General features: G+C 42.4%; 1 protein-coding gene and 1 pseudogene across 1 annotated transcript; both read left to right on the top strand.

Annotated features, from left to right (window-relative positions):
• The first annotated feature begins 36,093 nt into the window (after window positions 1–36,093).
• On the top strand, window positions 36,094–39,858 carry LOC118629294 (spermatogenesis-associated protein 31D1-like). Its single transcript, XM_036260350.1, is given in 8 exon segments — window positions 36,094–36,129; window positions 36,673–36,743; window positions 36,994–37,661; window positions 37,664–38,048; window positions 38,050–38,825; window positions 38,828–39,295; window positions 39,298–39,523; window positions 39,525–39,858. Coding segments are annotated over 6 exon segments (2,742 nt in total). The 5' UTR covers window positions 36,094–36,129; window positions 36,673–36,743; window positions 36,994–37,108.
• Window positions 39,859–61,985: 22,127 nt separating this feature from the next.
• On the top strand, window positions 61,986–117,054 carry LOC118629295 (annotated as a pseudogene).
• The last annotated feature ends 27,125 nt before the right edge of the window (window positions 117,055–144,179 follow it).

Consider the following 144,179-nt stretch of genomic DNA (forward strand, 5'->3'; position numbering starts at 1 on the left):
CCCCTCTCCAGCTTCCCAAGAATAATAAAGGCGAGAAAAAAGCAGCCTCCCCCAGAACATTCATTGTATAACAATCTGAAGAAGGGAGAGGGAAAAGAAATGTCCTCCGTGACCATGAAACTGACAAGCCTCCCAAAAATGGCCTCGGCTTTCGGGTTGTCCTGCAGAGCTGTCTTTGCCCAGCCTCCCCAGCCCGCTCCCCCATTTATAATCATTGTTCAAAGCGGTGAAAGGCCTAATTGCCCCGAGCAGTGTGGTCAATCTTCCTGGAGATTTAGCTGCCTGCTTTCATCTGGCAGTTTGGGAGGGAACTCAGCATTTCCCTCCAGGCAATCTATACGGTCTAGCAGTTCACTGCAGAAAGTGGGGCCTTATCGATTTCTGCCATAGCTTCCATGGCTGGCTCAAGGATCAGAGCCTCTGACAATGACTAACAAGTTTAAACCATTAGTCCCATTTGTAACTACTCAGCAAAAGGCTTGTCAGTCACAGCGTACCATATACCACAGCTTTTAGCAGATTTCTAATCCCATTCATTTTGCCCACAATGACCCCTGTAGTTAATGGGGGTTATCGGAAAACTATTTTTTCCCTTCAAAAGCGGTGCCTTTTTCTTCTTCTTCTTTTAGGAACATAAAAGCCATTTCGGCTGTGATGTTTCAAAACAGTGACGCAGGCGATGATCTGTACCCTCCCAGGAGAAAACCTGTATCCTGGTGCGCGGTACATTCTGTCTGATCCTGCAAATGCGCACCGAGAGCCAGGTGACAGCTAACAGTCCATCATAAATAGACCCTGTCCCCCTCTTAGGGAGGCTTGTCATAACACCTCTTTTTCTCCTCCCTCTGATATAGAAGAAAGAGGCTCTCTTTCTGGGTATCCTAGTCACCCCACAGTAAGTCCAGCTAAAGCTTTGTTATTCAGAATGTGGTCCTGAGACCAGCAGCATCACCCAAGAGTTTATTAGAAACGCATGGGTTCAAGTGTCATACTGGACCTACTACTGAATCCGAATCCACATTGGAACAAAATTCGCAGGGGACCTCTGTGCATGTGAATGCCTGAGAACCTTATTGGTCTACAGAAGCTTTTTTTTTTTTTTTTTTCCGCTGTAATGTTTTCATAACAAATAAAGTTATATACCAAATAAAGCCAAATTTAGCATATCCACTGTAAGGGTTAGGATATTAAGGAAGAAAAAATGAATTTTTCTACTTAATGGTTTCAGTGATTTTCTCTTTGTAGGTCCAACAACGGAAAGTTTTTTTCCTGCAGATCTGCAGTCTATAACCCAGTACCTGGCACATGGTAAGTACAAAGTGAACAACTGTTGAATGGATGATTTATAAGAAGAAACAAATGAATGAGAATGAAAAGAGGAACGTAATGTGTCAGTGATATAAGGAGCCTGATACATATCTTAATATAAAACGATATAAATGGAAAAGCTGGCTCACAGGACTCAGCAGAGAATAAGCCTCTCCATTCACTTTTTATTGCCTTAACTAGATGCTCTCACCACCAGGCTGACCCCGTACTAAGGATGGATCTCGGGAAAATCAATGCAGCAAGGGGCCCTTCTGCTGGAGCATTCTCTAATTCCAATTCTAGGCCCTTCTCCCCCGCTTCTGCTGCGTATTCTCTCCTCTCCCCCTCCATCCAGGATTTTATCTATTTGTTTTTCCTGATCACCAGTCTCCACAACCTAAACCCCTGTGCTCAGCCAACTGAGCCCAAAGTATGGGAAAACCAACTCGTACCAAAATAAAAGTGACTGTCAAGGACTTGGGGGGGGGGGGAAGGTTTACAGTTGTGAGTGTGCAAAATAGAGTTTATTCTTGTATTATTATTAATTATTGTATTATTTTCCACACAGACAACTGTAAACCTACTTTTCCCCCACCCTGTATGTTGAGGGCTATTTCCTTGACGTCACCAAAATCATACCACCGAAGCAGACTAGTTTATCCAGGGGCCAGACTGGCTCTGTCACTGCCACACGGCAAAGTGGCCTTCCTGCAAGACATTCGTGGAGATTTCCTTACATAGCTGCTGTTTCTCTAAGTCGGACCCCTCTACTTCCCAGAGAATGTTTTTTTGATCATGTGACCACCCTTGTCTTATATTTATTTAAACACTGATCATACAAATAATAAAAAATTGTGGAGAAACTTTGCTTTCATCTTATCTCAAAAAATAAAAAGAATAAGTTTAAATCTAGGGCAAATTTGATGTAAAAATTAAAGAGCACAACCATCTCTATCAAAGAGAAACTTTGCACGATGATTTTGTTTTCCAGCTTAAACAAGAGAACGGGGGGGAGGGGGGGGGCCTATCTTCTTCCCGTGACTGTCTCTGCAAATGGAGCTTTCATCCGTGGACTGCCACAATGTGACTACTTAATTGCTGCCTGAAACACAGAAAACTGATTTTGTGTTTTCACTTGAAGGTAATCCTTTGACATTTTGAATAGTTACATAAATAGGTTGTTTTGTGCACTGCTGGCAGAGGCCACCTGGAAATTCTTTTATTTGGGGGCAGATGGTGCTGGTGACTAAACAGAAAAGGTTGGCTGGGTAGCAGGGTGGGTGTAGACATGTACACACATAAGCACAGAAGCAGGATGCAACAATTCTATGGTATCTGAATTCCCAGCCTGAATTTGTATATCTCAAAGAAATTATTCATCCATTGCCCACACACAAATTAAAAAGTGCCTTCAGGGTGGGGGTACCCTTCTTTCCCAACCCACCCACTATGAGTTTTAATATGTAATTGGAGAGCATGTAAAATAAATGGAAATGTCATTTGGCTTGTAACAAAAGACCTAAATCATAATGGATTATTGAGCGGCATCTTGTGGCCAAAGGTGAGCATGACACTTGTAAGAAAGTCGGCTTGCTAGCACACCACACCAAAAAGAACTACACCACTTCATATGTGGCTTTTGATGTCGTTAATGAGGGGCTGTGCAGGGTTATCAATGCAGCCTTATCATCATGCCCCCTTAAAATATTTTTCTGAATGAGCGCATTAACAATTAATCGTCACGCATTAATGTCTCCGTGTAGGCAAATGTAATCAGTGCCCTCTCTTTCATAATATTTTAGTAACAGTATACTAAAAGAGACCTACAAGACAAAGTTACATAAGCAGTGTTTATCATCTAAGTCAATTCAGCAGAATTTTAAAATTAGTGCTTCCTTATGAGATAAAATATGAAACCATTCAGTCATTCCCTAAATAAAATCCGTTTTCTCTTTTATTATTTAAATCCATAAGGAATAGAAGAAACTGTTCTTCCCTGGCATCTGCCTCCTTCTGTGTCCCATAGAACTGTGTGGACTTGGTCAATGTATAAAATGACAAATTAATAGACCTTCATAAATAGAGAGAGAACCCAGACACAGAAGCTATATAGCCAACAAGCTATTTCTGTAAGATAGCAAATCAGCTGGCTGAATGTCAATACAACTTTCAAAAGTCAATTCAATATTTTAAAATCATGTAGATGTGACCAAATTTCCCATACTGGGCATCATTTAGCCACCATGGCACCATAAGCAAACAAATAAAACTAAATAAAGGTATCTTGTGAGTTTGTTTAGTCAAAAATTGATATTGGCTTATTTGTATTTATGTTAGAGCAGGATGGAATCAGGTCTCAGAGAGGTATTGGACAAATTCAGCAATTTTAACAGATTTTAGATCAGGACTAGTTCAAAATACTAATGTGTGGCTCGCAGATCTCAGCATATGCTGGGGAAGCATGTGTTGCCCATCATCAACTACATGGGTCCTTGGACGAATTACACAGTCTTTCTGGGTCTTTACATCTTCGCCTGAATAAAGAGAGAGGGCCTCTCACATCAAATGCTGCATATTGTTTACATTATGTAACCTCTAACATAAAAATGCTACTGGAAACACAAGACACCTATATAAATAAATTTGTTGTGTGTATCAAACAAGGTCTGATCAGGAAAAAGAAAATCATTAAAGTGTTTTAAGCAGAAGAAATTTAATTCAGGGGATTGTTTACAGGGGTGGGAGAAGAGCTGAGAAACTCAATGGTAAATGTCAGACACTGAAGCAACCCAGAGCTGAGCAAAAGCACAATGCCAGGGGTACCAGTGGAGGAGACAAAGGAGGAGATGCCCCCAGGCCACAGAGGAGAGCCGAAAACCCTGACTTTTTCCTTTCCCCCAACTTCCAAACTCCCCTGGTAGTGCCTCGCATTAGCCAAATGCAACTGGAAAATAACAAGTTAACCACTAACTCTCCCAAAATAAAAGCCCTGATTTGTGGCATTTGCCCATTTCTACAGTGGAAATACTCTCACCTGGACAATTTTAAGTGACTTATGCAGTCACCGAATTTGAAATTGGAAAGAGAAGTACAATCACACACCATTATAGTGTTTCCCCCAATAGATAAAACACCAAAAATAACCCCACGAGCAGAGACAGTCCAAAAAAAATACATAGTAAAATAATTAGGAAATGATGGTTGGGGAATATATATTACCTTTCCTTTTAAGTATAATTTAACTGTACGACTTGATAATTTAATGTTTAATGATGGTGTGAACTGGTGTTAACAACCAGTTCACAGGATTATGGATGTTTAAAAATCAGCTCTCAACGCTGATGAGTCAGGTCCAGGAAATCCTGTCCAGCAAACAAGGGAGCCTCCGAGAAGCTGCCTAAAAGTGTCCATGGGCTATGATACAGAACAGAGCAGAAGAGTAAGGAATGAAGCTCAGGACAAACAGATCCAGAAATAGTACCTTATAAATCAATGCAAGGCAAACAGACTAAGGATTACTTAGGTCTCTCCAACAAGAAGGAATTTAGCATCTCTATAACTGACTCCTTGCTAAACCCTGGTTAGATGAATCATGATTAAAATCACAGAATACTTTCCAGGAGAAAATGGATATTGGCTTATTCCCATGATGTCATTTCCAATATTTTGTCTTCTTTTTCTTTATTTATTGTTGTCTTTTGAAGATGACAATCTCCAGAGCATCCCCAATCAAGAAGTACAAAGTGTACCAATGATTTTTGCACTATTGAAACTTATTGCTTTCATTCACTACCACATTTTTTTTGTTTTGTTTTGTTTTTTGGTGTGTTTTTTTCTTTTCTTTTTTTGCAACTGGATTAATCCAGATGAATCTATGGTGGGAAGCCCAGTAATAGAAAGGATTCATAAATGGGAGGCGAACTCTATTTGCACACTATGTTTTCTGTTTTACAGACCTTAAGAAAGTCACTTAGCCTCCCTAGGTCTCAGTATCCTTGTTTATTAAAATGAGGGAGTTTGATTACATAATCTCCAAGGTAATTTCTGGCAGTTAAGTTCCATGATTTTATTATGTTGGATGTGAATTCAGTTTGAATACTTCATTCTATTTCTCCTTTTTTTTTAACTCCTCCTATTAACTATCTATGGTAACTGACAGAGATCTCTCCTCCTTCGGCCAAAAACATAAGCCAAGAAGATGTAAAAATAGAAGAAGCAATGAAATATGAGTGAGAGGTTCCAGTGATGGTCAGGAATCTTTTCTTAATGGCCACATCTTGGGAAAGCCTGAACCAGCTTATTTTCTTGGAACTAGTGATCAGCTAAGATGCACTGCTGATAGGCCACAGAGGCAAGGACCATTAACACTTGATTGTCACTAATTCTGAGTCAATGTCCCATTTCAAAGTCATTAGTGGTATTAAAAACTGAGGTAGCACATACACACAAAGGAAAAAAAAAAGCAAGCACTAGAATATGCTTAAGATTAACACACTACCATTGGAATACAAAAGAAATGTCCATGAAAAGCCTTAATTTAATAAATGCCTTTTCAGAAAATTCTTTGTGTAAATTCTATACTAAGTATTATATGAGATAGAGAAACATTAAAATTAAAATTGTTTCTGCCATCCTCAAAAAGTTTTAGATTCTATACATTATGTTCAAGTGCGGATCTGTATTTCCTTGACAAGGATGATCTTTCAAAAACTTCTGATTTTATTTTTTTTAATTATGTAACATCAACCAGCCACAAAAGCCAAGCCAGGGCATGTTTCATGCATCTGCTTAAATCTATTTATTCTTTCTACCCTATATTAAATGAATGCTTACAGATTATCTGTTAGGTGCCAGTCACTGTGTTAATAAAACTAACCATCTAGTTGGGGGGAAGGAACAAACAAGTAAGAAGCCCAGTAAGCACTATGAAGAGGAAAAAAAAAACAGTTGACAATTCTGGCAGTGCGTGGAAGGGCCACCAAATTCAAATTCGAGGGGTCAGGAGTAGCTGCTAGAGTGGTCATCTTCTGGTTTTGCCTGCTCAGTATCCTTTTCCCTCATTTTGAGCACTAGACCCTGATTTCCTACTTCCCTTCAGTTTGGGCAGTCTCCCGTTAATCACCAAGGGCAGCCCTCTGTGTGTGTTATGGGTCTGTGACTCAAGGTAGACCAACCGTTAGATGTTTTCTCCCAGAAAGACTAATCCTGAGATACTGATCAACAATGGTTGGAGGTTTTCCAATGACAGAACTTAAAGAGACAATACACTGATTCCTACAACTTAGATTTCAGAGCTATCTTCATTCCTGTCTCTCCCAAGTCCTGAGTGTTTAGCCTTCCATTTGTTTCTTTGCACTACCCTGTGCCCTTCAGGACAATTCCTTCTAAGCCAGAACCTGTTTTTCTTGCTTGAAACCTGAATACTCCAATAGATACTTCCCAGTAGAAGCACTCAGAAACTGGACGGCAGTAGGTTGGGAAGTAAGCAGATAAAGCAGAGACAGAAGTGTAGACAATGCTTCCAAAAACTGTGATGACAAATAGATGTAAAAAAAAGTAGAGAGAGAGAGCTGTCTAGAATGGGGGAAGGGAACATGGTATTTAAAAGAATGTGTTTTAAAAATGAATGTGACAGACATTGGAGTAAAAATGGCAGCGGAATGAATGGAAGCTACACAGACCATCTCCCTGGACCAAACTAGAATTAAAGCTAAAATAAAGAGAAATCATCAGGAAAAAAACAACGGAAAAGGAGCTGAAGAGAACCTGTAACCAGTGACAGAAAGAAGACACCAAATGGAGCCTAGTAGGAACTACAGAGGCACAAGAGAGGGTGGGCTGGGAGACCACGGACAACAGTTAAGGGCTGTTTATGTGGGGAGCAGTTCCCTCGGGGTGAAAATGCCAAGCTGGCTCCACAGCACAGAGTGCCAGGACAGAGCACTAAATTACCTACAGCCACTCAACTTGGGCTCTGGCAGAGGGAGGGCAGACTGGACTGGAACACTGTGGAGGAACTCAGAAGTTTGGAGAGCTGGGATGGCATCAGGATTTTTGTACAGAATCTCTCCCTCATAGGACAGGAGTCATCTTACTCAAAGAACCCCTTCCCAGTGCCCCGAAGAAGAGCAACAACCCCTCTCTCAGGAACTTACCACCACCTGGCCAGGCCAAAGAAATGCAAATTGAGGCTCATTAACAGCCAGCAAGCATCTACCTCATCCACTGAAAATTCTCTGAGCCTGAATATCTGAGAGATTTTTTTCACTCAGCTGAGGACTACAATGCAAGGTTCATCAAGTAATTGAGACTAATAGCTAGCAGGCAAAGCTAGAGGAAAACTGAACCTTTAATTGGCCTGCAAATCTACCCAGGAAAGTGACACTTGACAGTGGTGCTTAAAGTGAGTCCTCCTACACTCATCATAACCCAGTAGAGGGAGGCACAATCAGTGGAACACCAACACCCACAGGGAAAATTTGGCAGGCTCCAAAGCCTACTGAGACAGCCAAAATGATAAAACAAAGAAACAAATACCAAATGAAAGAACAAGATAATTCTACAGAAGAAGAGATAAATGAAATGCAATTAAGCAAGTTATCAGAGGTAGAGTTCAGAGTAATGACAATGAGGAAGCTCAACAGCATGAGTAAAGATATAGAAAAAACCAATTGGAAAGTAAAAACCACCAAGAATAAATGAAGAATTACATAGCAAAAATAAAGAAAATGTTGGAAGAAATAACCAGCAGAATAGAAGAAGCCGAAGATTAGATCAGTGAATTAGAAGACAGGGTAGAAAAAAATCAACCAATCAGAAAACCAAAAGAAAAAAACAATTAAAAACAGGAAGACAGAATAAGAGAACTGTGGACAACTGAAAATGTATTAATATTCACATCATAGGAGTCCCAAAAAAGAAAATAAGCAAGGGTTAGAGAATATATTTGAAGAAATAGTAACAGAAAACTTCTCTAATTTGATGAAGGAAGAAACCATTTGAGTTCAAGAAGCACAAAGAGCCCCAAGTAAAAAGAACCCAAACAGTCCCACACCAAGACTCATAGTAATTAAAATGCCAAAAATTAAAGACAGAAAGAAAATCTTAAAGCCAGCAAGAGACAAGCATCAGGTTACCTAGAAAGGAACCTCCATAAGGCTCTCAGCTGACTTCTCAACAGAAACACTATAGGCCAGAGGGAATCAAGGTAATGAAAAACAATGATCTGAATCCAAGAGTACTCTATCTAGCAAGGCTATCATTCAAAATAGAAGGTGAAATAAAGAACTTCCCAGACAAAATAAGGCTAAGGGAATATATTAGCACCAAACCAGCACTGCAAGAAATATTAAAAAGACTGCTGTACTTAGCAGAAGAAATAGGAAGAAAAATATAACTACAAAACAAAAATAGCAATAAATAAGTACATATCAATAATAACCTTAAATGTAAATAAATTAGATGCTCCAATCAAAAGACACAGAGCAGCTGAATGGATAAGAAAGCATGACTCATATATGTGTTTTTACAAGAGACCCACCTCAAACAAAAGACTCACATAGGTTGAAAGTGTGAAAGGATGGGGAAAATTTTTCAAGCAAACAGAAAGGAAAAGCACCTGGGGTAGCAATAGTCGTATCTGATAAACTAGACTTAAAAATGAAGGCCATGACTAGAGACAAAGAAGGCCACTGCATAATATTGAAAAAAATCTATCGAACAGGAGGATATAATCTTGGTAAACATATATGCACCCAATACAGGAGCACCAAAATACATTTTAAAACTTCTGGAGTTCAAATGAGAAATCAATAGCAGTACAATCATAGCAGGGAACTTCAACACCCCATTGACATCATTGGATAGATGCTCTGAACAAAAAATTAACAAGGAAACAGAGATTCTAAATGATGCACTAGATCAAATGGATTTAATAGATATCTACAGAGAATTACACCCCAAAACTTCAAAATTCACATTCTTCTCAAGTACACACGGGACATTCTCAAAGATAGACCACATGTTAGGACACAAACTAAGTCTCTACAAGTTCAAAAAGATTAAAATAATATCAAGCATCTTGTCAGATCACAATGGCATGAAACTAGAAATCAATCAAAGCAAAAACATTCAAACACAGGGAAACTAAATAACATAGTATTATTAAACAACAAATTGATTATCAAGGAGATCAAGGAAGAAATTAAAAACTTCCTGGAAACCAATGAAAATGAACACACAACAACACAAAATCCATGGGATGCAGCGAAACCAGTTCTGTGAGGGAAGTTCATAGCACTACAGGCCTACCTCAAGAAACAAGAAAAATTTCTAATTGACTATCTAACCTCACAACTTAAAGAATTAGAAAGCAAATGAAAAGAAAACCCCAGAGCAAAAAGAAAGAAAGAAGTAGTAAAGATCAGAGAAATAATAAATGACAAACAAACTAAAAAAACAATTCAAAAGATCAATGAAGCAAAAAGCTGGTTCTGCCCTGGCCAGTTTGGCTCAGCAGTTAGAGCGTAGGCCTGCAGTCCGGAGAGACCCGGGTTCGGTTCCCGCTAAGGGCACGTACCTCGGTTGCAGTTTGTCCCTGGCCCTGGTTGGTCGTGCGGGTGGCAGCCACTCGATGTGTCCCTTCACGTCGATGTTTCTCTCTCTCTCTCCCTTCCTCTCTCTCCCTCCCGCTCTATCTGTACAAAAAATGGAAAAATATCCTCGGGTGAAAAAAAAAAAAAAAAAAAAAGCTGGTTCTTTGAAAATATAAACAAGATTGATGAACCCTGAGCCAGACTCACAAAGAAACAGGGAAAGGACCCAAATAAACAAAATCAGAAATGAAAGAGAAGTAACAACTGACACCACAGAAGTACAAAGGATCATTAAAAAATACTATGAACAAATTATACACCAAAAAATTGGACAATCTAGGTGAAATGGACAAACTTGTAGAATCACACAGTCTCCCAAAATTGAACCAGGAAGAGATAGAAAACTTGAACAGACCAATAACAACTAAGGAAATTGAACATGTAATCAAGAAACTTCCAGCAAACAAAAGCCCGGGACTGGATGGCTTTACGGGGGCGTTTTATTGAACATTCAAAGAAGAACTAACACCCATTCCCCTCAAACTTTTCCCAAAAATCCAAGAAGAAGAAAGACTTCCAAATTCAATTTATGAGGCCAGCATAATTCTAACTTCAAAACCAGATAAAAACACTAAAAAGAAAGAAAACTACAGGCCAACATTCCTGATAAACATAGATACCAAAATCCTTAACAAAATATTAGCAAATCAAATCCAGCAATACATTAAAAAAATTATTCACCATGACCAAGTGGGATTCATCCCAGGGATACAAGGATGGTACAATATTCACAAATCAATAAATGTGATACACCACATAAATAAAATGAAAAATAAAAACCATATGATCATATCGCTAGGTGCTGAAAAAGCATTTGACAAAATCCAGCACCCATTTCTGATAAAAATGCTCAGCAGTGTGGGAATAGAGGGATCATATCTTGACATAATAAAGGCCATATATGAAAAACCTACAGCCAACATGTTCAATGGGCAAAAACTAAAAGCATTTCCCTTAAGAAAAGGAACAAGACAGGGATGCCCACTTTCATCACTCTTATTTAACATAGTACTGGAAGTCTTAGCCACAGCAACTACACAAGAGGGAAAAATAAAAGGATCCAAATTGGAAAGGAGAAAGTGAAACTGTCATTATTCCCAGAAGATATGTTATTATACATAAAAAAAAAAACCTAAAGACTCTATCAAAAATCTATTAGAGCTAAAAAATGAATTTGGCAAAGTAGCAGGATACAAAATTAATGTCAAGAAATCAATGGCATTCTTATATACCAATAATGAACTCACAGAAAGAGAAACTAACCAAACAATCCCGTTGACCACTGCAGCACAAATACTAAGATACCTAGGAATAAACTTAACCAAAGAAGTAAACGACCTGTTCACAGAAAACTACAGGTCATTTAAAAAAGAAACAGAGGAAGATATAAAAAAGTGGAAGCATATACCTTGTTCCTGGATTGGAAGAATTATCATTAAGATGTCCATACTACCCAAAGCAATTTATAGATTCAATGCAATTCCCATTAAAATAGCAACATATTTTATGGAACCAGATCAAATATTCCAAAAATTTAGGTGGAACCAAAATAACCCCAAATAGCCACAGTAATCTTGAAAATGAAGAACAAAGTAGAAGGGATCACAATACCAGATATCAGGTTATACTACAAAGCCACAGTAATCAAAACAGCCTGGTACTGGCACAAGAACAGGCATATAGATCAATGAAACAGAACAGAGACCCCAGAAATTGACCCAAGACATTAAGCTCAATTAATATTTGACAAAGGTGGCAAGAGCATACAATGGAGTAAAGACAGCCTCTTCAATAAATGGTGTTGAGAAAATTGAACAGCTACATGCAGAAAAATGAAGCTAAACCACCAACTTACACCATACACAAGAATAAATTCGAAATGGATAAAACACTTAAATGTGACTCGTGAATCCATAAAAATTCTAGAAGAAAATGTAGGCAACAAAATTTCAGACATCACGCACATCAGATTTTTCACTGATACAATGTCTAATGCAAGAGAAACAAAGAAAATGATTAATACATGGGACTACATCAAGCTAAAAAGCTTCTGCACAGCAAAAGAAACAAGCATCAAAATGAAAAGGGAACCCACTATATGGAAGAACATAATTGCCAACAATACATTAGATAAGGGGTTAATATAAAAAATATATAGAGTACTCATACAACTCAACAAAAGGAAGACAAAGAACCCAATTAAAAATGGGCAGAGGACCTAAATAGACACCTCTCTAAATATAACATACAAATGGTCAAGAGACATATAACAACTGCTCAACATTACTAATCATCAGAGAGATTCAAATTAAAATGACTATGAGGTATCATCTCACCCCTGCCAGAATGGCTGCCATTAACAAATCATCAAACAACAAGTGCAGGCGAGGGTGTGGAGAAAAAGGAACTCTAATACACTGCTGGTGGGAATGCAGACTGGTGCAGCCACTATGGAAAACACTATGGTGTTTGCTCAAAAAATTAAAAATTGAACTGTCATTTAACCCAGTGATCCCACTTCTAGGAATATATCCTAAGACACCTGAATCACCAATAAAAAAAAAATATGTGTACCCCTATGTTCATAGCAGCACTATTTACAATTCCGAAGATCCGGAAAGAGCCCAAGTGTCCATCAGTAGATGAGTGGATAAAAAAGCTGTGGTACATATACACAATGGAATACTATGCTGCTGTAAGAAAGAAAGATCTCTTATCCTTTGAGACAACATGGAGGGACCTGGAGAGTATTATGCTAAGCGAAATAAGCCAATCAGAGAAAGACAAATACCACATGATCTCACTTATTTGTGGAATATAATGAACAAAATAAGTTGATGAACAAAATAGACCCAGAGACATAGAAAGGAGTATGGTTCAGACTGACAAACCTCAAAGGAGGGGGGGGGGGGGAGTGATGAGATAAACCAAAGAACTTATATGCATGTATGCATAACCAATGGACATAGACAATAATCTTGGCGGGGGGTGGGGGGAGGCAGAATCAGAAGGAGAAATATCTGTAACCAAAATAATTTAATTAATTTTAAAAATATATGTGTCTTGAGCAGTATGATGAAATGTTGGTGGAAAAAACAAACGGAAGGGAAGTGATTGCAGATGTAGGAGAGAGGAGGGATAATCAATGGACCAAGATCCCAGAAAAAGTTGCATAGGATGGAATCCAGAACTCAGACGCAAGTATTACTCTCAAACAGAAGTAGCAGACTTTTTTCAGCAGGAAAGAAGTAAGAAAGAAAGTTGTGGGGGTTGATTTGGAAGCGTATAGTTAGAATATTGAGGAGGAAATTCCTGTCTAATAACTTCTAGTTGCTCTTAAATTGCAGGAGGTGATCTTTTGAGAGTCAGGATTTGTTCCTGTAAACTTACTAATTATGTCTACATTTGTATTATTTCTGACTTTTCTCCTACTTATTGTTGCCCTATGTAGGATTCTGATTAATTAATAATTAATTAATTTAACAAAGATTTGTTGTGTGCCTACTATGTGTCAGACACTGCTCTCGTGGAATTTATAATTTATAGTTAGCAGACAAAGCAAGATGGTTTCCCGTACTGATGAAAGACATGGAGAAAATAATGAGTAGCATGATAAAGATCAAATGAGGAGAAAAGAAGAGTTATTTTGATGGAGTGCTCAGAGAAGGTGGCTTTTGAGCTGATACCTGAACTGTGAGAAGAAAAGAGGCACTCAAAATTCCAGACTCCGTAGCCTACAGGGAGATCTTGGCTGGTAGCTAGTACAAAGTCCTTCACAAAATGAACTCTTCTTGCTGGAGGAACAGGAAAAAAAAAAATGGTGTAGTTGAAGTAGAGGGGAGAAAATGAAGCTAGAGAGGAAAGACCCTAGGATAGGCAGATCCTATCAGCTGTTGAAAGTCAAAATAAGGTGTTTACATTTCTTGCTTATGAAAATGAGCAATCACTGAAGGATTTAAGTAAAAAAACAGTATGATCTGATTCACTTATTACTGGTATACAATAAACTTGACCTACATCCTGAAACTTGGCCAGATACATGTTTTTAAAGGGTGAGCTAAAGTACATTAAAGAGTTTACTCTCAGTTAATCTGCTTCTATGCCTCATATGCTAAACACTTTCATTCTATTTTGAAGAAAATAAACATAAAAACTATGAACAATAGCATACTCTATTTCTTTCCATCCATTTGATCCAAACTAGAAAACATAATTGTCAGTTGGTCTTTCATCAAGCCCTCTTCATCTAAATTATTTCATAAATGCAAGAAATTATTAATGGAAAACTTATCATGAGGGCCATCAAGATGGTTTTTCACATTCAAATTTTACCAAGAAAATATCAACGGCCTGGTAAGAACACTATAAATTTTATTCAGTATTCTTTATCTTAAAAATTTGGATTCTAAACCATTATTACACTGCTTGAAATACTTGTTAATAAATATTAAACTTACTCATTTTCATTTAGTTTTTAGAAGTTCAATATTTAAATTCTAAAAACCTAATTGTTTAGAATAGCATTTTGAGGCCTTACACTGAATAGTCATTAAGAGTCCAAAATACATAAGCCATTAAAATTATTAACACAATTCTATATAATCTCATAAAATAAAATAGAAATCATTGGTTGCAAAAGATCTATGTGACCATATTGTTATACTTGAAATTAATTTAAAAGGAGGAAGAAAAAGAATATTATTACAGTTTTTCAGGTTTAGTGATTTTATTAATCACTAAACAAAGACATTGATGCCAAACTGGTCTAATTTACAGATGAAACAAAACTGAAAAAACAAATACTAAGTTGTATGGAAGAAGTAAATTCTCAAATCAAAGCAATGGACAGGAATGATGGGCCAAGTCTTATCACATGAAAATAAACAAGACCACACAAGGATAGGATGGGGAAGATGTGTTTCAATTAGCAGCCATTATAAAAGTTAGATACTAGAGATCTTAGCTGTAAGCCCAGTAGTTAATAAAACCTTACATAGTTAGAAGAATTTTAGTGTCGCACATATAGAAGAATACACTGGCTGGATCTTCCCTGGAGTATTTAATTTTGTCTTAAGGGCCCAATCAAGAGTGATGATTGCAAACTGGAATGCATGCAGACAAGATTTCTAGTTTGGCAAGAAGTCATATCAGGAAATACAAAAGGCATTTATTTGAGGTCACCAGGCTAGAAAAGAGAAGAAACTAAGAAGAATTGGATGGTGGCCTTTGCAAAGACTACAGAACTCCGAGTTTGAAGAGGGATAAAATGTTTTTTATGCAGCCCCAGATGGCAGCCTTAGAATCAATAGGTGGAAGTTATAAGGTGAATTCTGAATCAGTATAAACAAAAGCATTCTAACAATCAGATATGTTATTAAATAGACTGGCTTCCTCAGTCTACAGATAGTTCTCAGTCGCATGAACTTTCAAGCTGAGATCAGGCACCCACCCACAGTTGAGAATATAGTCTGGGTTAGGACTGGATCAGTTGTGTTGATCCTTTCTCACCTTGAGTTCTTATATATACTATTACTGCTTTGTTGTTAACATGGTAGTGATATGCATTAAGAAAAAGACCCTCAAGGTACTATGCTATTGCTTTGGCTGGGTAGCTCAGTTGGTTAGAGTGTCTTCCTGATATACCAAGCTTGTAGGTTCAATGTCCGGTCAGGACACATACAAGAAGTAACCAATGAATGAATGCATAAATAAGCAAAACAATAAACCTCTCTCTCTCTCTCTCTCTCTCTCTCTCTCTCTCTCTCTCTCTCTCTTCCTCCCTCCCTTTCTTCTTCTTCTTCTTCTTCTTCTTCTTCCTCCTCCTCTTCCTCCTCCTCCTCCTCCTCCTCCTCCTCCTCCTCGTCTTCTTCTTCCTCGTGTTCTTCTTCTTCTTCTTCTTCTTCTTCTTCTTCTTCTTCTTCTTCTTCTTCTTTCTTCTGTCTAAAATCAATTTTTAAAAAGAGATACTACAGTATTTGTTAACAATTTATAGCAGAAGGTAGAGATTAAAAGACAATTCCAGTTACATTGTAAAAATAATCGGTGGACATGCCTTCCAACTATTTCCGCACATGTCATTTGAGAAATTATTTAAATGTCTCCACAATGATGAAAGTCACATGGGTAACGTTCCTGTAAACCAAACAATGAGTGTGAGTATTGCTTCTTCATAGAGATGTGGCACTTTCACCACAAGCCTAAAGCCTCCTGAAAGGAACTGGTTTCCATCAAGAAGATTCAGGGTCCAAAGCATTAGCACCACTAGAATAAACCACCTATAGGATATTGGCAACAGGATTTCCAAGGAGAGTCTAAGCCATTCCAATGAATCTAATCATTGCACTGATTTTCTTGTAATCCATAAAAGTATATTTGCTTCTGGGTGAGAAAATAGTAGTGTGAGCACTTACTCATAAAGATGCCTTTTAAACATTGATCACGAGATCAAGGTGAATAGTGGACTGTATTTGAAGCTATGAGACCTGGTCATAAAAGACCCAATGTCCAAATGAGTCTTGTTGATCAATCTCTAAAATAGCATTTTCTAAACTGTGAAATCAATATTTACAGAGAGAGAGAGAAAAGAGTTAGTGATCAAAAGTTTTAGAAACACTGTGCTAATATAAAGCAAAACTGGCTTCCTTACTGAAGGACTTCTCAGAGCTTTTAAGGTTTCCTGTGAATCTCCAAGAGGGTCTATGCTATGCAGTAAATATATCCTTTGTTTACAACAAGAAACCTCAAGACACTTCAGTACTTACTTGTAGGAAACAAACTAAGAAAGTAGAAAATGGAATACAATTCAATTATGATGTGAAAATTATCAGAAATCATGTATAATAATTGATATGCAGGTAAACTTTTTAACAACCAGCTCTCAGAGGGGAAAAAATACATGCAAGTATGTACAAACATAAGTTTATCATAAATACCCTTATAAATAACAAATAAAATAATAATAAACTATACAACACTCTTTGTTATAAATGTAATATGGCCAATTAATTCTCACAGAACTCTTAAATCTATAACCAATTAATGGGTGCAAATAATGCACAAGCATAGCTCCAAAATGAATGTTGGTTGATTTTTTTTTTTAATCAAGGAAGATGAAAGAGGAACAACAAAGAGGTGTGTCAGAACATTTTGAGCAAATTTGTGCTGAATGAGATAACAGTTTTGAATACTGGATGACTATTTCTTCAACTTTCCATGCTTTTCACAATGTAATAGTTACCTACATGTCATATTTTTTAAAGTTAAAATTAACATTTTCTCCATCATGTTTTTAAGTCTAGACAATGAGCAAAAGAGTAAGTCCAAGCCCTGATGTATAGTGTCTTCTGGTTTCCACGGTGTAAGTATTCTCACCTGCTCAGTTTCAGGCTGTGAACACAAGGGCACCGCATGCTTGCAGAGTGGGAGGGGAGACACAGAAGCCTGCCACCGTGGAGTACTTTCACCACTGTAATAAAACAGGAGGAAATTGTTTTGAAAATGTATTACCTTTTAAAAATATAATTCATTTAATTGTGTTGATATAATTTAATGCTCAATAACAACTATATTAAACAACCAGCTTAATAAACTCCTGAATATTGGAGTGATTTCATCCAGATGGCAACACAGGCCATTCACATGGACAAGGCCCCCCTGGGTCTATGGTTTCTCCAGTGGGAAACCCATGGTGGACATCCAGTTTCCTCAGCATTCCAGAACCCTTCCTGAAGAGTCCTACTCAGGTCTCGCCTCATGGTGATTACTGGGCGAATCTTTGGGGCATAACCACTGAACGTCAAGTAGAGGTTGAGAAGGGAGTCAGGGCTTATGATTATTAATGCTCAGATCTTGGCAGGTTACATTCCTGCTTACAGCAGCCCTCAAGCAGAGCTCCCAGCCAGCAGCTCTGCCAATCTGCAGTGCCAAGCCAGTGGCCCCATCTGGCCAGGGAGCTCGATTGGCAGTTCTGCCTAATTTTGATCCCCAGCTAACAGACCATACCATCTGTCAAGGCCATTCTCTAGCTCTGCCTGGTCAGGGGAGCAAATTTTCAGTCCCACTCAACTACTGACAATATCTTCTGGTCCCAAATAAACAGGGAGCTTGAGCAGTGATGCTGGGCAGCCCAAAGCCCAATCTATGGTACTGCCCAGCCACTGAACCAAGCCTACAACCCCAACCACCAGTGGAGCCTAGCATATGGCCCTACCAAGTTTCTGAACATAGCCTGTGGCCACTCCCAGGCAGAAAGCCCAGCCAAGACCCTACTCAATCACAGAGAATAGCCTGATGCTCCACCTGGCCAGGAAGTACCATCATCAGCTGCACCCAACTGGGGTACAGCTGGAGGCCCCACCCAACCAGAGACCATCCACCAACCTCTCCCCAACAGCAGAGCACAGCCAATGCCCTACCTAATCTTGAAGCTAGCCTGAAGCCCTGCCCAACTTTGGGTCACAGACTGTGACCCTGTATGATTCCAGAGCACAGCCTGAGGCCATGGTCAATCATGAAACCCAAGTCCAGCCAGTGTCACCAGCTAATCAGGGAGGACAACCTGAAGCCCCACCCAATCAAGAGCTATTACAGAGCATAGCCTGCATGCAGCTCTGCCCTTTCAAGGAGTCCGAGCACTGGCACCACTGTGCCAAAGAACACAACAAGCAGCTCTGCCCAACCAGGGAGCCCGCCCATCCACCCTGCTCGAATGTGGATCCAGTTAACAGAAGGAAGAAAATAATAAAGATTAGAATATAAATAAATAAAATTGAGAATAGAAAAAAAATAGAAAACATTAACAAAACTAAGAGTTGCTTTTTACCAAAGATAAACAAAGTTGACAAAATTTCAGCTAGACTAACCAAGAAAAAGAGAGCACTCAAATAAATCCAAAATAAAAGAGGAGACATTACAACAGATACCACAGAAATACAAAGGATCATAAGAGAATATTATGAACAACTGTACACCAAAAGAAAGGACAATCTAGAAAAAAATTTAAAAATTCCTTCAAACATACAACTGACCAAAACTGAATCATGAAGAAATAGAAAATATGAACAGACCAATAACAAGTAAAGAGTTTGAATCAATAATCAAAAACCTCTCAAGGAAACCAGAACCACATGCTTCACTGATGAGCTCTACCAAACATTTCAAGAATTATTAATGTCAATTCCTCTCAAACTTTTCCAAAAAATTAAAGAGGGGAAATATTTCCAAACTCATTTTATAAGACCACATTACCCTGGGAACAAATCCAGATAAGGACACTATAAGGAAGGAGAACTACAATATCCCTGATAAATATAAATGCAAAAATTCTCAACAAAATATAAGCCAACCAAATTCAACAGCACATGAAAAGGAACATACATTATAAGCAAGTGGGATTCATTCCTGGGATGCAAGGATGATTCAATATGGAAATCAATAAATGTGATACACCACATTAATAGAAAAAGATTTTAAAAATCATATGAACATCTCAATAGATGCATAAAAAGCAGTTGACAAAATTCAACATCTTTCATATAAAAACTCTCAAGAAATTGGGTATGAAAGTAATGTATCTCAACATAATAAAGGCCATAGATGACAAACCCACAGCCAGCATCATACTCAACAGTGAAGGTTGACAAGAAATAAAACAAGAGTGCCCCCTCTCACCAACCCCCTATTTAACAGAGTACTTAAAGTCCCCACCAGGGCAATTGGTCAAGAAAAAGAAGCAAAATGTATCCAAATTGAAACAGAGAAAGGAAAAATTTCTGTGTTGCAGATATGATGTTATTTATAGAAAATCCTAAAGACTCCATCAAAAACCTGTTAATGACTCACAGACAAATTCAGTGAAGTTTCAGGATACAAAATCAACATGCAAAAATCAATACTGTTTTGCATGCCTGAAAGTTTCTGAGAGTAGATCTTAAAAGCTTCTATAACATAAACAAAAAAATAGTTAACTATGCGAGGTGATGAACATTTTAACTAACCTTATTGTGGTGATCATTTTACAATAGTCTATACAAATGTCAAATTATCATGTTGGCCCTGGCCAGTTTGGCTCAGCGGTTAGAGCGTCGGCCTGCGGTACAGAGAGACCCGGGTTCGGTTCCCGCTAAGGGCACGGTACCTCGGTTGCAGTTTGTCCCCGGCCCTGGTTGGTCGTGCGGGTGGCAACCACTCAATGTGTCCCTTCACATCGATGTTTCTCTCTCTCTCTCTTCCTCTCTCTCCCTCCCGCTCTGTCTGAACAAAAAATGCAAAAATGTCCTCGGGTGAGGATAAAAAAATTATCATGTTGTACACCTTAAACTTATACTATGTTATGTATATAAAGTGATAAAAAATTAAATAAAATTTGCACAATAAAAAATAATAAAAATAAACATGTGAACATTTAACAACCAACTTGTCGTCTAGTGTGAGCCGGCTCTGGTACTCCACTTATATGACCAGGGAACCCTTTTTACCTCGGAACGTCTTTTGGATCTAGTGTTCTCTGAGACTCACTTTAGGAAATATTGCTCTAAGGGAGGCCTCACAAGGTGCATAGATTATGTTCTCTAAACCACTTTACTTTCGCACCTAACATTAAAAACAAAAATAGCATGTAGTTCCAATTTATATACATATATAAAATTTTTTTAATAATTTCCTTTTATATTCATATTAGAACTCTTAAACAGAGCTCTTGAAATGCAAAAGTAGCCTTTAGAGTTTAAAATATCTATTGAATTGCTTGTGTTATGCTCAATTAATGTTTATGTTATAATGAACTGGTTAAGTTCAAATGAAATATTTATATGATATAGAACACACAAAAACATACTCATCAGATTCTTACAAAAAATATATTTATGAAATATATCTACATTGACCATTATAATTCTAGGGGTTTCGATTTAGACAAAAGTAAATGTCACGTAAGTAACCGCAGTTGCTTAAACCAATAATGAAAGGGAGACATCCAAAATCCCCTTTGAAACAAGGCAAAAAATACAGTCTCAAGTTTCTTGCTGGGGTTCTGGTTTTCAATAATTGGTTCATCTGAATGTTGGGTCAACCCCGCTGGTCATTCATTTCTAAATTTAGATTGTAGTGGTTCCGAGAAATCTCCGCCTGTAAGGGAGGATCATGAGGGGAACTTCTTGCTGGATAGTTATCTCTATGGCCCAATGAGGTGTTCCAGGAACGCTGCTGGTGGAAAGTAAACTGACACAGTGGGAAATGCAGGGTCCATATATATTCCTGGATGAAGGGATTCAAAACCAAGTGCCCTCTCCATGAACAGTTTCCCTGGATACACTGGCACCACTGGAGCTCATACTGGAGTGGGCGGCAGGTGAACATATCCTGAGAAGAATGCTGAGAGCCTAAAAGAAGAGGGAGAAGCCCTCCTTTCAGAAGATCAAGTCATTCATCCACTGGGGAGGGACCTCAGGCAAAACGCTTGCTCCCAAATGCTCTGTTTGGAAAGCCATTCACGGGACAGTGGCTTCTATGTCCTCTACGTGTTTATAGAGACATCCATCAGCTCATCATTTTTCTGAGAATTTGGATTTCTCTTTTTCAACTCTTTGTCAAGGAAGCATATTTCATGCTCAAGTACAAAGTTGATTGTACCCAGCTTTTCATGAGTTTCTTCCACTCTTCGAGATTTGATGATACTCTCTTAAGGCTGGCATCTTTTAAAAATGATTCTAACCCTGGCCGGTTTGGCTCACAGGAGTGGGGAACCTTTTTTATGCTGAGGGCCATTTGGATGTTTATAATATCATTAGAGAGCCATGCAAAACTATCAACTTAAAAATTAGCCTGCTACATTTGGTCAGGTTAATTTGGTGAGGCGTGGGATGTTAACTGGTATTGATTTTGCAGGCCTTATATGGCCCGCAGGCCAGACATTCCCTACCCCTGACAGATCATTGGCCCGAGGACTGAAGGGCCACAGGTTCGATTCCCATTCAAGGGTACATACCTGGGTTGCAGGTTCAATCCCCAGCCTGGGTGAGAGGCAACAAATCAATGTCTCTCACAATGATGTTTCTTTCTCTCTTTCTCTCCCTCTCCCTTTCCCTCTTCCTCTCCCTCTCCCTCTCTCTCTCCCTCTTTTCATACCTTTTTTTAATAAGGCTAGTCTTGTCAAGAATTTTATATCTTTCTTCAATTTGTTCGGTAAGTTTTATGGCAAGCTGTTTTCTTCTTCTTACATAACGCCCTACATTTAACTGATCAAAAACTTCTGAACAAGAAGATAACTAGAAAAGAGGCAACAATTGCTGCACTGACCACAACCACCCAGGACCCAGTGTCATGTCTTTAGGCAACTCTAGCAAAACCCAATGCAGCTTCTCAAAGACCAGCCCCAAGTAAAGTTTCACTCCCTTCTGCAGATACTTCTGGTATCTCCCAGCAGATCTCCCAGGGCAACCCTTAGCAGATCTCCCTACAAGTGCCATGGCTCCATCGGGCCTCAGAAGACAACCCTGCCCCACCCCACCCCACCCCACCCCCAACAACAACAACACATAGCACTTTTCTGAGAACCCAAATCCACACTGGACAACCAGAACAAACTGAGTGAGGATTGCTTAGACAAAAGGACAAGAATGAAAAAAACTTTCATTTGCCCACTGTAATGCCTAATGCTCCATCTTTCTCTTTTTGTAATCAACATTCTAAAGAATAACATACATAGAGAAGAATGCCAAAATCGTCAGTCTATAGTTTAATTTTCATAAATTGGATAAATTTATATAACTACTGCCCCAGTCAAGAAATAGAATAATACCTGCTCCCCCACAGAAGCTCTACTCTGTGCTTTTCCGTTTTGTTTTGTTTCATAAATTTTTTTTTTCTTTACTGATTTTTAGAGAGAACGGAAGGGAGAGGGAGAAAGAGATAGAAACATCAATGAGAGAGAACATCGATTGGCCGCCTCCTCAATGCCCCCCACTGGGATCGGGCCCACAACCTGGGCATGTGCCCTGACCAGGATTCAAATCAGCGACCTCTTGGTGCACGGGTCCACGCTCAACCATTGAGCCACACTGGCCAGGCTCTATTCTGTCCTTCTGAAAGCTTTATATCTTTTCTCTTTTTTGAAGGTAATAAATATTCTCATATCTAAAGGCGTGGATTTGTTTTAGTTGCCTTTAAACATATAATACATACTCTTTGAATAGAGTTCCTTTTACCACACCTTAAATCTGTGTGATTGATCTGTTTAATGTAGCAATACTTCAGCCATTCTCATTACTGTGTAGAATTCCATTAAATAAATATTTCACAATGTATTTATTTATTCTACTATTGATGAACATTTGACTCCTCGGTTCCTACTGTTTAAAAAAATGTATAATGCTATGAAGATGCATTTTATGTATCTCCTTAGGAATATATGAATGCAATTTTGCTGGATATATTCTAGAAGGAAAACTGCTTAATTGGTGGGTTGGTATAATCAGGTAGATGCTGCCAAATGGTTTCCAGAATGGTGGACTCATTTCTTCTTCTACTGATACCTATGTTCTAGCTGCTTTACGTCCACTCCAACTCTTATTAATGTTTGTTTCTAATTTTGCCTTTCTTGTAAATTGTGATTTCAAAAAATACACAATACTTTAAATACTGTGATTTTAAATTATATTTTCCTAGTTACTAATGAGATTTAATGCCTTTTAATTTTGTTTTTTTTTTATATCCTCACCCAAGGACATTTTTGCATTTATCTTCAAATAGAGCAGGAGGGAAAGAGGAAGGAAGAGAGAGAGAGAAACATTGATGTGAGAGAGACACATCGACTGGTCGCCACTCACATGACCCCAGCCAGGGCCAGGGACAAACTGCAACTGAGGTAGGCACCCTTAGTGGGAACCGAACTCAGAACTCTCCAGTCAGCGGGCCGATGCTCTAAGTGCTGAACCAAACCTGCCAGGGTGCCTTTTCATATCTTTATTTCTCATTTGAAAGTCATCTTTTATGAAGGGCTGCTATAGGTTCCTACCATTTTTCCAAAGGACTGTCTTTTTCTTATCAATTTGTAAGAATTTATTATACAAACCCTTTTTTTTTGTTGTTTTGCTTATTTGTGTTCTAAATATGTTCTCCCAAATTGTGGATTGTGTTTTCAGTTTCTACACAGGGACTTTTTATTCACAAAAATTATTAATATTGATATGGACAAATTAAGCAATCATTTTCTTTATAGTCAGTGCTTTTGGTGTCCTGGGTAAGTCTTTGTCTGCTCCCAGGTCATGAAGTTATCTCCTAAGAGACCTTCTATCATTTACCATTTGTGCCTACTACTTGCTGGATTGAGTTTTGTACTGATATGAGGTAGAAGTTAGGTTTTCTATTTTTCATATGAATATACAATTGACACAGCATCACTTACTGAAACAAAATAGTAATTTTCCCACAGACTTAAAGTACAAAGTCTATAATAAATTGAGTCCACAATGTTACATGGGTCTAATTCTAGACTCTCTTCTAATCTACTAGTATATTTATATATTTATGTGCCACTACCACGCTGTCTTCAGTACTGTACATTTATAATAAGTCTTCATATGAAACAAAATCATCCCAATCTACTCAAGACTGTCCCTGCTGTTCTTGGTCCTTTGCAAGTTCATACAAATTTTAGAACCTGGTTCCTCATTTCTACACAAGCAGAGAGAGAAAACAGTCTAGGTTTTGACAAATATAATAGTCTTGAATCTATAAATCAACTTGGGAGATTGACATCTTTGTAATAATGAGTCTTCCAATCCAATGCATTCCTTCATTTATGTAAGTCTTCTACATCTTTTTAATATTTTATAAATAAATAAAGGATGGTGCAGAAGTTTCTGTTTCCTCTAATGTCAGTTTTGGTAGATTATATTTTTTTATATATAAATTTGTCTATTATATCACAATTTTCTAATTCACTACATTAAGTCATATAGTGATGCCCCATTTTTCATTCCTGCTTTTGTCCTTCTGTCTTTTGAAAGTTGGACAGATTGTTGGGGATTTATGAATTTTGTTAGTCTCTTTAAAATATTTTTGACTTTGTGATTCTTCTTTACTGTATATTACTTTTATATTTCACTCATTTCTGAGTTTATTTTTATTATTTTCTTCACTTAGTAACTTTTAGTTTAATTTGCTATTCTTTTGCTGACTTCTTGAAAAAATACTATTAATTCATCTTTAGCCATTATTCTTTTCTAAATAGGCATTTAAGAGTTCATTTTTTACACATGATTATAGATATATTCCACAAGTTCTAATGTGTCATTTTCATTATCTTTCAATTTAAAATATTTTCTAGCTTACACTGTGACTTTGCTTTGATCCACAGACAATTAAATGTATTTAACATGGAGATTTGTGTAAGTATATTTTTATTATTTGTTTCTACTTCAATTTTACTGTGGGATTTAAATGTTTTAAACCCTTCAAAATGTGTTAAGACTTACTTTAGAGCCCTGTAATATCCATGTGCAGTTGAATAAAATGTATATCCTGTCATTTGCAGGTGTAGGATTCCGTTTATTTATTTATTTATTTATTTTTTATTTATTTTTTTTATTCTTACCTGAGGACATTTTTTTCCATTTTTTTTTGTTCAGATAGAGTGGGAGGGAGAGAGAGAGAGAGAAACATTGATGTGAAAGGGACACATCGAGTGGTTGCCACCCACCCGCACAACCCCAACCAAGGCCCGGGACAAACTGCAACCCAGGTACATGCCCTTAGCGGGAACCAAACCCGGGTCTCTCTGGACCGCAGGCCGACGCTCTAAATGCTAAGCCAAACTGGTCAGGTGGATTCTGTATATTTATATTAGGTCATATTTGTTACACATGTTGTTCAAATTTTCTATCTCCTTATTGATTTTTGGCTTTTTGCTCTTTCAGTTACTGAGAGAGGTGTATTGAAATCTTCTATATTTGAGGATTTGTCTTCGGCAGAGAGATAAGTAAGTAGATAGATAGATAGATAGATAGATAGATAGATAGATAGATAGATAGATTAGATAGACAGATGATATCATGGCATAGAGAAAATAGAGGCCAAAGACAGGTGCTACTTTGCATACAAAATTTTCATACCAATTTAGAATTGTCCCATTTTTGTGTCGTTCTTTCTGTCTCCTTATATTTTATATCTAACTATTATAAAGTAACATATTTTAAATGTGCTTTCTATTCAACCAGTCAACATGGGAGTATTTCACATTTACCATTGTGAATCTGTTTACATCTAATAAAATCATTGACATATTTGGGTTTAATTCTACCATCTTCCTATTTGCTTTCTATTTGTTCCTGTAAATAATCCTTCTTCCCTACTTCTTGCCTTATTTCAAGTTGATTATATAGTTTACATTATTCTATATTTTCTCCTCAATTAACTTGTTAATTATATATTCTCAGGGTTCCCCTAGATTTACATCTTATATCTTCAATTATTAAGGTCTAATACAAATTAGTGCTTTAATATTTTATTTGTAATAATACAAACTACATTTAATTATACTAAAATATAATATAAACAATATTTTTAGAGAGAGATATGTGCTTAAAATGCTTCATTATCTATAAAAAATTCAAGTTTAACACTTTGAGATATAACAATTAGAATATCTGACTTTAAGCTCAAGTTTATTCCAACATTTGGCTATTTTACTTAAAAAACATCCCTGTAGATCCAAATGGAAAAGCTCCTCACACTTGCTAAATTCTGACATGGTTTTCAATCTCATCCTCCAGTTAGGCAAAGATTTGTATGAACGTTTAGCTAGTAAATTTTTATTTTCCCTGAATTTAATCATTTGTTTCTATACACTAATTGGAAAGTGTTGCATTCTTATTTTTAAAAAATTGATTTGAACATGTGTAATATTATTCAACAAGTCAGAAAAATTATTTCCAATTAGATCGTTTAGACCATTTTCAGCAACAAAATGACATAACAATTATAACCTTTCCAAATGCCATTTTTCAAAGAGCTCTTCCATAACACTAGTATCTTTTGAAAAGCATTTACTTTCTCATTCACTATCAAAATATCACCTTTCTTTTAAAGGGACCGATTAAGAGTGTATACTTTTAAAATATCTTTTAAGTAACATAGTGGAGAGTGCTACTTATTATCATAAGAAAGGTCAGCAAATTTGGAGCATTTGTGTGTTTGTAAAAGAACAAAGTATAACTCATCTTTTAGCTTTTCATCTCTTTTAGGTAATTTGCCACAGGATCAAGAATGAGCTTCCATGTGGTTAAAATTCTTTTCATGGTCATTCTCTATCTCATTATAAACAGCATGAAGACGCAATATTTAAAGGTCTCACTTCAAAAAATATGAAAAAAAAATTAGTCAATTGATGATATTGTGTAGCACTTTGGTCAAATCTAACTTCAGCACCTTTGCTATTGTCACCTGAGTGGGTTTGTCCCACACTCCCAAACCAGCTCACTGTGCCTCTCAGGTGCAGCAGCTCAAGCTGGGCAGCACCTCCCTGTCAGACTCAAATTCCTACCCCCTGGGCTTTTCGACATCACTGTCTTTTCCTCTAAAAGGCCAAATAGCAAAGAGTTTAGCCTTTGTGGGACGTATGGTCCCCGTTGAAAGAACAGTGGTCTCTCTGCGGTAATATTTTTACACCACTGTCCATTTTGTGAGGGACGGTTTATTTAAAATTAGGTAATATAACTCATAAAAATCACAGAACTAGACATGTAGACTGCATTATGTCACAATGTATTCGAAGAAGAAAAATGCCTGTGAGCATTACAGTGTCCAATCCTGTGTATAAAACGTCCACCTAATAAACATGACTTGTTACCATCTAACAAACAGACCAAAAATGAAAGAGCCAATGTCAACCTGGATAATGGGTATAAGTAAAGACTAATGGATTTAATTTTTAATGTAAATATTAACTGACATACTAATTTTTATTAACCACACTCACTGGATGGTCATGTAACCATGGCTGCCTCTCCCTTTGATACCATTAGTCTAGGCCAGGGGTTGGAAAACAAGTGACCCATGAACCAAATCCTGACAACGGTCTATTTTTCAAATAAAGTTTTATTAGAATGCAACTGTGCCTGTCTACTTTCATATTGCCTATGGCTGCTTTCAAACTACTACAGTGAAGTTGAATATTCACAACAAGCACCATACATCCTGCAAAGCCTACACTATTTGCCATTTGGCCTTTTAGAGGAAAAGACAGCGGCATCGAACAGCATATTCTGCAATGATGGGAATATTCTGTGTCTACGCTTTCAGTTATGGGAACCACTAGCCACATATGGCTACTGAGGACTTGAAATGTTGCTAGTACAACTGAGAAACCAAATATTTGATTTAATTATTTTAACAGCCAGTGTGGCCAGTGGCTACTGCACTAGAGAGTACAAACAACAAATAGAAATTGAAAAAGTGACTGCTCCGGAGCCATCTAGAATGGAGTTTTTATTTTACTGAGTCTTGGAGGAGGTGGGCAGGAGTGTGTTGGCGTTGCTACATCCCTGGGGGAGACATTACTCATACACTCCCATATCTAGGTCTCTTAACTGTCCCAGGACTTGGAGGATTATGATCCCTCACTCCTTGGGAGTTAAGTGTGGCCATCTGAGTGGTCCTGGACAGCAAAACATGAGCAGAAAGAATGTGTATCCAGGCCCAAGCACACGCACACCACGCTCAGCTCTCCAGCGCACTTTCCCAGCTGAGGCAAATCCCAACACGCTGTGCTGAGGTCCATGTCAGAGGTGACGGGGCACCTCTCTCCACCTGAGCCACTGACTGATGACAGCATTGAAAAAGGCACTCCTCCAGAACACTGGATCTGTGGCATGAATGATTAGTGAATATTTTTGTCTTAAAGAACTAATGTTTGGAGGTTATCACCCTGGCATAATTTAGCGCTGTCATAATCCCCTAGTAATTGGATTCCAGTGGCCTCGGAAAACCCTCTTTGCCTAGAATCTACAAATAAAATTAAAGATATGTTACACAAGCCAGGTAGACAAGGCTGCAAAGGGGATATTCCATTAGGTCTGAGTTTCTTAGAAACAGTGACCTCTTGGAGCTTCGTGCCACTATGATTTGGAGTAGGCCTGTCACCTGATGCAATCAATGGCTTTTAAAGGCCTATCCTTCCTCATCCAGGTCCCTGCTTCCATTGTACAGATGTAGGAAGGGAGGATTATCTTTGGAGTCAGACGGGTCCAAATTTGAGTCCTGACTTTGCCATTTAGCAGCTACAGGGCTATGGGTGAATCACTGTGTTTCTTTAAGTCTCAACTACCTCTTGTTTGAAATGTGTATAATTATAACATTTCCTGATTGTCACAGCACTAGCAATGATCTATAATGATTATTAATGTCCCCCTCATGACTGCAAACATTCCATGTGCTCTCAAAGCACCAAAGTTCTGCCCCAGCTCCTCCCTGCACTGGAGAGGCCCTCAGCATTCCATTCTGCCTCTTCTTAAAGGTAGGTCCTTCTTACTCAGCAAGACTTTCTTTTGCAAATCAGTTGACTACGAGGTCTCCCTCTTCTGAGCTCTCAACACTTGGTAGCTCCTACTCGTTATCAAAATCCAGCCTCCAATCAAATGCCACCTTCTCAATGAAAACTTCCCCCATCCACAGCAAAGTCCACTCTCTTCTTCCCACCCCATTCCTGCTCTGAGCTCCCATGGTACCACACATGACTTCTGTCATCACATCTGCCACATCTCTGTTGTTGTTCTTCATCCATCCTCTTGCCAGCTCATTAATGGCAAGGCTGTGGCTCTCCTATCCTCCGCTCCACACCCCTGATCCCCAGTCTGCTCTACACTTAGTAGAATTCCTGACATATAACTCGCCATCAGTAATCATAAGAAGCAAGGAGGGAAACGAGAAGGAAGAAGAAGAAAAAAAAACAGAGAAAGGAAAGAAAGAAGGAAAGAAGGGAAGGAGGAAAAAGAAAAAGAAAACATGAAGCAGCCCTGACTTTATCAAGTAAAAAAATACCTGGAAGTATAATTTCCTCTTCCAAGAAAGCCTAGCTTCCTTTTAAAGAATTAGTTCAAAATCTTTCCGAGTCATGCAGAATTTTTAAAGACTTTTTTGAGTTAACAGATAATCTATAAAAGGAAAGAGTTCATTGCAAGTTGATGAAATGGAGGCAGATTCTTTTCTTCCTCTCAGCTTTCATGCCCACATTTTCATAATTATTTATATGGCATTAATCAGTTAACTATAAAAGGCAGGTCAAGAGGTGAGAGGGAATACATTTGGTTACCATATCACTAATGCCGCAGAAGAAGGAACCAGCCAGGGTCTAATAGCTGGGGCCCAGCCCTTGCAGAGAGGAGCATAAAAAGCATGTCAGACCTTCTTTATTGCAACTGTGCTTTCTCTTTGGTGGGAAAAATGGCCCCACCAACACACTAAAATAGAACATTAAAATTTTTAAAAAGTAGAAAAAAATCAAACCCTATGTATGACACATAGCTTAAAAATGGAAGGAGAAATCTTCCAAGCATTGTAAAGGTTGTAGCCAGTGAAATTATCAATTTCTCCTTGCTGCTGGCCCAAATATGCTATTGGACCAAGTCCATGGCAGCTTCATATAAGAAGGTTTTTCCTCCCAGTAAAGGGCATGGGAGTAATAATGAGAAAGAGAAAGAAATTAGTATTGGTTGTAACACTCAAGGAAAATCAGTGCTGAATTGTTTATACTTAAGTTGGAGTGTTCCCTTGCTGTTTTTATCTGTCAGGAAGTCTAAAAAGAAAATCATAGAATTTCCTTGCCCCCAGTCAAGAGGACAGCTTCCCTGGAAGGAAGGAAGGAAGGAAGGAAGGAAGGAAGGAAGGAAGGAAGGAAGGAAGGAAGGAAGGAAAAGAAAAAAAGGAAGGAAGGAAGGAAGGAAGGAAGGAAGGAAGGAAGGAAGGAAGGAAGGAAGGAAGGAAGGAAGGGAAAGAAAGAAAGAAAGAAAGAAAGAAAGAAAGAAAGAAAGAAAGAAAGAAAGAAAGAAAGAAAGAAAGAAAGAAAGAAAGAAAGAAAGAAAGAAGAAAGAGGCCCTTGGAGATAAAGCCCCAGAAATCTCCGAGGTATGTATAGCACATAGATGAGGGTTAGTTGGGATAAAAGTTTAAATGAGAAGTCTTCCCAGGTGCGCAAAAAAGTCAGCACTATCAAATTGCTTTGGGACATGAGTAGGCAACAGAAAATTATCTGTCATCCTGAGCAGCCCTTTCATGATTTTGCAGGGGCCAGATGCCTCTCAATTTGTAAGATGGTCAGTCAGCCATTGTGTGCAGTCAACCACACTCTCTCCCTTCAAAATAATAAGAGAAACCAAAGTTCAAGATAGAGAGGTCAAACTCAACCCATTCAATATCCATGAAAGGTTTCTACTTTTTCATTAAGGAAATTGCATAGATTGGGTCTCAGCCTAACCAAGTGAAGTTTTCCTGAACTGTGGAAGGTCATCATGTTCTGATGGTTTAGATTCAGCATTCACAATGAGATAAAAGAGAAGCCATATCCTTGTGACCACAATGCATTGTTCTTGTGACCCCATTTATCAGTGAACAACTAGATGGCTGATCGAACAAAACAGAGCACTGTAGGTTTTCACCTCCACAGAAATCGACTGCTATAATTCTCAGAAAACTAAAATATTATTCTAGAGAAGTTCTAAGTGCAAGCCCTGTGCTGACTACAGTGAGACCTTCAGATGCTATCAGATATACTAGAGAACAGTGGAGAAAATTACTCTAATATTTCAGTACCCTCCATTAGAAGGGCAAATTGTTGAATTAAAGTAAAATCAAAGTAACTAAGTATAAAAAATATAAAGCAAAATTGGCTCTAATATAAACCACCTCATACTTCCCAAAATACAATAAGATGTGAAGTAGAAACCTGATAATGTTTTAGTTATCTTTCTAAGACTGATACAAATCTAGCCTCTGAGCTCTGGCCTTATACTTGGAATAATCACATATCCTGATTTGCCTGGGACAGTTTTGATTTCTGCCTATTGGCCCAGCATTGTTATTAATTGTATCATATTTCAATTTGAAAGAGATACAAATAAATGGAAGCATATACCATCCTCATGGATAGAAAGAATCAACATCATTAAAATGTCCACATTACACAAAGCAATCTATAGATTCAATGCAATTCCTATCAAAATACAATGGCATATTTCACAGACCTAGAACAAATAATCCAAAAATTTATATGAAATCACAAAAGACCCCAAATAGCAACAGGAATCTTGATAAAGGAAAACGTTGGAGGTATCACACAACCTGATATCAAACTATACTACAAGACCACAGTAGTCGAAACAACATGGTACTGGCATAAATCAGACATACAGACCAATGGAACAAAATAGAGAGCTCAGAAATAAACCAACGCCTATATGGTCAAGTAATATTAGACAAGGAGGCAAGAACATACAATGGGGTAAAGATAGTCTATTCAATAAATAGTGTTGGGACAGATATGTGCAAAAAATGAAACTAGGCCACCTTCTTACACCATACACAACAATAAGCTCAAAATGAATTAGAGACTTAAAGGTTAGACTTGAAACCATGAACACCCTAGAAGAAAACATAGGCAGTAAAATCTCAGACATTACTCTTAGACATTTTTTTCTGATATATCTCCTCAGGCAAGGTAAACAAAAAAAATATATAAGCAAATAAAACTACATTGAACTAAAAAAGTTTTTGCACAGCAAAGAAAACCATCGATAAAACAAAAAGACTAACTACTAAATGAGAGCAGATATTCACCAGTAATACATCATGTAAGGGGTTAATGTCTAAAATTTATAAAGATCTCATGCAACTCAACACCAAAAGAACAAATAATTCAATTATCTGGTGGCCTCCAAGACATGTGAAAGGATGCTCAATGTGATTAATCATCAGAAAAATGCAACTTCAAAACACAATGAGATATCACCTAGCACTTGTCAGAATGGCTATCATCAGTAAATCAACAAACAACAAGTGTTGGTAAGAATATGGAAAAAAGGGAATCCTTGTGCACTGCTGGTGGGAATGCAAATTGATGCAGCCACTGTGGGAAATAATATCGAGGGTCCTCAAAATATTAAGAATGAAATTACCTTATGACCCAGCAATTCCACTTCTGGGTATTAATCTGAAGAAAACTAAAACACTAATTGAAAAGAATTTGTGCCCCTCGGTGTTCATTGAAGCATTATTTACAATAGCCAAGATATGGAAAAAAACAAAGTGCCCATCAATAGACAAGTCAAAAAAAAAAAGTGGTGGTATACACACACACACACACACACACACACACACACACAAAAATACAGCGGAATATTACTCAACCATTAAAAAGAATGAAATCTTACCATTTGTAACAGCTTGAATAGACCTAGAGGGTATCATGCCAAATGAAATAAGTCAGTCAGAGAAAGACACATGCCATGTAATTTCACTTACATGTCAAATCTAAAGAACAAAATAAATGAATAGGCAGAACAGAAACAGAATCTAGACACAGAGAACATTTTGACATTTGCCAGATCAGAGCGGGGCTGGGGGGATGGGTTAAACAGGTAAAGGGATTAAGAAGTGCAAACTGGTAGTTACAAAGTAGTCACAGGGATGTAAAGTGCAGCATAGGGAATACAGTCAATAACATTGTATGGTGCCAGTGTATAGTGTATAGTGATAACTATGTATGGTGCCAGGTGGGTACCGGAAATATCAGGGGGAGCACTTGGTAAAGTATTTGATCGTCTAAACATTATGTTGTACACCTTAAACTAATACAAAATAACATTGAGTGTAAGCTGCAACTGAAAAAAAATTTGTTTTATAAAGAGACTCCTGAAAGCTCCGTCACCATCCTTTTTCACCAGGAGAGGTGGTAGGGAGAAGATAGCTCTCTAGGAACCAGAAAGCAGGTCTCACTGGACACTGAGTCTGCTGGTGCCTTGACCTTGGACTTCCCAGCCTCGATAGTTGTGTGAAATAAACGTTGGTTGTTTAAGTCCTCAGTCTATGGTATTTTTATTATAGCAGCCCAAACTGACTAAGGCAGTGGTTCTCAACCTTCCCAATGTTGCAACCCTTTAATACAGTTCCTCATGTTGTGGTGACCCCCAACCATAAAATATTTTTGTTGCTACTTCATAACTGTAATTTTGCTAGTTATGAATCACCATCAGAAATATGTGTTTTCCGATGGTCTTAGGCGACCCCTGTAAAAGGGTTGTTCGACCCCCAAAGGGGTCACAACCCACAGGTTGAGAACCGCTAGAGTAAGGGATTGTACAGCTGCTCAAACATTGATGTAGACGACAGAGGCTCTCTGTATTTTAGGAGTAAGAATAAGTAGGGTCAAAATAACAAATGAAAGATTGAAATAAAAGAGAAAATACTTTATTTTGAAAATACTACGTTGTATTGTAAAAAGATTGTGTGTGTGTCTGTGTGTATAGCACATCCAGAAAGTCTTTATGTACTTTTAGCTTTGCTAACTTCAGAGAAATAAGTGTCACAGATTTGCCCCAAGATCACTTAAAATTGTCATTATTTACATTTGTTTTATACTCATTTTAGTTTTGCGAATGTTGAATAATAAATTATTTTAATTAGCCCCTCTGATTAAAGGCAGTAAAGGCTAACTGAAACAAAATCAAAAATTTGCTATTAAATATTCAGAAAACTGAGTATAAAAGAATGTTAGTTTCTAGACCTGGGTGCATGTAAGGCAAAACATTCTATAGAAAAGACAGATTTGAGGACAGATATAATCCTGAGTGTAAATGTCTGGGTACAAGCAAAAATTCCAGGCTCTATTTCAGAGTTTCAAAGTAGTGAACCTGGTGAGTCCCAAGTCAAGGTCTCCAAAGATAAAGGGGACCCAGATAATAATCTGAGTCAGAGATGGAACAAGCAAAACATTCATTAAGGTAAGTATACAATATATTAAAAGGCAGATTGGAAAACAGAATAGCAGAGCAGGATAGAGGGACCTGGAGAGAAAAGATGGGTGGAGGGCATCAGCTGGGCTGGTGGGGGGAGGGGCTGTGACACACCCTCCCCCGCCCTCAGAAACCCTTTGTGACGCCTCAGTGCTCCGTGATGAGCACCTGGCCATAAAGTCAGCTGCCTGCTGTCTCAGAGCTCAGTTGCCTCAGGCAGCGTTGCTACTCGGAAAATGACTTTCAGTCTGTTTCTGAAGTGCGTCCCAGAGCCTTATCAGAGCGTCCCAGAGCCTTATCAGAGCTTCTGCTCACAATCCTTAGATTGTCGCCGCACCCTAATTTATGTCTGTGTGCTGTGGTTGCTCTTCCTCATCTTCTGTTTCCAGGTGGGGTGTTGGTCAACTCGAATCTTCGGGGAAAATAAACATGCACAAACGGTAAGGAACCCTGCACGAGCCCAGCAGAGATTCTTTGGTTTCCATTTCTAGTTTAGTTGGGTCAGAGAGACAGCGAAGATGGGATGTCCGAGAGAATACAGACATCACTCTTCTAGAAGACACCAGGCAGGGCGAGGGGTCAGGGAGGACTCAGGTTAGCATCTGAACTCGCAGACCATCTGGGTGTGGGGGAGCGTTGCTGAATAGCCCCAAACTGATTTCATGGCCCTGGATTGGGTTATTTTGAGAGTTTGGGATCTCTGCAGAAGAACTGAATTGCCAAGCACTTCACTATGAGTCGTATTCCCATCAGGCCTCACCTGAGCAGCCTCCCCTTGTGTTGGGTTGAGCAGGAGAGCAGTGCTGAGCCTCTGAGAGCCTCTGTGCAGAGGCAGGACCCTGAGCTCTGTCCCAGGTACAGGGTTCCTTCTCTCTGAGGGGACAGAGAGGTGACTGTTGGCCTCAGATCCCATGTCTTCCTTGAGCAGAGGGCCTCACAGAGACAATACTACTTTGAGTTTTTCAAAGAAAAAGAAAAATTGAAAATATTTTAGAGCTATAAAAATTGATGAAAGGAAGGAACACAAAGTTCTAGTAATTAAAATTGAGTCCTGTTATTCCTGGATTATTTCTGTTGGTGTTTCCTTAGGAGAGAAGTGAGAGAAATGTTCTGCTTTTTTTCAGAGTCAGGGCCAAGCCAAGAGGAGGAGGAGAGGTGAGAAACCGAAAGGTAAGGTTCTGCCTATTTCACCTGAGCTCCCCAAGGGTGACCCTTCTTCTTTCCATGATAGCCCAGGTCATGATCTCTGAGGTTGTCAGTTGCAAGATATAATCCCACTCAGGAAACAGAGCCCTCAGAGGAGAGGCTCATGGGAAGACAGTCGGAAGCTGAGACAAGTCTCAGAACCCTCCCCTGCTGTCCCTGGGTAAGAAGAAGTGAGGGACGTGGGCAGTGGGTGCTGCCCAGATGTCGAGAGTCAGAATGTCTGGCTCCTGACTTTGTGAAGGAACTTTGACTTCAGGATGATCAAATAGATTCCTCTTTGTTGTAACCACTGACCTCTCTGCTTCATAGAGTGGTTTTGAGATTCAAATGAGATAATGTATGTGAATGAAGCAGCACACGCAGGAACCTTGTTAATATTATCATTGACCATTTGACGTCATCTACTGATTCTTGGGGCTTCAGAGTATATATCCCAATGGTCTCCCATAAAGGGATCCTCTGTATCACCTGTGATTCTACGATGACCACTTGTAACCCACTGTCCTGGTTTCCCAGGTTGCAGATACCACCAGAGGGAAGAGGAAGAGAAAAAGATACTGATTTCTATACTTAAAAGGTGACTATTCTTTCTCTTTCTCTCCTGATCCCTCTCTAGCATGTTCTATGTGTTTCCAGGGGTTCAGTGCAGCCTTCCATAGCCATGGGAGGGGGTTACCATAGGAACTGGGATGTGAGTGAAGGCCTTGGGGTGAGTGCTGTTGAGTGCATTGTGTAGTCATGGATGTGGGGCCATGTGAAGGGCTAGCAGGGGCCCCACCCCACCAGGTCAGTGGGTCCTCCTTTCCTTGTTCTGGTCCTGGCTGCAGCTTTGTCCCTCCTGTCTCCTGCAGCCCCCTGGGCCAGCGTCATGATTCCGTCCACTTTCGTCAACTGTTATGTCCAGACCCCTCCTGCAAAGTGTGTAATAACGCAACCTTTGAGATGGATCAGCTGCTGTCCTCCTTGTCCCTGGAAGACACTGCTCCCTCTGTGTCCCCTTTGGCTTCGACAGCCCCTATGACTGAGCCATCGTTCACTTCATCCCCTCCCTTCTCAGCAGTCCCTGCGGGAGACCTCACACCACCTCCTCTGCTCAAGACTTTACTAGCACCTCACTCTGTTCTCTCCCCTAACCCAGTGACACCTTTAGGTGCTTTTCCAACACTGTCACCACCAGTTCACTCTCTGCCACCAGCACCTTTTCCTTCTTTGGAAACTGAATTCCCAGTGGACCATTTTCCACCCCAACCCCTCACCTTTCCCTCTTTCCCACCACACAACACTCAGAATGAGCAAACAACTCTGACCCTGAATACCATCTTTCTTGAGTCCTCCATTATCTAAGATCTCAACTACTCCCCAGATTTGGCCCAGACTTTGAGTCCCGCAGCCTCAGTGACTTATCCCGTACCACAAACCTTGTCTGTTTCACCACCACCAAAACCCAGTTTAGCTGCTCCTCAACCTAAATCTATGTCCATCTCATCAAAACCTCTTCTGAGGAGTCATCTCCGGACAGCACTGGTGCACTGTCCACTTCTGTCCCGCACGGCACTGACCACCCAAGCCTGTCAGTTCCAGACTGTTCCTGGAAGGATGCTCGTGTCAGAGTCTCACTGCCTTCCACCTCGACACGACGTGACCCCAGTCAAGATAAGGAGGTGGGGTATGAGTCTGAGAAGGACCTAGACAGTTACAGGATGGGTCTGTCGGGTGAAAATTCAGTGGTGTCGGGGCAGAGTGTAAGACAGACACAACTGGAAAATGCCCTGACAGTACATTTGAGCAAGAAGCTTGAGGAAATCAATGTGGTTCAGCTCCCAGGGACTGTGCACAGTTCATGGCATATTATCCAGCAGACACTCTGTGCAATCCCACACTCCAGTGAAACGGAGAAGTCTGTCACCATCAGAGGGTGGGGACTCCTGCCTGAGCACGTCCCAGGAGCTTTCCTCCCTGGAGTCCCGTGCACAGCAGATGCTGGAAGCCCACATTACCACGTTTACTCCGAGGGCGATGTGGACTCTCCCAGCCAAAGTTCTTGAATCCATAGAGACCTTCAGAGATACTTCCTCCCACTCCCTGTATAATTCTAAATCATCCTCAAATAACCTGACTGCTGAGGTGGACCCCACATCAGGGAGCTTCACGCCCCAGAGAGGAAGCTCTAAAACCCTGACTCCTCCTCCCCCTGCCACCTCACTTGTGGGCAAGGAAGGTCAGGGGCCCCTGAGACCGTCACCCTCCGACATCCCCCATGGGCTGGCAGAGGAGGGTCAGAGAACTGGAGGTGCCAGACACACTCTTCTGCCTGTCACAAACAGCATCATTGGCAAAGCGAGTCACAGACGTCCTCCAAGAGCCAACATCTGCCCCCGAAAGCCGCCCACGCAGCAAGCCGGGGCGGCACACGAGCCAGTGGATCAGAGCGTGAATTCCGGTCAGGGCCAAAAGGTGAAGAAATCAGAGCCTGTTCCCATGCCCAGCGTGTCCAGGGCTGAGGAGCTCGATGCTCTTCAACCCAAAACGAGTGATGTCTTGACAGCCAGCAAGCCGGGAATCTCCCAAAGGATAAACGTGAATGAGAGTCAAGGAACAACGACTGTGACCACTGAAAGCCTCCCAGCCAAAATATCAGCTCTCCCAGATCCTAAAGAAGCGACTCATTGCTGAGTCAAAGGCTACATTGGAGAAAAAGGATGAATAGCCAGGCCTGAGGCCAACCCACGGACTTGTCCCATGACTCAGACATCTTGACTTACAAAGCCCCCCTGAGCCATGCTCAGGGTGTCTCCAGGGTGCACAGAGCAGCTCCCCAGGAGCCACATGTCCATTGGGAGGACCGAGGACTCAGTGTGGAGAAGCAGCAGGAGCCTTGGGTCCCTAAGCATGTCTCAAGGTTGTGCCAAGAGAAGAATTTCCCACCAGCCACAAAGAGAGTGAGCCCCACAGGCTCCAAATCAGAAGAGCTTGGCGGAGGGGATGCAGGGTTGGGAACATCCCAAGCAGGAAGGACGAGATTGCATGCTCAGGACCTGGCATTAAAGGAGAGGCTTGGGAGCAAGTCTCCCCAGGCCCTATCACAGAAGGGACAGTCACCTTCTGAAAGCTTTTTCAGAAATAAAATAAACCACTCTTTTCCCATAAAGATGCTGGGATTAAATGCAAACAGCAAGAAAATCCAGGAAAAGGCAGCCCCATATTGTCTGCACAGAGCAGAGGCCCAGTTATAAGTAGAGCAGACATTGGGAAGTTCCTGGAGGAGAAACTGGGGCGTCAGCAAGCAATAGGTGGCGCCTGCCCTCAAGAGCCCCTTCCCTCTACAGTGAAGTTTGGGGAAGCTCAGCAGAGCCTGACCAGGGGCCGAGCCTGTCCAGTGGCATCCCCTCAACTCCAGGGCTCCCTCCTGTAAAGTGAAAAATGCCAAGTCCTGTCGCCCTGAGGAAAGACACCCTCAGAAAGCTGTGGTATTAAAGGACCAGCTATTGTCAGAAGCACCCCCAATCAGTGCCCCTCGGGACTGTGCCCCGTCCAAGCTCCCCTGCAGCCTCCAGCTGCCCCGGCCTCCTGCTGCGCTCACCTCTGCTGAAGGCCCTGTTCAGAGACTCCCCTCTGGTGTGCAGGAGAAACTGCTTCTGCAGGATTTGCAGAGGAAAGAATTTCCCTCCCCAAAATACTTCCTCCCTTGTTGAGAATATTGATTTGTTCCCAATAAATGTTTCACTTAACAATAATGATGTCTTTGTATTTCCAGTTGGGGGCATGGGTTTGGGGTGTCTCAGGGCTTGTGCTTAAGGAATGAAAGAAGTTAGTTCAGTTGCTACTGATTGCTTCCTTTGGCTTCTCAAATGACCAGTCCCCTGGAGCTCTTGTTGAAAAAGAGGTATCATGTTGCCCCCGAAAGCCCACTTCCTCCCTGATGAGGCTGAGGCGCTGGGCTCTGTCTTCTACCTCTTAGCTTGGCCATCATGAACAGGGAGCCACCCACACCACCCCTCAGGGAATGCTCAACATCCATTCCAACAGCAGAGAAGATGGGCCTTCTGTATCTGAAGAAGGTCAAGGACAGGCATATTTTTCAGAAAATATCAGTGAATAGACAGTGGCTTAATCGTTACTTAGAAGGCAGGGAGCAGAGGCTCCCACAGGTGGGTGAACCCTGATGGGGTGTTTGGGGGGATATGGCTGCAGTGGATCCTGGGCTGGTTGGGGAAGGGTCTAGAAACAGCACAGATCTGCTTAACGATCTGTGTCAGGGGCCATGTTAATGTGATGGAGAACACACTTTAATCTTGTCACTGATGTATCCCTACTGCAGGGTCACCATGGGGAAGTGGTTCCTGCCCCTTCTGTCTTTTGGATTGATGGCTTGTTTTTTTCTGAGCAAAAACATGACTCAACTATCAGTGGGAGGAATGTTAACCAGGCAGCCACCTACCTCTCAGGATAAAACAAAGCTGAAAGGAAAAGATACCTTAGACTAAGATAAAAAGAACAAATGAAGAGAGGATAGAGTGACCTTGCTGGTGGAACCCAGGTTATGCCCCGTCATCCCCACACTGTGGCCTGTCTGGCTCCCAGCTTCCCCAAATTGATCTGAGCTCCACCTGCCCTGGCCGAACAGAGCACCTCACAGCACACTGATGCCTCACACCGAACACGCAGGGCTGCACCTCGGGCACAGAGATGACATTTGCAGGGATGTCCTCAGGCACGGCCTCCCTGTCTCGGTGCCTGCCTGCCATCCTGCTCGCTGGACAGATGCAAGATCTTGCCCTTAGTGTGGACATTTCACCTCTCAGGATGGAGGTGTCACCTTTGATATTCATGGCTTTGGGGCAGCTATAATGTCCCCCAGAACACCTGCAGCTCATGAGCCAGAGGTGAGTTCTAGACTGTGCACCAGGGTTACAGGTATTTGGAGGCTCACCATGGACCTCCATGAAATGCTCTCCTTGGCCAACCCTGCACACATACCCACCCTTGATATAGGCATCTGGAGGCAAGTCAACCCCGCTGATACAGACTGAAACTCAGCAATGGAATGACTGTCCTAGAGAGCACTTGAGGTAGTTTATCCAGTAAGCCTTGTGAATCCTGAGGGTCAAGGAAAAACAGCAACAAAACAACAACAACAACAAAAAAAAAAAACAGATGTCCACCAGAAACCTCTGTCACTACGACACTTGTATCTTTTGTCCAAAGTTATGCCATTACCCTACAATGTCTGAAGTTTGGGGTAACAAAACAGAAAAAGGCAGATTTTGTGTAAGTCCTGGGAGGAACAAAAAGGTGGAATGGAGCCCAAGGCAGGGAACTGGAAGGGATGAGCAGGCATTGGGGGCTCTAATATCCACGTGGATCCAGCAGCCAGTACCCCAGCCCCCCTTCCCTCCATCATCTCGTGTCAGTGTCTTTACTCCCACTCCGGTGCACTTACTGCCACACTGGGTGTAGAGCTTACTGCCAGGAACACCTCTGCCGTCTGAAATAATCCAGTCTGACCTTCCACCCTGGACCTGAAACCCCTGTCCTTCCAGCTGATGTGCCCCTTCTTAACTTTCCAACCCCAGGTCACTCATTTTCCCACTCTCTCCCTGTCAGTTCACGAATCTCCTGTTTCCCTCCCTTACGAAGATAGACTTGAGGGTCCATCTGGTAACCAAATTTTAAACAGCTCCACGACAAATGGGCCCCTTCCAGTCCCCTTTAATCCTTCTTGTCTGGCAACATTTCTACTCTGTGTTTTTCCAGAAATGTCTTATATATGTAACTGATCAACATTGGATTAAATCTCACAATCTATTCTACTGGTATCCAAGACCTGCCTGGAAATCATTAACTCATTCCACAAAGAATCATCCCTTGTTTACTAACATGTGAACAAAACAAATGAAGCTTAGGTCCCTGTTTCCTTAGTTTGTTCTCTCTCCAAAGACCCTCAAATCGATTTCAAATCTGTCACTTCACAGGCTGAGTCCCTCTCCACTGGCTCAGCTGATGCACTGGACCCCTGTCCTCAGAGGAGCTAGAAGCCATGGGATGGGGGCTTCTCTACAAACACTTTCACTTCCTTCCTTTTCCCTTCCTGTTACATGGAAAGAGGTTTCCTTCCCAGCCCAAAGGCATGACATTTCCAGAATCACCTTATTGAGAGAGAGCTAAATTCCCATCTAGATGGACAGATGCACCCTTGCCAGGTATCCTTTGGTCCCTCCCTCTCCTTATGAGGCACCTAACATCTTTTGTTTTTCTATAACTTGTTATTATGGAAATACATAAACATGTACAGAAGCAGATACGACGATATATCTTCCCATGTGCCCTCACCCAACTTTCACAATTAACCATTTGGCATATGTAATCAAATGCATTATGATTAAAGTGCAAAAAGCCCATTGAAACATCTTGCCATCCATCTCTCAGACTAACGCTATGTGTCCATGTCAGAGTTCTCACATTTCTTTGATATTTATCACGTGTGGAACACACTTCTGCACCACAGATGCAAACGGCACTGAAAAAGCATCAAGTTTTAAAGGGTTTGGCAATCAGGTCTGCTCTGCCTTTTTGTCAGCCCTGAGGAGTCACTTGAGTGAGTTCTCTCATCTCCATGCAAGAAGCAATCCTACAGAGCAAATCCCATGCACAGAATTGCTGTTCCTAATCACACAGTAACTATAGTAACATGCCAACTGTAGAGAGGTAGAAAACTACGGAATTAGCATGACTATATTTGTTTTCAAATATTTAGAAGAAAAGTTTTTCCTGTCATACATGAAAATGAGTCAAAAATAGTAGATCAGCCCTGGCTGGTTTGGCTCAGCTGTTAGAGCATTGGCCCATGGATGGAAGGGTCTCAGGCTAGATTCTCAATTAGGGGCACGCACCTCGGTTGCAGGTTTGACCCCCCCAGCCCCAGTCAGGGGCAGGAGGTAATTAATCGGTGTGTCTCTCACATCGATATATCTCTCTCTCTCTCCCTCTCGCTCCACCCCCTCCTTCTTTCCTCCCACTCTGTCTAAAAATCAACGAAAAAAATATCCTCGGGTGAGGATTAAAAAAAAAAAGTAGATCAGATATACTTGTCTACGTCTTTTTCCCAGAATGATTTTATAAGTAAAAGATTTGATGACAAGATGTTCAACGTCATTAGCCATCAGGGAAATGCAAATCAAAACCACTATGGAATAGCACTTACACATACACAAAAATGTCTAGATTCAAAAACTCAGATAATAAGTGTCACTGAGAACATGAGCACGTGGAACCCTCATGTATCACTGGTGAGAATGAACAATGGTGCCCATGCCTCTTTGGAAAATAGCACTTCCTCAAAATGTTAACCATAGAGTTACCCTATAATCCAGCCATCCCATTTCTAAATATATATTCAAGAGAAATGAAAACGTATGTCCACACAAGAACAATATTCATAGCAGCAGTATTCGTAACAGTCAAAAGGTGGAAACAACCCACATGCCCATCAACTGATGAATGGATAAATAAAACATGGTATCGCAATACAATAATTTTTGGCAATAAAAAATACTGGTCCATGCTATAGCATAGGTGAACCTTGAAAACATTATGCTAAGCAAATGAAGCCAATCACAAATGATTACAGCATGATCCCATTCATACGAAATGTCCAAAACAGAGAGAACTATGGAAACAGACTCATAGACACAGAGAAAAGACTGGCGGCTGCCAGAGGGGAAGGGGAACTGGGTGGAAAAGATGAAGGTTAAGAAGTGCAGATTGGTGGTTACGAAACAGTCATGCAAAGTACAGCACGGAATAGAGTCAATAATATTGTAAGAACTGGGTATGATGCCAGGTGGGTACTGGCAATATTGAGGGGAACACTTTGTAAAGTATATAATTAACTAACCACTATACTGTGTACCTGACACTAACACAAAATAATATTAAATGTAAACTGTATATTACAAAACAATTTTTTCATAGTATGCTCTTTTATTCACCAAAATGACCCAGTTAGGACAATTATATGGTCATATTACTTATCTAGGGTTTCCACTGAATTACAGATTTGAAAGGCAAAGGGAGTTACTCTGCAAATAAGAAAAGTGTCAGTAGTGACACCGAGAAATAAATAGGTTTAGCCTCACAACTGGACAGTAGAACAATGCATCACATGACACTGAGGTTAAGCTGATCAAGTTCTCCCCTGTGCCTTCAACAGTGGCTCCCCCTAGCTTTCTTGGGTCACGTGGCATTTTTTAATTTGACATAATCGATGTGATCGGTAACACCAATCTCAGATTTACAGTAAGAAGGGAGAAAGCTGCTCACGAAGCCCACATCTGCGGTGTACATGTTAATGGCCTGTGTTGTTTTCTTCCTCCACTTACGTTCCCTTTGAACATCTTCCATATTCCCAGTTCAGCCCTCAAAATTGCTGAAGACAGCTGGACCTGTTGCCTGTTTCTTGTTAGTTAATTCTCATATTTAGGCCTAGGCTGTTATCATCACTGGTTCATGGGCTGCTGTCATTGTCATAATATTTGTTTCTCTCTCTAACTAAGCTAAATACAAAAGTTTGAAGGTGGATGCAGCACAAGAAAATAAAGCTGCTGAAGAAAATGAGAAGAGAATATGGGAAAAGCATCATAGGGGATTTTGTTCCTAATAAACTACTTACAGGAACAGATTCTCTTGATGGCAGTGAAGGAAAATTGGGAATATTCAAATATCGCACCTCCTTGCCCTGAAACGGGCAGGTCAGTGTCAGGAGGACACTGAGGTAGAGCGCGAGGTTGCAGAGCATGGGTCCCTTCCTGCGAACGTTCAGTAGGCTGTCTAGATGAAGTCTGAGCGGGAACCCTGCCTGGAGCTGGCATGAGAAAGGAGTAAGCAGGATGCCATGGCTTCTCTTTCAACAGTCCAGGGCTCAGGACCAGTGAGGTCCCACAGTGCCTCTCTTGGGGGACAGGACCGTACCAGGAAGAGAGCACAACCCACAGCAAAGCTTCAGCCCTAAAAATCTGGAGAGAGACGCATGCTAGAACCAGTCACCAGTGACCACTTCTACCGAACGACCATCCCAGAATCTTGTTCAACCTTATACACACGGTCCTCTTCCAAAGGATTTGTTGTTCAAATTCCCATTGATAGACAGGGAGCAGTGACAGACCTCAACAATTAGCCACTCAATAAAAATGAAACACAATAGCAATGGAAAAGTATTGTTTTTCACGCTTCGGATGCCAAAGAAGTGCCATCCTGATTCAAGGTCTGATCTTTCTCTTGGGTGAGATGCTCTTTCACTAGGAAAATAGAAAAATAAAGGAATCCAACCCAGAAATCAACCCATGAATCAGATAAAAATGAAATGTCAGTGTGGGCCCTAAAAAGGAACTGGTCATGAAAACCTCATGATTTATCATTGTTCCCATTCATTTACAAGCAGAGGGTCACCTTCTTTCTACGTGTCTTGCTGGGGGAGCAGTCATGATGCACGGGCCATGTGTTAGACCCTTCAGAACTCCTTTTCGGACATAATCTTTGACTATTAAATACTAATTTGTTTTTAGGACGGTTTTAGATTTTCCGAGATTGATTTTATTTTAGAAAAGAGGACATGAACGATAGGGAAGAGGTTTGTCACCTATGCCAGATCCTTCATTTTTCTCATTTCTATAGACACTTGTAATTTGTACCTTTTAAGGAATTTACAGATTTTGATTCTTTTACAGTACCAAAAAGCTTCATCCACACATGCCAATTCTCCCAGCATAATCATTGTTCCTCTTTCTAAGCACTTGTATAAATAGGAATTCAATCTTCAAAATAATCCACTTCATGAAAGGAGAAAATGGAGCAGAGAGGGATAAGTTACTTCCCCAAGATCACTGTGACTGTGATTCTAGATCTGAACTCTGAACCCCTATGCCATGCTTTGTAGCCCAGAAAGGGCTATGTCCATCAGAGGAAGGTTTCACCAACGTGCAGTATACCAGAGGCAACCAAGGAGAACATCTCCGAATCCAATCTGAGTCCCTGACACAAACATTTATTGAGCACCTGCTACATGCCAGACACCGTGCTCTGTGTCAGGCTAGGCAAGGGGCCCTTTGGACAGGAGAGACTACACACATTTGAGAAAGGGAGACCCATCAAGCGTGGCGGTCAGAAAGGAAGCGGTGCAAATGTGAAGTAGGGGACGGGCAAACCAATGCTGAAGACACCTCACTATTTTCTTAAACCCTACTTTCTCCATGACTAATCTCTTTGCTTTGAGCTGCAATACACTTACCACCACAAATTTGCCAGCATTGATATATATAGGAGCGACACAGTTTAGAACTTCCCTCTGACTCACAATTAATTAAACACGCTGTTAAAATAAAGCATGCTGTTTGTCCTGAATTAATTCACCCTGCCTTCCAGACTACCCCCCCCCCACAAACACCCCTTTGTTTTCAGTGGCTCCGAAGAGAGAGATTTTTTCCTCTCTACCTTTTCAGTCAAGTTCTGTAGACATTTATCAACTCTGGAGTTTCCAAGTCGGGATGTCTGTCATTTAACCTTCATCCTCCTTGAATTTTCATCCTGATAGGTTTGGATTAAACCACAGACTGATAAATGAACACTGCTTTGGTGACACAAAAGAGCAGTCATTAAGGAAACCTCTCTGAAGGTATGAATCAAAGCCAGGGAGCGTAGGGTTTTCTCTCCTCCGGTTCATGGATCACCTGCAGTAATAAGTTTTTATTATTTTTGTTTATTTCTGTTTCTTCCAAAATAAAAGTTTGTTCTGACGACAGACAGTTCTGTGTTTATTGTACTAAGGTGGCTAATAAAAGCATTTTATCAATTAGAATTTAATCCAGGACCAGGAAATGGGGGGAGGGAGGGATAGGGAGTGGGGGACTTAGGGGAGGAATAAAGGTTATGTAACAGGCCCCCTGATGTGAAGAGTATGTTTTACTCACAAAGATTTAGGATTATTAAGGGAGTGATTTTTCTTGCCCTAAGGCAACTGTTTTGCTAACTGGAACTTACAAGAAGAAGCACTCCTTCTGTTTCTTCAACTTCTGGTTTTCTAATTCTTTCAGCCACCATTTAGTTACATGCTGTGTTTGGTTTCTTCTTTGCTGAGAGTTACACAGCATCTTATCCCTTCTCTGAAATTTTTCCTCTTCACCAAACCAAAAAATACACAAACCTAGGGCTTGCCGGAGATAACAGTTGTATCGGATGTGACCAGCTGCGAGGGCATCCGCAAAGATTTTCATGGGCCAGTTAAGGCCATCTGCAGCAGGGGTGCCCGTCACACCTGGCTGCCAAGTTTCTCTGTCCGTGCGTGGCCGAAAGAAAATGCCTTGGACTCAAAGCAATGCTTTATTCCCTGAATGATACTAGTTGTAACCCAACTATCAGCTGCCAAAATTTGCGTGAGCTTTCAGGAGTTACCTTATTAAGATTTTAAGAAGTCTGGCTTCAGTCTCCCTTTTAGATAATTTGGGAGATCTACTGTGTCCTGGAAGCCTCTGGTAGCTCTGGGTGGAGGTGAGGGAGAGCTGGCCTTCCCCCTACGCAGCTCCAGGACCCCGCTTCCACTTAATCCCCAGGCCTCTTCCACTATTCCTGCGAGGTCGTATGGCCCAGCGAGCATATGTCCCCAAAATCTCTCTAATGCACGACTGTGTACTGCAAACCTTTTCCCAGTTTGGGGGAGCGACAGAAGAGATCATAAAACCGACCTCGTGGGACTGCAGACAGGATTAAATGCTGTAACTGGAAAACCACCTACAAGAGGGCTGGAAACAGTAATCAGCGGTGGTGTGTACGCACATGTGTCTCCTACATGCTTCATGCCTAAACTGGTGCGGTGATGAATGACAGACACACGGGTCCCCTTCACCACACTTAAGGAAGCAAAGGAAGGAAAGGAGAATGACTTGTCCAGAGGCCCTTTATTCTGCAAACATGTTTCTAACTCTTGCCACCTTCTAGCTCTCACCACACTGGACCCAGGGTCTTACACAAGTAATATGAAAGTAAGAACACAAGCCCCAAAACCAGAAAGTGCACCAAGTGCTAAGGAATGAACCACTTCATGAAATCAATACTGCAGACTTCCCCCAGCCTCAGAAGACACTCTCCTAGCCTCAGGTTTAGAATTCCTGAAAACCTGGATTCCTCCCCAGAGCTCAGATGTCAGGTTGAGGATGACAGCAAAGATCTTGAGGACAGAGAGCCAGTTCCAAAGGATAGGCAAAGGGGCTTGGTATGTAAGACACTGCCCCCACCAGTAGACAGGAAACTGTCCCCCACCACAGCACAGGAAGAAAGAGTTTTCATTTTGTTTTTAATCCTCACCTGGAGAATATGTTATTCTATTGATTCCAGAGAGAGAAGAAGTTGGATGGGGGGGGGGGAGGAGGAAGAGAGAGAGAAATAGTGATGTGAGAGAAACATCAATCAGTTACCTTCCATTGCACCCCCAACCAGGGATCAAACCTGCAAGCTGGGTATGTGGCCCGACTGGGAATCCAACCAGTGACCTTTTAGTGCACAAGACAACACTCTAACCACTGAACCACACCAGCCAAGGTGGGAGAAAGAGTTTTCAAAGTAAACAGAGACATCATCACTTCCCTGTGGCTGGAGGTTCCCATTCTCCCAGGGAGTGTTTGGTCACTGCGGGCCATGGAGGGCTGGTTCTCTGAGAGGGTGCACTCCAGGTTGTTTAACATCAGCGAGAAACCCCACACTTCAGCGCCCAAAAGAAAGAAACTCGTATCTGATTACTGATGAGCACACCGACACTTCTCCAGGCTCCGAGTTCACGCCTGATAAACAGCAAAGAGCAGATGTTCTTACCACGACCTGGTGGGGTTTGTGCTTATCTTCTGAGCCCGACACATCTGAGATGCATCCGTCACCTGCTTTCTTGGAGAGCAATGAGAGGTGGATGAGAGCACAGGCGCAGTAATGAGGGTCACTCACTATCTCTGAAACAAATACTTCCTAGGACAAATGCACAGTAAATCATCTAAACTGTACAAAAAGCCTGAGGGAAAGAAAAGCCATGTGTTATTCCAAAGACTAACTCGAGAGCCCTAATGATCTCAATTTTCCTTCTGCAAGGAACAATTAAGACCTCAGATACAATATCACAACTGAAACTCTCCGGGAGAGTGAGCATTAACCTCACAGAATCAAATATCTGGAATGATACTGAATAACAGAATACGAGTAAGTGGGGAAAATACAGAAAAAACTGATACAAATGTCACAAGAGTAGCATGTTGGGCAAAGCTCACAGTCAATGAAATCAGACAGGAACTGGGTGTAAATCCCAGAACTTGGGCAGGTGACTTAAGCATCAAAGCTTCAGTTTCCTCATCAGTAAGATAAATATAACAATATCTACTTCATTTTGTAGGATTTAAATGAGATGATGTGGCTTAGAATAGGTTCTCAGAACTACTGAAAGACTTTCTTTTGCAGTCTTAAGACCCTGTCCCAGCCAACACAACTTACAGCCATTAAAAACATTTTTTTATATTCTCAAGTTAATCAAGTTCTCATTTGAGATTTCTGACCTGTGACTGCATTTTTCAAAATTCCCAAAAGCTATTTTCGAGTCACTCTCCAAAATTTATTATTTTACTTCCTCCCACTACGCAGTCTTTCCGAGGGATGCAGTTGATCAGATTTTGTTTTTCAACATCATTAAGGTAATGAGTTAGAGGGGGCCTTTCATCCCCTGTCAGATCACTGAAAGGAAGCAACTCTTCCAAACGACTTCTGGGCATGGCTCGGGATGGGGTCAGCTTTGTTCCTTTCCTGGGTTTCAGAACAGACTTCTGGGCAGCAATTCCTAGCCAGGCAGGAATAACTTTGTCTGTGTGCAAACAATTAAAGTAAGCACTGTTGTCACGTAGTCTATTTCTCCCCCTCCATGTCGCTGAACAAAGCAGCATGTGGCTTCTATTTTTTGGTTCAGGACTTTTTTGGTGTCATAAAGGACTACACGGCGGCTGGTTTAGCTCCTCATCACTGCCCCTCTCACTCTTTCACATAATCCAGAAAACCAAGTGTACCCATTCTTCCTTCCTTCCTTCCTTCCTTCCTTCCTTCCTTCCTTCCTTCCTTCCTTCCTTCCCAGCTCTCTTCTTCCATCCTTCCTCCCTTCTCTTCCTCCTTTCTTCCCTCCTTCCTTTCGATCAGAAAGAGAAAAGCTATGGAATGTGAGAATCCAGCTATACTATAGTCATCACAGCTAACCACTTTGCCGCTAAGGCAGGTCTGTTCCAGTAGATGACAATCCCAATTCCTACATTCAGATCAACAAACAATGATTGAATGCCAGGCTCTATGTTTTGTGCTGGGAATACAAAGACAATCTCAGACATTGTCGCTTTCCCCATGGAGTTTTACAGATAGGTGGGAAAGTCAATAATGTAGTGAACTATAGTACTCATATCATAACAATATAATATTATTATAATACTCCGTGATGCCGGATATACTAGGGCTAGGGAGTAACTGCTTTGGAGGGAGAGGGTTTAATTTTTTTTGGGGGGGGGGAGTTGTCAGGGAAAGCTGTCCTTTGTCCAGGACTTTATTATCTCATGGAGAAAAATTGCAGCAACTTCCTAAAGCCTCTCCCGGATGTTTTGCTCAACCCACTCTAATAATCCTCCATGGTGCCACCAGAATCATCTTTGTAACACACAATTCAAGCCATGGTCTTCTTAGAGTCATTGAAGGGCACCCCATCTCCCCCAGGAGAAAACCCCAGACTCCTTGGCCAGCTGGTTTTCAGGATGCTGAGCCTCCATCCCACACTGTATGGACCTCACATCTCCATAGCTTTGCACATGTTAATTCCTCTTGCTAGAAAGTTCTACATCCCAGCCCTGGCAAAATCCTACTTATTCTTTGAGATTTTCCTCAAACATCAGCTCCTCTGTGAACCGCCCCTGACACACCAACCACCACCCACCTCCTCCACTGCCCCCAGGGAATCAATACCTCTGGCAGACAATGCTGGTTAGCTAAAGAAACACCTGTTCTCAACCCTGCTATCATACCCATCAGGGCGCACACATGGAGTAACTGGAGAGGAGCTTCATAAAGGGGTTATTTACAAAGGAGTGGCAACAGAGAACTCCTAATGGATATTGCAGTACATCTGGGGGACAGGGAGGTGGGGAAGTGGGGGTGAGGTTGGGGGGTACTATCAATAGTAGGGCGCCTCTAGCCCTGGAAGGATAAGGAGAGAGCTGTTCTCCAACCAAGAAGGGGAGGACCACCTGACAGGCTTCGAAACGCAGCCTGACTGCTGCAGCCACAGGTGGGAGCCAAGGTAACAGCCACCACACCCCTGCCCTGCTCTTTCCCTCCATCTGCCCAGCGCAGCCCACTGACCCAACCCAAGATCAACGGAGTGTGTTGTGTTCTGGTGTAGAGAGCAAGGCTTAGCAGAAAGATCTAGAAAAGCCAAGGCCCCATTTTCTTTGCTCCCCTTGCAGCTGGGGGGAGGAAGAGCGTGGTAGATGCCACAGTGCGGGCTTGTGAGACGTCAGTGGAAGTCTGCTTTGGACCTCACAGAAAGGGTTTCAGGTCCGTGATGAACCATCTAGTGGTCACTGGCATCTCCTGCCCTCCACTCGGAACGTGGGCTGTGGCTGCCATCTGGAAACACTGAGGGGAGGCCCAAGAAAGCCCAAGTGGCACTAGCCCTGTGTCGCTGAGGTGTTCAGCTCACACCACAGCTGCCTACGTCAGACTTCTTCTTAGGTGAGCGGGAGAGGACTCTAAGCCGCTGTGAGCAGTGCTTTCTATGACTTGTAAAGAAAAGCATTCCTACCCGACAGGACGTCCTGTAGCTGCTTCGCTTACAGCAAGTCCTGCTGGGACTCTCTGAGAAGGACCTGCCTTCTCCCCTAATGTGAGTTCCATGAGCTCAGAGCTGACACCTAACTGCTGCTTATTAAAGAATCAATGCGCCAAGCACTGTGGGAATGGAAGTCAGACCAGATGCCATCTTGGTGCTTCTGTTTCTTTCCTTGTCTTGTTTTACCCTGAGGAACTCCCTCTTAAAGGCCCTGCTCCGTGTTTTCTCTTCCCTTTGCCCTCGTCTGTCCATTGTAAATCAAGGAGACTTGAATTGCACAAATTGTTTGCTTTCTGTTTAATACCCATTTTTAAAAAAGGATTCCCACTCTAAAAGAGATGGGCTGATTAATGTACTCAAAATATCTTGCACTACACAGCCAATTCCTTTCTCCTTGTTCTATTCATAATGTATAACCCTTCCCTCTTTGAATGCACATAAAAGGCTCCGTTCCCCACCAGCATTATTTGTAACTGCGGAGCTTGAGGTGGTACTAGATGTCAAAAATGAAAAATTGCTAAATTCAAAATTGCTTCTCCCTTTGTTTTAAAGGTGACCCGCAGGTAGTTTTTATTTTTTTTAATGAACTAATTGTAGGATTATGTGCTGAATGCCCCAAATGCAGCGAGTGAGAGAACACTCAGCACATACCTGCTACAAAATACCCGGTATTGTTTCAGAGCCTCCACACGCCCAGACTGCTGACACCCACATTCTGCACAGCCCTACCAAGGAGACCGGCTCTGACGCAGCTCAGCATTCGAACTGGGATAATGGGGTGCACAGGACAATGGTGAGCTGGGCTAGGAGCTGAGAGGCAGTTTGGCTACTTGCAGAATGACCTTGGCCAAGTTCTCTTCTCAGCCAGCAGCTCAGTTCCACCTCCACCTGAAGGGAACCAGCCTCTTTATTCCCTCCCCCTGAAGAAGAACCAACGTTGATGGCTTTGTGTTCAGCACATGCCTTCCATATAAAGAGGTTGTCAGCCCTGGCCAGTTTGGCTCTGTGGTTAGAGCATCGGCTTGTGGTCCAGAGAGACCCAGGTTCCATTCCCGCTAAGGGCACGTACCTCGGTTGCAGTTTGTCCTCGGCCCTGGTTGGGTCGTGCGGGAGGCAGCCACTCGATGTGTCCCTTTCACGTCGATGTTTCTCTCTCTCTCTCTCCCTCCCTCCCTCCTGCTCTATCTGAACAAAAAATGGAAAAATGTCTTCGGGTGAGGATTAAAAAAAAAAAAAAGAGGATGTCAGAGCTGCAGATTATTTTCTGGACTCGTTAGGCCCACACACGTACTGTTTGGGAACATCTGAGAAGTATGCAGTGAGCCTGTCCACATACCCCAGTGCCGTGCCCTGCTCCCTCGGGCGCCCGACACAGCCAGGACCCGGCTGGAATTTCAAAGGTCTTGATTCCTGTGTTGCACTGAGATGGAGCAACATCCCCTTAGAGGGACTGGGGCACTTCAGGGTTCAGTGGCCTTGGTCAGATCATCTGTGATTCTATCCAGGAGCAAAGTTATGCTCGGGAAGGAATGAGAGTCCAGTGCATAGCGGTGTGAGGGAGCTCGCAGCAATGCTCCTCCTGACCGAAGGCGGTGCCTCAGCCAACCCGAAATCCCACTTTTCGTGGGAATTAATTCTTATTTACTCTGCCTCCAGTGGCCTGGCACCTGCTGGAACGTGCAGAGCCCTTCGAGAGTAGCACAGCAATGATTCATCATCCACTCTTCTGCCTCAGAGGGAACGAGTCGTTCAGACTACATTCCAGTGAGGGGCTACTTCAGCACTGGAGCGACAGCAACAGGAAATTTTTGCCACGAGGGCAAAAGAAGCCACAAAGCCAGGGTCAGTTGCACTGCAAAAGATGCACCAAAGTGACGGATTCCCGGCCCTCATCATTTATCCATTGGTCCATTCAGATACTTATTAGGTGCCCACTGTGTTGAGGGCTGTGCGAAGAGTGGGTAATGCACTATGAAGAGAGTTTCTGACCACAGAGGCTAACGACACTGAAGACCAACGTGGCCCACTGCACGGGATCCCCCTCAAGCCAGCACCCTTTAATCCTGGGAGGAGGAAAACCCTGACACCCGTGTCTAGGTTTTGCAAGATGCCCAAGCTGGCCTCCTAGGAAGCGGGCACCTGAACGCAGCTCCCCCTTTCCTAGCTCCCAATCAGTTGTTTCCATGAGACTGGGAAGGGCTCTGAGCTTCGCTGTCACTAAGCAGCATCTGCCAGCTGATGTGGGCCTGGTCAGAACAGTGAAGAGGGGACACTTCTAATCAGAGGACTATGAGGGCTAAGTTAGTCAGCCCTCCCCATACACAAACACATACGCCATCAGGAGGTCCAGGCTGAATGGTCCCGTCTCGTCCTCTGAATTCTCTGTGAGCATCTGAGGCTTGAAACAGGGCACGGGGGACTAAATTCCATCCTCTGCCCTCTTCAGTCTCTCCCCTGTGGACTGCTAGACCCGGGGCTCTTTCAGACTCTGTTCGTTCAAGTGTTAAATCTCCCAGCAGGAAAGGTTGGTGGTTGGGGAGATTTTGTTTTTCTATATAGTAACAGAAATAAAAGCCCAGGTTTGGCCCCGTAGAGAAACGATTTGGGTCTTGTCATGTGCACAGAGGGAAACCAGCCACTTCAAGAGGTGAATGCATCAGCAAGTTGTGCCTCTGGCTTTGAAAATGCCAAGCTGGCACCTTCATGTCTAATAGAAATGCCATCCTGAACTCAACGCCTTGTGGGCTTAAGACAGATTAAGTTACTGCTGAAGTCTTACCTGGTCAGAATCCACCTGACAATGAACTACAAGCCCAAGCCATCCACAGTCAGGTAATTCCCATCCTAAACCTAGTGAGGAAATAACTCGAAGGCCACCGATGGCTTTTGCCCAAAGAGATGAATAATGCGGAGAATCCTTGGCTGCAAGAAGAACAGAAGAAATTAATTGCTGAAGCCTTCACAGCATGATGAAAGCCAAGAATTATCCCCAGGATCCACACGTGTAATTTACGACAGCTGCCTCCTTCAGACAGGCTGAAGTGACTCTCAGCAGAACACAGAGCGCAGCTGATGGCAGCGATGAATCTGGAGCTGGGTCAACACTCCGCTCCGGCTCGGGGGATGCTCATCCTTGGGCAATCTGTAGCACCCAGCCTGCAGCCTGGGCGGAGCCCTCACTCTCCGTGGCTGGCACTTACCTTGCAATGATATAGTGCCCTGTTCCCCGTACTACTGTCATAACTCTTTTGAATTTCTACCGGGAGATGGCTAAACCATGGTCTGTTTATTGATATTTTCCAGCTACTGGAAACTGGGATTGTCACCAATGCATCATAGAAAGAGTATTTTATGCCCTTTTATAAACCTCTAGCTAGGTGGCAACAGGAGGGACAGAGAAAAACATAGGGGAGATTCTCTTCAGGTCAGTGCCTACAAGTGAAGGCATTTTAAAAAGAATTCAAGCAAACAAACCAACATCAAAAATTAGGTTAGAGGTGATCAGGAGAAAGTAAAATCAGAGAAGACTGAGAACTGACATGTAAAAGTTACATTAAAAATAAATAACTGTTTTAAGTGGGGAACACTTACATAGGCAGAGACTTTGAAAAGCATGATTTCTCCTAAAAATAGGTATAGGTTTCATGTAAAGGAGATTACACATTTGTGACACACATCTGAGAAGATACTTGCTGTTCATTCCTGAAACTATTGTTTCTATCTGAAGATCAGAGTTTAAAGATTACACACAGGGCCCTGCCTGGTTTGGCCCTGCAGTTAGAGCGTCAGCCCGCGGACCAGAGTCTCGGGTCTGGTTCCCGCTAAGGTCACGTACCTGGGTTGCAGATTGTCCCCGGTCCTGGTTGGGGTCGTGTGGGTGGCGGCCAGTCGATATGTCTCTCTCTCTCTTCCTCCCTCCCTCCCTCAGCTCTACCTGAAGATAAATGTCCTCAGGTGAGGATAAAAATTTTTAAAAAGATTACACACAGAGTGGACCTGCCCACCAAACCATTCCTACTACCCTGATTTATAATCTCAAAAGCTGCGAATCGTACTTGGGAAAGAACAGAAATTCAGTAAGAGCAAAGTTTAAACAATATGGGCATGAATGCTGAATGCCAGATTTTCAAATTTGTTTGAAGACTTGCTGCCAGTCTTCACAAGAACAGTTCTGGAGAAGCGGGCTGCAGGTTTGGTTGTGGGATCCCAGCAAAGAGAAACCGGAGGACTCTGTTACTGAAAGGCCCAGTTCTTAGTCAAGCTGCTTTGAGGAGGTTAGCACACCTTGTTGGCTTCATGTCCACCTGAAATTCCAAAATTAATCAGACTACTTATTTTGCATAAAGGGCCAGTCACTTTTAAAGCTGATGCCCCTAAAATAGGTAAGATACTAAGTTTTATCATTTACACCTTTCTATGAATCTGTTTATTGGGTCCTTTTCCAGGGACATACACTGGTAGGAAGAAGAGTATGTGTGCTCGGTGGGTTCCTGGGGATGAGGACGAGGAGGCGACAGAGTGAGACAGCCTGCCCCTCCCAGGGCACCGTGCCTTCCTCAGGTTACTATACCAACAGAGAGAGAGAGATTTTAGAAGGATGAAGGTCACATTTTAGTGGACATTTCGAGCATCAAAACCAAGAGAAATAGGATATTATACAATATGACCAACTTTCCTGACTCTGTTGACCTTACATTCCAGATCATCTCCCTCTTTACTCCTGTATTGACCACATCTTAACCCCACAGTAGGAAAAGAATTCTAATTGCACAGGACAACAGAGTCTTGGAAATTAAAAATGATATATATAGAGAGAGATAGAGATAGAAAGAGAGAGAGAGAGAGAGAGAGAGAGAGAGAGAGAGGGAGAGAGATGGACATAGACAGACATAGGCATAGACATAGATAGATAGATAGATAGATAGATAGATAGATAGATAGATAGATAGATAGACTGCTGATGTGATCCTGGTGAATAATTCAAAGACGCACCCAATCTGACCCCTGGATAATTTACAGGTAATTTCTTCTGTTCATATTTATTCCTTTTACAGCCTTCTCCTTATCAAATGTACTAGTGAAGAAACCGCACATTCTTGCCGGAGCTGCTCAGCTCCACCTTTTATCCAATAAAAAGTGCAACCCTATAACCCATAAGCCGACACCCCCTGCACACTAGTTGTTAGACATAGGAGTGAGAAATCACCTTGCAGATCATCTCTAGGACAGGATGGACTAGCAAACCACTGGGAAGTGTGCAGGACTCAACCCCAACAGTGACACCATGTGGCAGCAAGAAACAGTGGCAATAGTAGCCTGGTCAGGCAAACTCCAGTCCCTGCACATGGGGAGGGGAGGGTACCTCACGTGAGGACTGACACCACATCCCCAACTCCCACTCCTCAACCTGAGCCCGCCCCTGTGGCCCTCGTACAAATTCACAAGACGGGAGATGCTGAACTTCCTGTCGTTGATAAAACTGGCAGCGGCTCCAGCATTAATTGGGAAGGTTATTATCACCCTCGAATTTATAGAAAAATTCTTCTCTTTTCTTTTTTTTCTTTTTTAATGATTTTTTTAGAGAGAGAAAGGGCGAGAGAGAGAGAAACGTCAATGTGAGAGAGAAACATGGATCGGCTGCCTCCTGCACGCCCCCTACTGGGGATTGAGCCCAAAACCAGGTCATGTGACCTGACCGGGAATGGAACCGAGACCTCTCAGTCCATGGGACACCGTCCAATCCACTGAGCCACACCAGCTGGGCGAAAAAGGCTTCTTTTCTATTTCCTGAAAGAGACCTAAGATCAATTTAGCAACCCAGTACATGACAAAAATTTTTAGTAGCAAACCCCACCCCAAAAAAACCTACAACAAAAAGCAGTACCTCCCATGTCCTCTGTGAAGCCTCCCCCAGCCTACATCTCCTGCCCGTGAAGACACCTTCCCCAGTACCACCGCCACCCTCACTACCCACCTGGTTCCTCGCTCTGCTCTCACACGTTCTAAGTTACTCCTTTGAAAATATTAGTTGTTAATTAAGGTATCAACCGACAGGAAAGCCTTCATAGGAACACACCTGGCAACACTAGCATTTTTAAAATGACTTAAAACAGAGAACTGCCTCCCTCCCGTTGACACCACCTCTCAGGGGCTCTCCTGTGAGCAGTCAGCACCCCTTCTTCTGTTCGCCCCTCACAAGGGGTGGGGTGTACAGGCTTGGCACCCTCGCTCTGAACAATGCCATCCTTCACACTAAATGAGTCTGGCCTCGTGATGCGTCATGACGCACTGTGCCTAGGTCTGTTAAATGTGAATTGTTTAGAAGCATAATTTTTCACTTAACTGTTTTGGTGTATTTTATATGGGAATTTTACAGGTGCATAAAACCAGGGTCCCCAAGCAAGGGTTCAGAATTGCCCAGGGGAGCTCAGACTTACACGAGAGCTGCACGTCGGTGTCCAGGACGAAGCTCTTGTCCTCACTCAGTGGTGAGGAGACTAGCTAGCAGCAGAACCTCGCCCTCCTACGAAAGCCGAGTCCCCCACTCGGGATAGCTGGACATGTCAGAGCAATTAAGAAGCCCTTTCTCCTGACAGCTGCCCAGATTCTTCCTTTAACATCAGCACGTCACAGCAGTGTTTGCAGGTGTTCTCCCTCCACACCCGATGCCGCAGGAAGGGCAGTCTGACTTGTCTTTCCTTGACAGTAGGGACTCATTAAGTGTTTGTTGAATCAGTATATAAATGACAAATTAATGGGAAAAAAAAAAAAAACAATGAATAACTTGCTGCTGATGTCAGTAGGGAAAAAAACAGGTATTCACCAATGTAAAGTTTATTTTCAAAATATACCAATTACAGTCCAGCCGGTGTTGCTCAGTGACTGAGCACTGACCCATGCACCAAGAGGTTGCCGATTTTTTTTTTTTTAATCCTCACCTGAGGACATTTTTCCATTTTTTGTTCAGGTAGAGTGGGAGGGGGAGAGAGAGAGAGAGAGAGAGAAACATCGACATGAAAGGGACACATCGAGTGGCTGCCATCCTCACGACCAACCAGGGCCGGGGACAAACCGCAACCGAGGTACATGCCCTTAGCGGGAACTGAACCCAGGTCTCTCAGGACCGCAGGCCGATGCTCCAACCGCTGAGCCAAACTGGCCAGGACGAAGTCGCCGATTTTATTCCCGGTCAGGGCACATGCCCAGGTTCTGGGTCCAATCCCCAGTGGGGGCATGCAGGAGGCGGCCAATTAATGTTCTCTCTCATCAATGTTTCTATCTCTCTCTCCCTCTCATTTCCTCTCTAAAATCAATATAGAAAAAAACATTTTTTTAAGAAAAAAACATACCAATTACAATCTAGAAAGTTTGCAGGATTCTCTGTAATAAGGACATGTAACTTTGGACACAAGGTTTTAGCCATGAAACACTGTGATAAGAAAGATAATTGCATAATTTGAAAATGAATTATTATGCAAATGTTTATCGAGGCATAAATAATACATTTTTTACATTGTATTTTAGGTTGTTGTAGACTACATAACTCAGTATTGCACAAATCAGTGTACTGCGGGTGCTTTGCCCAAGAGCTAACAGTGAACTGAGAATCCTTTCACCCACCTATAAAGTACTCACAATGTGTTTGTGCCTGAATTGTGTGTAATGGTTTAAAGTGTGTCCCCCAAAATGTATATATTGAAGTCCTAACCCAGCATCTTAGAATGTGACTTTACTTGGCAATAGGGTCATTGCAGATGCGATTAATTAAGTGTTCTTACTGGTATAGGGTGAGCTCCTAATCTAATATGTCCTTAAAAAAGGGGAAATTTGCCCAGCCGGTGTCGCTCAGTGGATTGAGTGTTGTCCCATGAACTGAGAGGTCCTGGTTCGATTCCCAGTCAGGGCACATGCTCAGGTTGCAGGCTCAATCCCTGGTACGGGGCATGCAAGAGGCAGCTGATTGGTGTTTCTCACATGGATGTTTCTATCTCTCTCTCTAAAAAAAAAAAAATCAATAAAAACATATTTAAAAAAAAAAACACACTTTTAATAAAAGGGGAAATTTGGACACAGGCACACACACAGTGAGAACACCCAGCGAAGATAAAGCAGAGACTGGTATGACGTAGCAGGAGCCAAAGAACACTGAAGGTTCCAGCAACCCCCAGAAGCTGGATGAGAGACCTGGAACATTCTCCCTCAAAGCCCTAGACAGGAACCAGCCCAGCTGACACCTTGAGCTCAGACGTCTAGCCTCCAGAATCGAGACAATGCGCGTCTGTCGTATGATAGTGATGTGTTCTGGAAGCTCCGGGAGACTAACACTCCATGATAACTCTTGCCCTTGGCCTAACTCTCCTCTCATCTCCCCATTACTCAGTTAAAAGGCCTCAGTAACACAAGAGAAGTTCCTCAGAGGGCCAGCCTGAATATCTTAGTCAGCAATGGCCGTCCCCAAGTCCATGTCCATTCTTCTCAGTGGGGCACAGTGACCACCAATACACCAATTGGTGTACTGGAAACACACCAATACACGCTGAATTTCCCATGGGCTCCTTCGAGGATGCCTTAATGCTGGGTGGGAGAAAAGTAGGCTTATGGTTGTTTGTATGGAAAGTAATACAACAATTAATAAATAATAGTACAAGAATGAAGTCTCCATTTTGATTACTCACAGCCGTAAAGCTACTTTTGCCCCATGCTGTGTCCACCATGATCGGTCCTGCTTCGAGCTTACCCGGCGTGAGCCAAGTTTAATCAGCTTGGCACCCTTGACGCAAGCACCAGCGCCTCCCTATCTGTGGAGGCTACAGTATCATTTTACTGTTTTCCAACTTGGATAACCAAGAATTGTTCTGGAAAGCGTAATTTATAAAGCACCCAACCTGGACACTTCCTGAAGAATAGGAGGAGAAGAGGCAAGCGTCCCTGTAGCAAGAAGAGTGGCAGATGGGGACACTGCAGAGTGAAGACATGAGAGACTGAGCAGCTGGGTGGACCAATGCCCATCTGTGAGGCCACCTCAGTATTCCAGCCACAGGCTACACAGATGACCTGTCTTCTTACCCAGCACCAAACATCCCAGTGAAATCAGCCCAGCCCTCTATCAGCCCCAATAAGCAAAACCCATCAGAAAACAGCCTGTTTGGCCTTTGTCACTTCCTTGACCACAAGAGTATCAGTCACAAAAATTCATTCGACATTTTGGAGGACTTACATGTGCCAGGCATGGTTCTCGGGACTTGCACTGAAGAGGAAACAAAAACCTGCTCCTTCCTCATAGAAGCTATGGTTTACAAACAATAAGGAAGGCACAGAAACAGAAACACAGAGTATGTTAGTGGTCGGTGTTCAAAGCGAGGGAGAGAAATGGAGATGTGGAGCAGAAGTTACTCTGAAGAGCTCTGTTTGTCTTGCAGTTTTAGATCTAGTGCTGGAGGGAGACCTTGCTGGGAAAGCGAAGTTCCAGTAAGAAACGAAACCATGAGGGAGGGAGCCACAAAGGTAGACAAAGGGGAAGCACCTCTCAGGCAGGGGGACGGCACATTTGAAAGCGCTGGTGGCTGTGAAAAGTGTAATACTCTATGCAAATGTAAGCTAAGTGTTATTAGAGTGAGTTAAAAATCTATATTCAGTAACATCTTTCAATTCAAACAAAATAGTCTAACATCGACTGAGCACACGACATCGTCTGTTGCTCACTCTGCCCACTTAGCTTAGCCCTCAGAAATGCAACACAAGCATCCAAGTTACATAAAGGCAACAAAATTTCTGACTGATACTCCAAGTGGGATTGTTTGTTACCACGGCCAAGCCCTGCCTGATGGACACTGATATGAGGGTGCGAAGTGACAAGAATTGTGCATGGTATAGTAGAAAGAGTTGAAGAAACCAGGATTTATTTTCCAAGTCAAAAAATAAATCAAGTTACCTTCGAGTATGTCTAACACCATGAAGAAGACCTGTTCTGGAATGTTCTTGAATATAGATATAGAGCTGAAAGGTGGGTTTCAAGCCAGTGGGGGACATTGGTACCCGTCAGACCAGCCCCAAACCCCTTGAGGAAATAGACGTCCTCCCACGATGCTGCAGAAGGGACACCAGCACTGAGTGGGGCTACCCTAAATGATTGGGAGGAAACGCGTTCATACTGTACGATCCAGGATTCCTGAATTTGCCCGTCTTCCTTGGCTATTCCTCATCCTCTGTGTCCTGGCTCTGAGAGTGGGGTGCTAAAAGCCCACGGTGCCAGGATGGCTGGGTCTGCTTTCATCCTGATAACATGCTTAGGTCATGGCTGCCATCAAGGGCCAGCGGATTCTGAACAGAAGTACTTGGGTTGCCTGCTCAGTTATCCGCGCCTAGCCTTGACAGTAGCCATCAGGCTGAAGAGTAACGAAGTTCAGATGGCGGCAGAGGATCACCAAATACATTCACTTTTAACAAGGACACTTATAACTTCAGTGGGACTCTTCTTGACACGTTTCTGATAAGCAGGCGATGTGGATGTCTTCCGTGTATGTTAATGCTGCAAATTGGTGTTTTCTTCTGTCCGGAAAACTGCAAATCCCCTTTGGGAAGACTCTGCCCTCCTGTCTGCGTTAGGTGAGGGCGGTGTGCTGGTGTACACAGCAGACTTTGCTAGTTGCTTCAGCTCCTTGACAAATGATTTTTATTAAGAACTTACAAATCAAATAAGCTTTACTCATTTCCCGGACAAGTCAGAGCAAACTTCGCCTTTCTCCACAATGGGTTAGGTTTCTTCTTTTTTTCCCTCAATCACATTTTCATACATTAGGTTTTCAAGAAGATACCAGCCCCTGTACAGGGTGGGCCCTCAATCAACGCAAAACAACAATATCGGCACGCCTCTCAGGGAGCGCCACGATATTAAAAGTTTTTCATTACTTTTCTCTCATTCTCTCTTCCATTCAGCAAAGCCCACCCTAGGGGTGTATTTTCCCCTCAGAACGTCTTTATGCCATATCCTTCTATTCTCCCACTGAAATTCATCTGTGTTTATTCCTCAAGCTCTTGCACTTATATATTTTATTACAACTTCTTCATACCCTTTCCCATTCCCAAACCTAATCCTTTTCTTCTGTACCCTCAGGGCCCCTGCCAATATAACTTCAGGTGAAGCAAATGAAAATACTAGCTTTTGCCCCGGGCTCAGGCTTCCTCCACTAAAATTAAAACATAAAAACATTACATAGATATTAATATTATATTCCCTGCCCCGCAAACCTTCTATAACATTCCATGGTCTGTCAGTCAACAATATCTAGAGAGTGTCCACTCTGAAAAGTAAGTTGATGCCCTTCAGAGAAGAGACAAAGGGAGAAAAGGGCCTGTCTTCTTTCCTTTACTGTTACTGAAAGTTCTGTCTTGTTCTCTGTTCCCTGCTAATTGCAATTCCTGCACCCCGGTGCCTGCCTCCAACTTCTGGAGCAACTTTCTGTATTTGTCACTCTCAGCCCCCCATTCTCTTGGTTTCCCAGAGAGCCCGCCACAGTCCTTATAAGCTGCCACACCCATAATCAGCTACACCCTGTAGCTCCCCAAAAAATGTCAAAAAAGAGGCAGTACACTAAAATCTGTGACCCCGTTGATATGGTAGGAAGCGTGGCAGACACTTCAGCTGCTTATATCACCTGTTCCTCAGAGCTGTTCTGCAAGACAGCAATTGTTTCCATCTTACAGGTCCTGTAAGTCAGGGTCAGGAAGGTTGAGTAACTTGCCTGAGGGTTCTAGAAGTGGCCAAGTGGAGAGCAAACTCAAATCTGGCTGATCCTGAAAACAATTTTGCAGTTTGCGATTGGATCAAAGAAAACTGCACATCCCTTTCTGAAAATTCTGAGTGGGGATCAAGAAATTCCAATTCTGCTATGGACCAGTGCATCAACAGCACCCGTGCTGACTGACACCACTCCAAGCGGTGCTAACAAAGACCATCAGGGTACAAAGGAAAGGGTCTGGGTTCATAAATCAGGGAGAGCATGGCAAAGTCAAAATGGAGTTTGCAAGCGCTTGAGGAATAATGGCAGATGGGCTTCAGCGAGAGAATCAAAGGATTTCCTGGTAATTGTCTGGTAAGGTTCCAGCTTATTATCAAGGCTGCAGGTCCTTGGGGAGGGCAGTAGGAGCAGTGACAGTAGCTATGGCAACATCATTCTCAAGGGCAGGTTCTGTCTTTCAATCCAGTTTACTTGCCCATGGAGGGGGTATTGTTGTACTGTGATTACCAGCATGTTATCTAGGTCAGACTGTCTGGGTCTGAATCCCAGTTCCTCCACTCACTAGCTGTGTGACTTTGCACAAGTCACTCAACCCCTCTGTGTCTCAGTGACCTCAGTTGTAAAATGGTGATTATAACCATGCCTACATCAAGGGTGGGCTGTACGAATTGAATGAATTATCATACACTATCATACACAGACCCTTCAAAGTGGTGCCTGCCACGTAACATGGGTCATATGGGTTTGCTGAGCAGCATGATTGGTGTAGGCATTGCAAAAACGGGATGCTGATGAACAGAGGTTTGAAGACGCCACCAAATCTCCCGGCTGCCCCCCTCCAAGCCTCCCTACCACTCTCCCTCACCAGCCCCCTCCCCACAAGGTCACACAGAGGAGAAAATGCACAAAGGACAAAACAAGTTCGCGTTTTTCCTCGCAGTCCTACAGTCAGCAGGAGGCGAAGGCTGAGGTGGGCCTGGCCTGGAGCTGGGGCTCCGGCAGGGGTTCCAGACCCCAATGTGGAACTCTGCAGAACTAGATTGGACTAGACAGAGGCCACTGTGGTCCAGTCTCTATGGTTCTAGATGTTCTAGAACCAAACTACATCAAAGGCCTGCTAAGCCACCTTTTTCCCAAAACCAAAACTTAAACTTCAGATGTAGCCCTGACTGGGGAGAGGTGGGCTTTCCCTACACACACACACACACACACACACACTTCACACATCACCCTTCTACAAACAAGAGCTCTCTGGTTTCCACTGTGCACAAGAAAATTGGTATAATCAACTACGTTTGGTCTCTTCTGACCAGCGATCTCTGGAAGGCTTTGGGAGGAGAAGGCAGAGGACCGATGTCAGATGCTCTCCTTTCCCCAGGCTTCTCGACTGAAGAGAACGATTTCTAAGAGAGGGAATGCCAAATCAGTCCCTCCCCTGCAGCTGTGGACATTTCAAGGCCTGGAACTGGTCACTCTTTTCCTCCCTGGAAATGGAGTGACTACCTGCAACCTGACCCATTTTGCTTTACTCCTAAAGCAAGAATGGAGGGAGGTTGACAGAGGAACCTTGAGCTCCTACCAGAAGCCAATCATAAACAATACATGTAACCAAGGAAATGCAGCAGAGGTGAGCCCGGCACCTCTGTGGACTTCAGGGTTCCTCATGTGTAGGTGAGGACTGAATTAGTAGTCTGAAAGTTCCCTCTGGCTCTGACGCTGTTTGCTATAAGGCCGTGAGCTCAGGCACCTCGCTGTACCACTGCTCCCGTATAAAAACCACACCATGGTGGCCTTGGCCTTTAGAGAAGCCACCACGGGTTGAGTCACTGAACTTCACCAACCAAAGTTTATACCTTGTTCCCCAAGAAGTGTCTTCATGGTACTCCTCCCATGCCTCTTGAAGAACTTCCTCCCACGGGGAGAGCATTCAGACGGGGAACTCTGAGGGGAAAAGCACCTTGAAAAACTACTTCCCCGGGCAGTAGGGCCCTGCACTGGTCAAGGGCACACTGATTTCAGGCACGTCTGGCTGGCTGAAAACAATTAGCACTTGTTCTGTGATTCTTCTTGCTTGTTCTCAGCTCAAATTCCTTCCGGACATTTCAGAGTTAGCAGAGCATGTAAAAGGGGGGTGTTTTTCACCTGCTCAGACATTTTTCAGATGCTTTTTGTGATTGGGTAACTCAAATATAGCTTTGTTTTAAACCTTCAAACATGCCCCTCTATTGATGGGGAAGGAGAGTTGACAGAAAAGGAAGATGTCGCCCTCAGTTTGGCTCTTGTACCAAAGAATGGGGAAGACTAGAAGAAGGGGTTTATTCTACCACGTAATGAGAGAGGCTGCTCAGAACATCACAAAGGAAACAGAACTTCACAGGGACATACGGCGGATGGAACCCACAGTTAAAACTCTGACAATCCTCGTTCCCAACACGAGTACAGTTTTATGTTATGCAAAATTTTTCTTGCAATAAAAAAAAAAAAGAGCTGACTGCAATTTCTGACACACCATATTGCAATACTGTTATTTAGAAAACTAAACATATGTATATATAATTTTCAAACAAAGATGTTGTCGTCTTAAATGTAAAGCCCACAGCAATTCTATTTGGTTACCAACATTGGGTCTAATCCAGGGCGGGAGCAAAAATTACTTTTTCTGCCACAAGAAGTCTTACTTCCATTAGCTCTGGAACATGGTTTCTTAAAATTACAGTCTCTCTCCCTTTGGACCTTAAGAAAATATGAGGGTGGAGAATTGACTTTGGATCTCTGCTCACATAAGTTACAACTTTTTAAAGAGCAGGAAAGATTTAGGAATAATTCTTAGAATCAACTAACGTTTCCTTTCCATGCATGAGTGCAAGTCTAAAAAAAGAGAAAATTAAATAAAAGGGGATGGATGTCAGAGTAAGAATCTAAGGTGTTATTATTTATTGGTGTTAATAAATAATAATATTTTCGTGTGCAGGCTCTTGATCTGGGCACCTTTACATGTGCTTCCTTATTTAATCTATACAACAACCTTTTGAAGTAAATGCTATTGTTTTTCTTTTTCTTTTTTTCAATCCTCACCTAAGGACATTTTTTTCTATTTATCCTCAGATAGAGTGAGAGGGAGGGAGAGAGAGAGAGAGAACCATTGACATGACAGGGACACATCAACTGGTTGCCTCCTGCACGACTCTGACAAGGGCCAGGATGAACCACACCGAAGTACATGCCTCTGACCGGAATCGAACCCGCAACTCATCAACTCATTGGTCCATGGGCCTACTGAACCAAACTGGCCAAGGTGTAAATGCTCTTCTTATACCCACTTTAAAGATGAGGAAACTGAGGAACAGAGACTTTAAGTAACTTTCTTAGTAACTGTAGAAGCTAGAATGCAGACCTGAGCAAAGTAGCTCCACATTTTTAATTATTGCATTTTCAATTGTTTAATCACTGTGCAATGCTAACACTTTGCGAGGTGCTTTAACTTCATTATCTCATTTAATCCTCGAGGCACTGTAGATTTTCACACCTCAATTAACAGATGAGCCAAATACAGATCAAAAGGACAAAGTCACCAGACAAGGGCACACAGTAGGCAAGTAGCAGAACCGGGATTTGAACCCAGGCCTGCAGATTCCAAAGTGTATATGAAGTTGTTTGTTAAGTAACCTGTGCTAGGAGCTAGGAATTCACGGAAAATACAACACATCGTTCCTGTGTGCCCAAAGATTATGCCCTGTCTAGAAAGGAAGATAGATAAGGAAAGAGATGTTACCATAAAATGGGATCATTGCAAAGGGCTCCTATTTTGTAAGCAGTAGACTCAGATCTTGGAGTGTAATAGGAGCATCTTATTCATCTTTATAACTGTTCCATTAACAGTTCCCATGCCCTGGATGAAAGTAGGTCTGCCATGTTCATCCAGGCTCCGTTTCACCATAGGACGCTGGCTGAAACATTCATCCTCTCCCCACAGAAAGTGAAGTGATCGGCCGGGAGGGCTGCTGCCCCAGTTCCATGAGGCTCGGTGGTTGGATGGAGGGGACAAGGCTTCTCTAATACATCTAGGGTCAAAAATGGGAGGAACACAGATTCTAACTACCACAACACTTTCCCAACAAAGCAAGCCTAGCTTCAGTTCTTCAAAATAAACTCAGTAGTTTTGAGAAATTAGAAGAGTTGCTTACATACAAAAAGCTCTAAGACAGAGAATGAGAGATTGAAAGAAATGATCAGAGCAGAGGAAACAGGGGATCTTCTCAATTTGGCTACTGGGGCCAAATAGCTCAGTGAGTTTCTAAATTCGGCACTAGAAGTATAATCAGAATGAGGGTACAGTGGGTGAACACTGATCCTTGTGACTTCCAGGTGAAGTCAGAGGGTGAAAAGAGAGTTAAAAAACATACATATCTGTCCAGATGACTGATGGGGAGGGATCCCATTTTTCACAAATTATGGGCCTTTTTTCACTGCTAGTAATGCACAGAAAATTAAAGTGAAGTCTATATTTCACAAATGGGAGGACCAAATGATTTAAAACCTTTGTTATAATGACCTACTTTGGAGTGAAGAATCAATTTCTTTTATAGCAAGGATCTGTTAATTTAGGGAAAGGGAGAGAGGGAGGGAGGAAGCACATGGCCTGAGCATAAGAGGAAAAGGTGGAGAGAAAAATAGCTTAGGAAAGCAGGTAGGGTTTTTCTGGCTCTATTTTTATGTCAAGCAATTTAGAGGTCATTTTGCACAGTGGAAAAGGGACGAACTTCGTATTTTGTTTTCAGTCCTGGCTCTGCCCCTAACGTGAAGTTTCCTGTTGCTGCTTTAACAGATTAACACAAATTTAGTGGCTTAAAACAATGCAAATATATTATTTTACAGTTCTGTGTGTCTGGAGTCTGACATCGGTCTCACTGGGCTAAAAATCAAGGCGTCAATAGGGCTGCGTTCTCTCCGGAGGCTCCAGAGAAAACTCTGTCTCCTTGTCTTTTCCAGTTTCTTGGGGCCGCCTTCCATCGACAAAGCCCGCAATGACCAGTCACATCCCCATCATGTCACACCACTTTGACACTGGCGTCTTCCGTCTCTCTCAGCCATCTGAAGGCCCCTTGTGATTGCATTGGGCTCACCTGGATCATCCCGGCTAACCTCCCTTTCCTTAGGTCAGCTGGTTAGTAACCTCAATTCCATCTGCAAACTTGATTCTCCTTTGCCATGTAACAGTAGACATCTTCGGGGGAGGGGGCATTATTCTGCCTACCACAGGAGCTGTGGGACTGTGGTCACCTAGCTGCAAACCATTGGTCTCCTCACCTATCAGATGGGGATAAACACACTTGCGTTAAGGATGTCTGTGAAAATAGTGACAGTGCATCTGTAGCTCGTCGGTAAAAGTGAGCCCTTGGTAAACAGTGCCCGTCATTACCATAATCCTTATAGCTCTTAATAAACTTATGGCTACTAAGAAGGCAACAAGGTCTGTAAACCCTTTCCTAATGAAAAGTCATTTAGCAGTATATGCTGACAATTATACCTTAAGCTTTTTTCTTCCCTTTTCATTATGCCAAACTCTCCGGAACGTTTCTAGCAAGCTGCCTCTGGCCTGAGCACATCCACAGGCTCCTGCAGCCTGGCACGGGCCTGGCACGGGCCTGGCAGGGGCCGGGCAGGACACGGCAAACGTGGTTCTTTGTTTAAGCCAAGGGGGCTTTTCCACCTTTGCTTTCTGCATAAAACCCTGCCTGCAGTCAGGAGTACTGGGGAAATGGAAAAGAACAGGATCTCCCCAGCATGAGCCCCTTCACATATCAGCAGGTCCAAAGCCCATCAGTGACCTGCCCGGATAAATGGCAGTGTCTTATGTTACAAAGGTGGAAAGGTCTAAATCTTAGAGGATGAAAATAAGAGCACTGCCCAGCAAAGGCACCTTGCTCCTCTCAGTATTGCAGTGAAATGGCTCTCTGACTTTGCCTAATTATTACCCCAACATCCGCAGCTCCCCTTGGGTGGCACTAAGCATTGCTGGAAGTTCTGCCAGGTGCCCACCAATTAAGTGGACCCTTTATTTTGCGCCTGCTGGGCCTGTGGGAAATTCAAGGGACTTGTTCCAAGGAGCTAGCCAGGCTCCAGGTTTGGCTGAAGATGAAAAGGAGGATCTGGAGGCACAGCCAAGGCCCCACTCAACAGGGATCAGGAAGGGAGGGCGTTCTCTGTGGTTACCAGAAAGCTGGGGAACTCCAACAAGCACTTCCAGGTCAAATCATCCTGTTCTCTGCACACACAAACCCCAGGACTCCAGGGGTCTTAACTGCCCCACAGCTTCTCCTGGGCAGGGAAGGCCTTGTCCCCGCCATCCAACCACAGAGCCTCCTGGAACTGGGGCAGCAGCCCTCCCGGCCCATCACTTCACTTTCTATGGGGAGAGGATGAATGTTTCAGCCAGCGTCCTATGGTGAAACCGAGCCGAACTGGAAGTAAAATGACATCTGATTAGGTGGCCGTTTCCCATCCACCAGGATCCCCTTCTAATTAAAGGAGAAGAGCAAGAGCACCCAGAACAAGCCGCCGCGCGGCTGCCTCCAGAAACTGCTCAGACTAGTATATTTAGCACAGCGCGCGTGCTGCTTATTAGTATTTGGTGTCATTCAGCCCGGACAGGAAACAATCTGTGTGTGTTTCCATAATCCGCCCATCGCCTGTTCTCTTCGAGAAATAAAACTCCCAAACTTTCGGTACCCCAGCCCAGCCCATTCTAGAAGGTTCAGGGAATAGCATCACTCCAAGTCATCTGAATCCGGCACCGGGCAATCTGCAAACTTCAAAGAGTGGGACGGGCAGAAATGGGTGGGGCGGAGCCACCCAGCCTGACACGCTCGCAAACACACACTCCCCGCCGCTGGGCCCAGCGGAGCGAGAGGCAACGACTCAAGGGCAGCAAGAGGGGCTGTTAGCCAACCACCCGTGCATCACAGGACGGCCCTCTCTCTCCCTCCAAACGGTGCATGGAAGAACGGAGCAGATGGGAGACAATAAATTGTCAAAATGGAGTAACTCTGTGCAATCACTGAGAGAGCTAATGGGGCTACAAAAAGAAGAGAGAGAGAGAGAGAGAGAGAGAGAGAGAGAGAGAGAGAGAGAGAGAGAGAAGAAGAAGAAGAAGAAGGAGGAGGAGGAGGAGGAGGAGGAGGAGGAGGAGGAGGAGGAGGAGGAGGAAGGGAGGGAAACTTGTGAAATACAACCTAACGCTGCCTTATGAATTTTCATACTCCTCTGTGATCCATCACAGCAGATGTTACGCCCCACACCATCATCCATCACAAGGAGCAGCGCAGGCAGGCGGGGACACAGCACTGAGGGAATTCGCGGCCACCGCTCCCGGGCTGTCCCCACCCCCTTGCAAGCGATAAATCGGGAGCTCACTAAGGACTAAAGTGCTAAGGCAGCAGGCGGTTAGGCGCGCCCGGGGCCGCCTGGGAGTGGGGTGGAGCGGGCGTTCCCTGTTAGGAGGTCATTTGCATAGCACTTGCAAAGCGGACGGTTTCTAACGAAATAGTCTTGCCTTCCTCTGTAAGCCGCTCTCACACCTGAGAGGCCCTGGAGATCTGAGTCCTGGGTTTTCCTACTCAAGTTCCCCCTTTCCCATTCATGAAGTGGACACTGTCCTCTTTTTCTAAAGTTCTGAACCGGGACCCCAAGACGTCCATCAGATCCTTCCCCATCCTGCCAACCCAAGGGCACAGGAGAAACAGAAACTTAAACGAGAGGGGGGAAAAGAAGAAAGTTAGGAAAGACGAGAGACTGGAGCCTGGCTGGTGTGGCTCAGTGGATTGAGCATCGTCCCATGGACTGAGAGGTCCCACTTGGATTCCCAGTCAGGGCACATGCCCAGGTTGCAGGCTCCATCCCCAGTAGGGGGTATGCAGGAGGCAGCCAATCCATGGTTCTCTCTTTCTAAAAAATTAATAAAAACTTTTTTTTAAAGAGAGTGGCTAGGTCTTGCACCTCCATATATATCATCTCATCTCATCCTTGCAACAACCCTGACGAAAGAGGTTCATCCGTTTACTGTCATTTAGCAGAAGAATAAAAGACTAAGAGAGATTACTTAGTCTGTGTCTGAGGTGAGATTATTTTATGCTTTTTTTTATTTTCTCAGAAAGCCAACTAAGGCTAAGGACAACATGCTATGGTTACCCCCACATACCAGGGAGCAGCCTGACCCGTGCCTTCGGGTCTTGTTCAGAGGTGGATCCCACCACAGCTTTTAGCCTGATACAAGCAGAGTCTGAAGCTTGTTGGGGACAAGAACAAGAAGCATCGTCAGCCCAGTTGGGAGGTCTGCAGGATGAGAAGACTGAGGTTCCAGGCCTTGGCTGGAGTCTCGCTGAGTCAGAGAAGGTCACGGTCCATCCTGACGCACCACACGAGTGGGCATGGGTTGAGAATGTGAGGGAGGGCAGGACACGTGTTCCTTGGTGTGGTTGCTGCCTCAAGGTGAGAAACTCGGAGAATCCTGAAGGCAGTAGGGCCCAGCTCATTCACCCAGCTCATGCGTGGCAAGGGCGTGTGGGTCTCCCACAGGTCCGGATAGACTGAAAAGGGAACCTGGTCTTATTCATCTGGTTAGAACCCAAGAAGACTTTTTGTCATGGCAAAAAGACCCCAAAACTAAGAAGCTGGAGTAGCCCACTGCAGGCCAGACTCGAGGGGGAATAAAAGAGAACAGACCAGTGTACTGAACGCTGCAGGGTCCCCAGGGGGTACCTCTGAAGGACCCCTGGATGACATGGAGGACGTGATAGGTGCCATGGTGGCCAAGGGAATAGTACCAGCCAGCTAGAGAATTTTCTCCCTTCTTCCTTGCTCCCCCACCCCCACTCTGCAGGATCCATGGGACAGAAAGAGAGAAGGAACAGAGAGAGCAGGGGTACAGGAGGCCACGCTTACTTCCCCATCACAGGTCTAGCCTGAGCTGATGGCTGATAGGGATGGGGTGAGGGGTGGGGAGGAAGAGAAAGCTTCCAATTATATGTGAGCTTCAGGTTATAAAATGGACTGGGCTGGAATTTAATGCTTGAAAATGAGCTTTAATTATCAAAATAAATTCTGACAACTGAAAGGCACTGACAAGTGGTAGGAACTGAGGTTCCAGTCCTTGGCTGGAGTCTCGCTGAGTCAGAGAAGGTCGCGGTCCATCCTGACGCCCCACACGAGTGGGCATGGTTTGAGAATGTGAGGGAGGGCAGGACACGTGTTCCTTCGTGTGGTTGGAACTCAGAGGTCAGAAACTCAGAGAATTTTGAAGGCAGTAGGGTCCCAACTCATTCACCTAGCTCATGCGTGGCAAGGGCGTGTGGGTCAGAAAGTGGGGTTCAATGTGGCTTGTTTGAGGGTGGTGGGAGAAAAAGAGAACAACAGTATTTTCCAACTTGGACCCTATCAAAGTCAGCCCGGCATCGCGATAGTTTGGGTACATTGAATATCACAGATGTATGCAAAGTCAGAATTCACACTTTGTTTTCCAACTCGAAAGGCAGATCTTTCTAGTACCAGAGGGATGGAAATCAAAGACAGTTGAGGCAGTTAAACCTGAAGTTGAACAGATGTTTTAGAATCACTTTCTTCCAATGTCTGCAGCAGCAGCATAAGTCTGCTTCGAAAATGAAGATGTGTTTAGGAATTACATAGGGCTCTGTAGTGTGCATCGGTTTGGTTCCACATCATTTTGACCACTGTTGTGTCAAAGTTAGTGGCATGAGAACACCCCAGCTGGCCAACTAGGTGAAGACACCGAGAGCTGAGTACTACGGACCAAGACTTCCTCCTTGACCAAACTTGTTAGGCTCCTCTGAGCCTTCTGGATGAGGCCTCTGCCTGGCACTGCTTTTAGCAAGAACCCCAATCCTTGATATCTAAATCTTGGCCTGCCTTGGGCAAGAGTCCTGGAAGGCCAGTTTAGCAAGAATTCCTCTCCCCTTGGCATCTCTTCTTAGTTATTTTCCATCTACTGTCTGACCCCCCAACCCCACTCCGGCTACAAATCCCCAGCTATATTTATTGTATTTAGAATCAAGCTCAAACTCTCCCCTCCTACAACAGTCTGCTCTCTGTTTCAATAGTCTTGAATAAAATCTGTCTTGTCATCTTTTTTTTTTCTTTTTTGATATTAGAGAGAGAGAGGAAGGGAGAGGGACAGAGAGATAGAAACATCGATGAGACAGAACATCGATCGGACGCCTCCTGCATGCCCCACACTGGGGATCAGGCCCACAACCTGGGCATGTGTCCTGACCGAGAATTGAACCAGAGACCTCATGGTGCATGGGTCAACGCTCAACCACGAAGCCACACCTGCCGGGCTGTCTTGCCATCTTTAACAAGTGTTCGGTGAATAATGTCTTCCTAAAAGCACCAACCACAGAAACCCTCCTGACAGCGCAGAATGGTAAGGACAGCTACCTCTATGATGTGCGTCTGTGGTTTGCCAAGCCTGTTTTGTTTTCCCTCTGCTGTTATAAAGTACACGTTGAATTTTCTCTTCCTTTTTCAGTTATTTGTATTAAAGAAAGAGAGGACAAAGATTTGAAAAACAAACCAAAAAATGAAGAGGGTATTACAAAGAAATGGAGAAGGACCAATTAGTATATATGACAAAAGGGGCCCTGCATTCAAGGCTGGTGAGGAAGAGGAAGGAGGAAGGGATGAGGAGAGGGAGAAGAAAAAGGAAGGTTTTGCCACGTCAGGCTTATGGACTAAATGTTATAGCTTTATAAATTCCCAGAAGTGCAAAAAAGATCTCAGCGTATATAATGCTTTAAAAAGTCGCAGAAGGAAAAAGGAAATGAATTCAACTCACTTGCTTTCAGGACTGCCTTTTAAAAAAAAAAAAAAGAGGCAGATAAATGCTGCTAACAGAGCTCTTTGCAATGTTTCAAAATGAATAAATAAAACCTTCCCTGCCAACTTTTTTTTATTATTATGTCTGTCTCTGACTTTTTAAATGCTTTCCTTAAAAATGTTTTCATGCTTCCTTTTCCCTGAACGTTTTACAGTTCGCCTTCTTAAATTTCACTGGAGACCTGCAAATCAAGTTGCATCTTGCTGATTTGATAGCTGCTTTTACGCAGCCCAGCGGAAGGCGATACCTCAGCATCACTCTTGCTGGGAGGAGAGTTTATTAGCAAGCCCTCCCCTGCCTGCTGGCAGGCGGACGTGCTAAGAAGGCCAGACTAGGCTAGGCCTGGCCCAGGGGCCAGCGGCAGGTGTCTGGATCAGGCGGATCAGGCCACTCAGTAGTGACCTTCAGTCTCAGAGCGACAACAAAGGAAATCACCTCTTTTTCCAAACATCATTAGAGACCCTTGCTCCTGCCCCAGTTGGGAGAGGGGAAAGGAAAGTGGGCAGAGGCAGGAGAAGAAAAATCCTTGTTTTGCAATCCCAGTAATTAATCCTAGAGGATTTCTCCGACTGCTACTGCTGGCAGGAAGGCCTGGGAAAGCAGAGTCGCCAGGCTTGCTACACCGGCCACCGCAGAGCCGGCTCCCTACTTGAAATTCAAATGAGAGTGGCTCTGACCTTTGCTGTCACATATTTTATTTCAGAGACAGTTTACAAGGCCTCTCCACCATGCAGGTCATGTTTTAGTTTAAACAGAAATACTCTCGTAGGTGTTAGATGCGAGTTAATGATTACACTGAAATCATTCTAATTAGGCTCTGTTGTTACATGCTGCCCTTTGGGGGCCGCCGCTGTTGTCACATAAAGTATTTTGTAGAAAAATAATTGGTCTGAGATCCCTTCCTTCCTCTCTCACATACCCATCTCCTCTCTCCCGCTTTTCTTTTTTAAAATAATTATTGATCTTCCCACGCTTGATCGGGAAGATCATTCGCCTCCCCGTCCCCGAGAACCTTCTGGAAGGTATCAGGACTGTCAACTGCAGCCAGGAGGGAGGGAACTGAGGCCCGTCCTTTGCTGGTTCAGGCTTGCATCCCTGTAATAGAGGGGCAGTAAGAATGAGGTTTCTATTAGGGCTCTTCCAAAGCATCCTTGCATTTCGTTTTGTTCTGTTTCATTGGGGAGGAGGGGGAGGAGGGAGTGCGGGGTGGGTGGCTGACGTACTCAGAGAGCCGTCTTCCTCCTGGCTGTGCAGGTGTGGAGAAGCCTTTGGTGCGAGTGGACGGGGCTGGTTTATTTATCATTTACACGCATCTACCTACACACACCATGCTCCGTTCACCCCTGAGCAGTTTTCCATCTTAATACTGGTAGGGTGATTCAATGTTAATGTTTCTTTTGCCCTCTCTCAACTTTTCACTGTTTCTTTTCCTGTGCCTGGAACTGACCTAGCTGCCTTAGAGTAAAAGCACTTAGCAACTTAAGGATATGCGGCTAACCCCAGAGGAAGAGGAAACAAAGTTGGAGACACAAGAAGGGCTCGTGGGCTACAACGAATAAGGTCTGTCCTGGATAATGGTCAACACTGACGGAGATGACCATCACCTGGAGGAAAAAATCCATTTTCCCTGAACCTCTGATAGTTAACAGGTTGGCTGAATAGCCAGAGGAGCAGGAGAAGGTTTTAAATGAAGGAGGAAAGATTCAAACTGGGAAGGGTGCTAACTTAATACCCCAAGTAGCCTGAGAAGGCGTTCATAACCTTGCTTATAACAAAGGGAGTTGGCTACACTTTTTAATGTGGCTCCCGATCTTAAAAATTTTGAGAAAAAAATTCTTCTGAGGCCAACCTGTCCCAGCTACTTTAAAACTCAGAAAATTTAAAAGAAATTAAAGTTTTTTGCAACAAAAATCTCTTTGAGGCAGACTGGCGAAAAATGTACCCATTCGGATCATTGTTTTTAAAGTGTAAAGAACAAAAATTATTAAAGCATTTTATCTGTCTGAAAAATCCAGTACCTCAAGCATTTGCGGTCTGGTCCTATAATCCTTGCTACTTAAAGTGTGGTCCCTGGACCAGCAGCTTCGTCGGAGAGGGAGTCAGAAATGCAGAATCTCAGGCCCCACCCCAAACCTGCGGAATCAGAATTTGCCCTTAAACTCCAGGTGATTCACTGTGGGCACACTCACTCTGAGATAACTGCTTTACAGCAGTGGCACCTTCATCAAAATCACAAGACCCTCTTATTTCCCACATAAGTATCGAACTCACTTCCTTTGAACTTGACCTCACATCTCATAACACCGTAGAAAGAGGCACCAGCTCCCACTCCCCACTCTGTTTCCCCAAGAAACTGAGAAGAATAAAACAGAGACACTAATTGGATGTTCAAAGGGGAAAGAAAAAAAAAAGTAACCAAAACTTCTCTTCCTTGAGAAATACACTGTACTGTTTTGTTTTCTCTTTGCCCCAGGGGGAAGGGCAGGGAGGGGTCTGAGCCTTGAATTCCTTCAAAGCAAGCCACAGAAATTGAAATGCTGAGTTAGAGACCTCATGTTCCTTCTAGCGACTCTTACGAACTAATATGAGTTGTCAGTCCACGAAAATCCTTGCTATATGAATAAACATTCTGCCCGCGATGCTGAGAATTCAATTAATGTTCTATTTGCATAGGACAGGACTGGCTTCGCGCTGATTCGATGTGACTGTGCTGTGTTAGGATTGGGATTTACAGGTTTGTTTTCCTTGGTGTGTTTGAGATAAAAACTCACCCAGACAGCATGTATAGAAGATGTACCTATGTGTGTATAGGTGTAGATAGCTAGCTAGCTAGTTAGCCAGATAGATAGAGACACTTACTCCGTCTTCTAAACAACGAAGCGAGTTTATTTCAACACCTCCACACACCCAGGCTGGCCTGACAGCCTCGGGCCTGCTGAGGCCTCCAATTGCAGCGTGTGTTGCTAACACCTTTGTCACTGCCTAAACAAGGCATCAATAATTAAATTCCCATTTATAAAAAGAGAAAATTATTCATGCCATCAGCATTCCCCATCAATAACAGGAGGGAGCCTAACTGTCTCATTACCCATCGCACTGTGTGCAAACAGAACTGCCCGTTGTTGACAATAAATATTTGATAAGCGAGGAACCAGGAAGGATAAACCAAGGATGCAGAGAAGGGCTGGAGCACGGCCAAGGCTGTGGCCCCCGGGTGAGGGCTCATCTCACGGATCCTCCCCCAGACTGGCTCCTAGATGAGCCACAAACTGGCCAGAGCCGAATGGAAGGCAGGCCATCTGGCTGCTTCTGAATCATACACGCTTTCTTTGTTCATGTCCAAAAACAAAATATAACAAACCTGGGTTCCCTTTTTTCTGCTTTGCTTTCTCAATAAATTCCTAGAGAAGTCTTTCAATTAACTTTTTAAGAGAATTTATTATACAGTCATGCACTGCTTAATAATGAGGCTACATCCTGAGTACTGTGTCATCAGGCGATTTCCTCTTTGTGAGAACATCATGTACGCAAACCTAGATGGTTAGCCTACTACACTCCTAGGCCATATGGTGTACCGCCACATGTTCAATACCACGGTCGTATACGTGGTCCATCGGTGACCAAAACATCATTATGTGGCTCATAACTCTAACATTCTAATAAACATTCTAATAAAGCTCAACAACCAGCCTGGACGTTTAGTAAGAAATGTTAGCAGTGAGGTCAATGTAGGGATCAACATAGTGATCAGTGATCAATGAGTTCTAGATCCAGGCGCAGCCCCATTTTGCTGTGCCTCCGTCTCCACAACTCTAAGTTGAGACATTTAGAAGAGCTGATTTCTCTCTCAGCTCTTAAAAGTAAAAAAGTTTCTTCTCATGAAAAGCCTTTCCCCATAACATAAAATACAGAAAAGTCACAAGTGACCAAAAAGTAAAGAGGCAGTTTGGTGTTGACTTTGCTGCTGGTCTTGGGGAAATAACTCGAGCCCCCATGTTTCTCTACTCCGTTGCGTAGCTATGATGTTGATTATTTTCTTTTGCAGTTATTCTGTTTCTCCCCACCATTTGTTCTCCACCCTGCTTGGTCCTTCTCCTCTCTCTGGGAGCTGACCTCTGCAGACAGCATCATCCACGTGTCTTGTTTTCTGGCTTCTTGTTGCACTGGGCCAGTGGAAGTGTCCAACAAGAAATCAGAAGTTGTACACCTGAAACTAATATGACATTTTATATCAACTATAGTTTTTGTTTTAATCAGAAAAAGAAAACAAAAAAATAAAGACAGGTGGTATTCATAGTTTTTTTAAGAAAGAGAGAGTGAGCGATCAGAAGGCAGTTGACTGATGCTTGGGTATTTCCTTCTCCCTGCAGCCCTGCTGAGACAGTAGCCTGTCATTCCAGAACAGGAGCTCCCACTGGACAGCCCCCCACAACTCCAGTTCTCACGGGGCTCTGGAAACCTATTTCTCCTCCACCCCCTTAGCCCTCGGCATAGTAACACCTCTCCATCGCTACTGGCCTCTGGTGTCCTCTACTCTGTCCACATTCCATAAGTCACCCCTTCAATAAAGCCCTCTATTGGAGCCATCCAAGTTCAGTTCCATCTCATGCCAAAAATCTAGGTGTACACAGGGTAAATATTAAGACTAACCAATTTAAAATAATGTAGGCATTGCATTAGATGTCAAGGGCAGCCGTAACAAAGTACCACAGTCTGAACGGCTTCTTTTCTCACAGTTCTGGAGGCCAGGAGTCTGAGGTCAAGGTGCTGGCAGGGTTGTTTTATCTGAGGCCCCTCTCTTTGGCTTGCTGATGGCTGTCTTCTCCCTATATCATCTGTGTCCCAACCTCTTCTTCTTTTAAGGACACCAGTCATATTGAATTAGGTCCTACCCAAATTATCTCATTTGACCTTACTTACCTCTTGAAAGACCCTATTTCAGAGTAAGGTCACATCCTGAGCTACTGGGGGTTAGAACTTCAACTATAAATTGTTAGGGACCCAATTCAGTCCATAGCAGTTACTTTCAATCTAAGTAAGCCACAAGTTTTGAAGAATAAGACCTGGATGTCTTTCTAGCCTATTCTTCAAGTGAGGTCTAAATCACATACCCAAACCACAATGCAAACGATGATTTAGATGAAGTAGAACTGTAACGTCTGTTTCACAATTTATGAGGCTTCCTTCCTGTTCGAAACCACTTCCTATTCTATAACATTATCGCAAATCCACAAAGAAAGAGAGAAACATGGAGAATTTCATGGCCTCCAAAATCCCCCCACTTCAGATGCTACATACCATATTACCAAGAGTACAGAGGAGCTAGGAAACGCTGAGAGAGAGGGGAGGGGGAGGGGGAAAGCGGATGTTTCTATGGGAAGCAACAGGAAAATCATTTCTCTTGTTCTTGGATAGGAAAGTGTAAGGATGAGTGAGGGTGGACCCAACAGGGTATGATGAGCTCTGAAGTGAGACCACTGGTTTCATTGCTGGCCCTGCCACTTCCTAGCTGTGCATACTTGGCACATTTCTTAACCTCCCTGTGCCTCAGTTGCCTCTTTTGTAAAAACAGGAAATTATGAACACGTGTTTCATAGGGTTGTTGTGTGGATTAAAAGAGCTAATCAATGTGAAGGACATAGCAAAGAATAAGGTCTGAATAAATATTAGCTATTGTTGAGGTTATAAAAATCTTTGCTCTTCCTGAAGTCAGAATTCGCCACTGGTTAAGATTTTTCTAAGCATGTCCACATCTGACTTAAACGTCGGAGATGAATACTCTGGTCCCGTTGCAGGGTAAAAGGAATGCTGTGGTCAGCAGGCCCTTCCGGCTCTCACACTGAGTCCTCCCACGAGGCCATCAGAACTGCGAAGTCCTTGGATTACATATATTATAGAACAGGAGGAAAGAGCAATGAAGAGACAAACTCGGAGACAGTGTGTTCTACCTGGGTTTCTTGCCCAGGTCTGTGTGTCAGGCATGGACGGGAGTGGGGCCACCACCACCGAGTGCAGACAGGCCTCTGGGCCTCTCCTCGTTATGTACCTAGTTCTGGGCAGAATGCCCCTCCTCTTTATCTCGTGAGACCTTAGCCCAGGATTCTAAAAAATCAACCCACTCGTGACTAAATAGAAAAGTGATCTGAAAGACCAGAACACAAGTCTCATGAAGGCCAGAACCACTTTTTTTAAAATTATTTTTGTTTTATTGTTAATTAATAATTTATTTTTGTTATAGATGTTTCTCCTTTTTCCCCTATTGACACCCTCCTTCCCATCCCGTCCCCTCCTCCTTCATAGTATTGTGTCTGTGTCCATTGGTTATGCATATAAGTTCTTTGATTTATTTCTCTCTCCCCCCAGCTCCTCCGAGGTTTGTCACTCTGATCCCTACTTCCATGTTTCTGGGTCTGTTTTGTTCATCAGAACCACTTCTTAACCTTGTTCTATTTTTCTCAGAAAACCTGACACTTTTCTTCACGCACAGTAGGCCTTGAAAACCACGTTGATTAAAAATATCGCCCTAGTTTGATTTGCGATGATGATATATCTACATTATTCCTTCCTCACACTTAGCACGATTTGACATATGTGTATATGGAAAAGATCGTGAAAGAAATAGTTCATAATAAGAACTGTAAATTCTTTATTTCAGAACTCCTATCATTATCCTTATGCAATATAAAGGTTAACAGGCAATATATATATATATATATATATATATATATATATATATATATATATAAATTTCCTGAGGGGTCATTGCACCAACACACTATGACAATCTTCAGAAGTCCTTCCCCCGCCCTGGCCAGTTTGGCTCAGCAGTTGGAGCGTCGGCCTGCAGACCAGAGTCCCGGGTTCAGTTCCCACTAGGGGCATGCACCAAAAAAAAAAAGTCTTTCCACCAACATGCTCACCAGCTGCCCACCTTGGCATCTACTTCCACTAGCACACATGAAATTGCTTTGTCAAATCAAAAGACATTTTTGGCTTCAAATTAAATGCAGACTTTGGATGGCTGCCAAATCCTATTTATCAATGTAACAAACAATATTTACCAATTGCTTCATTTCCCTAAATTGTTTCCCATCCTCAGGACATGTTTGCATCTTAATTTAGCACTAATTTCTCCTCACTGAAAACTCCTCCCAGGTGTTTTACCTTATTCCTGCTTCTGATGGAAGTAAACACTGACATGGACAGCTGTGCACCTTGCTAATACAATAGATTAGTGCATTCTGCCTTAAGCTAAGTCTTTCTTTCCACCCTTAGGGGTTGCACAACTGTCATATGTCACTTCAATTCTTATAGTTTAGCAAACATGCATGGGATTCCTTTAGGCGTGTGAGACTTAAATATCTCTCTGACAACACATTGGAACATGTCGCAAAGGCACAAATACAGTTGCCTCTAAAATGAAGAAGGAAGACATCCGTGGAAGAAGAATGAGGGAAAGAATCAACTTAAAATTTAGGCCTAAATCTGGGATATGATGACTCTTCTACCAGCCAATCAATCCTCGATTTTTTTGTTTCCATATTACTGCAACCTGGTCACATGGGGCCAGAAACCAAGAAATGGTTAAGACAACTGGAGATAACATGAGACCTTAAAATCAAAGTAATGCCTCCCTCACACAGACAATAAATATATTTTATACGTTATGATTAGATAAGATCCCATCCTAGAGTGACCCCAAATTAAGATCTTCAAATGAGATCAGGTGAGCCACATTCCAGAGACAGTCAGTAGGTTAATCTGGCTTGGACTGGGGAGGGGGCATGTCAGAAACTGGACTCTGGTTGTTCTTTCCTCTAATCCAACCCACATGATAACGCCAGACAAATCCTCCTCCCACCCAGACTCTGTTTTACTCGTCAGTTCAATGAGCTTGAGGGCCCTCTGGTCCACCAATCCACGGATCTCTCAGCATGCGTCGCAACATCAGCATGCGTCAGAATCCTGTACAGAGCTCACTCAACACCCTGCCCACAGGAGGTCAGGGTGCTGAGCATCCAAACACCTTATTTTTAATAAACTTTATATTTGAGTCCAACACTGATGTGGTTCATCTTACATATACGAAAACTAGTAACAACAGACATTAAACAGGACACACAGCTAATGCCAATTAGGTACAGAGCTGGCCTCAACTCCAGTCTCCCGCCACCTCTAGATCTCCTGGTCGCAGTGATGAGCCTCCAACTCCTTATAGAATCAACTGCCAATGCCTTTCCCTGACTTTTGGGTCCTTCTTAATACAGCCCCATACAGCCACAGCCTCTCCCAGCCACACTCCCCCTGCTTCCCCAGCACCCTCCCTGTGGTCCAGCAGCCCTTCTAGCCTTGTGCTCTCCTCCTGTGTTCTCATCTTCACACGGAATATCCTCTGTTCCCTACCCCACCAGTTACCCCATCCATTCTTCACCTTTCTGCTCAATCTCCACTCCTTCGCCAATACCTTTATGACTGTTCCAATCTCATCCATCTCCCTTTTCTCTCCTCTAATCACATTTTAGTCCTTATTGTACAGCATGGCCACTAAGTACACATTTTTATACAGTGTCAGTAATGGCTAATTCTGTGTGTGCACTTCACTGGGCCGTGGATACCCAGAGAGATGGTTCAACATTATTTCTAGGTGAGTCTATAAGGATTAGCATTTTAATTGAAGAACTGAGTAAGCAGAGGGCCTTCCCCAGTGTGGGTGGTCATCATCCAATTGACTGAAGGTCTGAATAGAACAAAAAGGCCTGTGAAGGTTGAAGCCACTCTGACTTCAGTTGGACCATTGACCTTCCCCTGCCCTTTGTGCTCCTAATTCTCAGGACTTCAGACACAGACTGAATCTATACCATTGGTTTCCTGGCTCTTAGTTCTTTAGACTACACCACCCTTCCTGGGTCTCCAGCTTGCAGACAGCAGATGATGGGACATCTCAGCTTCCATAATGTGTGAGCCAATTCCTGTGATAAATCTTTTTCTGTGTGTGTGTGTGTGTTTGTGTGTGTGTGTGTGAGAGAGAGAGAGAGAGAGAGAGAGAGAGAGAGAGAGAGAATATCACAGGCTATGGAGGATAGAGATTGTGTGTGTGTCTGTGTATTCTAGATAAATATTATAGTTAGATGATAGCTATTTATATACATATATGCATAGATATATATATAGATATATGTTAAATATATCTATGTGTGCATATACAGGGGTGTGCAAAAGTAGATTTACTGTTGTATGTGAAATACAGGGTTTATCCTTGTATTATTATAATTATAACCTGCATGTCTTTTTCCATATGAACAACTGTAAACCTACTTTGACACACCCCTGTATATATCTAATTGACTCTGTTTCTCTGAAGAATGTGTTTCTTTTCATTGTTTTTGTTTCTATTGTTTATACTATTTCTTTAATTTTTCCTCAACTAGATTGTGAGTCTCACATAGTCAGGGCTAATCACTTATGTTGTATATGTTTTTGGTTTTGCTTTTTATAGTAGCTCTCATAGCACTTAGCAAGACATAGAACCTCGATTCTCAAACTTAATTCCTTCCAGAAGGCTGTTCGAAAACTGAAGCATTTTTTTCCCATTAGAAATAATGTAAATTAAATGAATCCATTCCAGACCCCTAAACTGATTCCCTGCTTTAACCTTTCTTATATACAGTGCATGCCTAATGTACTGTTTAATCTATAAACACTTTAAAAACAAAAAGGACATGAAACAAATAAAAATTTAACAAAAAGGAAATAAAATGTACAGTAAAAAATGAAAATTTAATAACAAGCAACAACAAAAGCAAAACACACAAAAATATTGACAGCACAATTTCCTGAGCTATTGACAGTGGTACACTGACTCACACTCGAGCATTCTCTCCCGTCGCCTGAGAGACGGTGGCTGATCAGACAGGTACCAGCACGGAAGGGCTGTTGGGTTGAGAAGCGAACTGTTCAAGATGGGAGACGTGAAAACCGAGGTTTGTCATAGGAAATCAACAAATATTCCCTGAGTGTTATTATCCTGTTCTTATTACATTGACAATCGATATATATTTGTCCTGTTTTTAAGATATGCATCTTAAACGATATTTTAAAGATCTGCATCTACAAATGATGTTTTTATTAACTTGAGACTCACAGATTATGAAAGATATAAACCAAAGTTTTTTGACATTTTTTATCCTCCAAAATGATTTTCAAAATTAGGATGTTTTATGTAAAATATGAACCCCAAACGTCTCCTACAAAACCAAAAGAACCAAGAAATCTGTGCTCACATTGCCACAAGTTAGAAATTGCCAGGGCCTGTGTAAAACCCGCTGCCCTGTTTAGACAGGGTTTGTGTGGTCTGATTGGCCATAGCACCATCCTTTCTATGGTGTCCCCAATACTTAGGGTGAATGTCAATAGCCAGGTATTATCTTACTCGACTACTGTTTTACATCTAATAGGAAAATAGCTGCTGGGACTATTGATCTATCAAAGGAGAGAAATCAAGAGAGACCAAAAAGGCTACTTGTGTCTAAAAAATTGAAGAGATAATATATACCTTTGTAAAAGCAAGTAATATGCCTAAATGTTTAACATGCAAACAAAGCAGGTCTATGTTTTTTTTTTCTTGTGCCCTGCCCACCTCATTCACTCTTATGGAGTCTCATGGGCACTCATACTTGTGACCCTTGATATAGGCCCTAAGTAAACATTGGCCCAGCAATAATGTATCGGTCAGATAGGCTAAGCTCTGCTGCAGTAAGGAAAAGCCCAGCAGTGACAAATGTTATTTCTTGTTGATTCTGCATGTCATTAAGGGTCAGCCGGAGGCTCTGCTCCAGCTTTCTTTGCTCTGGCTGATAAGAGCACCCACCAGCTTGAATATGATGAGCAAAACAAGAGCTCTAAAGAGGTCTCACAATGGCAACTAAATACACAATGTCACTTCTACTCACAACTCAATGGCCAAAATTCGTCTAAATTTCTTGTGACTCCAATCCAACCACAAGGAACTACAAGCCCACTTTGTGTGTGAGGGCAGAGATCTAAACCTAAGTGATGAATACCATTGATGACCACCCCATGAAGCCAGCAGCAGTATCCTGACCTTGAGAATGCTAAACCTGCCCATGGAGCGTGACGGGGCAGCCACTGGTGGTCAATTTCCTGACCTGTTGCCTTGGCCCTCACCTGGATGGCCAGGGTCCAGAGAGTTTCTATTCAACGTCATCGTACAAAGAAGAGCTCCAGTCCTGGCCAGTTTGGCTCAGCAGTTAAGAGTGTCGGCCTGTGGTCCAGAGAGACCCGGGTTCGGTTCCCGCTAAGGGCACGTATCTTGGTTGCGGTTTGTCCCTGGCCCAGGTTGGGTCGTGCGGGTGGCAGCCACTTGATGTGTCCCTTTCACATCGATATTTCTCTCTCTCTTCCTCTCTCTCCCTCCCACTCTATCTGAACAAAAAATGAAAAAATGTCCTCGGGTGAGGATAAAAAAAATAAAAGAAGAAGAGCTCCACTTTGTTGCCTATATTTGAGGATTCCTAGAAAGGGAAAGATAACTGAATAATTCTTTGAAAACTTGAGTTCCTGTACATCTTAGGCATCAGTACCACACCAGGAGGAATGATGGTCTCACCAGTGTAAGCCACGCTGCGGTTCCTGGAGCAGTGGAAGTACTGACTGATTAGAAAGGCAAGAGTTCCAAGCCATAGAGATAAGACCCTGATCAAGAGAGATGCACTGAGTTCAGGAGGCAAGCAAAATGAGAGAAGATGCGTAAGCTCATTGTGCAAAACCCGTATCTAATTCAACATTTGATGTGGCACCTTGCATATTATTGCTTTAAACTTGTAACAACTTTAATAATATCCTTGAACCCGATTCTTCTCCAACAAGCACATTTTAAAAGCCACCTTCAAATGTGATGCTAGAAAAACTACACTTACTGCTTACTGTTATTTCTAACAAGCATCTACACACTTTTAATGTATAAAAAAAAAGCACTCATTTAATTTGCCTTTTCAATATTACAGTGAAAAAAATCACAATCAAAGACTAGAATGCATCTGTGAAGACTTTAATAAGGCCAGAACATTCAGAGTATCTATGTGAACATTCATCTTCAGAAACATGCAAACTCGCCCAGCTGGTGTGGCTCAGTGGGTGAGCATCGACCCAGGCACCAAGAGGTTGCTAGTTCGATTCCTAGTCAGGGCATGTGCCCAGGTTGTGGGCCCGATCCCCAGTGGGTGACATCCAGGAGGCGGCCAATCAATGTTCTCTCTCATTGATGTTTCTGTCTCTCCCTCCCTCTCCCTTCCTCTCTCTCTAAAATCAATAAAGAAAAAAAAAATTTTTTTTAAGAAACCTGCAAACTCTCCGGAACATACTCAGCAAGACTTTACTCGGCTCCTCCCCTGCCACACTGTGGAAACTACACACATACTTTTTTTCTCCATGGACTGACATTTCTCAGATACAGTCTCCTTGTGTGGGGCAGAAAACACTTTAATCAGAACTCAATTTATCACAGAGAATAAAGAAGCACAGACAAAGGTAGCTTTACAAATAAGCTAGGACTTGTAGAAATTGCTACCTGCTAAAAGCACACAGTGAGGCCCTGTCATGGTATCACAGTGAGATAATAGCAGTTTTGTTTAATAAAGTTTGGTGACCAACTGAACACACGTATTAAGAATTATGTGATAAGAATTCCGTGTGTATATTCCCTGCCAGCCACTGTGTCAGACATTGAGACTATCTCCCCAGCGAGCCAAGTTGGTTCACAGTCAGCAGGACATCTTGACGTCTGTATTAAAAAGCCCAATTTTGCTGTCTGGTCACTCTCGGTCTGTGGCTCCCACGGGCATGACATGTAAAGGGTCCAATTTTAACTTCCTAAAGTCTGGTTTAGAATTAACAGTACTGACACAAAAGCAGAGGAGACCATTTCTTTCCATGAATTCTTTAAAATTCGGAACCCTAACATGTGTTCTCTAATGGAACCTAAGGAATAAAAATAATAGGACCAAATTGTAGATGGCTATTTTAGGGCCATGAAAACCTCCATTTCTAGTATCACAAAGAGATATTTTTCAAAATCACTCACACAACAACAACAACACCAATGAAAATCCAAGGACCTGCAGAACATCTGGGACCACTCTGATATTTTATAGGACTTGATATGGCATTCAGATGGTCCCATGCTGCCATCAGATAGCTACACCAGTGTGCCAGTCCCTGGAGGACCTAGAGGATGATACAGACAGAGAGGTTTTTAAGCTCAGCGATTTGGAACCATCATGCCATGTGATGCCCCATGAGTAAGCCTAGCAGGAGAAGGTGGGGAAGAAGAGGAGACTGTGAGGCACTGGAGTGTCCCCTGGCACAAAAAGTTGATGCCCAATTAGATTTAGAAAAAGTGACAAAGAGTTGATGCCCAATTAGGTTTAGAAAAAGCTCTTCCCTGTAAACCTCAATTACCTGTGATGCCTTATGACATTCAGCATTTACAAAGTATAATTACACAATAGTGTCTGACATTTAACGTCTATGGATAATTTAAAAGACTCCTACTTCAAAGAGGCTGCTCATGAGCAACAGTAATCACTTCAATTAGCTTGGCACCATTACAATGTAACAAGACCATTTGACTGCCTATTAGAACCAGCCAAGCTCTTCAAGTGTGTTAATTTAGCAGTCATTGCTAATTTCTGGTCTTTGCTACATTTGCATAGGAAAACACAGCCATTTGAGCAAGAGAGAAAATTTCACTCCTGAACTGGCTTCCTATTCTTGGGGGGGGGGGGGAGGACTTTTTATATTTTCACATTGAAAAATCAGAAACATATTTAAAGCGTGGGGCATCTCTAAATAGTACTGGGTAAGATAAGACTCTTACCAAATTTAAGCAAGATGCTAATTCTATTTCATATCATTTATATATGTGTGGGTGTACTCATACACACATACATGTATACACATATAACTTTATGATATATAAACATACATATAGGATATATATAGGGTGTCCCAAGAATGTATACACAACTTTGAATAATTATAAAGCCGGTGTTTATTAAAATACATTTCATTTTCAAAAGGCAACAGAATCTACAGATACCCTGTATACATTTGGGGGGGCACCCTGTATAATAGGCAACATGTAACATATATTGGATGCTATAATACCCAGTATGTTTATAATATTCAATATCTTCTAAAATATATAGAATATATTATAATGTATCTAAAATCAACCATGCAGCCCTGACCGGTTTGGCGCAGCGGTTGGAGCGTCGGCCTGCTGTACTGAGAGACCCGGGTTCGGTTCCCGCTAAGGGCACGTACCTCGGTTGCAGTTTGTCCCCGGCCCTGGTTGGTCGTGCGGGTGGCAGCCACTCGATGTGTCCCTTCACATCGATGTTTCTCTCTCTCTCTTCCTCTCTCTCCCTCCCACTCTATCTGAACAAAAAATGGGAAAATGTCCTCGGGTGAGGATAAAAAAATAAAAAATAAAAAAATAAAATAAAATAAAATAAAATAAACCATGCAAAATTGTGATTGGAAAAAAGCAGAGGCTTTAGCTCCTAAAAAATCTTCAATGGCAAGTCAATCTGCAAGAACTGGAGTTATAGATATAGTCTCCTTTATTATTTTGTTATTGTTGTTATTGCTATGCTTAAATAAAAAGATTACCTTGCATAAATAAATTGAGCTTTTTAAAAATCATATTCTTATACCTGAATATAATTTGTCTCTCACCACAAAGAATCTCTATTTTACAGAAGAGAAAACCTACCCACTGTGTTGAAGTATACAAAGTCATACAAACACACCTAAAGTTTACAAGTACTGTAAGACCTTTTGACTTAAAGGTCAATAAAAATTATTAAATATGTTCCACTGCCAAGCATTGTTAGATACTAGAAGATTGTGAGCAGGAAGTCTCACAAAATAACCATTGAAATCGTCTGGACTCTGGTCTATGCTCTTTTGCCAGGATGAATAATCTTTTCCTAACTTTGGGTTCTTACCTACCACTATTTAGCTATTTGTTTGAGGAAGGTGTATCACATTCCTAATACACTACTTTTATGTTGAACATGCTTCAAAGATTCCTCTTTGTTAAATGAAACATAGCATATACCATAAAATTCACATTTACAAAATGTAGAATTCAGTGGTTCTTATTATATTCACAAAGTTATGCAACCATCCCCACCACCTAATTCCAGAATCGTTTTTTATTTTATTGTTGACAGTATTACAGATGTCCCCCAGTTCCCCTCCCCCTTCCCCACCTCCTCCCAGCCCCTGCCCCACCCCAGGCCTTCCCCACACTATTGTCTGTGTCCATTGGTTACGCATATATGTTCTTCGGTTAATTTCTCCCATTTCCCCCTCCCCTCTAAAGGGCTGTCAGTCTGTGCCATGCATCCATGCCTCTGGATCTATTTTGTTCGTCAGTTTATTAAGTCCATTAGATTCCACTGATAAGTGAGATTATATGATATTTGTACTTCTCTGACAGGCTTATTTCACTCAGCATAATATTTATTTTTCTTCCCAGTGGGATCATTTCATATAAATGGATTCATACCATATGTGTCTTTCTTCTTTTACTTGGCATAATATTTTCAGGGTTCAACCATGCTGTACCATGTATAAGTACTTCATTCATTTTTGTGACTGAATAATATTCCATGGTATGACTATAACCCTTCTTTTGTTTTGGTTTTTTTTTTTTGTTTTTTTTACCCATTCATCAGTTGCTGGACACTTGGACTAGACCCACTTTGGGGCTGTTATGAACAGTACTGTTAGTATTTGTATACAAATTTTTGTGCAGGGTGTATGTTTTCATCTTTTTAGGTATTGCCACAGAGTGGAATGCTGTCTGTCAAAGTGACCGCACCATTTTCCTTCCCCACCAGCAATGCGTGAGAGTTCCAAACCCTCCACACATTTTCCTCCACTTGTTACTGTCCATCTTTTTTACTATGGCATCCTAGTGGGTATGAAATGGTATCTCATTGTGCCACAGGATTCTTTCCCATTGACTGAGATTTCCTTTCACTGCCTTCAACGATGTTTTGTAGTTGTCAGGATACAACAGGCACACCTTCTGCACTCGGGCAGGCAGTTGACAACTCTGCCTCGGCCTCCACTTCCTGTTTGCACAGAGCCTCGAGGTCAGCCAGAGGTGAGAGCATAGGCCCTTCTGAGGTCTTTATGATCGTATGTAGAGTTGATGAACCCTCAGTGTGCAAACAGCCTACAACTACATGTGGCCTTAAGATTTCCAAGAACATGTCTGAGTTTTTCAAAACCCCAGTGGACATCTCATGCCCCAGCTTTTCCTTGTAAGCATGTGGTTATCCTGTCTTTTGCCTCAACTGTTATTCCCATCCCAGGCAGCCTCAAAGCTGAACTAGTGCCTCTAAATATTTCTGACAAATACCCTTGGAAAAAGACTTTTTTACTGAATTAGCTCAGAGTCAGAAAAAATAAACGCAACCTTGTAAGTGGGGTGCTCCAGAGAACCACCAGACAAGTCAAATAATAACAATTCTCTAGGAATGAGGCTTCGAAGCAATGCCAACTCCCGTCTGTCCCCTCTAATGGCTTTGTGGGACAGGTTTCCACCGTGATTGTGTACTACTAGTAGTTTTAAATACTACCACAGAGCCCAAGAGAGATATGGGAATAAGGCAAGTTAAAATGCCCCAAAGATCACAGTTTTACTGAGATTCAGCCTCAGATTGCTGCAAGAATTTGATTCATTTCCAGAGTTCTGAAAAGTTGATTCTGGCCATTTTTTCCAGTTTTCTCATTGCTTTTATAGAAGAGAGAATTTCTGAAAGTTTTTATTCTATAACTTTCAGTGAAGTCACTCCAAATATTCTTTTTTTTTTAACAAAAATCAAACTCCTCAATTTGATTCAACTATCTTCCCAAATTGTATCTTAATTACACTTACTTTATCCTCCTCATCTTCCTTTAGTTATATGAATATTCTGTTCCAACCAGTTTGTTTTTCTTCATGTTGCCTGAATATGTGATGTTCATTCCTGCCTGAGTCCTTTTATAACTTTTTTCCTCCCTTGGACAGTTCCTTCCCCTTCCTGCTAACCATCGACATCCCACCCATCCGTTAGTCCTGCTCACATCCTCCCCGGCTTTCCTGAGCACTTCTGCCCGCAAAGGTCTCTTTCTTCTCTCTTCTGATAAAACCTAAGTCTCTTCCATCCATTGTATCAGCTGACTTTAACTGTATACTCCTCTTTTTTCAGGGATAATATCTTATCAAATAAATGAGACTTTAAATTATTTAAGAATGAGTCCATCTTACAATTCCATACTTAAATTGTGATTACTGCCCAGCCGATATGGCTCAGTGGTTGAGCATCAACTCATGCACCAGGAGGTCATTGGTTCAATTCCCAGACAGGGCACATCCCCAGGTTGTGGGCCAAATCCCTAGTGGGGAGCATGCAGGAGGCAGTCAATTGATGTTCTCTCTCATTGATGTTTCTATCTCTCCCTCTCCTTTCCTCTCTCTCTCTAACATCAATTAAGGGGGAAAAAATGTTTTTTAATTGTGATTACTCCACAATGTCCAATAAACTTAAATTGAATCAGACAGTAGAACAGGTTCCTTTGAAATTGATCCATAGCTACCTTCGCACCTTCCACTCTTCTACCTGTACTTCCTCAAAGGCCATGTTTTATTCTGGGCACAAATTCAAGGCAGTGACATTCCTTATCTGCAACAGGAGGAGGAAAGATGTTAAAGAAGTAAAATTGCCCCAACTGGCTCTTTCCCATGAGGAGTTTCAGAAAACAATAGCATTAGACAGAACCTTGAAAAATACAGGAATAAGAGTGAATTTCCCTCAGTTTTCCAAACAGATAAACATGGGAAGTGGCCAAGCATTTTTTTAGGGTTTTTTTACCAACCTGGGTATGATTTATTTTATCTATTTTATTTTTTTCTTCTTAATTTTATTATTGTGTGCCCAGGGATTTACTAATTATATAGTAAATTCAAATTGAGTTGCTTACTTATCCATTCTAATAATAAGGGGAGCGAGAATTTAATGCTCTGTGGAGCACCTGGTACATGACAGTTAAATAAGGGAGAATGAATAATCATTATCAATGTCATCAATAATAACATTGAAAAGAAATTCTCATCCCTGAGTCTCTAACATTCAAGTCTCAAGAAGTTTAATATGGTAAAGGGAACACTTATTATAAGGCAATAACATAGTGGGCTATGGTATAGTAACTGATAGTAACAGAATATTATACATATTAATTTATTATTGTCAGATTATTATATTGCTATAGACTGAATGTTATTGCCCCCACCCTTCCCCACCCCAAAGTACATATTTTAAAATTCTAACTCCCAATGTGATAGTATTCGTGGGCAGGGGCTTCTTTGGGAGGTGATTAGGTCATGAGGGGGAACCTTCATGAATGGGATTAGTGCCCTTATTTAATAAACTCCAGAGAGATTCTTTGCCCCTTCTGCCATAGAGGACACAGCAAAAAGACAGCTGTCTGTGAACCTAGAAATGGGCTCTTACCAGACACTGAATCTGCTGGTACCTTGATCTTGGGCTTCCCAGCCTCCAGAATTTCTGTTGATAAGCCTCCATGTCTCTGGTATTTGTTATAGCAGCCCAAAAGGTCTAAGACATATATGTGTATTGTACAAATAGGAATTAATTCATTAAATCTTGGCTGTCAGTGCACCCCAAAAATAGGCTCTTGTGGTGAGTAAAACAGAAAAAATAATGGACACTTAAAGCCACATGTTAACAGCCTCATGAAGTAAAACAGTGGCCTATAATAAACTTTTTCAAGTTACTTTTTCTATAAGGTAACAAGACCACTTCTCTCAAGCTTCTTGTTATTAGTTTTTTTAAAAGGTACAGCTCAAGTGGTTAAAATGAAATAGAGCATCCATGATCTTCAACCATCCTTTAAGATGGTATTTTCCTAGTTTGAGTGATGGTTCAAATAAAACTTCCTTTTACCCTGAATAATCAAATAATTCATGAGAGTGTGTTCTCCTATATTGGTGCCAACCTGCCTTCTAGTTAACTTCTGCCAACCTGACTTGGCTCCCTTCTCTGATGTCAGGTTTAACCAGTCACGTGGACTCTGATACCAAATATATTGGCTTTAGGTTTCCTGCTTCAGAGCCTTGGCACTTGGGTGTTCCTTCTGCCTTGAAGGCTTCTCCCTCAAGTTCCTGCAAGGGGTGCGACCTCCCCACCTTAGGTCCCTACTCCAAGGTCACTCTGTCAATGAGGGCTCCCCTGGCTACCTACTTAAAATAGCAACCACCACCCCACCCTCAGCGCTTCCTATCCCATTACCTGATTTGCTTTTCTCCTTAGCAGTTGCCGCTGACTGAAACACAATATATCTTAATTTTTATCTGTTCATTGCATGCTCCCCCCAAATACAATGTAAGCTATGCAAGATTAGGGATTTGGGTCTCTCTCATTCACTGCTTTATCCCCAACATCTATACAGTGTCTTCCAAAGAGTAGGCGGCTAAGAGATATTGGAATGAATGACCTTTGATCTAGTACAGAAAGGTAGTCAAGATAAGCTCAAATGCCTTCAGAGGCTAGGCAGGTTAAGCAAATGGAAGAATAAAACAACAGGGAATGGTGAAGCTGATTGATGCGGGTAACAGACACTTCCTGCAACATGGCAGACGGGACTGACATGAGAAGACACAGCAGCCCGGCTCTCATACACACGTTGTAAAGTTGTTTTCAAAGCCAGAACAGTAAGATGGAACTGTGGTGGGCCACAGAGCTAACAGAGAAGATGTGGGCCCCAGGGCTTAGGGTCAGTTTCTTGGTAAGGGCACCAGAGGCGAGAGCATGACTTAGAGTCATTTTAACCAGAGCTGGAAACAATCACCTTGAAAATACTCTGAGTCTTGAAAGGCAGCTCCACCTGTGAAATTGGAATTGAAAAATAATAATAACAACAGAAACAAAAACCTACTGCTATCCTGGCACTGAGGAAAAGTCACTATCAATCTAGAAGTCTAAACTCTCCTTCAAGAGGGAAATACAACAAAAACATTTTCATTCAAAAACATGGGGCAGGTAAACTGAAGACATGCCAGGTGGAGGGCCCCATGTGAACAAGGGTGAAGGTGGGGTGCTAGGGGAAGATGGGGACCAAGGAGGTTGGGAATGAGGCAGGCAATGGTGCTCCAAGAAGAGGCACTGCAAGAACAAAAGAGCAAAGGAGAAACTAGTAGAGAACAGCCAGGACGGAGAGCAGAGAGCATGGAAAGGAACAGCGAGCCCCGGGAGGTCCCTGAGCAGGACAGGAACGTGGAGACTGTAACAGGATGCAGTGGCTGGGAATGGGGTGAGGAGACTGCCATGGCAAATCACCCACTGCTGACCACTAAGTTTTATAGCAGCAGTGGGCAGAGCCAGCAGACAAACCCAACTTCCTCTGCTCATTTCACTTAACATGCAGAAGTGCAGAAAAGGAAACAAGTACCAGTTCTTATAAATGCACTCTTCAGTACATATCTGGACATGTATGCAAAGAGGCAGACATCTCTGAGGCCTGACATAAAACAAGGGTGAACAGCCAGTAAGATAAGCAAGCCCCACAGCTATTGGCAGCCCAGATGCCAGATACCAACCTCAGGGTCAGAGCTTTATTTTTCAGAGCTTCATATTGGAGTGGCAAAAGGTGGAACCTGGGGCCTACCCCAGATACAGAATTGAACTGGAGTCCCTTATGAAGCTAGACTCCCAAAGGGCCACACCCACTAGAAAAGAGCTAACTACTGAAAAAGTCCGCCCTGCAGAGGCATGCAACTGGGAAGTTTTACCAAGGGGCAGCTATCACACTCTCTGTGTGGTCAAAAGAATCAGAAACTGAGAATTCAAAGTTGACCCAAGATGAGAGTGCCCCTAGGTGTCCAGCAGAAGCATCTGCCAAACCATCCTCAAGGAATTCCCTCCAACTTCCAATTAACATGAACTCACAATTAAGTTCGTAAAACTCACAAGGAAAAAAAAAGCACCATGGACAAGAATCAACAGAAACAACGATCAACAGAAGCAAGCAAAAAAAGACTTCAGATGTAGAAATTCTCATATATAGAACATATTCAATGTTTTATATGTTCAAGGAAATAAAAGAAGTGAACACGTGAATAGCATTCTGTGTTAAAATGGCAAATTGAATATAGACATCTAATGTTGTTCCTTTCCAAAACCCAAATCATACGGCAGAATCCTTAAAAATATAAGGAATAAGCAACTCTCCCTACTTCTAGAACTGGAGGCTGAGAGCTGGGGAGGAGAAGGTAGGTCATAAAAAGGAGGATTGTGTAAAACCTATTTGAAAGTCAATTTGTTCCTAGAAGTCTATCTTATCCCCTACATCACGGGATAACTGCTCTTCACCAACCCAGACAGATGTCTCCAAGTTAATTTTCTGTGTAAGACAAAGGGTCTCTGAACTAGGGGTTGGCAGGTACAGCTGAGGACCTGGGTATTTGACCAAAGGTATATAGATTATCTAGCATATGCATGTAATACTGAGAACTTCAGCCTCCTTCCACCTGCTCCCAGCACCACTCCCCAGGAACATTGGCAGCCAGACTCTTATCTAATAGATAGAAGACTTGCAGGTGTTTCGAGGGAAACCTAACCTATCCAGAGTAAAGACCTAAAGAAAATGACATCAGAGGTTCCACAGCAAATGATTTGCCCACATCACCACTTGAGTGAAGCTCAGTCAATAAGTTTCCCATTCCCTACATGTTCAGAACTTCTAATTCATTTTTCAGTCCCTTACTATAAATCATAAATAAGCAACTAAAGACTACCAGATACAAAGAAATATTTTTAAATGGAAGAAAGGGAGCAAAATAAATAAACAAAAATAACACAGGAAATGTAGACTTTTCAAGAAAAATTTTAAAGCTATAGTTAATACCCTTAACGAAATAAGAGAATCTATTGAATCCATAAAAGGAAAAAAGGTGCTAACAAGAAATTGAAAGACCTCTCAGAAAAATTTTTCAAAACAGTATATATTGAAGGAGGAAGATTTAATAACTAGACTACTCATAGATTATAATTTTTTCTTGAAGAATTTTTACATATTATGGATTCTTAAAATCCAAAATAAAGAGACTCATCTTCATTCCATAGATGGGAAATGATCTGAAGGTCTGGAGAAGATCAGAAAGATGATAGAGTAACCATGTCACAATTTACCTTGGATAGTTCCCAGTGTATTATATGGACACCCTACTGATGGGGCTAACAGAGATGATCACCCAGGGCTACCCAAGAACTCAGCCACTGTGCCTTCAATGAGGATTGAAGCTCTTTTCCCATTGAAGGATATTGACTTTGTAATCATATAATTTTAACTCTTTAATAATGAGTGCTCTTTATAAATTATTAACTAAACAATGAACATCACAGTCTCAAATTATAAAAACCTGAAACGGATTCACAAACTCAAAACAAGTTACCTCAAATAAACTCATATTAACCTCTGAAGAACAAATATAGCAGCTTGCCTTTACACCATATACAGGTGAGAGCCATGTGCTCTGAAATGTATGACAACTGCAAACCATGTGCCCGTAATCAAGGCCAACATGTTCTAGAAATAACCTCTGTCCAAAATGTCTTCCTTTGCCCAGTAATGAAGCCAAAGGGGAACAAGAGGATAAAAAGTAAGTGTGGGGGGATAGAATATTTTATATAAGCTTGGCAGTTTTCATTCATTATCTTATTCGGAGGAGTCAACTTTGAGTCCCTGATCAAAATAACCCTGAACAAGTAATAGAGAAGAATTTATTATAGTTCTCAGTTTACAGATGGGAAAGCTGAGATTCAGAGACATGATGACTTCCAATAATCAAACAACTAGTATGATAGAAAGCTAAAACCCACCACAAACCCACCACCAGTTCTGATTCTAGATATCGCATGCCAAATAAAATCTGCTACCACTTTCATAAGTTAACAAAAAAAAAAAAAAAAGAGAGAGAGAGAGAGCATTTGGAAGACCTAGTTACTCTAAAGCATCACTTTAAAGTCCCTTCCACTGAGTCATGGGTCCTTAGGCAAATCAACAGAGTTCTGTGTAATCAGTTTCTCTGTTCAGAAATTATTATAAAAATATTAGCTAACACCTTTTTAAAAATATGAATGTGATTATACAAATAGAAGGAAATATTCTATAGTGTTTGTCAATTAAATTCATTAAGTACATATTTATAACCTATTTCAGTGCCATGGGGACAATTTTGGAATGTGGGTGCTATTCCATTTGGACATAAAAGGCTTTTAGATTTTTCTCCTCTATCAGATAGATTTTTCATTCTGTCAGAGGGGGCCTGCTCACCCTCCCTCAGGGACAGGACCATTCTGAAAACATATTCTTAGCATAACTGATACCCTAGGGTGTGCACTGCACCTTGGAAGAAAAGAAATTTTTCTTGGGCAAGCAAACAAACTCGCCCCCTCACTGTGTCCATGCTGGAGCTGCTCACACAACTCTTTGTTTCAGCATCTATTACAAAATCAGAACTCTTCTTATGTGTAACCCCACCAAGACCCATTGCAACTCAATAAAAAAAGTGATACTGCCAGAGCCCATGGACCAAAAAGTCACGGGTTCGATTCCAGTCAAGAGCATGTACCTCAGTTGCAGTTCGATTGAGGCAACCATCAATGTGAGAGAGTCTCTCAATGTCTCTCTCTCTCTCTCTTCCTCTCTCTCTCTCTCCCTCCCTCCCTCCCTCCCTCCCTCCCTCCCACTCTGTCTGAAAATAAATGAAAAATATCCTCGGGTGAGGATTTAAAAAAATAAAAAGTGATACTATTACCTTTTGAAGAGACTGTGCAGTGGAATGCCAATAACGCGAATAGATTTCATCTTGTGGCTTCATTCAAGAAATCAACTTGAAAGGCAGTCATAATAATCATCAGGTTCTGTAGCCAGTCCTGGGATCCTTCTGAGCAATTTCCAGAGTCAGCACGGGCTCCTCTGTCATAGCACAAAACTGTGTTTCTCCCTTGGTGCAGTGCCCTGTCAGTACTGTTTCTACCTCTTGGTCCCCCTGGCAGTTTTCTCATCCCCCTTTTCCTTCTAACAGACTTGGGCAGTCATAGTCTATCGTCTATTTCACCCACTCCCCAATCAGTGGTTGGTCCAGGATATGGACACATGACACCAGCATGATCCTCACTTTATAGATCATCTCTCTCAGCTTACGTTTTTCCCTGGGCTCATCTCTCCTGGCTACAGGGGGAAGATTGTCCAGAGACCGGAAAAAGGAGCCAACACAAACATATTAGTCTTCTTGGGCTGCTGTAACAACATACCACCGATAGGGTGGCTCAGACAACAGACATTTATTTCTCTCAGTTCTAGAGGCTGGAAAGTCCAAGATCAAGTAAGAAACTTGGCCTATAGGTGGCCGCCACCTCACGGTGCTGAGATGATTTCTTCCTGGTGCATGTGCAGAAAGAAAGAGAGCGCATGTGCACACAAAGCCAGGTGTCTCTTACAGACACTAATCCTATGAAGACCAGGTCCCCGCCCTTGTGACCTCATTCAACTGTAATTACTTCCTTAGAGGCTCCAACCTCAAATTCAAGGACACCGAAAGCTAGTGCTTCAGTATATGCATTTCAGGGGGACACACCTACTCAGTGCCTAACAACACATAAAATCAGATCCTAAAAGAGATGAGAGACAGTTGCACAGCAGACTTCATGTCCATGGCTCCAGGCCCAGTAGCCAAATGTTTTTCAAGTCTGTGCCTCTGTGGTATTTTTCCCAGCCCTACCAGTGTGATCCTTCGTGTTATACCCCAGCTGTATTCAGTTGGGTTTCTGCTGATAGCAGTCCCTATAGATAAAACACTCAGCGCCACTTCTCACATCAGAGAGGGGAAAACCGAACTTCTCCAGCTTCTCCCTCCTCTACTGAAGCAACACCTGAAGGAGTTCGGGTGTAGGAGACAAAAGCACCTAAACTCAAATCCTGTATCTACCTCTTGTGATATTAGTAATAATCCCTGGTGATATCAGTGTCTCTGAAGCTCACCCTCCTGGCGTCAGTAATGACAATGGCAATCTCCACCTCGCAAGGACGGTGTGGGAAGAAGAGAGAGGACGTGTGTGAGGAGCCCACCCCTAGACCAGCACCTGGGAATCACATAAGACACTCTGCTTCCTCCTTGCACGGACAGGACGACTCTGCGACCCCGCATGAGGGGTCTAAATTCAATTACTGTGCAATTAACTAAGCATGAAACAAACAACCCTAACCGGTAGTCATCCCTGCTAATTAACGGCCCCCACTCGCGGCTGCTGCCTCCCTCTCAGTGGCGGGCGGGCAAGGAGAGCTGTCCAGGGCTTGCCCGCGGGGTGGGCTGAGCGGCCACGACTGGACTTGAACCGACAGGGCACAGCAAGCTCATATCGGAGCCCTCGCCAGGCGGCTCACGTGACCCTGGAGGGGCGGGAACGCACAGAACCCGCGAGACCGTGGACGCGCAGACTGGCCTAGACACAGAACGGGGACAGGGTGGAGGGGACAGCAGATCACGAAGGGAGTGATGGTACTGCGTGGTGACTCCAGGTGCTGAATGGATTACAATCCAGCATTATTCCAGCATCATCTCGATAAAGTCATGATTTGTCAATAAATATTGCAGCAACTCAGTCAACATTGGTTGGATGGGTAAATAAAAATTTTATAAAATAGGAGAGAATATCCTTTCATTTCCATCTGTTTAAAAAAGAAAAAGAAAAAGAACTTCTATAATTCTCTCTTCTCCTCCAAGAAACCAATTTGCTTAAAACTTAATGTGAAAGGTATTTCTTGCCAAACTCTGAACATGCCAGCCCTGGGCTCCCCACTCCTCATCCCATACAAAGTGGAAGGGCCCATATTTATTGACTTGCTTGAATAGAAGTCTGTGGGTCTGGCTCTGCTTGCCAGATATACCAGGACGGTGGCCACATCCACAAATTTTACTCTTTAGTGGCCACTTAGTGGCAAAGAAGAAGAGACCTGAGTGAGGCAATGTTCTGTGGAGGGGTTTTTCTCATTCAGGCTTTAAGAAATTCCACTTCTCATTTGGGTCCACCTTGTCCAAAATAACTACCTTTAATTACAACAGTGGAATCCTTCTCATCTGAGTTCTCTAAAGACACAGCAAAGGATTTGTTAAGAAGAAATAAACTAAGATCTCTTATCCTTTGAGACGACATGGAGGGACCTGGAGAGTATTATCCTAAGCGAAACAAGCCAATCAGAGAAAGACAAGTATCATATAATCTCACTTATTTGTGGAATATAATGAACATAACAGTCTGAGGAACAGGGTAGACCCAGAGACGTGGAAGTAGGGTACAGACTGACAACCCTCAGAAGAGGGGGTGGTGGGGAGAGGGAAGAGATAAACCACAGAACTTATATGCATGTACGCATAACCAGTGGACATGGACAACAAAGCCAGGGACAGGGTGGGGGTGATGGGAGGAGGGTGTCAATGGGGTAAAAAAGGAGAAACATCTGTAACAAAAATAAAATTTAAAAAAAAGAACTAAACTGAAACTCAAGAAGGCTAGGCGGGGAGAGGGGTCAGGAGGAGGGTGTCAATGGGGGGAAAGGAGGAACATCTGTAACAAAAATAAATTAATAAATAAATAAAACTGAAGAAGGAACTCTAAATGGCTTGTTAAACAGTTACGAAACTATACACACTGTATACAGAGAACACTCCTATAAGGATCCTGTGTTAAATTGTAAACCCTCAACAAAAAGGTCATGCGATGATAATGGACAGGATTCGGGATTCTCCCAGGCTTTTGTCACAAGAGAACAAACCCCAGACAGTTCCTCACTTCAGCGCGTTGTCCCCAGCCATCAGTAATTGCTCAAAAGCACAAAACAATAGCCACCTAATAGTTACAACCAGTATTATTCTACGGAACATCCCAGGACAGTGGGTTTTCACTTCAGGAAGAATTAACTGTTCAACTCTTTCATGTCCTCCACTCCATGGAGAACACAAGCCGAATAAAAAGTTCTCACCATGTCGGTGATGGTACAAAGCCACTACCCTGACCTGGGACCATCAGAAGTGGGTATGTTCACATTTCCCTCTCCTTGGCTTCCTCCCCTCCCAAGCCCAGGATCAAACACCTCATTAATTGCTAATAACTAACTGTATTGTGTTGGCAGAGGGCAACCTATGGTGCCATTTCTATAATTAGTTTGCAAGTCTAAAGTGATATTCTGCAGCCGCCAAGGAGTCTACAGGACATCAAGGGCCTGGTTTTCTGAAACTAGCTGAAGCAGCAGGCAGGAAATAATAAGGGCTCCAGCATCTGTGTGCAAACCTCTCCACACTTTGGAAATGAGGGGGTTTAGGCCTCCCCTGCTCAGTTGCCCTGCCAGCTAGCCATGCCAGTCTTTAAACAGGTGTCCCCCGCAACGGCATCCTCTGAGAGACAGGAGGACATGAATGGCTCACTCCCCAAGTTTTCAAACTGAGCCTCTGCCTTCAGCCATCAGGAGTCTCAGAAGCTGACTTTGTAGCCCGAATGTGTTTCTTTTGATGCAGGGTATTTTTGTATCGAGTGTCAACATGTAAGTATCAGATTTCACTACATCTACATGTAACGACAAACCTAGCACCAATGAAAATTCAGAGGTCATCTTGTAACACCAGTCCTACAGTTCTCCCTGGCCACAGCAGCCACCTCCTGCAGGAACGAGGACGCTCCATATCACCAGCCTCCACCTCTCCTTACCGCCCCATACTGGACTGGCCTATCCATCCACATTGCCTGCCAGCCTCCAGCAGGCACTGGAGTTTGTGACCCATGGCTAATAAAGTTCTCTGCACCAAAATCTTTGAGAGGCAAGATCGAAATATTGAAAGGAAAAAAAAAAACTGCAGATCTTCTCTGCTAAAAGCCTCACCACCACCTCCTTGTCATTGATAGGGGCCATCATTTCCACCCCATAATACCCACACCTAGCTCAGCGGGTACCTAAGAAAATTAAATAACATCTGTATATGTAAACTACCCCCTCAAGCACCAAACCCCATAAATAGATGCTGAATGAACATTAGTGCCCTTCTCCTTCCTAGGAAACCAGCCTGGGTGTCTAGTAGTCTAGGAGATTTTTTCAGTTTTGCCTCTTTACCTACCAAGAAGATGTATGAATTAACTTGTAAAAACAGTGGCCAGCTCTGCTCCCCACTCCACAACATTTATTCTTCTGTGTTCTCATTCCTCGGCCCTGAGTTCCTTCTCCTCCCATACTTTGCTTCCTTCTGCCTTACTGCTTCCCACATGGAACACTCTCTGTTCCCTTATGCTCTTACGCAAACCAGGGATTACCAACCCAAATGCCTTCAGGGTTCAAATAAGTCATACAACGTATAAAATTGCTGAGAGTAAGACACCAAGTCTATAGGCAAGTGGAGTGGCCCCAGCCTAAATCATTCACATGTGATTTAAAAAGAAATGCTGATCTGAGCAAACCAACAACTAGTCTGTTGCTGGATAGACCACTGGCCAGCAGTGTGCAAAGCATGTTTATACATTCAAAAGCAAAAATCTGGTTTCAATCCGGAGTCTAGACCAGTTGGTTTCCAAACTTTTTGATTGCTGCAGCCTGATCAGTAAGCTACATTTAGCATGAACCTCATTATATATGGGTTTATAAATCATATTCATTTACCACTGCACTAATGAACTTTAAACACATATTCAAAACAAATACAAGGAAACCAAGTGGTACAGACACTGATGCACCTCTCCTATCCTCACCTCAGGACTGAAAAGCTCCCCCAGCTGCTGCAGAGAGCCTCCTTGCCCAAGGTCACACTCATTCCCAAGGGCAGCCTGCATCCATGACTGGTCACTTACAGGATTGTGGAGGGCTGGCAGCCCCTCAGCAACTCAGGATAACTCAAAGTCTTCCCCACCTTTTGGGCTCCCTGTGGGTCAGCTGCAGTGTTTGCTGTGACTGCACCATAGTCCAGCTTCTCCCCTTGTCCTCCTGATCCCTTTCCCTTCAGCTCCTCTACAGGAGTTAAATGGGCGAGCACCCCTAATACATCCTCTGTGTGTGACACTCCATCTCAAAGCCTACTTCCTGAAACTAGATGGCATAGATAGAACTTCAGATACTTTCTTCTCCCACCACAGTGGGTTGTCTTACAAATCCCTTGAATTACTCTCATCCCATTTTGGAGAATGGCCAAAGCCAATGCTGCCCAAAAGAATGTTCCGGAATGATGAAAAAGTCCAATAGAGTAGCCACTAGCCATACATGGTTATTGACCACTTAAATGTGATTAGCGCAACTGAAGAAGCAAACAAATTATTTTATTTAAATTAATTTTAATTTAAATCGCCACATGTGACTTCCTAGTCAACTAGAGCAGGTATAAGCTACTTACGTACCAGGTGGACAGATGGCAGGGTTCAGATGTTATTAATCCTCTTTTTTTAATTTTGAAAAAATAAATGTGCAGCAATGAATACATATATATGCAAGGAGCCACTTATTTAATAACCATAAGTTGTTTTTAAAAAATCACTTCAGCCCTGGCCGGTTTGGCTCAGCGGTTAGAGCGTCGGCCTGCGGTCTCGAGAGACCCGGGTTCGGTTCCCGCTAAGGGCATGTACCTCGGTTGCAGTTTGTCCCCGGCCCTGGTTGGTCGTGCGGGTGGCAGCCACTCGATGTGTCCCTTTCACATCGATGTTTCTCTCTCTCTTCCTCTCTCCCCCTCCCACTCTACCTGAACAAAAAATGGAAAAGTGTCCTCAGGTGATGCTTAAACTGCCCAGCTGGTGTGGCTCAGTGGTTGAGCGTCAACCTGTGCACCAAGAGGCTGCCAGTTCGATTTCCAGTCAGGGCACATGCCCAGGTTGTGGGCCAGGTCCCCAGTGGGGGACACGCAGGAGGCAGCCGATCAATATTCTCTCTCATCGATTTCTCCATCTCTCTCTCCCTCTCCCTTCCCCTCTCTCTAAAAAAAAAAATAAAAATAAAAAAAAAATAAAAAAAAATAAAAAAAATAAAAAATCACTTCATCCTCACATTAGATGAAATATTCAGTAGCACCCCCAGACCGGGTCTTTGAGCTGGAGATGTCAACTGTCTCTGTGAGTCAGCCAGGGCGGATGCCTAAGGGGCAGAGACAAAGACTGCCATCTGCTTCCGTTGTATCAGCTCAGTTCTGTGTTAAGTGAACATCCCCCGATCAAACAGTCAGTTTTCTTCCCACACACCCTAGGCCTCTGTTTAAGACAAAGAATCAGCAGCTCTCATCCTGGAAAATGCTAATAAATGCCAGCGGAGCTGCCTAGGAGTCTGCTCATCAGCAGCAGTGTGACAATCTGGTGGGTTGCTGGGGGCATACTTGGAAGCAGGAGAGGCCCCCGGACCTCTGGTATCCAAATCAAATTGTTTGATGACAGGAAAGAAGGATGGACCTGGGTAAGGTGCTCCTGGAGAAAAGACTTCCATTTCTGAGAGACCATTCCTCATGGCTCTCTCCACGGCCCCTCCTTCCTGTTTGAAATAATTTCCCGGGAAGTGATTATCAAAAGCAAATGGGAGCTGCATTCAGACCGGGGGAGAATGCATCCCACTGTGCCCTGCGAGCCAGTAGAGAGGAGTGAGGTGTTAATGCATTATCTACTCCTCTGGAGGGAGGTTAAAGTTTGGGCTTGAATCACAAGTGAAAATGAGGTTGGTGGCCTGGTTGTTGCCCCTTGCGGACATTTATCAACAGTATAGAAGCCTCACCCGGCTGGTGGTCTCAGCTCATCAAAGCATCAAGACACAGAAAAGGGTGGGGGGGTAAGCACCCAGAGTGCTTTAGAAATGGAACACTGGCTGGCTTTCTCTTAAAATGGCAATTACGCTATGCATGAGTAAAAATCCCTCCTCTAGGAAATAAGCTAACCGCAAAGTTGGCACTTTCCTTTCTCAAAAAGGCCTTGCCTCTGGTGTGTCTGTGCAGGATGGCCCTTAGTCTGAAATGCTCTCCCTCCCTCCTCCCTGGGGCCAACTCTACTGTGCTAACCAAGATTCCGCGTCCCTGATGCTTTCGTCAACAAACAGCCCTTGTGCACCTTCTATGTGTAGGACCATGCTTTTGTCCAACACACACTTTCTGGACACGGTCATGATGAGAGACACAGTCCCTGTCCTCATGGAGATGATAATCTATCAGGGAAGATGGACATTGGACCAAAAAGCACTGTGAAGGAGGAAAGCAGAATGCAACGAGACAAGGTACAGACCCGAGTGAGTCCATGGCTTTAAAGAAGCTTGTGTAGGAAAGATTTTTAAGCAGAGGCTCACTCAGCCCCAGTTCTCTTAATCTGAGGTTCAGTCCACCTCAGTGTTGATCAGTATGCTGTGCAAACCCACCTCATAACACTCACTGTTGTATCAGCTCTCTGGGGCTGTGGTTGTCTACTGCTTTCTTCTGCGTGGTAACTGTCTACTTGCAGGGGCAGTTGTCATACAGCTGTCCCAGATATTCCATTTCCCCTTCCTCCCAGGGCACATTTTAGGACTGGACTTCTCAGACTCTTGTAAGAGTTGTATTTTGACCTGTGTCAGCCAATAAAATATAAGCAAAATGGCATGTGGCAGAAACTTTAAAAATCAGTGTGCAGTTGACCATGGTCCTTTTCATGGTCACAGAGATCGGGTGGAGGTCACATGTTGAAATGAAGCCTGAGGGCCTGGAAGCCTGTTGGTTCCCAACCTCAGGAGTTCCCTGGGCGAAATCTGAAACTAGACACTCTACATAGAAGCAGGGAGAGACTGAAGAAAGAGGCAGACCACTTCAGATTGGTAGGTGGCAGGTTTCATAAGCAAGGGAATTTACATATGAGGCTTGTCCTGGGCAGTTGTGAAATGAGTAGATCTTTGCACCTTTTTGCCAGTCTCCCCCCCCCCCCCCCCACACACACACACACACACACTAGAATCTTAAAAGCTTATATAGAGGACTGAACTGGATTTAGTCACATCCAGATGGTCTCAACAGCACCTTACTCTCTCAAGGCTGTGACCCTGAATCAGCTGCTAGCATGTGAATTGTAGGTGAAACGCACATTCCAAGGACAGGAAGGGATGAGGAGCCTCCGACTGCCCGGGTCCAGCTTGAGGGTCAACCAGCAGTCACACCTTCTCTATGATCTCCTCCGACAGAGCCCCCTTTTGACTTTACTTGAATGTGAAGTATGAACACAAAATAAATGTCAGTTGCTTTAAAGCACAGATTTGTAAGAGTCTAGTTGACTCTTACAATATTAGTTCCCCACGGGACTGTGAGCTCCTCAAAAACAAGAGTTGCTTATGTATCTTTGTATCTCCAGTGCCTAGCACAGGGTACATGCTCAGTAAATGTTTATTGAATTAATGCATAAGTGTACTCAGAACTTTTTTTAATCAACCTAACAGAAACTCAACTTAGATGTTGTTTTTATAAATGAAGAAATAATCAGAAAATTGGTCATTGCAGAGAGCCAAGACAGGAAAGAATGATTGTGGAAACAATAGAAGCAACATCATTGAATGTGACATAGATCATGTAACACATAACTTGATATACAATAATGTTCATGAAAATAACACAGGTATTTGCTTAAAGTGCTGACTAACACTGAGTACAAATAACAGCAAAGTGAAAAAAGTTTAATAATGTCCTGGATCACATCCACTATTTTTGTAATTGCATTTCTATCGAACTGACACCAGGGGGAATTAGCTTCATTTTCTCAAACCCAGGAGAAAGGATCTGTAATGAGGGGAAGAACCAGTTCCCCAAGGCTTTAAATTTGGAATCTACTCAATTACTTCCCCTTGAAAAAACTATATCCATTTTTTGAAAGCAGTTTTCAAGCTCCTGAGTCATCCTATTTATAATACTTTATCTTCAATTACTTTTGTCATTGTATCTTTCATGGAATACCATTTTCAATTTCCTGCTTAATTCCCTGTCTACACCCATGGGTATCCAAGGTTAGGCATTTTAGGGTTGGAACATATAGAAACTAATGATGTAGTACTATATTCCCCCAAATAATAAAGGGGCAAATATTTGTTCCCCTTTACACCTCACACTACCCATTAATTTGGAAATAGATTCTTTGCTGAGAGAAGAAAAGCATAATCTGCCATAAATCTAGAAAGGTATGACTGTTTCCAGACAGAGCTATGAAAAGAAGTCATTAATAATGTTACCCTTTAGTACAGTTTCAATTTACATGTCATTGAGGAACATGATTCACTGTGACTTCTAATATGAATCACTATGACGTCAAGCCAGTGTTAAATGTAGGCTAATTGATATAACAAATAAACCTAAACATGTGATGTTCAAAACAACAGAAATGTATTTCTTGCTCACTTAACAGTCCCGGACGGTTGTTGGGACGTTTGCAGAAGGCAGTCAGCACTCCTCCCTCTGGTCATTCCAAGGCTCCTCCCACCATCCATTTGCCTTTATGCTGATCCACGTCAGCCAGTGGGAGGAAAAGAGCATGGAGTAGCGTGTGGAGGGTGTGTTTGTTTGTTTGTTTGTTTGTTTTTAATTCTCACCTGAGGATATTTTTCCATTTATTTTCAGATAGAGTGAGAAGGAGGGAGAGAAACAGTGACGTGAGAGGGACAGACACATCGACTGGTTTCCTTCCACACAACCCTAACCAGGGCCAGGAACTGAACCGCAACTGAGGTCCATGCCCTTGACCGGAATAGAACCCGAGACTCTTTGGTCCAAGAGCCAACACTCTAACCACTGAGCAAACCCGGGCAAAATAAAAACCTGTGTGGAAGGTTTTAACGGTACAGGCCTTCCACTAAGTCATAGCTAATGCAAGAGAGGCTAAGCAGGAAAAAGAGACAACAGATTTGGGGAACATCGAACAGTCTTTACCACAACTCAACCTGGGGCTGAAGGAAGACAGAAACATGAGTGAATCAGACTTGGTGTTCATTTGAAGGGTATAATCCAGCCACATCATCAGTGCTGCGTAATGATGTCATATCTGATCCAGCTGGATTACTTACCACTTCCTCTCCCCCTACACATCCTGAGGGACTGCTCAGCTCTCAGTCCACCAGTTCTCAGAGTGTGGTCTACAGACATGTGGGGGTCCCTTGAGACCCTTTCAGGGGGGCTGAAGAGGTCAAGCACATTTTTATAATAACACTAAAACATCATTTTCCATGTTCATTATGTTGACTTTTGCAGTGATGGTGCAAAATTAGTAGTGGCAAAATGGTTGGGATTTCAGCATAAATCAAGGCATGTATTCATAGAAAAAGGGGGGAAGAAAAAATGAGGGGCACAGAGTAGGTGCACTTAAGAATCCTTGATGAAACTGCAAAAATTATTGTTTTTAGTCAATCTCAGCTCTTGAGTATATATTTTTTCCAATATCCTCTGTGATAAAATGAGAAATATCCATGAAGTGCTTCTGCTCCACACCCACATACGATGGTTGTCTCAAAGAAAAGCAGATGTGCAACTGTTAGAATTGTACCAGCAAATTTTTTCATGAAATAACATTTCTTACTTGAAAAAATGGCTGACAGTCATATTATGGTTATTCAAACTTGAGTACTGGCAGACATTTTATTGAAAATGAATGAAGTGAGCCTGTCACTTCAAATAAAACAAAGGACAATATTTATTACCAATGGAAAAAAATGTGAGCTTTCAAGTGAAAATCAGAATTTTGGAGAATCTGAATACACTACTATGAGCTTAACAGCTTCCCAATACTTCAAGACTTCTGATAAAATCAGTGAGAATATTAATAAATGTGATTTTTTTATATGGTGAATGGTGTCAATATTTGGAAGATCTGCATAACTCAGTAAACCAAGTGAACAATACATAATGTTCCAAATTATGCATGGGAAAAAGATTTATTCAAACTAAAATACACACTAGTGAATTTTAAAGTACTGAATAATAAAATTCATTAATTTGATTTCAGATTTACAGAACAACTAACTTTAAAGAAACTATCATTTCTCAAGTTTTGATATAGTATACAAAAATAATATCTACAATTATCTGAAAATACTATTTATATATTTTCCCCTTTTCCAACTACAGTTGACCTTTAAACAATGCAGAGGATAAGGGTACCAACCCAGTGCAGTAAAAAATCTGCATATAACTTGTAACTCCCCCAAAAGTCTTCAGCCAGCCATTGGTATCCTCAGGGGAATAGTTCCCGACCCACCACAAATACCTACAGATGCTCAAGTCCCTTATATAAAACCATGTAGAAAACTGAATATCATACATATCTGTGGGAGACTTACTTTTCTTCATGTAGGTCAAAATCACAACATGTAACAACAGATGAGTGCAGAAGCAGATACAAAAATCCAGCTGCCATCTATCAAGACAGACATGAAAGAGATTTGCAAAAATGTAAAATGATACTCATCTCTATTTATTTTTATTTTGGAAAATAAATTTATACTTTATAAAGTTCATGTTATATACATTAACATCTGATGAATATATTTTTTTAATAAATTGAAAATTACTTTCAATTTTTCAGATTTTCTAATGTGGTTAACATCACCAATAAAAGTTTTTTTGAGATCCTAGCCCAACCCTCTCAATTTGTTTATGAAGAAATCTTGACATAAATAAGTTATTAGTCCAGCTGGCATGGCTCAGTGGTTGAGTGTCAACCCCTGCACCAAGAGGTCGCCGGTTCGATTCCCGGTCAGGACACATGCCCAGGTTGTGGGCCCGATCCCCAGTGGGGGGCATGCAGGAGGCGGCCAATCGATGTTCTCTCTCATCGATGTTTCTGTCTCTCTCTCCCTCTCACTTCCTCTCTCTCTAAAATCAATTAAAAAAATTTAAGTTATTAATTCAGCAAATACTGAGTATCTACTATGTTTTAGCACCTGTGGGAATGCAAAGATGAATAAAACATAGTTTTTGCCATTAAATGACTTGCCCGGGGTCATGTGTCAACTTGTATAGACAGATATGCAATAACACAGAGGTTATGGAAATGCCTGACACATATCACCTCAGAAATGAGACTACTAGATAAAGTGAGATAAAGAATGTTTTATTTGAGTCTGAAAATCAGCTTTCAAATTAAGGCTCAGTTGTTCATAAATCAGAGCCTTCGTTTCCCCAGTCCGTAGAATGGGGACAGAACTTACCTCACAGAGCTAATGTGAAAACCAATGTAGCGTTGGTGACAGTCTAAAGTGAGGTACAAATGTAACTGTGTTATTAATTGGCATTCTTTTTAAGGAATTCAGCAAGTTGCTGTGTTACCACTCTAAAATCCGAAACCTGTAAATTCTGAAACAAAGCGGACTCCAAGGCTCTCAGGTGGAGGCTGCGGGCGGTTCATCCGAAGTCAGATCATGACAGTCCCAAGAGCAGCCCAGGCACTTTTTCTGCAGATCAGCACTGCAAGCACAGAGCAGCATGCTCAGCCAGCTGGGAATCCGCCTAATGATACGGTTTACACGGTACCGTGAGTGGCTGCTGAACTTCAGATATGGTACGTCCACAACACGCCCATGACTTGAAGCTTCCTAACTTCCAATAGAAGAAGCACTCTTCAATTACCTTGAACTGACCAGTTCTCCCGGACCCCAACCTGGCTTACGGTAATAATCAGTTTCTCATGTAAGTAACCATAAATCATCTGTTTGGAATTTGTTTTTATAATCTGAGAACTATCTCCATAAATCTCATCAGCTCGTGCTTTTTATCTAATTTGTAAATCAACAGTATTTAATGAATTCCGTTAATAAGTATGTGTCAGGCACCTTCTCAATGTGAGGCACTTTGCCAAGCAATGGGAGTGGTTCTTACTCTCTCAGATCTGAGAGTCTGGCAGGGAAAATGGGCAATAAGCAAGGAAATAATATAAAATGTAACGACATAAACTAGCACGCACAAGTTTGAAGTTCTAGAAGAACTTTTTTTAAATATATTTTTATTGATTTTTTTAGGGAAAGAGATTGAAACATTAATGCGAGAGAGAAACATCGATCAGCCACCTCCCGTACACCCCCCACTGGGAATTAAGCCCACAACCCGGGCATGTACCCTGACCGGGAATCGAACCAGGACCTCTCAGTCCACAGGTCAACCCTCAATCACTGAGTCACATTGGCTGGGCTAGAAGAACATTTTAAAACCACCCAAAAAGGCCCATGTAAAGATAAACTGAAGAAAGTCATCATGGGGATTTCCTGGAAGACGAGGACTTTCAGCTAAGATCTGAAGGTTGAGTGGGGATCAGCCAGGTGAAGAGAAAAGGGAACGGTCTTTTAGGCAGAGGGCATAGCTCTTAACATCTTCTCTCCCTCCAGTTTGACCTAAAACTCTCCTTCCCTTCAGAGCTAAAATCCAACAGATATTTTTCAGTCATTTTCCTTGACCTCTCATGTGTGTTTGACATTCCCTTTTTCTTGAAACCTTGACTTCCCTTATTTCTGTGACATCACAACACACTACTTGTCCTCTCATCGTCTGACTTGTAGTGCTTTTTATAATTTCACCCTCTTCTTCTTCATTAAATCATGGCTTTGCTCAAGCTTTGGTCCTGTGTGACTCTTCTTCATACTCTGTGTTCTCTCCTAAAAGAGTTGCATCAAAGTCCACAGCTTCACCCTGGCCAGTGTGGCTCAATTGGTTGGGTGATGTCCTGTGCACTAAAGGGTCACCGTTTCGATACCTGATCAGGCACATGCCCAGGTTGCAGGCTCGATCCCCAGAAGAGTACATGTAGGAGACAGCCAATTGATGATTCGCTCACATTGATGTTTCTCTCTCTTTCTCCCTCTCCCTTCCTCTCTCTCTAAAATTCAATAAAAAATCTTTTAAAAATTCCACCTCTTCAACTGCGACTTCTTCAAAATGTCTTATAAGTTCATGTCTCCAGCATGGACCTCCCCTCTGAGCTCCAGAACAAGGACCCTTCCTACCCATTTCACCTCTCCTCTTGCACAGCTCAGAGGCACCTCAGACTCTGTCCAACACCAAACTCATGAACCAGTCTGATCTTCCTCCAAAGCCTCCTCTTCAGTGACTCTCTCCACCACCATCCAGTTACCCAACGTGACAGATGGCAGTTTTCTTTGACATGCTCTTCCTTCTCACACCCCCTGTGCAATTCGCCACCAAGCCCTTCAGCTTAATGTCCAACAACAGGGCCAGGCTCAGTGAACACGTTTTCTGGATGAGCTAATATAACATGTACAAGGGCTCAGAGACAATAATACATGCTGGAGAGGCTGGACAGAGGTCAGCCAGGCTGGAACCACCAGGCAAGGGAGGGGCCTGTGGAGCAAGAAGGTGGGTAGATTTCCACTTGGAGAGACTGATAAGAGGCGGGGCAAATGCCACAATAAATGGTGGAATGGAAAGTCCCAGCAGTGGGCTGGACAAGGGAGTGACATGACCAAGTATATATCACTTCAGCATCCACGCGAACACTACGAGAACAGCAGCTCTAGAGAGAGAGTGGACATCAGCTCTTCAGTAGTCCGGGAGGTGAACCACTATCTAGGAAATACAGACTATATAGACTAACAGTGACCACAGCGGGACTGGAGAAGATTGAACAGATTCAAGAAACAGAAAATGATGAGGACTCAACAAGACGATAATGCCTCTTCTCTTCCTAAAGAGTCCACAATCACCTACCAATTTCAAGACCCTAGACTATGTCTCTTCTGGCCCCACAGACTTGAATTCGCTGGAAGCAGCTGGGCCCTCTCTAGCAATCTTGTAGTCCCTCTTGACTACATGGGTTTTAATAGAGCGTGCTCCCTGGCAGCTCTGCCAGCTCCTGCCATGTGCTAACATTCTGCCATCTGTCTTAATCATTGTGTTAATCATAGCTTTTAAAAGTCCTTTTAATTTTTTAATTGTCTATAGTATTCTTCAAATGTCTGAACTCCTTCTAATATACTCTTAAGGGTTCATGCCATCGCATTTATAAGTTTGATTGCAAATATCAACCCTTTTAAATTCACCCCTGATTAAATTCTACCTTTCGTCTGTTAACATTTCTTTTCTCATCCAGAGCCCATCAGAGAACTTGTTCATTTAGTTTTGAACCAAGGATTTAGCGTGTGATTGTGCCAGACATTTTCTAGTCACTGCAGATAAAATTACAAATAATACATGGCTCCTAACCTCAATAAGTCATAGCCTAGTGGAAAAAGATAGAAATATAAGGAGGCACATTTAAATACTGGTCAATAAATACACTCAAGATATACAAACACATGTTTTAGAAGCCCCAAGAACTTTTCTGGGGTCTGTGGGGGTTGTTTCATGTAAGAAGGGACTTTTGTTCTGAATCTTAAAGGACAAGTAACATTTGACACGTAAAGAACATGTGAAAAACATAGAGGTAAGAGAGAATGGCCCTTGTGAATTCAGGGGATATTACAATAATATGGTGTGATCAGATTTGCTTTTTTTGGGAAATACCTCCAGCAGTCATACTAGTTTCCTGAGCCACATCTCAGTTTTCTTCCTCAGCGGTGTCATTAAGGATCACACTGTGAGTCTCTTTCCGTGGTACCTTCCCTCTTAAAACAGAGCCAGTGAGACATCAGATACAATGTATCGCAAGCTGATCTCACTACACCAACTCCAGTGTGTTCTGTGAGCTTCCACAGATGTGTCCTGAGTTGATCAATATACATAGGCACTGGGTTGAGTCAGTAAATCTGGCAACAGGTCTTCAACAAGACAGCTCTTCTTTCCTGCGAAAGATTGCTCTTCGCTCATCAATTCCTGAAATCACTTCAGAAGATACTATAGCAACTCAAACGAAGCAAACACACTAACATGACTGGGTATGATACATACCCCAAGGAAAAAAACCATCTTTTGTTTTCATTACTACTTAATTGCAAGCCAAGTCCCCTGTGTTTCTCCTTGGTCTTCCCCTCTCTCTAAAAGAAAACAAAAAGGAAGATCACGTTGGTCATCAGCCCCTAATCTAACAAATGACTTCAGCCCTTAGTTGGAATCCGGGCCGTCCCACTTTGGCTAGCTGAGTGTCTGCGTCTTGTTCCTGAGGGGCCGTGAACTTCAGGAGTCCCCACTCTGTGTATTTCTCAGCATTTCTTCACACCCCATATCTCTGCTGTGGGAAAAAGTCCCCCATGCACAGCAACACTGGTTCTTTCTTCAAACACTGAGTGAACTCTTAATTCTCCCATCCCCCCGCATCAGAAACCGAGGGTTTTGTAAAGAACACAGTGAAAAAACACTCCTTAATGAGACCAACAGCTCATCAGCAGCTGTCTCCAGGGAAACCCACAAACAGGCACCAACCCAATCCTGATTCTCATTAGCTTTGACGAAAAATAAAAACTAAGATAGAAGGGTCAAGATTCATTCTTTGCCTCTGCCAGCTAAAGACAGGTTTTTGTCTTGTTTCCTTAATCTTAAAACGGTCCCTGTTGAAACTGTCATTCCCAGATTACAGCTGGCAGTACAGGAGCACCATGGAAGCAACAGAAAATCACCAAGCGTGCTCCCTTCGGTTCCCTGGGAGTCGCACGCTGCCTGTCAGCACGCATCTTCGCCCCGAGCGGAGCGGCTGGGTGGCTGCAGCCACACGCCGCCTGACAGCACCCTCTCCAGAGGCGGGCTGTTATTACAGTCTGCCCTTCTGCCGGCGTGGAATTAACTTGTTCTGACTGTGTGACAGTTCTGACGACAACACAGTCTGAGGCAAGGGGTCGGGTCACAGGCTGCTACATGCATGGGCTGTCACTAACTGTGCCACCAAAACCGGACAAAACCTCGTCAGGAGAGAGAAACTCCTCTGGTGACAGAGGTAAGTGACTCAACGCCTTCTCGTGAGGGTTGTGTTCATTTCTAGGACAGTATCAGCTGGCAAAGGGCTTGATGTTTCAGGCACACACGACGACGCTGGCAGGAGGAAGGCGGCCGAGAGGCAGAGAAGAACACGCTGGGACTAGAGCAAGGATGCTGAAGGAGACGGGCTGTTAGGCAGCGGCAGAAGACCGTGTCCGCAGCGCCCTTGGTGGCCCCCGGACCTGTCTCTTGCTTCAACAGTGTTTGGACAGAACAGACCCAGGGACACCCCTTCTTCCAGCCTCCACCCCTTTTCCACTTGCCACCTTCGAAGCCACCCCAGCCATTCTCAGCCTCTGAGAACACTGTTTTTGTTTTGTGTTTTTCTCTTTTGTTTTTTAATTTAATTTATTTATTTTTGTTACAGATGTTTCTTTTTCCCCCACTGATTCCCCTCTCCACCTCCCTCCCCACCCTGTCCCCAGTTTTGTTGTCCATGTCCATTGTTCATGCACACATGCATATTAAGTTCTGTGGTTTATCCCTCCCACCACCCCCTCTTCTAGGGATTGTCAGTCTGTACCCCACTTCCACGTCTCTGGGACTACCCCATTCCTCATCCTCCGAGAACACTGTTTTGGGACCTTTACTCCCGATTGCTGAACAACCACAAGCTCCCAGATTTGTCAGAATGATTCCACCATGGTGGAGGCTGCTATCAACCGCCTGGTCACCCTGCAGCTGCGGGCCTCCTGCACCCACCTCTCTCTGGGCCTCTATTTCCACCACGACAGTGCGGCTCTGGAAGGTGTGGGCTCCTTCTTCTTCGAGCTGGTGGAGGAGAAGTATGAGGGCCTGAGAGTCTCTTAAAGATGCAAAACCAGTGTGGTGGCCGCATGCTCCTCCAGGACATGCTGCAGCCTTCCCACAGTGAGTGGGGTAAAACTCAGGATGCTATGGAAGCCGCCCGGGCATTGGAGAGGAACCTGAACCAGGCCCTTGTGGATCTGCATGTCCTGGGCTCTCCCCACACAGACCCTCACCTCTGTGACTTCCTGGAGAACCACGTCCTAGATGAGCAGGTGAAACTCATCAAGAAGATGGATGACAGCCCGGCCAGTGTGGCTCAGTGGTTGAGAGTTGACCCCTGCACCAAGAGGTTGCCAGTTCGATTCTCGGTCAGGGCACAAGCCCCGGTTGTGGGCCCAGTCCCCAGTGGGGGGCACGCAGGAGACAGCCAAACGATGTTCTCTCTCATCAATGTTTCTATCTCTCTCCCTCTCCCTTCCTCTCTCTCTAAAACCAATAAAGAAAAAAAAAAATGTTTTTTAAAGAAGATAAGCGACACCTGACTCACCTCCACAGGCTGGCCACACCCAGGTGGGGCTGGGCGGGCATCTCTCCCAAAGGCTCACCCTCCAGCACAACTAGGTGCCTTTGGAGCCCAGAGGCTTTGGAGGGCCCTTTGCATCCCCTGGTGTCTGGCTTTTGCCTGAGCCTCTCCCAGAAACCACCAGGCATCCCTTTAACCACCCCGGAGCGCTCTCCCATACATTGGACCAAATGGAAATAATCAAGCTCTTTGCAACAACAACAACAAAGAAGACAATGTCCTCATTTTTGGAAATCAATGATACAAACTCCCAAATCACACCTATTTCAGAGTCATAAAACCACCAGCAAGAAAATAAAGCTATCAACCTTGGTTTTATTAAGTACAGATTCTATTGCATGCTTGACACTGCAAGGTATTATAAAGGCTACAAAGCCCTGCCGATTTGGCTCAGTGGTTAGAGCATTGGCCTTCGGTCCAGAGAGACCCGGTTCGGTTCCCGCTAAGGGCACATATCTCAGTTGCAGTTTGTCCCCGGCCCTGGTTGGGTCGTGAGGGTGGCAGCCACTCGATATGTCCCTTTCACGTCGATGTTTTTCTCTCTCTCTCTTCCTCTCTCCCTCCCACTCTGTCTGAACAAAAAAATGAAAAAATGTCCTCGGGTGAGGATAAAATATATATATATATATAAAGGCTGCAAAAACATAAACGTGACCCCTAACGTTAGTGACCTTACAACCCAGCTGTTAAGACTCCCTTTCATAGTGAGTCTTAGGCCTCTTCGCAGGGGCCTTTACGCCCTGGGGGAATCTAAACACCTGAGAGAGGCTCTAAAGAAGAGAGAGGCATGGCAGGGAGAAGTCGCAGAGAAGTTACTGCACAGCTCCCCATGTACTCCCTGAGCTGCCCAGGTCGTGATTCTAGCTACATTCACTGCCTCCCCTTATCCGCAGGGAATACTTCCAAGACCCCCCAGTACATATCTAAAACCACAGATAATATCGAACTGCATATATACTATGTTTTGTCCTATACATATATCCCTAGCATCATTTATAAATTAGAGTAAGAGGTTAATAATAACTAATAAAATAAAACAATTATAATATACTGTAATGACAGTTACGTGAATGTGGTCTCTCTCTCTCAAAATATATTATTGTACTGTGCTCACACCCTCCTTGTGCTGATGTGAGGTGATAAAATACCTACATGATGAGATGAAGTGAGGGGAATGATGCAGGCACCGTGATGCAGCGTTAGGCTACCATTGACCTTCTGATGATCTGCTTCAGATGATGCTGGATCAATGAGCCATGATGACATCGATGGCTGGGGATCCTCGATAGCTGAATTGCTTATTTCTGGAATTTTCCATTTAATATTTTCAGAATGCAGTTGATGGAGGGTCGCTGAAACCACGAAAAGCAAACCCGTAGGTAAAGGGGGCTACTACATTCTTTCCTCTCTTTTTGGCTGTCCCTAAGGACGAGCCTCCCAGTTCCTGGCTGAGGATCACGTGCATGCGGTTCATATGATCACAGCGGTGTGCTACATCGCGTACTCGGTTCCCAGAAGTGATCAGATGCAGGGAGCCGGCCACCTGTTTTAAGCTCCAGATACACTTTATTGTCTCCGCTACCCTCTACCCAGCCCAAACAGGTGTAAGTGAGGTCGTAAGAACAAGCTGGGTATCCATCCCATGGTTGCCCAAACTAAAGAGATGGATGTATTTACAACCAGGGCATTTATTAGCTATGTGAACTTAGTCAACTTACTTAATCTCTCTGAGTTTTCATTTTCTTAATTGCAAAGATTACATAAAAAAAGAAAAAGAAAAAGAAAAAATTACATGGAAGTACCTAGCATAGTGTATGGTATTTGGTAGGCAATGAATAAATGTTGGTTTGTTTTCGTTCTCTAATTGTGACACAGAGTACGTAGTTAAGTGTAAATTTGTATGTTGGTCTCTAAATCCTTAATTAGTAGATTCTCATTATTCACAGATTCCATATTTACAAATTTACCTACTCCCTAAAATGTATTTTAACCCCCAAATCAATATTTGTGATGCTTTCATGATCATTCACAGATATCCACAGAGTGGAGAAAATGTTGCTCAGTGCGCATATTCCCAGTTATGGTTGAACAAGATGACATTCAGCTCTCATGCTATAGACAAGTGTCCTTTTCACAGTCTGTTGAGTATGTCACATCTTGAGTGGTTTTGTGCCTGTGTGTGTGTGTGTGTGTGTGTGTGTGTGTGTGTGTGTGACTTTTAAAATGGCCCCTGAGCATAGTGCTGAAGAGCTTTCTGGTGTCCTTAAGGATAAGACAGTTGTAATGTGCCTTATAGAGAAAATATATGTATTAATTCATCTTCATTCAGACATGAGCTATGGTGCCATTGGTCATGAGTTTGATGTTAATGCATCCACAATACATATTAAATAAGGTGTCTTTCAACAGAAACCCACACAAAAGAAATGAATTAACAGATTAACAAAAGTATTGTGAACCAGAGGCTTACAGGAACCTAACTTTGATTTTCCTTAGGAGCCATAGTTCAGTATTTGCTAATTCAGCATCCGAAGTAATTTTATACAATATAATTACCAAGAATAATAAGAATCCATGTGTCCTTTTCTCATTTCCACAACCATCCTTGGAGGTAAGGAAGTAACAGAAAGTCATTAAGTGCATTTTTTTTTAAGGCACAAATGAGCCCAGCTGATGTGGCTCAGTGGTTGAGCATTGACCCATGCCCCATGCACCAAAAGGTTGCCAGTTTGATTCCCAGTCAGGGCACATGCCCAGGTTGTGGGCCCAATCCCCAGTGAGGGGCATGCAGGAGGCAGCCAATCAATGTTCTCTCTCATCGATGTTTCTACCTCTCTCTCTCTCCCTCTCCTTTCCTCTCTCTCTAAAATCAATAAAGAAAAAAATGTGGTTTTTTTTTTTTGAGAATTCAGTAAGTTTTTATTTATTTTTTATTTATTAATTTGTTTGTTACAGATGTTTCCCCATTGACACCCTCCTCCCCTTCCCCCCTACCCCATCCCCAGCTTTGTTGTCTATGTTCATTGGTCATGCATACATGCATGTAAGTTCTGTGGTTTATCTCTTCCCCCCAAACCCCCCTTCCTCTGGGGCTTGTCAGTTTGTACCCCACCTCTATGTCTCTGGGTTAATTTTGTTCAGCAGTTTGTTTAGTTCATTATATTCCGCAAATAAATGAGATCATGTAATATTTGTCTTTCTCTGCTTGGCTTGTTTCGTTTAGGATACTACTCTCCAGGTCTTTCCATACCATCTCAAAGGATAAGAGTTCTTTCTTTCTTACAGCTGCATAGTATTCCATTGTGTATATGTACCACTGCTTTTTTATCCATTCATCTACTAATGGACACTTGGGCTATTTCCAGATCTTAATTATTGTAAATAGTACTGCTATGAACATAGGGGTACATATATTCTTTCTGATTGGTGTTTCAGGTTTCTTAGGGTATATTCCTAGAAGCGGGATCACTGGGTCAAATGGAAGTTTAATTTTTAACTTTTTGAGGTAACACCATAGAGTTTTCCACAGGGGCTACACCAGTCTGCATTCCTACCAGCAGCGTACTAGAGTCCCCTTTTCTCCACACCCTCGCCAATACTTGTTGTTTGATGATTTGTTGATGGCGGCCATTCTGACAGGTGTGAGGTGATACCTCATTGTTGTTTTAATTTGCATCTCTCTGATGATTAGTGATGTTGAGCATTTCTTCATATGTCTCTTGGCCATTTGTATGTCCTGTTTGGAGAGGTGTCTATTTAGGTCCTCCGCCCATTTTTTTAACTGGGTTCTTTGTCTTCCTTTTGTTGAGTTGTATGAGCACTCTATATATATTGGAAATTAACCCCTTATCTGATGCATCATTGGCGATTATGGTCTCCCATATAGTGGGACCCCTTTCCATTTTGATGGTTGCTTCTTTTGCTGTGCAGAAGCTTTTTGGTTTGATGTAGTCCCATGTGTTCATTTTTTCCTTTGTTTCTCTTGCACAGGTGTTAAGGAAAAAATGTTTTAATAAATTTTAAAAAGGCACAAATGATCTTACCGAAGGGTCTTAGAGTATAAAGGATAGAGGGGAGAGGTGAATGGGCAATTAGACATGATCTGTTTAGTGGAAAGTGAGGGGAGTCACTTGACCAAAGTACAAGATGGTAATGGGACTTTGTGGGGCATTTATACTTCCTGGGGTTCCCTCGGCATTATTATAAGTCACTTAGGATCACTGAATAGATTATATCCATTCTTCTTTTACTCAAATCTCCTCTAATGAGCTTAAGTATGGCACTTGTCTATAATTAGCAAGCTAAGAGTTGAAACACTAAATCTAGGGTGAATTTTCAAAACCAGAATCTGATGACACATCAAAAAGCATGAGTTTTTTGTTTCTTTGTTTGTTATTTGTTTTCTGACTTAGCCCATGTCTCAGCTAACTCAGGTAAGAAGAATGAAAAGATTCAATGTGTCTCTATCTGGACATCGTCTCTTCTCAGTGGTCATTTCCTACCCTGAATAGCATAAGGATTTAAAGAACTCCAACTAAAACTACTCTTCTGGCAAAGTTTAGAATCATTGTTTTAGGGACAGGAAGGGAGGGAGCTTGGCAGCCATCCATTCTGACTCCCTCTTAAAATGGGAACTCAGAAGCTCGGGAGTTAATGACAAAGTTGGGGAGCACAGCCTGTTTCTTCCAGTGCCCAGGTGAATGGACTTTCCATAGCTATACTAATTGTACATAGAGATTTTTCAGGAGAGGTTTGATTTTGAAGACATTTGGTTCCATCTTTGCTCTAACATTACCTGGGCTTTTTATCTGTTTATACAAAATAGCTAAATCACTGCAACAACGTTTGGTTCAGCTCCCTGACTCACAATTCTCGCCCTTCTAATCCATCCTACATTCTTTTGCCAGACCTTGTTGCTTGAAATGTCATGTTAGTCATTCCAGCTCCTGCTTAAAATCCTAGAGATGCAGAAGCAAGCCAGAGCTAGGAAGTGCCATCTAAGACGGGACCTCTTCCTTCATTGATGGCCTGCGGTGATGGCCTGTGACCTGGGGTCTCAGGAAGATATGAATTAATTTGGAAAAGGTTATTATCCTAGTGTGGCTAAAAAACCACATATTTTACCAGGAGGTTGGCCTGATGCTTCAGTTTGCCTCGTGTACCCCAGTTTGTGTCTATCACAGCTAATGGCACCCCCTTTGACCCTCAACCCTGTCCTAGTTTGGACAATAAATATTATGATAACCATAGCGATAAGCATTACGATGCCACATGCCCTCCACCAACATAATCATTTTTTACCAAAAGTCACAGAGGCCACAAGGAACCCCTCTGCACACCTTATTACAGTGTTCCCAGCTCATCTTCCATCCAGCACCACATCATAAGCATGAGACTGAGGCAGAACAGCATCAGGATTAGGGGGATAAAGCAGCTAGATGATGCAAACTTCACCCTCTGCCCTGAGGTTGTGTCCCATCTTTTTCCTGTGTACCCTTGGTACCTGGTCGTTTTCTACCTGAAAAGGATTCAGGCTTTATAGACACCTTGATGTCTGTCTGCCTTCTGCATGCCCAGCATCACTAGGTCAGTCCCTAAGCACTACTAAAAGTATTAGCCAGGGGAGAGGTGGGAGCTGTCCACCACATGTAGAAAGGAGGTTGTCACCAGGAGACCTGGTTAATAGAGTTTGGTAAGTTTTTTTAATTGTAGGTTAGAAGGTATAATCTAGCTAAATCCTGCCACATTTACTCTAATAAACGGGAATTTTATTTTATTTTAATATTTCTTTTCTTTATTGGTTTTAGAGAGGACGGGAGAGGGAGAGAGAGATAGAAACATTGATGAGAGAGAACATCGATTGGCTGCCTACTGCATGCCCCCCACTGGGGATCAGGCCCACAACCTGAGCATGTGCCCTGACCAGGAATCAAACTGGCAACCTCTTGGTGCATGGGTCGATGCTCAACCACTGAGCTACAATGGCCAGGCATAAAGGTCAAATGAGAGTCAAATTTTTTAATAGAGAGTCTATTTTGAAAATGTTTGGGAAGAAACATTCATAATGCTATCATCATACTGCTATTAACATTTTGTATTCTCTTCCAATCATTGTCATGTATATAACATTTTCACAGTTTGCATCAAAGTATACAGATAATTTTGTATCATGCTTTGGTCAAAACCGTTTTTCCAAGTTGTTACATAAAGTTGCCAATTATAATTGCAGGCACTTTGCCGTGTTTTTGGTATTGCTATATTACAATTTAATGATTTCTCTGGTTTTAATATTTTATAAAGCACTGAGAATATTAAAGTCAAAAATAAAAATATATGCTTTTACTAAGTAAAAACATTGGTCTCTCTTTGAAGAACAATTTGAATTTTTGAAATATATTTGAATAGCTCTGGTATCTTCTTCACATATTAGCCACAAACTTAAAGAAAATGGGAAGGGGGAAAGACAAGAAAAGGAAGAAGAGGAAAGGAGGGGGGGAGAGGGAAGAGAGAGTCGGGAGAAGAGTGGGAGAAAAGGACTTATAATTACAAGGATAAATTGAGGGTCTTAACTTCTGTGCTGACATTTGCTTCATGTAAATGATGAAAATATCATACCAATTCATTTGAATACATGTCAAATCTCTCCATGAATTATAATAAATGTCAGCATCATTCTAATATTTAAAAACAAAGCTATCCATAATTCATACATGACCCTTTCCCTGTTGTCTACTCCATCATGTAAAATAGCCATTGCCTGGACTTTAAGGCTTTCTATACGCTAGCTCACAGAGGCAAACCAATTTTCTTCACAAAAGCTTATCTCCAGTCAGGACTGCTTACTGGGAAACACACAGACACAGAGGTTGCAGGTTCAGTTGTGGAGGAATAGCTTGTATCAGAATAAATCATCTACAACTAAGAATTATAATCTCTGGCCCAGCCAGTGTGGCTCAGTGGTTGAGCATTGACCCATGCACCAGGAGGTCACCGGTTCGATTCCTGGTCAGGGCACATGCCCAGGTTGGGGGCCAGATCCCCAGTCGGGGGCATGCAGGAGGTGGCCAATCAATGTTCTCTCTCATTGATGTTTCTATCTCTCTCTCCCTCTTCCTTCCTCTCTCTCTAAAATCAATAAAGGGCCCTGGCCGGTTTGGCTCAGCGGTTAAAGCATCAGCCTGCAGTCCAGAGAGACCCGGGTTTGGTTCCCACTAAGGGCGCATACTTCGGTTGCAGTTTGTCCCTGGCCCTGGTTGGTCATGCGGGTGGCAGCCACTTGATGTGTCCCTTTCACATCGATGTTTATCTCTCTCTCTTCCTCTTTCTCCCTCCCACTCTATCTGAACAAAAAAAACAAAAAAATGGAAAAATGTCCTCGTGTGAGGATAAATAAATAAATAAATAAATAAATAAATAAATAAATAAATAAAAATAAAACCAATAAAGGAAAAAAATTTTAGAAAATAATTATAATCTCCAGACAACATATAAAAAATAAAAAACTATGTGAAGGCACTGGAGAGCAACTAGAAGATGCCTAACTTGAAGGGTAGTAAACCCATGACAAGAGGGAATTGAGCTGGGTGAGCACATCACTGCTACAGCTTCTCTCTTAAGAGAAGTCCCCAGTCCAAGAGAAGCTGGACAGCGAGAATTCAAGCAGAACCACAGTCTTGTCGGTTTGAAGTGTCTACAGAGTTCAGGACCTCCAGAGTAGCTGGAAATTAAAAAAGGTAAGCCAGAAAATGAAGGAGCCAAAGAAAGAAACCCCAAAATCTGATATATAAACTCCCCTCAAATCTTTGGCTGACTTTCATACTACACTTGCACAAGGAGGACTGCAGAAAGCAACGGCTGGAAGACTGAGACATGAGCAGCCTTCCAGTTGTTGCTTCAGTGCTGCCCACTGTGGAGTAGGAAGACTTGGAAGTTCAAGTGCTTCCAAGTTAGAGGGCTTGGGTAAATACCTTCAGCTTTCCACTGAAATCCCAAAAGAATACCTCCTAAGATTAAGGCTTCACCCTATCAATACAAATGACAAAATCAAACATACCCATCTTAATAAAACCAAGCTTCCATAAGTTCAAAGGGATCAGCCAGTAACTTAATTGCCTGGGAGAAGAAAAATAAATACTCTTCAGAGGAAGGTAAAAAAATCCAGAGATTTTACAATGAATCATTCATAATGTCCAATGTACAGTAAATAAACAGTAGACATGCAAAGAAACAGGAAAATGTGACCTGCCACCAAAAGAAAAGGCAGTCAATATAAATTAATCCCAAGATGACCAGAAGATTGAAATTAGCAGATTAAGAACTCTGAAGCAGCTGTTTTAAATATATTTAAAGACTTAGAGGAGAAACTTGTCAGAATTACTGTAACTAATAAGGCATATCAACAGAGAAATAGAACAATTTTTTAAAGAACCAAAGGGAAACACTACAACAAAAACAGGAAATAGTTGAAATTTTTAAATTCACTAAAAGGGCTTAACAACAGATTAGAGACTACAGAAGAAGGAATCAATAAACTTTAAATTATAATCAACAATGATTTAATATAAAGAACAGAGGGAAAAAAAAGATTCAAAAATAAAATAAACAGATCCTCAGCGGCCTGTGGGCAACATTAAACTCTTGAAATCAGACAATAAGAGTCCCAAAAGAACAAGAAAACAAAATGTGGAAGAAAAATTATTTGAAGAAATAATTATTATTATTTTTTAGAATGTCCCAAATATGATGAAAAACATTAACTTACTGTTCCAAGAGCTCATTGCATTACAAGTAGGATAAAATTTTTTAAAAGAAAACCACATCTAAAAACATCATAGTTAAACTGTTGAAAACCAAAGGCAAAAAGAAAACTATAATAGCATTCAGAGGGAAAAAGAGACACATTACATAAAGAAAAACAATAATTAAAAAAGAAGACAGAGTTCTCATCAGTAACAGTGGAGGCCAGAAAACAACAGAATGATATTTTTAACTGTAGCATAATGAGGTTGGAGGACCTATCAACCTAGAATTCTATATCAAGTGAAAAAATTCATGATATTTTATGATACTTCATGTACCAAAAACATGAGAAAAACATTCATCACCACCAGAAATAATAAATGATGTATAAGAAGTGTTGCCCTGGCCGGTATGGCTCAGCGGTTGGAGCGTCGGCCTGCGGTACAGAGAGACCCGGGTTCGGTTCCCACTAGGGGCACGTACCTCGATTGCAGTTTGTCCCCGGCCCTGGTTGGTCGTGCGGGTGGCAGCCACTCGATGTGTCCCTTCACGTCGATGTTTCTCTCTCTCTCTCTCTCTTCCTCTCTCTCCCTCCTGCTCTATCTGAACAAAAAATGGAAAAATGTCCTCGGGTGAGGATAAAAAAAAAAAAAGAAAGAAAGAAATGTTAAAGGAGCCCTGGTCAGTGTGGCTCAGAGTGTCAGCCCACACCCAGAAGTATTGCAGGTTCAATTTCAGTCAAGGGCATGTACCTGGGTTGCAGGTTCAATCCCCAACCCTGGTCAGTGTCAGCCGGGAGGCAACCAATTGATGTGTCTCTCTCACATCAATGTTTCTCTCTCTCTCTCTCTCTCTCTCCCTCCCTCCCTCCCTCCCTCCATCCCTCCCTTCCACTCTATCTAAAATTCAATGGACAAAATAATAAAATTAAAATTAAAAAAATTTTTTTACTGGTTTTAGAGAGAGAGGAAGGGAGAGGGAGAGAGAGATAGAAACATCAATGAAAGAGAACATCGATCGGCCACCTCCTGCATGTCCCCCAATGGGAACCTGGCCCACAACCTGGGCATGTGCCCTGACCAGGAATCAAACTGGCAACCTCTTGGTGCATGGGTCGATACTCAACCACTAAGCCACACTGGCGGGGCAATAGAATAAAATCTTAAAGAAGAAATAATAGTTTTCATTTATTGAAGGCTTATGATACCTCAGGCATGATGCTAAGTACTTATGTTCAGCATGTCATTTTAATCTTGATAAAAATCCTATGAGGTCTGTCTTATTATTTTTCCATATTATTTTGTCATATATTTTTATTGATTTTTTAGAAAGACTGGAAGGGAGAGAGAGATAGAAACATTGATGTGAGAGAAACATTAATCAGCTGCCTCCTGCACACCCCCTACTGGGGATCGAGCCCACAACCCCAGCAAGAGCCCTGACCGGGAATCGAACTGGGGCCTCTCAGTCCATGAAACAACACTCAATCTACTAAGCCACTCCGGCTGAGCTATTTTCCATATTATTAATGATGAATTTGATCTTCAATCATGCGACTAGGCCACATGGCTACTAAGTGACCAATAAGTGGATAAAACCCAGAGACATCTCACTCTGGGACCTGAGCTAGTAGCCACTACACTGTATTAATGGAAAGAGAAGAGGACTACGCATTCACACAGAGCCACTTGAGCAAGTCGCAGAAGGGAGCGCATGGATGGCAGCATGAGATAATGTATCAGAAAGTGGGAGAGGAAGGACCCTAAAGACTAGATCAAATTGTTTTATTTTGTCCTCCATGTCATAAGTATACTCTGATTGAAAATTCTTCTCTAGTAGGTTTTATAAATAATAGGTCAAGGGATCAGTTTCTAAAAATACTTCATAACTGTAGTTAGAAAACTTAAAATAATGGTTATTCTGTTGTCTGTGGGAGAGGGATCTCTCTCCTTTCCATCACATTATGACTTGTTACATCTACATAAAAAGGGCCTCATGAGAGGTCTCTGCTCTGATAATTCATTGTGCTTGGTCCATGTCACCGAGTTCTGTGGTCAAAGAAGCTTAGGATCTATACCATCTGTAGAACAGCAGGAGAGGTTTAGATAAATGAGAGAAACTCAATCATTTGGAAAAAAAGAAACTCATTAGTGGAGTGTCTAATTCTCTCTCACTCTCAGCCCCCAGAATTCAACTCTAACTACCCCCACTCCATTACCAAGAGATCAAAAAGCTTTCCCAAAGGGACTACCCATTCACTGGAGATAACGCCACATTATTCAAACATTACCATAGTTTTATTTCCCCCTTGGAAGGTTTACAATTGAATTCAACTAGGAGGGAGAGAGACAGATAAGCTATTCTCAAGTTTAATGCAAAAGAAAATATGAGTGCATTGATCAAAAAAACTATGATCATTGAGAAACTCATGCCCAATGTTAGCATCTGTATATCATACACAATGCTAAAGTTGAACGGTATGCCTTATGGCATGCTTTAGACCAATCTTATCCCCCTCTCTCTATTTAGACATCAATTTGCAAAAAATTATACTTTTTTTTAATTCAAAGAATTGGGTACTCTTGTTGACTGAAGTCCTTGAAATGTGCACTGATTACAGTGCCACTGTAATGTACATTAGCAGAGAGCTCAAGTATTATACAGTAACCTGAAATTAGAGAGTTCTAAGAGGCTAGTTAATGAAGATGAAGTAATGCTGAAAGTACTGGTCTTTTATTCTGAACTCAAGAAATGCATTAGAAAATATGCTTTAAGAATAGGTCATAGAGAATGTAAATGCAAAGTAGAAGAAAGGAAAGAGGAAAAAACCTCTGTTGGACAGGGGAAGGAGAAATGGAGAGAGGGAGAGGGGCTGTACCTTGCAAGGGTACGCATAATTCAGAGTACGGAGAGTGAAGAGGCTTCGGAACAAAAGTTCTATTCATTTGGATCTAGTGGCAATGGCTTCCACAATAACCAGTAAGATCCTGCCTGCAATTGCTAAGCAGCAGCATTTGAATTTGAGGGCCCATTTATATGAAAATGTTCAATATTATATTCCTATACTGTGCTCTAAGAGGCCAACCCATCCTTTCTACAATCTGTTTAATTTCCAGCAACCTACAATAACCTATCCGCAGCTTATGATTAAACACTTTTAAATAGAGCAATATGTAGAATAAGTAATGAAATCACTTAGAAGGGGAATAAGAGCAAAACATAAGATAAGGCATGGGGAAATGTGAGCCCACACACTTTAAGTCTTATGTTCTCAGCTCAGTGCTGAAGGTGGAATGCAAATTGGGTTCTGGCTTCCTAGCTTCTAAAACAAAGATCGAAACAAAGAGCAAAACCATGAGTGGTTAGAGCTGGGCTTCTCCAACTTTTTGGTCTCAGAATCTTTTACACTTGAAACTTACTGGGGGACTCGAAGAGCTTTTCTTGGGGGGCTTATATGTTACATCTATCGATATGTATCTGGCAATTAAAACTGCAAAAATGTTAAAATATTTATTAATTCATTTTATGGCAATAAACCTATCACATAGTAAAAAAATATAGTTATGAAAATAAATTATTTTCTCAAAAGAATTAGTTAGATGATTGGCATTTACATTTCCCAAATCTTGTTAACTTCTGGCTTAATAGAAGACAGTTGGATTCTCATACCTGCTTCTGCATCCAGTTTGTTGTGATATCACATGTGTGCAGCCAGTGGAAACCCCCACTGAACCCTCTCGAGAAAGCAGGAGCGCAAAAGTCAAGTATCATCTTCATTTTATTAGGAACGTCATTTTCACCTCAGGGACTCACTGAGTAGGGCTCAGGGACCCCTTGGATCCCCAAAAGACACTTTGAAAATCACAAAATTATAGGAAACACAGGTCCTATAAAACAAAAGCAAAGATTTCTCAAGAGATATATAGTCTTTTGAAGAGTGAGGTCTGATAATTAAAATAAACAAAAAACATGATTCCTTGAGTCAGAAGGAGCAATGTGTAGTGCAGTGTGTGGCGTGCTCAACACCGTCCCCATAATAAATGCACTATTGAGTGGCATGTGATTAGCCATTCAGGAAGGAGATTTTATATATATATGCATCCCCTATTTCCCATAACTTATAGCTTCTGGACAAGATATGAGTTAATCAAATCAATTCTTTCTGTAATTAATGTCAAGTGCATTTTGTAATTATGTTTTGTGGTCTGTGACTTTTATGAGCTTGCTCCATAAAACAATTAACAACTCCATAAAAATAATACTTTGGACATTGTGTTTTGTTTTATTTTTCACTTAAAGCCTTTGGCTTTATTCCTGCTGTGAGAAAAGTACACAATACCAATAAACTTTATGATTTTCAATACCTGAATAAGAACAGTATTGCTCCCCCTTCCAAATTATTCTATTTTAATATAAATCCTTAACAGACAAGATTTCATAGCAGTTACGAGAACTGTGGAGTCAGATGCACCTGCCTTTGAACCCAACTCTATCCCTTATTTGTTTTGTAACCCTAAACACTTTTATTTGCCTCTTTGATCCTTTAATACCTTCATATGTAAAATGAGAGTAATAGTAGCAGCTACCTCATTAGGCCATTGTGAGCATTAAATGTAACACAGATAAAAACATCAGCATACCCCCCTGGTGTGGCTCAGTGGACTGAGGGTCGTCCTGTGGACGGAGAGGTCCTGGTTCCAATCCCAGTCAGGGCACATGCCCAGGTTTCAGGCTCGATCCCCAGTAGGGGGCGTGCAGGAGGCAGCCAATCAATGTTTCTTTCTCACATCAATGGTTCTATCTCTCTCTCCCTTCCTCTCTCTCTAAAAATCAATAAAAACATATTTTCAATAAAAAAACAAATATCAGCACAATTCTTGGCACTTAAAAATTACTGGAAAATCTTCATTATCAGTAACTATAATTATTATAGACTATTTCCCTGACTTCTCTCTTCTCCCAAGATCACCTCTTTGGTCAAGAGCACACAGTGAACCCAAAAGGAAGGTGGAAAGTGATAGAGGAACGGAGACCAAGAGAAGAGAAGACCAGAGAAGATATAGAAGTAGAGCTAGGGACTTGGGACAGTCCCAGATCTAGGGGAGACTAAAGTAGGAATCAAGCAGACCATGAGGATTTCCATGTCTGAACACCTCAAATCCTTTCATGGGATAGAAAATGAATGCCAGCTAACACTGAGTTTCCGTGCCTGCATTTCTATTGCAAGTTTCTATAATGATCAATGAATTTTATTTATGGACCTCTTGTGTCTAGCAATTTACACCTATGTTCCCCGAGTGGTTGTGCTGGTGGACTCCCAACCACTCCAGGTGATTAGTTTAATCATTATTGGTAATATCCATTCCCCTTTTTAGCAATTAGTTTAGTAATAGAAATTCTGGCTTAGGTCCCACAAGACAAAATGAGCTTTGGGAGGAGGAGTTATAATAGCAAAGATTATTGTTCAGTAAATATCTACTACGCAAACCCTTCCACTGTGAGTGGAGTTTATTTCTCCATGCCATTTGTGTTAGACTTGGCTGTGTAACTTGTTTTGACCAATGGAATGTTAGTACAATAGTAAACCACAGGACTTAAATGTCTTGCACTGTATGACTTGGCTCTTGCCTTAACTGAGCCACCATCAGAAGAGATGTCCTTAGTAGTTGTTGTCCTTCAGCCCATGCCCCCAAACAAATATTTCTGAACACAACCTACAGAGGTATTCCCAGAAGGCCCTCCAGACTAAAGCAGATCCACCTGGCCCAGGACAGCCAAACCACAGTTGACCTAAGAGTATGAATGTATATACTTTTTCTACACCACAATCTTTTGGGACACTTTAATGCTCAGCATTATTGTGGCATTATCTGGCTGATAAAGTTGGTTAGGCAAAACCCTGGCCAGTTTGGCTCAGCAGTTAGAGCACTGGCCTGTGGTCCAGAGAGACCCGGGTTCGGTTCCCACTAAGGACACATACCTCGGTTGCAGTTTGTCCCCGGGCCTGGTTGGGTCGTGTGGGTGGCAAAACAATTGGTTAAGCAAAGTGTCTAAGAAATATTTTTTTAACTCTGATAAAAGACCTATCAGAAGAGAATTCTGGATGTGAGAGCTGGAACTGCTGCAGCCATCATGCAACCATGAAGACAGCTGGCACTGAGGAGGCCCTATCCTCAGTATCATTAATAGCATGGAGCCCACTAGTCATGGAACTACTCTGCTGTAAAAAGGAAAAAAATTTTACCCATTGTGACAGCATGGACGAACCTGGGGAACACTACTCTAAGTGAAATAAGCCAGTGAGAAAAAGACAAGTACCATGTGATTTAACTCATATGTGGAATTTAATGAATAAACTGAACTAACAAGCAAAATAGAAACAGATTCATAGAGAGATAGAGAGTAGGCAGACAGCTCTGGTGCAGGGTGAGGGGTTGTTGGGGAGGGTGGGGGCATAGAGCAAAAAAGAAAAATAAATTCATGGACAATAGTGTTGTAATTGTAGAGGGGAGGGTGAGTGGGGGTAGAAGAGTATATAGGGACCATAAATGGTGATGAAAAATAATAGAATAAAACATACAGGCCCTGCTGGGTAGCTCAGTTGGTTAGAGTGTCATCCTGATACTCCAAGGTTGTGGATTTCATCCTCCGTCAGGGCACATACAAGAATCAATCAATGAATGCAGAAATGAATGGAACAACAAGTCACTCTCTCTCTCTCTCTCTCTCTCTCTCTTTCTCTCTCTCTCAAATCAATTTTTAAATAGTTAATTAAAATTTAAAAAATAACACAGTTACCCAGTGCAATGACAGTGTAAATTATACACTGCTGCCAAGAAAAATGACATAGCCATTATCTAATCCCTTGGAAGTCTATGTCTCCAAGAGAGTTGTCTTGGGGCCCATTGTCAGTCCTGATATTCTTTGCCTGTGAGGCAATTGTTGTAATTTTGGCACAAATAAGAAAGTTCTGGGATGTGTGTTCATGAGCATCTGAGAGACCCAAGCTACTTTATGTCATAATATTTTTAACAGAACCTAGAACTAAAGCATCTGATGAATTGCTGGGGTAATTCAAGAGTTGGGGTCTGAGTTCATCACTGAATCTCTGTACCCTAATTTCCTTATCTGTTTAGTAAGGTACTTTATTACTGGGATCTCAATCAGCTCAAAAAACCACCCTACCTCTATAAAATTGGTTTCTTACGTGTTTCTTGCCCTGCATGTTCCCTTGAGGCCTCCATGTAATACTCAGCAGTCTAATATGAAAACCAGGCCTTCTTGCACCCTTAGGCCTTCAGGCGCCCAAGATCTTAGTCCAGTTGGGTGTGTACCAAACCTGTCTGTCTGCACTGCCATGCAGTCCCCACCAGCTTCTGATTTCCTTATTCATCACCCCATCCCCAGCTTCTCCCTGTCCCCTCTTCACACTCAAGTCCTCGTTTCCCATGTAGAGCCCTCGCATGGGTCCCTACTGCACCATGTGGTCAAAACCGAGTCTGTGTACATGTTTCCACTTCACCCTCGTTCTGGTATTCCTCTGTCCACAGCTATCTGAAGGCAGCAACCGGCCACTACCATTCTAGCTGATGGCCTACACACAACATGAAAACTGGTCTGTGAGGACAGCTATCTTTTGCTGGTGTCATCCTCACCCACCCAAGCCTTGGAATCTGAGGTAGAATGCTGGGAGTAGGAGACATCCCTCTCCCAACTCCATGTTAATCTTTGTCACCTGAGCCCACCTGAGGCTGGTCCATGTAATACCGGCTGAAGGAAATAGATGGCACAATTTTTTTTCAAAAACCCCACTATTAAATTTGTGAAACCTTACATTCTCTGGTCCTAGTGGCTACTTCTCAGCTTCCCAAACCAATGAAACACGGACCAGGAAGATCAGGAAATCCTGCATTACCAAGTTCTGCACTGGTAGGGTGAAGCCCATGAGATCAAATAATCCTCCCATAATTACTGCTGATGGTTTCCCAAATCTAGACTTTCTCCCTTTGTGTGGAGGCCAGTATGCCTGATGCTTTCTGTACACATCTTCTGGGTACCTGAAACTTTTCTATCATTATGACTTACACACACACTTTCAGTATATCAGACGGGGTCATAATTATGTGACCAGGGCCTATCCCACCTGGGAACTCTAACTCTATATTTTGAAGGCTATGAACCTATTTCTAAGACTTCTTTGCCTTTTGATCAAATTCTGCCCTTGGTTAAAGACTCCAGATTCCACCCATCCCGCAAACATGTACTGAATCCCTACTGTGCACAAGGTGCTATGTTAGTACTAGATGCTTCATTAAGACCTTGCAATTAGCTACTAACATGCGCGTGCAGTTGCCCTCTCTGTCCTACCAGGGTCAAAAGCAAATGCTTAAATACATAAAGAGCATTCCTGACACTCTTTCCCAGAGCCCATTATTTGATCGCTGCAAGTACTCTACAGAAAATTTAATTGAGTCATTAAATCACATATCTGGTCATTCCACTTCCTAGCACCTCCTTTTTCTCCCAAAGATACAACTGACGGAAGAAATGAAAACACCATCAGTGCTGCAAGTCAGTCAGTTTTCCTCTTTGAACTTCCAAGTGATTAGAGGTTTATTTGCATTAAAAAAGGAGTGTACCGCTCCAAAGGTTTGTTAAAGGTTGGCAGATTTCCCACATAGCAGCCACAGTGATCTTGCCCTGGCCAGTTTGACTCGGTTAGAGCATCTGCCCATGGAAGGAAGGGTCTCAGGTTCAATTCCCGATCAAGAGCACATACTTGTGTTGCAGGTTCAATCCCCAGCCCCAGCTGGGGTCATGTGGGAGGCAACCAATCAGTATGTCTCTTTCACATAGATGTTTCTCTTTCTCTCCCTCCCTTCTTTCCACTCTAAAAAAAAAATCAAAGGAAAAATATCCTTGGGTGAGGATTAACAGCAAAAAAAAGATCTCTGTAAAGTATAAATAAGATCAATGTCACGTGTCTCTCTCTCAAGAAGGAACTCCATATTTCTTACTTGGAATTATAAGGCCTTGGTCCTCTCTAAAACTACTCTTCCCATTTAGTCTCTTCCAAATCTCTATCGCGTAATTTTCTATCACTTATCACTACCTGAAATTATTTTATTAGTTTGCATAATTGGCTGCCCTGTTGGGGGTAAGCTCCCTGAGGGCAGTGGGCATATCTGCCTCATTCACTGTCATGTGTTCAATACCTAGCAAAGTGCCTGGCTCATAGTAGGCACTCAGGAAGTGCTTTTAATGAGCTACTTTGTTAATAAAAATAAACAAATGGCTACTCTCCTTAATATTTTATGAACATTCTTGGTGAGGGAGGCAACATCCTCCATTTCGAGGATCTCTGTTCTTGCTCTTGGGAGACGCCAGCAACCTCTTCCTCAGTTACCCTCCTGGGACTGGCCATGTTTATAATCCCTTTTTATACTTTTAGAAATCAATAAGCTTATTGACTTCGTGCACATTACAGAGCTTTGCAAACCACCACAGAAGTGTGGGTAGACTCGACCCAAGTTGAGGCAATATTTTTGGTTTATTGCGGGATATTTTTTCCTTCAGAGACAAAAGACCCCCCCCCCCCATCTAAATACAATCCAAGAACACAATCCACCTTCCTTTACTCCATTAACCACAAAGGTGATGCTGAACTTTTGTGGATTTTGTTGTTTTATGTTACCAGATTTGAGTTTTTTCATAGTTCGTACATGATAGTTCAATGTATGCCAATAACCAAGAACTTTTTAAAACATTTTTTAAATCTATGAATTCATTAAATATTAACTTGTTATTATGATTTAATTAACTTTAAAGTCACAAGCACTTATTTTCTGAGGAAAGAGTAAAGTACCCAGGTAGGCTTGCCTAAAAGATCTAATCAAAAAGGTGGCATAAGGAATGAACTAAAGTGAGGGGTTGGAGCGGCTAACACCATAGTCTCTCTTGAGCTGTTTCTTTCACCGTAGGGGCAGCTCAGCATCCTGTTCTTCCAGTGACAGACAGATGGGGACACAAATGATTCATAGAACCAGCAAATGTATAAGCCCTCAGACATCAACTTGTCCATACCTCCACCATAAACTGTCCTAAAAACTTGGGGCCAGGGAAAAAAAACTCCTTTGGGAATGAGGAGCAACTGCAAAAAGATAGAATCTGTCTTGCCACTGGCCCTGTGGTGGCCAGACCTGGCAGTCGGCTTCATCGCCTGGAACTGCCGAGAACGGATAGACTCTCCAGGCGTGTTTGCTCTTCTTCCTTTCACGAAGAATCATGGTGAGGTCTCAGTGCAGCAGATACAGAGAAGTAAAAATCCATTTTGTCACTGGGGATAGGAGGGCATGAGTATGAAATAAAACCTCTGGAATCCATCACGGAGAAGGGGGGAAACACAAAGGCAGCCACAGAAACACATGTGCAGATCCATATCCATCGAGCGCCTTCTTCCTACCCCCAGGATGTTTTAATTCTTGACCATTGTGAGCTAATGGGCAGGGAGAGCTGGCTGAAAATACCAGTGCATCTTGTACTCTGGCAAAGGCACAGGAGGTGAGGTCTCCGCTCCCTTTCACGGGCGTGGATGGAATATCTCAGGAGGCTCTGCGGCCTTTGTTATGAAGAAGCTGTACATCATCCAGGGAGGCAGTGCAAGGCCATGTTCCCGCAGGGTTTCCCCCTCCTCTCTACGCAATGCCTGAGCAGGCTCGTTTATTCCCATCTTATTTATTTCCCTCTGACACCAAGAACCCCAAAGTGTTCAGCTCCAAAGTTAATGCACATTTACAGCCGAGAAGTATTTTCCTTTCACTGAATTAGGAATGAGGAGCGGGGAGGGAGAAAGGAGGTAATTTAAGTTGCTCTATTGTTGGGAGTAAGGGGAGTAATTCTCGCTTATATCAGCAGCTCGCAGAGCCCCACCATCATTCCTACCCCCCTTTATTTTATTTATCTCTTTACGGCCTATCTGATAATGCTATAACCATTTCCTGTTGGATGTTGGCTGAGGAAGCTTTCTCCAGGCCCAAGAGCAAATCAATAAAAGTAAGCCATAGTGATTCATAAAAATGAAATTGTCATCATTATTGTTCAATTATTGCTGTGTCTGTGGAAAGAATCTCAAGAACCAAAGGTTTCTTGCCTAATATTTATAATCTATGGTGAGTGGTGCTAACAAACGAGTGGGTGTGCATTAGACTGAAATGTGATGGTATTTGATTTATACCGAATCCAAGTCTGATCGCTAATGTTAAATCCATTAAAGTCGCTCTTCGTTCTGCCTTAATGTACTCCCCTGCATATAATAGAGCTTAAACATGCCCGTTTACTTAGCTTTTCATTATTGGTTGAATATTTGTCTTTATTTCATTATCCCCATGATAAATTTGACTTATGATAGTTTGAAAAACAGCACTTCAGAAAAGCTAGGCTTTTAAAAAGCTATCGAAGTAACTCCAGTCTCCCCGTCTTCCCACAGATAAAAGAGCAGAATGTCCCCCGAATAATTATTATTTTTTTAAAGTTCAAACTGTTAAATCCAAGCATGTCCCAGATCACAAAATCCAGAGGCTCCGAGGAAGAAGACGTATTTCCTCCTCAAAGGAAAATAAACAGAGGGATGAAAGCTATCTGCCTAAGCTGTCACCTTTGCCGTGTCTCTGGGGCGAAAAGCTTTTTGTGTTTCTTTAAAACACTTCTCCCTGAAGGAATCCATAAAGCACAAGTGTAAATAGGAACAACAGGTTGAAAAGACTTGGGCATAATCATCAAGAGTCCCCTCTAAGGTCAACCACTTCGCGGGGACTCTGGAACGAACAGTGAGTATGAAATACATCCCTCGGCCTGCACGCCCCTCCTTTACCTTACAAGAGTTTTCCATTCACAGCCCAGGCAGTCCCAGGAGACAGGCGCCAAGTCAATTTGGGGTGTGTTTCTGATGCTTCCCCTCCCTGCTTCACTGGCTTTACTTGAAAGCTTGGCTTCCTGCTAAGTCTGTGTTTGGTGATGTGTGTCTGGATTAGGTGGAGGAACAGACTTCCTGTTTATTTCTCACAGTGCTGCTGCGACCTCCCGCTTCAGTTCCAGGAGACTCACGACAGAGAGGGAGACAAGGCACAGAGAGGGTACCAGAGGCTCTGGATAAGATGAGGGAAGATAAATAGATAGGGAAAACAAATAAATCCCACCCAAAGAGCATCTAAACGGGAATCTCAGCGTAATAGGGAGATGAGATGCTTCTCTAAATGCCTCCATGGTTACTTGTTTGTTTCCTATCCTGGGTGTGGACAAGATTGCTCTAATCAACAGGTATTGAGTATACCCCTGCTGGGCAGCATGAGCTACATAAAAACAAGAGACCATCTAGGTCCTTGCCTGGGAGACTTTATGTTTGTTTTGTTTTTTTGAGGAAAATAAGAAACACATTTACTAAGTTGAATAACTAGGGATAACTAATAAATACAAAAACCTCAAATATACTATGACAGTAAGGACTGCGTGCACAGTGGGTGGGGATCCAATAGGCTCGTCCTTGTAGGGGTTCTTAGGGAGCCAGGTGGACTCAAGGCGGACGGTGAAGATAGAGGCTTTGTGAGACAGCTTGGGGGTGAGCTATAGTCACAGAGACATGTGCATGGAAGTACAAAACAAAACTTATTTCGACTTAAACTAAGCAGAATGATCATTTAAAACTGAAACCCACATACCTGTACACACAAATGGTATTACCAAAATCCAAGTGTTGATCACACATTTTTACCACCTGACAATAAATATTGATATATTTTGGATTTGTATATACAAATCTAATCGTGGCTTGGATCTAGAGTCCGAAACTGGCTTTGATGGCTTTGGATTTCATGATGAAATGTTTACACTGCTTACTGCAAAACACATGCTGGGGTTAAGCTTTTCAAACTACAAGCGTGGGGCGATAGATGATAGATAGATAGATAGATAGATAGATAGATAGATAGATAGATAGAAAGACAAACAGACAGACAGACAAAAGGTCACCAGATCCACTTGTTTAGCTTTGTTCCATGAGATACTAGATGAAAATAAAAAAAGTAACCTAAGGCTTGCAATGTGTGTTGCTGAGGAGCTACCACTTTATCTGGCAGCTGAAACGCAAAAGAGAAACACTTTCCCCACCATAAAAATTAGCTACAGAACAGAAAGTTCCTTCTTAGAGTGATGTGTGGCAAAAAAGGTTTTGTTTGGGTTTTTTTTAGAAAAAAACTGTGCACTGACGTTTGAAATAATGTTACTGACCCTCTCTCCATAGGAGAGCTATTCGGAGAATTCTCCCCATTAATAGGAACAAATATACTTTGATCCTTCTGTCATCCCTTATTCCTTTTTTTTTTTTTTAATGTAATGGTGGCATAGATTTAGAAGTTGACTGGCTAGGTTAATGATGCAGTGAGTATCCAAACAAATACAGAACAAAGTATACACAAATCAAGTATATGTCTTGCATTAGAAATGCACATGGGCAGGAAAGGCAGCCAGGGATAATGGTCTGGATTATAGTCAAAACATTTATCAATAAAATAGATCCCCAAGTCTAAAGGACTGTTGGTCATGATGGCGCCAGCATTTTTCTCCACTCTCTAAGGTCCTGTGAATCTGTGAATGGAGAGGGATTCTTGGCAAGATCAGAAAAATGGAGGGGATGGTAGGTGGGGACTCACATTTATTAAGCTCCTACTATTTTCCAGAGAAGATGGTAAAATTTTACACACTATTTAATGGGATCTTCCCAACAGTCCAATTTTGTCCATTTTACTGATGAGTAAAGTAAGGTTCAGAGAGGTTATTTAATGAACACATGGTTACACAGCTCCTTACACAGCCAAGCAAGTATTTAGCCTAGGTCAGTGAAACCAGGGTTCAGATTTATAATATTTAGCAGCCAGTATGGTGCAGATACGGGTGAATCAGAGCAGACGAAGCAACCAGTTGGAAGAGATGCCAGATGTGAACAACCAGCAAGGTCATACCTATAAGAATCAGCACAACTGTAACTCAGCACCCAAGTTCTTCCCATTAAACACCAAAGACAAACTTAAATTCAGTCCTCAAACCCTTGCTTTGACTCCAAAAGAGTATTCTCTCAAGGGTGGGGAACGTCTGGCCTGTGGGCGATGTAAGGCCTGAGAAATCAATGCCAGCTAACATCCCACACCTCACCAAATCAGCCTGGCCAAATACAGCAGGCTAATTTTTAAGTGGATAATTTTGTATTTCCTGCGAATGATGTTACAAATATCCAAATGGCCCTTGGTAGAAAAATGGTCCCCTACCTCTGAAACACTCAGGTACACTTTTGATCATTTAAATACTTTAGGTAGACTTCTATCAATCCACTTAAGTACCTTCTATTTTAGGAGGAAATAGTTGTCCTCCTACTATGTTAAAGAAAAAATTCCTGACGTCTGGTCAAGATGGCAGCATAGGTAAACACAGTATTATGTCCTCCCACAAGCACATCAAAGTTACAATTAAACTACGGAACAACCATCATTCAAAATCACCTGAAATCAAGCTGAACGGAAATCCTACAACTACAAAATTAAAGAAGAAGCCGCATGGAGATTGGTAGGAGGGGCGGAGGTGGCTGGGACGGTCCTCCCTGAGGACTAAGGGATCCCTGTCCCACACCAGACGCCCAGCTCAGGGTCCCAGTGCCAGGAAGAGAAGTCCCCATAACTTCTGGCTGGAAAAACCAGCGGGAACTGAGGCTCAGAGAGGCTGATGCGGCTGGAGCCCCAGGCAGCTCCTCTTAAAGGACCCGCGCACTGACTTACTTGGACTCACACCCTACAGGCTCCAGCGTGGGGGAGGACGCCTGAAAAGTACCAGAGACATATGGGGAAGAACTGAGCTGTTTGGCATTGGAGTGAGGGCTGGAGAGGTGGCTTTCTCCTGGACAGACGTGCTATCAGAGGCCTTTGTTTCTTAGGTGAGCCCTTCACTAGGGCAACAGAGGACCCCCAAATCTGGGACTCCAGATTTAGCTCACACTGGTTGCCCAGCCCTGGTGATTCCCTGAGGCCCTGCCCCACCCAACTTTCAGCCCCACCCAAGTTTTACCATAGGATTGGCCACTTGCTTTACCATAGTATTGGCCTGTCTTGGATCCTGCTTCAGGTTTCCCTAAATTCGTTCACACAAGCAGCATCTGGTCTCAGCTAGCCCCATACCACTCATTAAGTAATACATAGAAACAAACACAGGGAAGCAGCCAAAATGAGGAGACAAAGAAACAGGTTTCAAATGAAAGAACAGAACAAAATTCCAGGAAAAGAACGAAGCAAAATGAAGATAAGCAACCTAACAGATGCTGAGTTCAAAACACTGCTTATAAGGATGCTCAATGAACTTAATGAGGGCCTCAAGAGCATAAAAAGGGACCAGTCAAAAATGAAGGATACACAGTCAGAAATCAAAGAGGCACTAATTAAAATAAAGAATGATTTACACAGATTCAATAGTAGAGAAGGTAAAGCCAAGAAGCAAACCATCGATTTGGAATATAAGGAAGCAAAAAACACCCAACCAGAACAGCAAAAGGAAAAGAGAATCCAAAAAAATGAGAGTAGTATAAGGAGCCTCTGGGACAACTTCAAGCGTGCCAACATTCGCATCTTGGGGGTGCCAGAAGGAGAAGAGAGAGAACAAGAAATCAAAAACCTATTTGAAACAATAATGCCAGAAAACTTCCCTAACTTGGTGAAGGAAACAGACATACAAGTCCAGTAAGCACAGAGAGTCCCAAACAAGATGAACCCCAAGAGGCTCACACCAAGATGCATCATCATCCAAATGCAAAAGGCTCAAGACAAAGAGAGAATCTTAAAAGCAGCAAGAGAAAAGCAGTTAGTTACCTACAAGGGAGTTCCCATAAGACTGTCAGCTGATTTCTCAAAAGAAGCTTTGCAGGCCAGAAGGGAGTGGCAAGAAATATTCAGAGTGATGAAAAGCAAAGACCTCCAACCAAGATGACTCCATCCTGCAAAGCTGTCATTTAGAATTGATGGCCATATAAAGAGTTTCCCAGACAAGAAAAAGTGAAAGGAGTTCATCACCACCAAACCATTATTATATGAAATGTTAAAGGGTCTTCTTGAAGAAAAAGATAAAAAAATCTGAACAAAAAAAAATGGCAGTGAATACACATCTATCAACAATTGAATCAACAAACAAAATGAACAGCAGAACAGCAGCATTCTCATAGATACAGAGAACATTTTGTTGGTTGCCACTTGGGAAGGGGGTTGGGGAAATGAGTGAAGGGATTAAAAAGAACAAATTGGCCCTGGCCGGTTTGGCTCAGCGGTTAGAGCGTCCGCCTGCGGTCCGGAGAGACCCGGGTTCGGTTCCCGCTAAAGGCATGTACCTCGGTTGCAGTTTGTCCCCGGCCCTGGTTGGTCGTGCGGGTGGCAGCCACTTGATGTGTCCCTTTCACATCGAGGTTTTCCTCTCTCTCTCTTCCTCTCTCTCCCTCCCACTCTGTCTGTACAAAAAATGGAAAAATGTCCTCGAATGAGGATAAAAAAAAAAAAAGAAGAAGAAGAAGAAGAAGAAGAACAAATTGGTTGTTAGACTGACAAACCTCAAAGGGAAGGGGGTTGGGAGGTGGGAAGAGATAAACCAAAGAACTTACATGTATATATGCATAACCAATGGACACAGACAACAGTGTGGGGAAAGGCAGGAAGGGGGTGGGAGTGGGAGGAGGCGGTCAATAGGGGAAAATGAGGAACATCTGTAATACATGCAACAATAAAGATAAATTAAAAAGAAAAAAATTCTGTAACATTGTATCAACACTGTAAGACACCGGATATGTTTCAGTTATCACTGGTAAATAATCAAATCATATTTAATTTGCCCCCAATGCTAATGCAAAGTTAATCTGAAAAAAACCCAAATAAATGATTCATTTTAAAATGAACATTATAAGCCTTGAGAAAGTAAAATCTGCATTTATCTCTAAAGTATACAGTATTATGAAATCAAGACCAATCTATTACTTTACACTTATCCCAATTGAATGTGATCCTGAAGATATTATTTATAATCTGAAAACAAATCAACCTGGAAAGAACCCATAGTGACAGGCATTTTCAGAGTCAACATTCACCTATAATATTAAAGATACTGATAGATACAGAATAGATAAATTGGATAGATAGATAGATAGATAGATAGCTATAAAGTATTTTACTTATCATGTAAAGACATCATTGTTATCATCAGACCTTTCCAAAAATTATACAGTGAGCTTGCATTCACTATCTAACTCAACTTAATCCTAGACATTAAAATTTAGCACCTCATAATGGATGTTGGCATGGAATGTAGCTGTGGAAAAATAAACAAGTAAAAGTTTTCTTTTCAAGAGAAGTATGCCTTAGGACATAAATATTTTGTAGGGAGGAAATGAGAAACTGGCAGAGGCAGATAAAATCTTTATTTTTTAATTACGTAGCAATTGCAGTAACCCCTGTGTTCTCCAGCAAAATCTGAACAGGGGTTGTTGTTGTTGTTCTTAATGAAGGATTCTGAATTTTCCATGTAATCAACCACATTCTCCAAAGCAAAATGGATTCTTGATTGAATAGGCCACAAACAAATTCTCTAGAGAAGTACTAAAAATTCCAGAAATTCCTTCAAAGGAAATTATAAATGTCCTGTCCTTCATGCCAGTGGGCTTTCGTGGCAAGAACAGGGCATGAAGATGAAGGGACCAGAGCTCTGGTCCCAGCAACACCTTAACTATATGAGCTTGGTCAAGCCACGTTTCTATGTCTCAGTTTTCATCTACAAAATGGGAATATTATTGCCTTCTATTAATATCTAGTGATTACCGTGAGGATAGAAAGAACACACGTTTGCCTATTTCCAGAGGTGATACTCAAAGTACTTAGCATCTAGTGTGACTTGGCACTGAAAGTCAACCCTGCTTATCTTCCACCTCAGGAAGGACTCAAGGCAACAGATAAAAGATACTATACCCCCAAAATATTTTTTATGTTAAAGAATGTAGGGCAAAGGGAATGTAAAGCTCAACCATACGATAAAGAAGAGCACCAAATGTGGGTGATCTCTCAGAAGAGCGCTAACATGGGGGACATTAAAGGACACTAAGTTGACCCTCTACTCAGTAGATCCTCATCCTCTTCCATGGCTTCAGTCATTATCTCTAATAATGCCCAAATCTCTATCATCATCCTCACATAGTTCCCAGAACCCTAGACACACCTTTCCATCTGTTTGATAAGCATGTTGTAGACAATTTGGTATGTACAAATTCATTCATCATCTTTTCTCAACCAGCTCCTTAACCACAGGTCTCTGCATGTCTTCTGTCTCTCCCACAGCTCCAGCATTCTCTCGTTCTCAATGG

Source organism: Molossus molossus, unplaced genomic scaffold (genome assembly GCF_014108415.1).
Source record: "Molossus molossus isolate mMolMol1 unplaced genomic scaffold, mMolMol1.p scaffold_m16_p_14, whole genome shotgun sequence".
NCBI lineage: Eukaryota > Metazoa > Chordata > Mammalia > Chiroptera > Molossidae > Molossus > Molossus molossus.